The sequence below is a fragment of the Lutjanus erythropterus genome, chromosome 9, assembly GCF_056507025.1.
Source record: "Lutjanus erythropterus isolate fLutEry1 chromosome 9, fLutEry1.hap2, whole genome shotgun sequence".
NCBI lineage: Eukaryota > Metazoa > Chordata > Actinopteri > Lutjaniformes > Lutjanidae > Lutjanus > Lutjanus erythropterus.
Window position 1 is genome coordinate 7,876,029 of NC_139325.1, and position 138,972 is coordinate 8,015,000.

At 39.4% G+C, this 138,972-nt stretch overlaps 9 protein-coding genes across 12 annotated transcripts in view; 3 read left to right on the forward strand and 6 right to left on the reverse strand.

Moving 5' to 3' along the window:
* Nucleotides 1–11,968: 11,968 nt before the first annotated feature.
* Nucleotides 11,969–29,635, reverse strand: kpna5 (karyopherin alpha 5 (importin alpha 6)). The gene is made up of 14 exons (XM_084726012.1): nt 29,493–29,635; nt 26,950–27,083; nt 26,650–26,751; nt 26,459–26,558; nt 25,173–25,267; nt 23,021–23,152; nt 21,110–21,198; nt 20,931–21,030; nt 20,644–20,807; nt 17,262–17,340; nt 17,049–17,174; nt 16,843–16,970; nt 15,501–15,679; nt 11,969–13,986 (listed from the first exon to the last, which is right to left on the reverse strand). The coding sequence occupies exons 2-14, from the start codon at nt 27,076–27,078 to the stop codon at nt 13,799–13,801; spliced, it is 1,611 nt and encodes a 536-aa protein (XP_084582138.1). The 5' UTR covers nt 27,079–27,083; nt 29,493–29,635; the 3' UTR covers nt 11,969–13,798.
* A 124-nt stretch (nt 29,636–29,759) lies between these two features.
* On the forward strand, nt 29,760–57,221 carry zup1 (zinc finger containing ubiquitin peptidase 1). 2 transcript variants are annotated; one of them, XM_084726009.1, is made up of 12 exons: nt 29,760–29,891; nt 32,895–33,447; nt 33,522–33,623; nt 33,880–33,939; nt 35,488–35,598; nt 35,700–35,809; nt 37,015–37,183; nt 42,090–42,278; nt 45,498–45,663; nt 46,716–46,876; nt 56,514–56,734; nt 57,042–57,221. In XM_084726009.1, exons 2-12 carry the CDS (start codon nt 32,904–32,906, stop codon nt 57,087–57,089), a joined length of 1,881 nt encoding a protein of 626 aa, XP_084582135.1. In that variant the 5' UTR covers nt 29,760–29,891; nt 32,895–32,903; the 3' UTR covers nt 57,090–57,221. The 2 variants fall into 2 exon arrangements, with proteins under 2 accessions (XP_084582135.1, XP_084582137.1); XM_084726011.1 differs by lacking the exon at nt 33,880–33,939.
* A 5,486-nt stretch (nt 57,222–62,707) lies between these two features.
* On the forward strand, nt 62,708–71,455 carry LOC146321026 (amine sulfotransferase-like). The gene is made up of 7 exons (XM_084726013.1): nt 62,708–62,867; nt 65,705–65,866; nt 66,275–66,492; nt 69,156–69,282; nt 69,410–69,504; nt 69,603–69,783; nt 70,622–71,455. The coding sequence occupies exons 2-7, from the start codon at nt 65,710–65,712 to the stop codon at nt 70,762–70,764; spliced, it is 921 nt and encodes a 306-aa protein (XP_084582139.1). The 5' UTR covers nt 62,708–62,867; nt 65,705–65,709; the 3' UTR covers nt 70,765–71,455.
* Nucleotides 71,456–75,403: 3,948 nt separating this feature from the next.
* On the reverse strand, nt 75,404–80,622 carry rwdd1 (RWD domain containing 1). The gene is made up of 7 exons (XM_084726014.1): nt 80,443–80,622; nt 79,183–79,248; nt 78,490–78,620; nt 77,851–77,994; nt 77,387–77,519; nt 76,937–76,999; nt 75,404–75,729 (listed from the first exon to the last, which is right to left on the reverse strand). The coding sequence occupies exons 1-7, from the start codon at nt 80,513–80,515 to the stop codon at nt 75,617–75,619; spliced, it is 723 nt and encodes a 240-aa protein (XP_084582140.1). The 5' UTR covers nt 80,516–80,622; the 3' UTR covers nt 75,404–75,616.
* A 3,379-nt stretch (nt 80,623–84,001) lies between these two features.
* calhm5.1 (calcium homeostasis modulator family member 5, tandem duplicate 1) lies at nt 84,002–88,383 on the reverse strand. The gene is made up of 2 exons (XM_084725608.1): nt 87,282–88,383; nt 84,002–84,964 (listed from the first exon to the last, which is right to left on the reverse strand). The coding sequence occupies exons 1-2, from the start codon at nt 87,822–87,824 to the stop codon at nt 84,575–84,577; spliced, it is 933 nt and encodes a 310-aa protein (XP_084581734.1). The 5' UTR covers nt 87,825–88,383; the 3' UTR covers nt 84,002–84,574.
* Nucleotides 88,384–93,995: 5,612 nt separating this feature from the next.
* calhm6 (calcium homeostasis modulator family member 6) lies at nt 93,996–97,623 on the reverse strand. The gene is made up of 2 exons (XM_084725609.1): nt 97,042–97,623; nt 93,996–94,963 (listed from the first exon to the last, which is right to left on the reverse strand). Exons 1-2 carry the CDS (start codon nt 97,576–97,578, stop codon nt 94,529–94,531), a joined length of 972 nt encoding a protein of 323 aa, XP_084581735.1. The 5' UTR covers nt 97,579–97,623; the 3' UTR covers nt 93,996–94,528.
* Nucleotides 97,624–98,562: 939 nt separating this feature from the next.
* cnot10 (CCR4-NOT transcription complex, subunit 10) lies at nt 98,563–115,819 on the forward strand. 3 transcript variants are annotated; one of them, XM_084726015.1, is made up of 19 exons: nt 98,563–98,772; nt 99,786–99,877; nt 100,042–100,203; nt 100,322–100,472; nt 101,483–101,622; nt 102,053–102,127; nt 102,215–102,298; nt 104,647–104,764; nt 104,969–105,118; nt 105,959–106,164; nt 106,572–106,693; nt 109,197–109,376; nt 112,335–112,415; nt 112,545–112,658; nt 112,768–112,898; nt 112,978–113,010; nt 113,146–113,273; nt 114,904–114,979; nt 115,423–115,819. In XM_084726015.1, exons 1-19 carry the CDS (start codon nt 98,757–98,759, stop codon nt 115,581–115,583), a joined length of 2,220 nt encoding a protein of 739 aa, XP_084582141.1. In that variant the 5' UTR covers nt 98,563–98,756; the 3' UTR covers nt 115,584–115,819. The 3 variants fall into 3 exon arrangements, with proteins under 3 accessions (XP_084582141.1, XP_084582142.1, XP_084582143.1); XM_084726016.1 differs by having other exon boundaries at nt 105,962–106,164; XM_084726017.1 differs by having other exon boundaries at nt 101,486–101,622.
* Nucleotides 115,820–119,278: 3,459 nt separating this feature from the next.
* Nucleotides 119,279–129,166, reverse strand: tcaim (T cell activation inhibitor, mitochondrial). The gene is made up of 10 exons (XM_084726019.1): nt 129,117–129,166; nt 126,007–126,139; nt 125,702–125,852; nt 125,068–125,323; nt 124,335–124,457; nt 122,816–122,913; nt 121,655–121,746; nt 121,332–121,564; nt 121,120–121,251; nt 119,279–120,840 (listed from the first exon to the last, which is right to left on the reverse strand). Exons 1-10 carry the CDS (start codon nt 129,149–129,151, stop codon nt 120,615–120,617), a joined length of 1,479 nt encoding a protein of 492 aa, XP_084582145.1. The 5' UTR covers nt 129,152–129,166; the 3' UTR covers nt 119,279–120,614.
* Nucleotides 129,167–137,435: 8,269 nt separating this feature from the next.
* Nucleotides 137,436–138,972, reverse strand: part of gpd1l (glycerol-3-phosphate dehydrogenase 1 like) — a 17,964-nt gene continuing 16,427 nt past the window's right edge. Inside the window, exons 6-8 of the mRNA XM_084726020.1 lie at nt 138,779–138,972; nt 138,542–138,648; nt 137,436–137,652 (exon numbers count right to left, since the gene is read on the reverse strand). The exon at nt 138,779–138,972 is cut by the window's right edge and continues 43 nt beyond it. Coding sequence (XP_084582146.1) covers nt 137,556–137,652; nt 138,542–138,648; nt 138,779–138,972 — 398 coding nt within the window. The 3' untranslated portion in view covers nt 137,436–137,555. The remainder of the gene's footprint in view (nt 137,653–138,541; nt 138,649–138,778) is intronic.

Genomic DNA, 138,972 nt, shown 5'->3' on the forward strand with positions numbered 1-138,972 from the left:
ACAATTAGAAAAAGTGTTGTGTCCACTTTAATTCACTTGGACCAAATAGGCCTTATCCCAGGGCAGCTTTCATCCAATAATATGAGGAGGCTCCTGCCAAGTATGCATGTGGTCGGCTCTGTCCTGCATCCAGTGGTCACTGTATCACTGGATGTGGAGGAAGCTTTTGAGTGGCCATATTTGTTTTACATTCTTTCCACATATGCTTTTGGTCCAAGGGGTTTACAGTGGATTAGAGCACCATATCATGAATCCATCAGCTCCTTTTCAGCTTTACCATTCCACCAGACAAGGCTGACCCCCCCATCCCCACTATTGTTTCTCTTAGCTTTATAGCCACTAGCCTGTTCAATTCAAGGAGAAAGGGACATTACCGGTATTTTTATTGGTGACCATGATTTCAGATTAAATATGTATGTGGATGACATTTTGTTGACCTTGTCCAACCCCTCACAGTCTATACCAAATGTACTAGAAATAATCAAATCATTCAGTTCTAGACCTGTGTTAGCATCTTGTCCAGTATGGCAATTTTCTCTAAGCTCCTTAAAGAATATTTGGATAATAACCATGAGACAGATAGACAGTTCAGGTGTGCAGCATTAAATAGAAATGACATTTCAAGTTTGTATAAAATGCTGATCCACTCCTCATCGAATCCCAACATCCAGACTTAGTCGCAGTAGGAACATTTAGGGGTCATAATTACTTCTGAAGAGTGGCGAAAAACATAGAGGTACCCAATGGTGATTTTTAAGAGCTAGAGTTATACAATTAAAGATCCTCCACAGAACTTATGTCACACCCTCCAGAACTGAAAAAATAGACCTCGGGTCTCTGCCTGTATGGTTGTGAACAACTGGGAACTTTGATTCATATGTTACTGCTCTGGCCTGCAGTCAAGTCCTTTTGGGCAAAATAGTTTCTTTCAATGTCAGTAATAATGAATATAAAGCTGTTACCATGTCCTCTGGTTTGCTTGGTGGGATGTAGGCTTGCACAGGTCAAAAGAAGACAGGAGAATAGTCGGCCTGGCTTTCTTGGCTGCTCAAAGAATGATTTTGTTAAACTGGAGTATCCCACAATATGATACAAGCCATTCCACTGTTAAAGTCTCAAAGAGACATTTACCACTAAAGCCACTAAATGATCTGAACAGTGATGGTGAATGAACTAAGTACAGGCTGCCAGGGATCAAATATCAAGTGTGTAACTCTTCCTACTAAATTAGACCGGAGTTTACCAAAATAATAAATACATTTTAAAAAGGGAACAACATTTTTTCACACAAAAGATTTTGGATAAACACAGTTTAATAGTTTTGGCTCTAATCTAACGACAATGTAATGACACTGAGGTGAAACAATAGTTCTAAAAGGAAAATTGACACATTCTTCATCTTTCAAATAAAAAGGATGTATGTATGTAGGATTTGATGGCATCTAGTGCCGTGCCTCACTCTCTCCTTGTGTGTAGAAGAAACTAGGGTGGACAGCAGACACATGAAAAAACATGAAAGGCCTCATCTAGAGCCGATCTTTGCTTTGTCTGTCCTGGGCTGCTGTAGAAACATGTTGGTTCATGTTGCCCTCTGTGGGAGAGGATCTGATCATTCTGTAGATATAAAGGCCTCATTCAAAGGTAACAAAAACACAAAAAACAAACTGGACCCATGAAACACTCAGTATCACTCTTCTTGCTCACCACTTCAACATAATGAGAAGTGTAAAGCGTGACAGGCCTGCAGCACTTGCTAATCTGTGATTGGACAGTTGGTTTTCACAGGAGGGGCTTAAAGAAGGGTCACTTGTCACTGTTAAGGCCACAGTGGCTGTTGTACAGTAAAAGTTGCACAGACTCACTGTAGAATGCAAACTTTTCTTTATGGTATTAGAGACTGTTTACATCCATTCTGGGTAAACCTTCAAACCTGACCTCCATCCAACTGATCATGTGTTTCATCAACCTGAAGGCAAAACTGGCAAGAGAACAGGCCTGTCTGCAGATACACCCTCCCTCCAGGATGTGAAAATGAGTAAGCTGCATGTTTGATCACTGATGGGGAGCTAAAGACGTTATGAACACTCTTTGTGTTTCTCCAGTCAAGCGAATCAAATCTTCAAGCCCAGAACAGACTGAACAGTAAACTGTTCACAGTCTGCATTTGAATATAAATTCAAATTGTACAAATAGATTGTCAAATTGTATAGGTAGATTACATTGTATAATGTATACTCAAGTACAAGTAAAAGACTTGAAAATCTACTCATAAAAGAACTCAAAGAAACTACTAACTTGTTTTAGTTGAGTATTTGTAATTATTTATGTCCACCCCTGTGTTTCCCATGGGGGAAAGTTTTCACATGCATCTACACCAGTCATTCTCAAACACGTGTCACAGGAGATTTTATTTGGGTCGCCAAATAAATAAGAAATGAAAGAAATTCTGCAAATTTTAAAATGAATATCTGCAGTACACCTTTATAAAGAATTTTAAAAGTGAGTATTGTTTTAGTGATGTGAGGACAAAAGCAACAGCCTGTTACTTCTGCCTAGTTTGTCTCATTTATAAAGTGAACTAATATGTCTTATACTGTAAAAATGAAAAAAGGGGTTGAGAGAAAAGGTTCACTAATAATGTTTTAATGAGATGATTTACTTTTTCTTTTTAGATCAACTTGAATCTTTTAGCTTTAGAAAGCCACAAAAATAATTTTCAATTAAAAACATTTAATAAACACCCAAATAATGACAACTTGAAGTTTATATGAAGAAGAAAAGTAAATTATCCAACTAGGTTGGCAAAATATTTTTGGTTGTAAAAATGTGTACATATATATATATATATATATATATATATATATATATATATATATATATATATATATATATATATATATATATATATATATATATATACATATATATACATATACATATATATATATATGGCATCTAGTGTCATTTCAGCTGTCCACTTCCCACAATGGGAATTGTGGGGAATAAAACCCAATGCTCCCCTGTAGATAGCACCTGTGGCAAAAAGTGTGTCCCTGACTCAACTCTCATCATGTGACCTGTTACACTCTAGATCAAAATATAATATTTAACATAAAGAGCAATACATATTTTGAGCCAAACAATATTTTTAAATGTGGTATATTTTAAATAATTTTACATTTAAGTTTTTAACAACTTATTTATTTCATTTTAAATCATTTCAATTAAAGTTCAACAAAAAAATATCTCTCAGACAGGTACATCATCTTTAAAAACAGTAACAGGCAGAGGAAGGAAGTACAGGTGCTCTCATGAGTCCCTTCCAAACATGAATGAGTTAACTCTGCAGACTGCAGGTCAGTTTGTTCTGTTAAATGAGTTTGATCTGGTTGCTCAGTTGGCAGAGTGTGTGCCCCGTGTACTGAGGCTGTGAGTCCTCTGCTCTGTTTGTGAAGAGAGAGACGAAACAAAGTCTATTTAAAAAGGTGGTTCACAGACAAATTAAAATGACATGTAAGACAATGAACCCATTGCACGATGATGACTGTGGTCAGCCTGCCAGGATGTCAGAATGAGAGAGTAAACAGCCTGAGGCGCCACTTGTCATCAAGTTTCATCTACAGTGAAATTCCCCACTTGAAACCTGTCAGTCTGGTTGTGCAACTAAAACAACAAGAAGACAGAGACGGGGAAGAGAACCATGACAGCTTTAAATATTAGATGGCACCTCAGGTTACCTTAAAGGGAAAGTTCACTCTAATATCAGCTCTCATCAATTCAGCAGGAGCCCTTCATCTTAAAAGGATAGTTCACCCAAAAATGAAAATTCAGTCATTATCCCCTCATCCTCACACCAATTAAAGGTCATGTTTAGGTTTTTAGTCCACAAAACTCTGCTGGAGTTTTACAGGAAAACAGTGTTGCACAATCTCCCAAGCAATGGAAGTGAATGGTGACCAGTTTTCAAACGTAAAAAACAGCTGTAAAAAAAAAACCCAAAACATAAAATGCCTCCATACTGCTCGTCTGGTGTAATCCAAGTCTCCTAATGAATCTCCACCAAACAAGCAGTATAGGGGCATTTTATGCTTTTATTCTGTTGTATTTTTATGTTTTTACATCTGATTCTGTGATGCTGTTTTCCTGTGAAACTCCAGCAGTGTTTTGTGGACTGAAAAACTAAACCTGACCTTCACTTGACATGAGGGTGAATAGATAATGACTGAATTTTCATTTTTTAAGTCGATAAAAATTTTGGCAAAATCCTTGTTTATTTTAGCGTGTGTGTGTGTTTATGAAAAAGAGAGTAAGATTGTGGGAAGTGGACAGCTGAAATGACACTGGGTTTTCCATTTGTTAAACAAACTAGGTCATTATTTAATGAGTACAGGCAGAATATGAGCCTGAGAGTGCAACAGAAACTTGGTATACTCTCACAGCTGTGAGGAATGTCTGCTCCACACCGCCACGCTGTAACGGGATATAAGTGAGCTGAGATTCCACAGTGTGTAATCTATTGTCACTGATACTGAAGGATATAATCACGTTTCACAATAACCAGCCTGACAGGGTTTTCCATAATTTCTTCCAACATGTGTAAAAAATGTTTACGGTGCAGCAAGTGATTCTGCAGAAAGTTGATTGTTGAGTCTCACGCCCTGTTGGCACATACAGATGATTTGTGTTGGAGGCTCGACACAAAGCACAAATCAGGATCTGATGACAGTCAACATGTCAGCGGTGTGTACCCGTAAATGTTGAGTTTTATGTTAGAATTGTAAAGTATGGGTTGCTGAGGCAGTAAATGTTTGGAGTAAAGATGTAAATGATTAATCATTAATCATAAATTGCTAAGAATTTAACCAATTAAAAATGTATTCAAAGATAATTAATCAATACTCATGGATGTAGCTGCATCTCATTTCACATTCTTTTGTCTTACAAAGCCATATGTTGAATAAGGAAAATAAAACTTTTGTATCTTATAAATTATTAATGATTAACTGTACAGCTTAATAAGAAACACAAAATTAACACAGCAACTTAAATCATTAAAATAATCCAAAAATATAATGTGTGTAGTAATTACGGTTACACTTCCAATACCCAGTTGTGAGTCACCTCAAAGTGTGAGCTGTGAATTAAAATGCACTTGTTCGACATAATTTGAATGATCATGTTCATAAACATCCTACAATTTATAACTGCAGTTATGTTATGTAATTATTTTAAGAAGTGCAATCGACACAGTTCAACACACAAACAAATTTTACATTTCTGATATAAACTTTGGGGAACACAACACATCTGGGGTCACAGTAAGTCTCATTGTCAGACAAATAAACTCTGACCTGGGAATAAGACTCAACAATCAATATTCTCAGAACCTTAAAGGAACTTGTTTTATGTACAATGCTTAACTGTTCGTACTATTTTATATTAGTTCATGCTCATATTTCTATTTGTATATTAAACATGAGTCCCATAATATTTTGAAACAATTATTTATCATAAATTATATGTTTTATATCAGTTGCTAAATACACAGTTGCATAGGGCTGGGAGACATTGAACCAGTCAGTGGCTCTGAACCAGTACAGGACCCAGTGTCAATGGACTTGATTGGCACAGGTGCTGCAGCAACTGTCCAATAAGTCATTATGCTGCTTAAGTACAAAATGATGACTAAAAAAAGAAAAAACAAAAACATGATGGCACTTCCTTGCCTTGTTTAGGATTCAATGCAAAGTCGCCGCTTCAACATGCCAAATTAACTAGAAATGTTATTTCCACCATGTTTTTAGCCTGATCATCACTGTAGATGCTTAGCTTGGAGTCATGTACACACTGTCTGAACTGTGTGTGGTGTTGGGGCTTTAGGAGACTTGGATTACACCAGACGAGCAGTATGGAGACATTGATGTTTTGGGTTTTTTTTTTTACAGCTGTTTTTTTACGTTTGAAAACTGGTCACCGTTCACTTCCATTGTTTGAGAGATTCTGCAGCACTATTTTCCTGTAAAACTCCTGCAGTGTTTTGTGGACTAAAATCTAAACCTGACCTTCAATCATAATGAGATTGAGAGGATAATGACTGAATTTTCATTTTTGGGTGAACTATCCCTGTGAACACGTTTGTTTGGTACAGACCCCAACAAGTGTCATATCATTACAATTTTAATTATTTTTTTCAGTGAAAATAAAAGTTATGATGCAAAAACGATCACTTCCAACATTCATGAATAATACTGCAATCACAATATCTGTCAAAATGTGGGTGCATTCGTCAGTGTCTTTGCAGTGTCTTTCTGGTTACTGTTTCTGATTGGTTACTAAACGTTATATTTTTTCTCAAATCTAAATTATTGTGGTTTACATGTTATCACTGTAATCATGCAATCACTTCTCTGTATGCATGAGTGAGTGAGTGTGTGCATGATTACTGGACCTGCAGCTTGTCCGCAGCTAATCTCGAAAACTGATTAGCCTGTTTTTTGTTTGTTTTTTTGTGCAAACTCATGACTGTATGCTTAAGGATTTAACTTGCAAGGCAGCTGGATTTGAGAGATCTCAAAATAGCATGAGTATCCCTCTTGCCAGGTTCCAATCTATCTGTTTGTGTCTGCACCAGAGGTGGTGGTGCGATCCAATCAGCAGCCTCGGAGGGACTGCTACCAGCTCCAGATATGGGTTCAGGTATGCTGTCAGCAAGAAGCATCAATGGAAGTGACTCCTGAAGATGTTAGTGTAGATACTGTGATAGCATCAGTTATATCAGACCTGGAGAGTATTTCTTCATTGAAAGAAGAGCAAAGAACGACACTGAAGGCTTTTATCAATGGAAAAGATGTTTCGCTCTTCTTCTAGTCAGCTTCAGTTTTGTGAGTTGATCTGATTGGTTGAGGTTAGCCTGAGTTGGCACCTGCCAAGTGTTTTTTAAAAAGTGCCTGTCCTTATCCAAACAATTTCTATGTGCTTCCTAGATGGTTCAGTGTAACAAACCATGTGGCATGTCAGGTTATCGAAGGATCTCTGTGGCTCAGAAGTTTTGAAAAACCTTGAAAAACATTTTTAAATGATTTTTATGCCTTTATGTTTTTATGGCTGGAGGCATTTTATTTTCAGGTCATCTCATCTCATCATCTCTTTTTGTGGTTACAATTTCTCGAGAAGCCCTTGAGGAAATGTCTTCAAACTTTGCACAAATGACCAGTTGGACTTCAAGATGAACTGATTAGTTTTTTGTGGTCAAAGGTCAAAAGTTAAGGTCACAATGACCTCACTCAACAAGACTTCATGCACTAATTATGAAAAAAATATACACAAATGTCTAATAGGATAAAATGTTGAGGTGATGATATCCAAAAAGTCAAAAGTCAGCTTCACTGTGACATCATAATGTTCAGCTCTCTATCAGTCCTCTGATAGAGAGCTGAACATTACATGCTGAACACATTACGAGCTGAACACGAGTGACCTCCTCTAGTTTTACCTTTGTTTGAACTTATTAAGTTCTGTGAGTATGATGTGAATATGATGTACTTTGCATGTCTGCATAGATTTAGTGTGTTAAAAATGCATCCAGAGTGACACAATGAAGCATGACATCAACACTGTGTGTCCACAGTCATGAGACACATCACTCGGTCACACAGTTGCTGTATGATTACTTAATCAAAGACTGTTGCAGGTGTGCTGGTGTAAGTCTGTTTGTGCATGTGTTCATGTGAGAGATGTTTGCTTTTTGAAGTTCTTGATCAAACAGAACAAGGAAATCCGTATCAGATGACTTAAATCAGGATGTAATGTTTGGTCATGCTGCATTTTGATACGGGTTGTTTTGGTAATGATGATGGTTATTGTTAGGAGGAAATGAGAGTGAATTACAAGCAAATCAAAATAAAACAATTGATTTGCTCTTGAAGAGAAGAACAAAAGCAAACAATGCAGCCACACCAGCAGTGGGTCTGTGAGACAAGAGACTTTCTTTAGGACACTCTCTTTAAGGGACCTGGCTAGTTTCACTTTGCTTTGTCACCTACTTCTTTCTTTTAACTACAGTTGAGTGTGCTTTAACACTGCAACAGTCAAGGCAGTCATTTTGACTGTTTTCAAATTTAGATGCTATGGTATGATATGTTGTTGGTATCTGACTTTTTCCGTAAAGTGTCTGTATTTTCATTACAATGTTTTCATACAAATTTCACAAAAGGCAAAGAAAATGTGACCATCTTCTCATTCGGCCATAGACAGTCATATTGAACGTAGAAACTGTCACTGTTGTGTTGTTAGTTTTGCACAGTTAAAGATGCATCTTGGTTGCTTAGCAGCTATCATTGTCTCTGTCAATAAAAATCATATGTGGTCTCAATTTCCAATTTCCTGACATTAGAATACAAATAAATTAACTAGACATAATTAAAAATAAAGTAGGGGAGACCGGGAAAGGTTGTAACACTTTTGTGTCTCAGCACCTATAACTCACAGATTTTTTGTGTTAAAAAGGTATGATTAATTTTTATGATGGTTCTAGGAGAGAATTTGTTATAATTAATGTTGAAATTACATGTTTATAATCTTATAAAATACATTTAACTGTTTCTCAATCTGAGTAATTATAGATTAATCTAGAATTCGAACAGAAAAGTACTGCTATCAATAAATGCATCGTTCCAGTTTACTACATGCGATGGCTGCATATTGATAAATATACAAATACATATTACAGAATTTACATTCTGGTGTTATTTCCTTTCCAAAAGATAAACTAAATGCATTAATCTCTTAGTCTGGTATTTATCTTGAGAGACAATAGAGCTTGAAAGTTAAAGGTCAAAATGATCCTTATGGCTGTTCTAGTAGTTATGGATTTCTGGCACTTCTAGTGTTAATAATATCTGGTGAACTATATTGTTCAGGGTAGTAAAATTCAATAATGAGATGTAAAAAAGAAAGAAGAAATTTTCTAGAAATAATGACTCAATATCTCAAAATAATTACTATAGTATAAAAGTAAGGTTTCTCATTATTTTTAATCAGTACTGTCAGATCAGCCATATTGTGAAAAAGTTAAAACTCTCAAATATAACAGAAACCTGAAAAGAACTGCTCATTAATTTGTTGTTTTGTTTTGGGTGTTGTTTCAAGTGTGAGGAATATCCCTCTCTACCTTGAGAGCCTATGGTGGCTGTGAAACTCGTGATAAAACGTGAAAGTCCAGTGTTTGGTTTGTGTACTGGGTTTCTGTAGAAACGTGGTGGTGTAACATGCACAGCACTCCTGTAGATATTAAGACAACAAAAACACAATTCTTATTTTCAGATGATCATACAGTAATGAAAACATGCCGGTGAATATCATATTCCACATTATGCCTTTCCCCTAAATCTTACACACTGGACCTTTAATTCCTCCTGAGGTGTCAAATCCAGTTTTCGAGGATCTATTGCTCGTAGGTTGATTCATGGTTTGTGACTGAATGAGTCAGTCACAGCAGACTGGGACTTTCCCTCCTGTGCAGGAGTGATGACTGTAGAAGCAAGACTTGTCATCTTGTTGGTGCTTTGTCTAATTATGTGTTGTGACATCAGTCTGCTGTGCAGTACACAGTCTGTACTCAAGTACAAGTACAGACGTGTGTAAAAAAAGATCAAGGCAAAAGCAGAAGTACCATTTCAACTTCTTTACTGCAGTAAAAGTGTAAAAGAACAGACTCTGAAATATATATGTCATGTATAAAAGTAAAAAAAAAATCCTCTGAATGACATTTCTGCTGGATGTTTCTGATGCTGGGGGGTTGAAGTTTGGCCCTGATATAATCCTTAAATGGACTCCAGGTCCTGTCAGACTTGTCAGAGGAGCCACATATTGTATATCTCAGTTCCTCAAAGAGATTCTGTTACCTCTCTCTGCCACTGAGTCCAGCTCCGTGGATGAGAAATCATCAGGATCAATCTCTGTGCTAACATGCAAACACATGTAGTTATTTTGAGATTAGTTCAACAGCGATTGCTATTGTTCTCTGCTGGATCTGGATGAATGACCATTTTGAAAATATCTGACAGTGTTTTAAAGATTGAATTGTGCAGATTAATATGCAGACAGAATGCATGTGTTAAAAAGGTGGGTGAAAGTTTGCACCTTTCACAAGAAGGATCTACATCTGAGAACATTTAAGAGTTTGGCTTTAGAAATGTGACCTGACTGTTTCTGTGCAAAGCTAACTGAACCTCACCTTTGTAACATGTCCTGTTACATCTTTTATACTGTGTTTATCTTGTTACACCATTTACATTGTCTTCCTCTTGTTGCATCATTGTCTTGTCATGTCTTTTACATCATTTTTGCCTTGTCATGTATGTTCACATCATTTTCTTCCTGTTGAATTGCATTCTTGTTACATTTTTTCATCTTGTTTCATCTTTTACATCATTTTTGTGTCCTCGTTTTTGTTTTGTCATGTCTTATTAAATTGTTTTTGTCTTGCATTAATACTGAAGTAAAGAGCCTGTTTTGAAAACGAAAGAAGTAGAAAGTAAAGATATTTGTGTTAAAAAAAAAAGACAAATGGTAAAAGTAAAAGTACCATTCCACTTCTTTACTGCAGTAAAAGCACATGCTCTGAAATGTATGTGATGTATAAAAGTAAAAAGTCGTCCTCTATAGGACACTTCTGCCAGCTGTTTCTGTGCTAAGCTAACTGAACTTCACCTTCTCTCTGTGGTCAGTCTCTCTGTCTGTTTCACTTTGTTAAAATTTTTACACGTGTTGTCCTGTTACATCTTTTATCTTGTTTTTGTCTTGTAACATTGTTTGTTATTTTCCTCCTGTTAAATAATTGTCTTGTTACGTCTTTTACATAACTTTTGACTTGTTATAGTGTTACATTTACATCGTTACATCTTTTACATCATTTGTCTGACAGATTACACCTCGTAAAACCAGCAGTTTGGCAGTGTTTTAATCTAGCAAATGGAAATAATGTTGAATGTAGACAGTGACAGAATAAACTGGTCTATAATCACTGACTGGAGCAATATGTGACCACATTCAGCACAGACATGGGCATTAATCTGCAGGCCGCTGCTAGCATTGCTAACGTTAGCCACACTGTGTAGCAGGCTGGCAGCTTACAACAGCTCCAGGTTGTTTACATGCTGACACTGTAATCCTCTTCAGTCCAAAAAGGTGAAGCATTTAGTGAGATGTTGCCATGTTTTGTAGGTTAATGTGCAATGTTTGTATTGCACATAGTGAAAAGTGGCATGCATGTACTGTTAGACAAGTCGACCAGTATAAATTAAATTTTGTTTAATCGACAGGGAAATTAGTTGCCAGGAACATTCTTAACTGGGACCACTGCAGAAAATTGCAGGTGAACTTTTAAACTTGAAATTCATGTAATGTAATTCATGGTTTCCACATACTCTTGTTTAAATATGTTGAAAGATGTTTACAGTGGTGCACTTTTTTTTGCATGAAAGTTACAGATGTTGTTGGACACGTAGTCAGAACCCCCACTGGACACTGGACCAATTCTAATCACCCTGTCAGGCTGGCAGGTAACATCAGCTTACGGTGAATGATGTTTAGCCACAGACACTGTGATTGTTTTCGGTCTGAAAAGTTGTAAAGCATTTAGTGAGTTGTTATGTTTTGTAGGTTAATGTGTAAGGTTCAAATTGCACAGCGCAAAGTGTCACACATTTAGGCAGCATTTAAAATACGATGTGGCGATTGTAGACTGTCTGAAAAAATACTGCATGTATTAAGACACATTTGAAGCCATAAGTCACAGTGTTTAAAATTATCAATTAATAAATTGTAGACAATTTGACCTGTTTTCCAAGTGTTTTCTTACTGTCAGACTAGTTTTTGAGTAAATTCACTTGACAGCAGCCACACAGTCAATTCAACAGTAAATGTCAGTGTGAGAACTTTCCTGAAGAAAAGACAAAGAAACAGTAAATCAGGTGTGTGCGGTTTGTATCCAACAGATCAATTTATTAATTCTTGTTACACAATATGAGTGTGCATCCCCACAAAGAAGAGCCAGGCCTCATCACAGACAGCCTGAGCCAGCTTCACTGTCACACCAGTGATCCAGTCAGTGTTAGGAACCACACACTGTGGCTGCATACAGTCATTTACTCCTGTACACTGACTGACTGCTGCAGTTCTAACACACAAGTTCTACTGAGAGCCACAAGAACACAGCAAATTCATTCCCAAACAGGAGAAAACAAAAACACTACCAAAACCTAAAAAAATGATATACAATCATACAAACCAGAGATATTAGAAAACTATACATGATTCAATGTGCTTAATGTAATTTCTGCATTACAAATATTTTCCATTTCACGTAAATATAGATTGATTTCATGTTCGGTTCTCCACCAATTACTGTACTCAAATGTGCACATACTGAAAATCTGTCAAATCATGGTTCAGGGGTAGAGCCAAAAGTAGGAAAACAAAACAATGTGCTTCCATCATAAGACATCGACTGCAAAATCAGAACATGACAAAATAAAAATCAAAGCGGAGGAGACAAACCTCAAAATAAAACACTCACTGCATAAAGGAGAAGCAGTGATGGACTGGAGATACTACAACTGCATATCAGTCCCAAAACATCATTGCATATCACACCTTCCCACAGCCACATAAATACTTTCTTTACACTTTCTTACATGTATATATAATATACAAACCCCGAGTCAGTCGGCTAATCCCATCACAACGAGAAAATGATTGCAGGCAGAAAAAATAATTTAAGATAGATTACACTGCGAGTTCAGAAAAATCTCATTGAACTAGCACGATTGTTGAACACACTGCATCATGTAACTCAGACAGCACCTGCCCTGCCCTGATACTGCTTTTTGAAATCAAGAACATTTAAAAGAAGCAGCAAAAACACTAGTGAGGAGCCAACACTGATACACATCTGAAACTAACTCGGGCCAGTTGGCCGGGTGCACAATCCAGGAAGCAGTCACCTTCAGTCAGAGCTGAGGGTGGAGAAGACATAGAGGAGCTCCTCCACAGCTCTCAAAGACAAATAAATAAAAGACCCAGAGTGTCCTGGAGAGGAAAGGGGCCCAGAGAGCATGTGCAGCTGCTTCACACTTAAAGTATGGCAACACCAGGACGTACAGTAGTACTGTATTCACATCCACTACCTGCCTACAGGTCAGCCGCTACACCCTGAATCTGAACAAGGATTTGATTCAAGATTGGATTCTAGCTGGAATCGAAGAAAATAATCAGTCTGGTGCTTCATCTGTTCATTTAGGGCTTGATTCTTTCTGAAGACTGAAGAGGTAGTTTCACATTGAAGAAGGGATAAGGATGCTGATTTGGACACCAGTTTCTAATTGTAACACAAATATCATGAACATCTTTTTGAATGATAAAAATAATATCACAAGAGGTCAACGGAACATCATCAGACTGTGTCACTAAAGAAAAAAACAAGAGAATTCTTTCTTTAACATGAGTCGGCTGTCCTTGACAGACATGAGCCGTCCATCCAGGCTCCACAGTCTCAGACAGCATCACTGAGCCACAGGTGCTCTTTTACTTTTCATCTCCATATTCATAGGTCTCTCCTCTCCGTCTCTCCACAGTCAGTGTTGTTGTGAGGACATGGTTGAAGTGAAGGTCTGGGGCTGTCCCGCACACATGAGGTGAGGTCCCTGGAGAGTTCTCAGGCCAGCAGGCCCAGTCGCTGTCTCTGGCGGAGGTTTAGAGACCAGAAGGAAGAAGATAGAGCTGTGCAGGTGAGGCGGGGTTAAAGCTGGAAACCCTCCATGGGTCCTTCCTGCTGCTGGAAGACGAACTGGCCTTGACTCTGGTCCACCTGTGGAGCCAGGCTGGCGTCCTCCTCCTCCACGCCGAAGTAGTGTTCAATCAGGTCAAAGGCCTTCTGGTAGATCTCCTGGTTCTCATGGCTCTGCAGGAACTCAATCTTGTCCAGGCCTGAAGGGGTGCAGCCACAGATACACAGCTCAGTTTGTTTCTAATGAGACTTAACACATGTAAAGTCAAGGTGGGACAAATGCCACTGCTGTCTCAAGCATCATGGTTCAAAAACTACTACTTTGAGGAGGCATTTCCTCAATTGTACTGACATTTTAAACTGTATTTTCACTCGGCCTGTTGCTGTTTTATGGAGGACAGTAACTGCCCAACATGTATTAAAAATACATGTAGGCATCAATTTTTTACTTTTTATTTTTGGGCATTTCATGCATTTGTTGTAGAGCTGCAACATTTATTCAATAATTAATTGATTGTTCAATTAATTAAGTCATTTTTAAAGAAAAAAGTTAAAAACATCTTTGATTGCAGGCTCTTAAACTTTGAATGTTTACTGGTTTATTTATTCCTTTCTGACAGCAAAATGACTATCTTTGGGGTGTGGGCAAACGAGGCATTTGAGGACCTCATCTTGGACATTGAGGAAACACTGATACATTTTTCACCATGTTCTCACAGCTAATTGATTAATTAAGCAAATAATCAACAGATTAATTGATGGACAGAATTTGTCATGCAAAACTGATCATTTCCACTAAATGTATCGCATATTGTATTTGCAATTTCAGTCAAAATGATTGCAATATGACTTTTTTATGAAATTGTACAGCCCTACTTTTAATCTGTGCCTCCATGACCTCTTATTTGACTTTGCTGTCAGCTGAGTTAACAGCCACAGCTGGTGAGCGTGGTATCTACTGCTGGGTGTTACAATAAGAAAACAGACATGCTTCCATTCTGTGGTGAGCAACAACTGTTGGACTGCCTGGACCTGATTCTAACATCTACTAGGTGTAAAAACTAAGTAACAACTAATGTGAATAAGCATGAACTAGTTGGTGTGGTGCAACCTGCTTTAATTTAGTTATGTGGGCATTTTAACTTAAGGTAAACCGAGGCTAAGTTTGAACAGCTGGTGTAACTGGCTCCTGAAATGTTACAAAAAACAAAGGATGTGCTGTTTGATATTTCTATTTTAAGCTGAGGCGTGGGTGTGACGTAGATATAGAGATCAGGCTGAATGACAGCTATCACCCGTGTGTATTTCCCACATGAGAATGTTTGGCAGCTTGCGTCTTCTTTGTTTACTTTGACTTTTACAGTTTATGCTGCATTAACAATATATAGTGGGAGTGGAAGTCATTCATCAAACCTCAGACATTCTTTTATTTAATTGGTTTATATTCTAAGAAATGTTCAGTCATATATTTGCCAATGGTAGGGTAGCATTTTCTAACACTGAGACTAACATTTTTCTTCATGATAAAAGGACTCTACATTAATTGTGCGGAGTCACTGGCTCACAGATTGATTTCTGGCATGGAACCAAGAAGTAAATATGTAAATTCCTGTCACATCTGTGTAAGAAGGTACTGGAGGTGTTGGTATGACTGATGGATTTTGTACAGTGTTAGTTTCAGTTGTTAGCTGTGTAATGCGTTGCAGAGCATTACCGTAAGCCTCCTCGATGAGAGCACAGTATGGATTAATGCCTGTTCCGTTCTGTTTGGCCTCCTGCTCTCCCAGTCTGAGGATGTTCTCCAGTCCATTCAGAGACACCTGCACGATCTTTGAGTCCATCACTGTCAGCAGGTCACACATGGGTTTGATGGCACTCAGAGACACCAGATACCTGCTCACACCAAGAGAAATATTCAAAATAAGTATTTTCATTAATGTTAAGTCACCCGAGGAGTTACTTAGTAAAATGCAGATCTCAGCCAGGTATGGTGAAGCGTGGTGGTGAAGCACCTGCTGTAATGTCACCACAGATCACAGATGAAGCCAGCAGACTTTTGCCAAGTTTTAATAAAGTGTTTTTAATATAGTATAGTGTTAGTTTTCTTTAAGAGGCATAGAGTAGTGTCATGAACTGAACATCCTGGGTTCGCCTGACTGTATAAACTTCAAACAATCAATAAATCCAAACTTCTCCTTTTAAACATTGTTATTTATTTGGAACATTTCATTATTTATTTAGAGTATTGTGTTATTTAGATAGAACATTTTTTTAAATTAGAAAATTGTTATTTAGAACCCTTATTTAAGTAGAACATTTTAATCATTTAGAAAATTAGATTATTTAGTTAGAACCCTTATTTATGTAGTACATTTCATTTATTTAGTACATTTTGTTGTTTATTTAGAACATTTTTCCTACTCATAGGTTGGAGCCTGCATGTTTCAGTGAAGTTGTGTCTCTTCAGAATGTTCATGTTTTGACATAGTTCTGATAAGATTGCTCCCAGTCACTGAATTTAACTTTTTTTTTTTTTTTTTCCACAAGTGACCACTATCATGTTCAATCTCTCACATTTATAACAAACTAAATATCTTGACAATCAGCTCAGAATTAGTTGATTGACCTTGAACACTGTGATATGGTGACTGTGCAGACACAGTGGAGATGAGATTTATTCACCCTGTATGGTGTCTTACTTTAGAGGATCATAACATACTGTGTATGGAATAAACGGCAGATGATGATGATCTAACAGGGTAAAATCATGATTTAAAGGTGTTCAAGGTCCACAAGTAAACAAACGAGAGACGCAGACTTCACTACAACATCAACTGCAACTTGCTTATTATTAAAATTGTCACAAAATCTGGTTTCTTATGAAGGTGAGAAATCGAACATGACAGCCATTTTGATTAGAATATAATTTAGTTACTGGGGGTGACAGGACTATCAGTGTTCACTGTGGTGTGGCTCCAGCTGAAGAAGCTGCTAATGTTCCCCATTATTGTCAAATTCTCAGCATGCAATACATCACAGAGAACCAGAGTGTTAACCTAATCTGTGCTGGAGTGCCCCCAGAGGTGGCATTAGTAATCGCCCACGCTGCCTCCTTCCTCGTACGGAACTCAGCCTTCTGCAGGATCTCAATGAGTACTGGGAAGATGTTGGCATCAATCACATTCTGATGAGAGGAGAAACACCATCAGTTCCACAGACACACAAAACATGACACACTACACCGAAGTGGAGAAGCCTATACCTGAATCTGAGCTCGGTTTCCTGCTGTAATGTTGGACACAGTCCAGCATGCCTCCTTCTTAATGGATTCCTTGGGGCTGCTGAGGAGGTGGAGTAAACATGGTAGTGCTGAACAGTTCAAGATTACCTGATGACAGACAGACAGACGTTTACATTTAATACTGTATATAATCATGTACAAACAAATCAATGCAGACATGAAGTGAGTCTCTACCTGAGTCTGGATATCATCTCCTGTCACAATGTTGCCCACCGCACGTAAAGCAGGAGAAACAACCTTATAGTCACTGTGCCTATAACAAAATACAAAGAAAGATTCAAACAACTTAAATTTCTTAGAACATGACAGTTTTCATGCCAAAACACTAAGGAAGGGAATCTATTTAAGTAAAGATGTTTGTCCAATAATGAACATCTTCATCATGTGTCCTCTGCATTAATCTGCTTTAAACGGTGTATACATTCACTCAAGTTAGGGGCTTCACACTAACAACAACAGCAGAAATCATTTAACACCAAGTTCAAGTCAAGACCGATTCACTGTGGACTTTGGATTAGATGAACATTTAAAGAGAAAGGTTAGGTTTATTTCAACCTGGCTTAATTCCCACTGATGTGAATAATGGGACTGTGTAGGTTGTGTGAACTTTGCTCTTGCCAGTGTTGCTGGAGAGACTGCATGCAGTTCTTGATTACTCAGCAGAATTCTAGAAACCATTTAATACACCGTCTATGATCCAGCATGAAAAAACTGATGCGTTCTGCATGAGTGGAGACGAAGACAAGCACACTGGACAGGCCAGCGACCAATTTTTTTCTTCTTTAAGAAGCTGCAGTTGCTATAGACCAGGCATTACTGGTGACCTCAAACCCACACAAGGTTTCTTGATTGTAGTGTGGATTCATTTTCAAATTAATATTTTATAATGTTATATAATCCATTAGTGTTGAACTGATTATTCCAGTCTGTTATTCATAAGTAGAGGCTGCAGTGTTGGAGCCAGGTTTTAGAGCCAGGTGCTGCAGTTGCTCTCCACTGACTGCAAGTGCCTGGCTTTTGTATAAAATACTAATTTTCTGTGTTATTCTAATACTGGATATATTAGAAAACAGAACTTCCTCCCCACAGCCAGTCTCAAGGATCGGGTGCTGGTCAGCCACAGGAACATCTCAGATAAAATCATAAACCGCTGCACACTGAACTGATTCACTGTGATTTTATTAGTTTGCTCCTAATAAAATCACAGCAACTCGGTTCAGTGTGTGATGGTTTATGTTGATGAGTTTATCTGGATCTATTAATCTGATGTTGTACAATGACATTTTAATCTGTTAATAAGCATATATTTTGTGGCTGTTTATATTAAAGGTTATATGACTTATCAAACAAACAAACTGGTTTACAAGGCAGATAAAAGAACAGAGGATCATATAACAGGGGGGTCTCTTCTAATTCAACTTTAACCAGCGATTAAGAAGACACTTATTTCTTCAGCTTTGAATTTGGTCTGCAAACTACAAGTGACCTACAAGTGTTTTAACAGGATGTTAGTGTCTCTTCCTGTATATTCAATAAAGGCTGCTGGAAACTGTCTGACTTGACTGCAGCTTTTTGTCTCTACCTCCTACTGTGGCTGCCTGATCCTGACTACTTTACAGGCAAGGCACAGTTCATCTCCAACGAGCCTAGTGTGTCAGTGTTTCATTGTACCTGAATCTACTAAATGGAAACATCACAGTGACTGGATATGGATAAAGCTGTTATATCAGAGTACCTCAACAGTTCTCTGCCAGCCTCATGACCGTACCGGCAATACATATTAAAGCTATAATAGAAAATCAGGATGGATTTGAATCACTAGGAAACAATTATTTACCAAGTGCTTGACTTTCACATATCATTATATACTCACATTATTATACCTAATAATAACAATAATTTATGAGCAGTCTGTTCTTCGGCAGGCTCAGAGGATATTGACCAACCCATCACATATCCTGCATGTAGAATATGAGCTCTTGCCCTCTGGCAGACGATACAGAGTTCCCCACTGTAAACTTAACCAATTTAAAAATTAATTTGTTCCTGCCTCCATTAAACTTTTAAATAGTGCTGTTTGAGGCTGCAGGGATTGTGCAATAGTTTCAGGATGTTTTTTACCACAGGATATGTGCAATATGTGTTATGTATTTGTATGTGCAATATCTTGTAATGTGCAATGTGAATTATGTGCATGTTATGTGTTTATTTATTATGTTGTTTGTTTTATCACACTGTGGAGGCATGTTGTGTGCAGCATTTGAGTCCAAAACAAATTTCCCTATGGGGACAATAAAGTATATCATATCGTATCATACCTGGAATAGTCTTAACTCACTCGTTATCATTTTGGATTCTGCTGCCACTTATAAAACAGCACTTAAGTTCTTTTTCATCACTAAATAATTGCTCTTAAAAATATATATTGTCTTCAACACATACTCAGTATCTCACCAGAAAGAAATCTAAAATGTCAATAAAATACATCATACTCCTGACATTAAAGTACTTAGTGAAGTTTAGAGAGAATGAAGAGCACAGACATCAGTCGGTATCTTCATCATGTCCTCTGTCCTCCTCTGATGTGTTTACTGCCTGCAGGTACCACTCGCAGAGAGGCAAGGGCTGCTTTATCTCATCCAGCAGGAAGTTCACAAGAATTTGCATAATTTTAAGATTTGCAAAGTAGACTAAACAGTAAGATGACATTCAAACAGTTTTCCTTTTAGCTTGTTTGTGACAATTGGCTGTTAGCTGAGTTAATGTGCAGTGTTTGTGTAGAACATAACGGATGGATCAGACTGCAGACAGAGCAGACTGACACATGCATGTTTATGCATGTTGATTTGAGGGCTGCATTATGAAGCAAGGTTGATGTGTTCGCGAGGTATGCTGAGTCTAAAGTCAGAGTTTTCAGTGACAGGAAGAAGTCTCTTTTTTAACCTGGCTAGATCACCATGGTTACTGATGCTGAACTCATAACCTGGGTGGGAGCAGGTTATGTTCTGAGTTATTGATAAAGTATTGGCTAATTTACTTGCAGAGTTTTGTGCAACTTACAGTAACAAGGGTAGCTGTCATCAACTCAAGTAGGGTCATCTTCGACTTATTTTCATTTTACTGCGTCCCCATTGTGGCATGTCTGCTGTTCACTGACTTCACTCTGTGTGATTCTGTGTCGTTTGTCGTATTTCTTTTATTGCTTTTAAGACCCTGCCAGCACCCTGTATATACCTATGCTAAAATTAGAATGTTTATAGTCGACTGTGAATAAGTGGGTCACTAATCCAAAGATAGACAATGCACCCAACATTGGTTTATTTTTTTTAGCCGAGAACATGGTTCTGAAACAAGTTTTTCCCATTTGCTCCTCAGGCAAGGTGACGAGTGCAAAATCAGCATGAACCACAGAGGCACATTTATGGGAAATACAACAGGATGTTGCTTCAACTACAGACCCAGTCCTGAGTTAAATCACCATTCTATAGGAGTTCGAAAGGCAGGCTGATGAATCAGGAAAAGACTCTCATACAATGTGGAAGTGTCAGTTCCTTACATGAGCAGCTCCACTAGTCTGCGGCAGACCCCGGAGTCAATGACTGTCTGGATCTTTTCATTTGGACCATCAGATAGGTAGGACAGAGCCCAGCAGGCATCAGCCAGCACATCTGGATCGCTGCTGAACAGCAGCCTGGACAGCACGCTAAGACAAGGAGACACCTGACACACACCAGAGTCAAGGACACCAGAGACACAGGGACAGTTTAATAGAAGAGCTGGATGAATAATGATTCAGGAAGCAGAGATAAGACATTCCAGTTCAGTTCTGACACGTTGACTGACCTTAGCAAAATCTGGTGGTGGGTTCTTCCCTCTGCAGAGGTTGGACAGAGCCCACACTGCATTGCGGGTTGTTGTGAGACGGTTGGATTTAGCAAGTAGCCTGGACATGAAGACACAGCATTCAGGTGTTATCATCATATAACGTGACCCATTCAGACAGAGAGATGAAGGACACTTACTGCTGCAGAGACGGAAGGATGCCACAGTTGAGCACGTAGTCTCTGCACTCAGCGTTATCTCCTGCTATGTTCCCCAACGCCCAAACCGCCTGCAACACAACACACAGCCAACATGCCTCAGTGTCCCAGTGAGAAGGTGCTGCAGTCCTAATTTCTTTATTAATGAGTGCAGGTTTACCGGACATTTTCAAGGTCTCCACATTCCCTGTTTTTGACATTCTTTTATGAACAACTCCTTACAGTAAGATCATAATTATAATACCTCCTCTCATTTGTTTATTCCAATTTCACCAGAACTAGATCATCACTCCTAACTATTAGCATCACTTGTCTATTGCACAAATTAACAACCCCTATTGAGGGGTAGTAAGAAAACAAAGCTAAAACAACAACAAAAATAAGTAAATAAAAAATAATTTAAACAACTAACAGAAAAAAGAGGATAGAAATATTGTATTTTTAATTTTTGTGTGTATGAATTTTCTATGTCAGAGGTTTTCAAAGTGGGAGACGGGTCCAGTGCTCAAAATTAAGGATGTCCTGTTGTCCCAGGGACAATAAAAACGGTGTCTGGGACAATCCTGGCACAGTAGAGAAACTTATTTCCAAATATTCATTATTTGGATAAACTGACCATGTATCGGGAATCTAAAGGTTTCTTTCTCACCTGAAAAAGAATCTTGAGACTTAATAAAGTGGCATATCAACAGTTCTACATTGAATGTAAATGACCGCCAACTCATTCAGTCATTCATGGTCAGTAGGTGTATTGTTTTGACTTGTGCCTGGGAACCTGTATGACTAAACGTGACTCAACTCTCATTTTTCACTTGTCCCACATAACATCGGTGTAACGTGACATTTCTCCATCAAATGACAGAGAAATGTAATGCTATTTACTCATTAATGCTGCATGTACATCTCTAGCAACCTTCCGTATGATACGCAGTGTTGCGTTTTATTGCATCTTTGTGCTCAGTGAAGTTGAATTTATCAAGCTGGCAGCAGTAGACATGAGGACAACCAAACTCTTCATGTAACAGTTGAGCCTTCATATGCATTCCCCCATGCCCAAAATTCTATATTCATGCACATATCTGTATATAGAGATTAAAATTCTCCCCACACGCTGCACGCTTGGAAAGTGGAGCGAGATATCTAACATTTGGCTCTGTGTATAAATGGTTATGAAAATTCAACACTGTAAAAATGTCAATATGCAGTGTTGTATTCAAATTTGCTCTTTCATAATATCTTTGCATGTGCTAACTGAGCAGCACCATATAGGTCACCGTCAATACATGTGTTCTTTTACATGTCACCTAATGAGCGGTGTATGAAAGGATCTAAATAAGAACTGCCCTGTTAAAATTCATGTAACTGTGTACAACCTATTGTATTCGTCTGAAGGGAAGGTTTAATGAGCAGCTATTTCAGATTGAAAAAAAGAAAAGAAAGAAGAAAAAAACAATGGAAAAATGATTGTAAAAGTAGGGGTGGGAATATCTGGGTTATTCATGATTCAATTACAATTCAGAGAGCTACAATTTGACGATTAAATAATTCTCAATGAATCTCGATGCATCAAAATGTTAAAGTTTTAAGCCATGGGTTGCAGGCTGGATTGTATTTATCTGTAGCTGCTCACATTCAGCCATCCTCACAAAAACTCAAGAGGTAAAATTCAGGGGGAATTTAGCTGCATGTTGGAGAGAACCATCAGTCATCTATTGTACAGCATGGCTGTTATCTGTTCCAAGTCATTTCCCAACTATTATTACACAGTACAAGCAAAAACATCTTGCACTGTGAGGGCAGAACCTTCAACACTGCACACAGAGAGCATCTGTTTTAAAAAACATTTGACTGTTTTATGGCTCATATTTAATATCTTATCTTTGAGCCTCTCACCTGTTCCTGGACGTCTTCGTACTCAGAGTTCAGCAGCTCAATGAAAATGGGAACAGCTCCTGTTTCAATCACCACCTTGGTGTGCAGGAAGGTGCCCGAGGCGATGTTGGTTAGGGCCCAGGCTGCTTCAAACTGTTGGAAATGCACAAATAATACACACAACAGTGACAGTTCAGTCAATCCGCATGAGGTGACATTTCAGAGAAATCTGAAATACTAATTAGTTTGACTGGTGTGATTCTTGGTAGAACATGTTAGATGTACGATGTCTCAGAGCCAGAAACTGAATCCTGGACACATCACATGGTGAACACAAGACCTGTTGAGTAATCAAGCTTCTACACTTACATTTATTTTTAGGGGCACATATTGATATTAAAGGGATAGTTCAGCCAAAAATTAAAATTCAGTCATTATCATCTCACCCTCATGCTGACTGAAGATCTGATTTAGTTTTTTAGTCCACAAAACACTGCCGGAGTTTCACAGGAAAACAGTTTTACAGAATCTCCCAAACTAGTCAAATGGAGACCAGATTTCAAAAAAAAAAAAAAACTACAGAAAATAAAAACATACAATGTCTCCATTAGGGGTGGGGGAAATTTCCGATTCTTAGATGCATCGCGATTCGGACGTGGACGAATCTGAATCGATTCACAAACGTCCAAATTTCGATTATTTAAATCTGTTAATTAAAGTGATACAGAAGCTTCTAAATAATGTGGAACTAAGAAGCGCGGTACGCGTCATCGCCGGGACATTTTGGGACGCGCACCTGGAGCGACACGCGCACAGCGGAAAACAAACATGGCCGACCGGCAGCCACCTCGCCATGAGGTCCGAACAGCTCCTTCTAATTTAAAAGCAGCCGTGTGGAAACACTTCGACTTCTACAACGTCGACGGCGGAAGCAAACTGGACAAGAGCCACGTTATATGTAAGCTGTGTCGAGCTAAAATCAAATACTTTGGCAACACAACAAACATGAGAAGCCGTAACTTGATTCCACCCGACGGAGGAGTCGGGGAGACGGCAGGCTGCTGTTGCTGCGGCTACTAGTGGCTACTGTTGGTACTTTCCAGTTTGCACATATTTCCAATAGTTTAATAAAATATAATCGAAATGAATTCTTATTACAAATGCGCTGTTTTTAAAAATTGCAAGTGACGAATGCTTATTCAGTGAGACAAAAAGAAATGTGTTTGTGAAAAAGTGCATCAATATACATAAAGATGCATCAATAATCGTTTTATAATCGAATCGTAGCCCCTGAATCGTAATCGTAATCAAATCGGCAGGTGCCCAAAGATTCCCACCCCTAGTCTCCATACTGCTCATCTCCTAAGGCCCCGACATGCCATTCACTTGCACCCGCACACCATCACAACACACACACACACACACACAATTCAGACAGTGTTCACATGGCCCCAAGCTCAGGATCTACAATGCAGGCTAAAACATGGTGGAAATGACATTTTTGCCAGTCAACTTGGCATGTTGGGGATTTAGGAGACTTGGAGTACACCAGAGGAGCAGTATGGAAGCATTCTATATTTTTTTCCGGCTGTTTATTTGTTTGAAAACTGGTTACCAGTCACTTAAATAGTTGGTGAAATTCTGCAATTCTGTTTTCCAGTGAAACTCCACCAGTGTTTTGTGGACTAAAAAAAAGCTTAACCCCACCTTCAATTGGCATGAGGGTGAGATGACAGATAGGTGGTAGATGATGACTGAATTTTCATTTTTGGGTGGACTATTCCTTTAAGGGGTGCATTTTTTTTAAGAAATAAGATTAGCATATCTTTTTTTCAAACAAACACGCAGAACTATTTCACCATTTAGAGGTCAGCTGATTTTCTGGCATGTAGGGCAGCCTATATGGTATTTTAATCACATTTTCTGCACTGGAAAGGCCACCTGGAGGGCACTTAGTCATGTTTTCTCTACTGCTTCCCCTTTTACCATCACTCACATATGTGAATGAAATGCTCACACTATCAGGCCCTAGTAACATGTTGTAAATAGAGGCAATGGCACACTATATCAAAAAACTATAGTGTTTATCTGACATCTAAATAACTTAAAATATTCCTGATGTGTCTCACTGATCATAGTTTCATTCATACAGGTACTGTGCTGTGCAGCTCACCTGCAGTGTGCAATTTTCACTCCTCTTCAGGAACTCCACAAAACGAGTCACAACACCAGGAGTTGAAATTACCTCATCTATGGGCGGGTTTGGTTCTGCACAGAGGATCAAAACAGAACTCAACTCTAACTGAATGCATTCTGGTTCAAAGATGACAGATTTTTAAAAAGGAAGGCAGAGGTTCTGATCAACTAAAGTGCAAAAGGAGAGTAGAAGTGAGTTTACCTTCATGTGCATTAGAGAGTGCACTCCTGAGTGGACATAAAGCTAACTTGTAATATTACATTGAGACAAACCATTAGTTGAGTCATCACTGTGGTATTTTTGCACAGACCATCTGTCAAACAGTCTGTTCAGCTGTGATGTTGTAAGAGTTTTGTAAGTTATAATAATAACTTCATTTATATAGCACCTTTAAAACTGAGTTTATAAAGTGCTTTGACAGGCAAAGCAAAAGAGCAGAAGAACAGGATAGAGCAGAGGCAAAATAACAACAGAAGGCCAGGCAGGAGCAAGACAAAATTAAGCTAAAACTGAAGTAAAACTAAGACACAAGCAAAAGACACTAAAACCTAGTAAAACAATACAAAACAGTAAAAGAGATAAAAAACAGTAAAACATGACAATAAAGAATAAATGAAAATATAGAGGAAGGGGATCGTAGAGACTTAACATGGAATGGAATAAGACATCATCTAACGTCAATGTAAGTAAGTACAAATAAAATAATAAAATTAAATATATTGAAAGGAGACAATGACATAACATAAAAGCAAGTCTATGAGAATGGGTTTTAAAAGTAATTTAAAAGAGGCCACTAATTCTGCAGCCTCATCTCCTCAGGCAGGTCATTCCAAGGTCGAGGGGCCCTGATGGAAAAAGCGCAGTCACCTTTAGATTTAAGGCTCGACTTTGGAGCAGTTAGGAAGACCCCGCCTGAGGATCTAAGGCTGCGTACTGGCTCATAGGGGGTTAAAATTTCAGCTCTGTAGCTAGGGGCCAGACCAGGACAGACTTTAAATGTGATCAGTGAAATCTTAAAATCAATTCTAAAACGCACAAGAAGCCAATGGAGGGAAGCCGGGATTGGGGTGATGTGATGTCATCTCTTAAAACCACTAAGAAGCCTAGCTGTAGGTAGTCTTTTCTGTTGACTGAATCTATTTCATCCTAATCAGTAAAAGAATGGTACAACAGATTCTAAATAAAGCAGTGAGAGATTATTACTTAAACTTCAGATCAGATAAATTACGTAAATATTTAGATACCCAGGATGCAACACAAACCTTTGGAGAGCAATTTCCGAAATTTCTGTGTAGCAATTAGCTGCTGGTCTGGGTCGTCAGAGAAGATCATCTGAATCATATCTGGAGTTATGACCCCATCCTGCAACATGGTCAACATTAGAGAAATATTAAAAATGATGGATATCAAAACCGTTCTGCATTAAATACCACAGTAGTAAAGCAACACTTACACCTGCAACAGGTACTGTGGAGCTGATGTCTGGATCCTGGATCGGACACTCCAGCATTGATTCATCAGTTGAAGGTACACACACATTTCTCCTCTTGAACAACTGTGGGCACACAGTGAAGATCACATGATTAACCTGCTGCTGTTAATATTTTTAGTACCCTGGCTTGATACCAAACACAACAGCACATGTGAAAAAATGCACAGGGTTTTGACTGTAATTGATGATGTAGAATAGTTTAATTTAAATTTAAAGTAATAAGTATTGTAATCAAGTGGTTCAGAGTGAGACAGTGTTTACCTGCTCCTCTCTCTTCTGTTTGCGTAGCTGGATTCCTTCCTCCTCTCTCCTTCGACGCATCTCCTGAGGATTCAGTGCTTTGTTCTTGTAGCTCTTCATCCTGTAGTTGTCTTTTCCCGGACTCGCCATCGTGTCTGAGAGTCAGGACACAGGACAGGCAGTTAAGGTCCAGGTGCATCTACTCATCAAATGCAGTCATCATTAAATACCGACTATGACTATGCAAAAACATTTGATTCAAGAGGCAGGTATTGACAATTACTGAAAATAGTCTCAACAGGGATTTACGTGTTTGGACTTGATGGCTTTGCACATTATAGGCATGGATTGATACCATTTTTTCAGGTTCAATACCACAACCTTAAGTATCTGCTAATACCAATACCAATCAGATAGTGTCTTTTTCCCTCTCCTAAAGGGAGAGTTCAACCCAAAATCAAAAATATTTTTCCTCTGGCCTGTAGTGCTATTTATACATCTACATTGTTTTGGTGTGAGTTGCAGCGTTTTGGAAAAATACAGGCTGTGGAGAAGTCTGCATTTTCTCATATTTGATGGGACAAAATGGCACTCAAAGCACCAAAAAAATACATTTGAAATAATCAAAACGAGTGTTTCTTTCCAAAAATTATGACCCAAATACTCAAGATGATCAACAGACCTTGTTGTGAGTTTCATGCAGGAACTTCTTTCTTTCTGCAGTTGAATCTACTGTAACTATGTTACACAACAAGAAGATCGTGCTCAAACTAAACAAATATTTTACTCCCATGAAGGGAAAAGTAGGCTACATAACTGACAACATGACTTTTTTCTTTTTTTCCTGCAGAACTTTTAGCAGTCTTTCCGTGTTAGTTTGGGCTAATGGATTGTGTTGGATTATACTTTTTTTTTTTAACTTCCTATATCCAATGCAGTGATTTTGACTTATTCGTCAGGGACCAGGTACAAAAATATAAAACAAGAGAAGAGGCACTTTATAACAGATTTACCAGTGAACTACTTTCCATCTGCATTCTTGGGTAGACATAGACAATCACTACAAAATACAATACTAACTGCTATGAACAATGAGTCTCACCTGTAGTCACATTTCTTCATATCCAACCCTACGCTGCATCGGCCCATTAAAAGCCATCTTTCCCTTATCATGTCTGATGCAGCATGTGTGAAGCGCATGTATCATGTGTATATCATTAGTAAGTAAAGTAAGTAAATGAACAACAGAGCTGAGCCCAAAAAAAAAAAAAAAAAAACAGAATAAAAACGTAAAATCCTCCATGATGCACGTCTGATGTAATCAAAGTCTCCTAAAGACCAAAAATGCCAAACAGACAAAAAATGTTACTTACACCATGTTTTTAGCATTTTATGTTTTTTCCAGTTGCTTTTATATGTTTGAAAAATGGTCACCATTCATTTCTACTGTTTGGGAGATTCTGCAACACTGTTTTTCTGTGAAACAGCGTTTTGCAGACTAACAAAATAAACCTGAACCCTAATTGGCTTGAGAGTGAGTAGATAATGACTGAATTACTATCCCTTTAACATATATATGCAGATGCACACTTCTTTTTGCACAGCAATACATACAGTTGGCAGGTGTAGTTCAGAGGAAGGGAAATAGGTCCTACATGAAACTGTTCACAGCAGTTGAGTTTGTTGGGGTTTTTTTGGTTTTTTTGTAGTCAACGTATTTGAGCACCAGGAGCCAAGTACCATCTAGTTCCATTAGAGAAAGCACAGATCTCTATGGTTGATATCTCCAAAACTCTGTGACTCACACCACAGATATCCAGATGGATAAACAGCACTACAGGAAAGAGGAAAAAGATAAATTTCTGATTTTGGGTTGAGCTGTTCCTTTAAGCTTGGCCCGCCCCGAGCCTCACGCCCATTTCTGTGTGATAGATACCTCTGGAAAGCTGACTGAGGATGATTAAGAAATACAGAATGAATGACTGGCTTTTGATCAATCTCAGAACATGGAGAAGCAGAATTTTACCGCAGCTATTGTGTTAATTAAAACAAAGCAAGAGTTGCGACAGTCCAGTGTTTGACTCTATATCCAGACTGATATCTTACAGTTACTATTAACTCGCAATCCAGGTCACTCGCCTTCTCTGTTCATTTGTAGAATTATTGGGCTTGGACATAATGACAAACAGCCTGGTGGTAAACTCATGTATTAAGGAGATATCTCCTATGGACGCTGTTAGCAGTCGTGCAGGAGGAGGTCAAACTACCGTTAGCTGAACTAGCTGCACTGCTGATAGTCAGGACACACCGGACCCCGGCGTTGCGCACACATATCAATACATGTAGCTACTAGGACATGGCCTCGACTGAACCTCTTCCAATGAAGACTAATGCACACAGAGGTGTTCCTGTCCAGTTACTACAGCAGGTTAGCTTAGCTGTTAGCTCCGGAGCTAATGCTGCGGTGTGTCATTTATCTCTGCTGTATGTAGCTGCAGTGACAACAGCCCCAGTCCCACCACACTGACTCTGACCTACAGAACATATGGGGAGAACACTGTTACCTGATAACGCGTTCAGTTCTGTAGTAGCTTCAACCTTTGCTGCTCTCCCTCTTTTTCGAGCAAAATGGCGTCCTATTGAAACTTTCCCAGGAAACCCCTCGCGTCAACAACGGCACGTCACTTCCGTCAGCTGTCGGCCGGTTTCTGAGCGCGAGGCGTCAATTAACCAGAGTTACACCGGAAACCGTGGAAATTTTCATTTATACTGTCCAGGAGATTCCCCATCTATGTTTTCTCATTTGCACTTATTTTATTTTGAAAGCATGAGCCGGACGTTTCACGGCTAAATTGGCGCCACAAGCACGAATTTATAGAAAACAACGCGGTTTCGAAGGCAAAGAAAGGAAAGCAAAACAGAACTCAACAGTGTTCTCCATTCGACCGGTCGGTGCATGAACCGTGAGTAAATCACACATTAGACCGAATCAGAACAGTTCCTTGGTAAATGTTGCACGTGACTGTCCGACTGTGTTTGCACACATGCTCATGAGACGTTATGAATGGTTGTGGCTGTTCCAAGGTGCTCATATGTCACCTCATATGTCAGGACCCATTAAACAGTCTGCCTATTACCTATCATCTTGATCGTGGCAATGTTATAATCCTTGTAAATATCAATAACTTCTTCTCACCCTTCTTTATTTTTTACTGCATGCGTTTGAAAAAAGTCCATATTATTTAGACAGTGCACGTGGAGATTCCATTCGGCAGAAAACACGAAACTGGACTTTATAGAGCAAATTTATCTCCTTTAATTCAGTTTTACTTTTTATTCAGAGGTATCATTTTTAATTATTTATTCATTTTATTATATTTATTTTTATGTCACTTTTATTTGTTATTTAACACCTTCATGTTCCTTCCAGTCATAGTTTGGTTCACAGCCAAACCCTGCAGGTCCACAGACCAGCCAGCAGGATTCACTACTGACAAGGACAAGAATCCTCAGCAGCTTCAGTTCCTCACACCTCAAGCTTTCCTAACAAAACAACAGTGCAGTAACTTCACAAGGTCCACTTCACAGTCAACGTAATGATTTAAATAATGTTTTCCAGCCATATAATTGCTCAAAACCTGCCCAAATTGATGAAAAAATCATCCAAATATTATCAATAATAAACAATACAAATGAATTCATAAACAAGAGCGTTGTGGTTTATAACATTTTTTCAATATGATGTAATATTAAAACCACAATTTAAGTGTTCAGAAGTGGTCTGGAGTGCAGACAGGTTACAATGTACACTGCAACTGTAGGATATTTGCCTCCTCTGCCTTAAAAATAAAGGGAAGGCTCAGAGAACAAAAATAAGAGCTTTCGGCCTCATTCACCAACCGTTCTTAAGAAGAAATTTCTTATTAAAACCCACTTGCGCAGTTTTCACAAAGATTCTGGCATTCACCAATATTTCTTATGTGAGATTTGTTCTTGGGTAAGAACAGATTCTAAGCACACTCAAGAGCACTCTTACTCATATTTTAGTGCTGATATGTTTCTGTAAAATATTTGTAATAGCATTTTCTTAAATTCCACAGTTATATTTCTTAACCATTCTTTTCAGTATTGTGCAATAAATAATTAATTTGTTAATAATCTCAAGAAAGAAACATATCACGAATCAAAGAGGTTTCAATCCATACGTAGAGGTGCTGGCCACTGTTGAGGCTCTCTGTATAAGCGTCTGGGGTTGTCTAGGACAGATCTGAGCTCAGGTGTGGGGCAGTTAAGCAGGACCTGGTTGCTTGCTTGGAGGAACTGGCTGTGAAGTGCCATGTTCCTCCTCAGAGGGTGGTTGTTCTGTGGGAGTTCTGTGAATAAATGATAAAAATAGAACTACTGTAGTGACCTTTTTGGGGTTTAAATTATGCATTGTTTGCACTATACAGCAGAGGCAAATGTTTAAATTTTGAATACAAACTAAGCAAATGAGTAACACTTTTTAAACATATATACATGTTGAAGAAGAGAAGACTTTTTCTTTTTTACTAAAATCAGCATGTTTCCTGGTTTTACAGCCGCAGTTTTTAGATAAAACGTGCCATTAAATCTCTCTGATTCTGAGATGATACGGGAGATAAAACCATCTTATTGATTTTCTCAACTTATCTGTGTGTGATCCTCATGTGGCCCTGCAGTCTCATGCCCTTATTTGGGCATTGGTGGGACATTTATCTATGCTAATTAGGAACAGCTGGCACTTATGAAGACAATGAGATTAATCAAACAGACATCTGAACAGTTCTGCAGTTTAAGAACACCTTCATGAATCTGAGTTAGACTTTCCTTAGGACCTTTATTAAGAACAAATTTAAGAAAAAAAAACTTACAAAGATATTGGTGAATGAGACTCTTTGATCTTACTTGATCAACTGCAACAAGCCTTGAGAGTATGCAAAATTAAAGTGTTACACACATGAAGAGGATGAAAGAGAAGTACATGCAATGTCATGCTTTCAAAAAAGCCAAATGAATAATAATGTTGTAATTTTACAAGGAGATGGTGTTAAAATGTAAGATTTGTGTTAGACTGTAAGATCTGATAACTGCAGATCTCCTCTTAACAGAATGAAGAAAAAGTATTTCATATCAAAGTTGTGCTGAATGACTGAATGTGTTCACATAGCTAAGGAATACACTTTATGAATATATTTTAATATACTGAAATGCTTAAAGGGATAGTTCACCCAAAAATGAGAATTAAGTTATTATCTACTCATCCTCATGCCAAGTGAAGGTTAGGTTTAGTTTTTTAGTCCATAAAACACTGCTGGAGTTTCACAGGAAAACAATGTTGCAGAATCTTCCAAACAATGAAAGTGAATGGGGTTTTCAACAGAAGAAAACAAAATGTCTCTATACTGCGCGAGTGGTGTAATCCAAGTCTCCTAAAGCCCTGACCAAATTGATTTGAAAGACGTCATTTACATCATGTTTTTATCCTGAATCTTCACCATAGATCTTCAGCTTGGAGCCACATTCACATGCACACTGTCTGAACTGTGTGTGGTGTGACTGTGTGCAAACGGCATGTCGGGACTTTAGGAGACTTGGATTACACCAGACAAGCAATATGGAGGCATTTTATTTTTCCATTTGAAAACTGGTCACTATTCACTTCCATTGTTTGGGCGATTCTGCAACACTGGAAAACCTGTGAAACAGCAGTGTTTTGTGGACTAAAAAAAAACTGAGTGCGTAGATAAAGACTGAATTTTCATTTTTGGGTGAACTATCCCTTTAATGTATTTAATAACAAGCCCAGCTCATGGTAAACCAACCCAACTTCCGTCCACCCACCCAAGCCCATTTTAACCCAAACAACGCAGCCCAAAACAGCTGTTGTGTAATAATAAGAAGCCATCATGTAGGAAACTGAAAGTGAGTTGTCCCTTATTCTGCAGGCTGCAGCCATGCTGACCTGTGAGATCTGTGGTGAGGAGATTATGTTGGAGGAGGACATGAAGACGCATCTTTTTCTCAGCCACCTGGAGAACGACATGCACTGTCCACTCTGCTCACTGTCTGGAGTGTCCTACGATGAACTCTGCTTCCACATCAGCTCTGCACACCCAGAGAAAGAGCCCATAGAGCGGGATCTGCCTCACTCCACATCAGCTGCAGGCAGCTCTGACGGAAGTAACGCTGGCGTGACTGAGAGCGAGAAGCCCCAAACAGCCCCAGAGTTAACATTACCTCAGTCCTGCTCAGCTGGGGACAGCTGTTGTACAGCTGCTGAAGCAACACCCACCACAGACTCAGTGTCATCTAAACAGAATAGTGCAGCAGAGCACTGGGGAGCATCACCTGGGGAGACAGCACCCATCACTTCAACACAGACAACACAGAGTGCTAAATCAAAACTGGAGTGTGTTCGTCAGTGTGATGAAGACACTGATGGAATGAAATCTGAGTTTAACAAAGCCAAACACAAGCGTCTCTCTTCACCAAGAAAAGGTGAGTGACTGTTTCAAAGTTAATTTCCAGCTGTGAAATCAGCATTGACTGGAACTGTCATGTGTTTATTACAGAAAAACTGTTCTCCTGCCCCATGTGTGCACTGGTGTGCAGCAGCGCTTTCATCCTGCAGGAGCATGTTGAGTTGCATCTGCAGGAAGAGCCCTCAGCTGAAGGTAACATTTCTGCCTCTCAGATTTGCATCTTTGCCACCATATACAGAACACTCTGTTCACAATAACTCATCTATTGTTCTCAGGACACAGTTAATCTGCAGGATCTATTCAAATTTCTGAGCTGGCACAAACAAACAAGTTCCACAAATACCTGCTCAGCCAGCTGAGATTAGAGGAGATAAAAGAGCTCATTATTTCTGTAAACCACATATATGCACATGCTGTATCATCATTCGTGGCTGATGTTTTTGTTTAGGGCCAGCCCTCGAGGTGTGTCCACCGGCAATGACATCACCAACAGCCAGCAGTCACTCAGGTGTGTCTCCAGCTCTCCTCTGACACAACTTCAGCCTTTTTGTTATGGCAGCTGTGTAGTGTGTAGAACAACAGACTGATCTCTGCAGCCAAAGACACAACATGAAACTGCAGAAACCTCTTATCAGCTCGCTGATGATCGTTTTCTGCACCAGTGATACATTTTAGCCATGCTAGCAGTGTGGATTGAGGGGTGGCATGCCAGTCTGTCTGACTGCTGGCCTAGACTGAAATATCTTAACAACTATTTGGTGGATTTTCATGAAATCTTGCACAGATATTCATGATCCCTGGAGGATGAATCCTACTGACTTTTCATTTCTTTCTGAGGTTAGATGAAAACCTTGAGGTTCATTTGCTGCAATGTCAGCAGCTATTTGGTGGATTCCATGAAGTTGTTTTCAAACATGCGTGTTCCCCTCAGGTTGAATCATTGATATGAATAAAGATGGGTGATGCAGTCCACTTCCTCCACCGGTACAAAAATGAAGCCAAGAAGTCCCACTTATGAGCGCTGCCATCTTGGTCTCGTGACGTCATTTGGAGTCGGAGTCAGTCTGTGCAGTAGTGATCAGAGTTGGAGCTGTGGTATCATGGTCCCGCCCACACGGCCATCTGACTCGATCACAAGTCGCACGTAGCTGTCAGTCGTGATGTGAAACCCCCTTTTTGTAGCATCAAATTAAAACCAATCTGATCAGAAAAATTAACACTTGAACAAACATCAGCATGATAAAACCCACCTAAAATGAGAGAAACCCTCTGAGAAAAATGTATTTTCTGTGTATTTTCATTTTTAGTTTTTTAGTGGCTCATGTCCTTTCTGCTGACATGGAGGGGCGGGGTTTATGGTCTACGCTGCAACCAGCTGTCAGGGGGGTATCCACATGTTGTGGCTTCACTTCTGGGGGGATTTCATGTTATCCATCTGAACTGTAGTAACTTTAATGATCCTCTCTGGGTCAAAATGATAACAGATCAAATAATAATTTGTCCATTACTTCATGACTAAGGTTTTGCTAAAATAATTGTGATGGTAACAAATTCGATTGTTATATTTGCTAAACCTCAGCATGTTAGCATTGTCATTGTGAGTATATTAGCATGGTGAGACAAAGCACCGATGTGTCTATATAGACGAATCTGGCAAAGTACTGGAAGTTAAGAAGCCACCATTGCTGCGTTAGCGTCGCCCTACAGTATGAGTGAGAATGAATGCAAGCCGACATCAGAGGTTTACAGTTTTCTACATTTCCACTTGCTTTTTATGTAACTTTACTTCTGACAACAATGTCTAGGAAGTCAGGAAGAACCTGTGCAGTTCAGCCGCTCCAACAGTCGTGTCCAATTTCAACTTTGGACAAAAACGGAATACAAAATACTCTTACTTCATGAAGAGTGTTGCTGAAGTTTAATTTTAACACAAACATTTTCATGGAGGAGCTGTTAATGTGATTAAATACTGTAGGTTAAGATAATTCAATTTTAAATCTTGTATCTTGTTTGCATTATCTAGACTTATATGGAGTTTCTGTTATCTATTTTTCAGGAGAGAAGAGATTTGAGTGCCCTCTGTGCTCTGTTGTCTGCAGTGACAGCTTCTCTCTGCAGGAACATGTGGAACTGCATTTAGACCACGGAGCAGCTGGGAACTCTGCAGGTATTCATACCATTCACTCATTGCCCTTTATTGCACTTTTTCCTTCTGTCGTCTGTATCAGTGTGATCTGGTGCACTCTCAGCCTCTGTTTGCCTGTGCAGGGAGCCCCAGCTCAGATCTGAAGCTGGCCAGACAGCTTCAGCAGGAAGAGGAGCAGAGGAGGAGGCAGGAGGAGGCCCACCTGGAGAGAGAGGAGTTTAAGAAACTGCAGGTCTGGATTCTACACTCCACAACACCTCCTGTGCAGACCACAAGTGTTTATGTAGCGACACATTTTTGTAAGATTTCAAATTAAGTAAGTAAAAATTAAGTAAAAGTAAAGTGTTTCAGCATTAATTTAAGTACATTATGCTATTTTCTTGAACACCGTCTGCGTCTTTTTCTAGAACACTGTCTTATTTTTCTAGAACGCTGCTTCTTCTTCTAGAACACCTATGCTTCTTTTTTCTAGAACACTGCTTCTTCTTCTAGAACACCATCTGCTTCTTTTTTCTAGAACACTTCTTCTTCTAGAACACCATCTGCTTCTTTTTTCTAGAACACTGTCTCATTTTTCTAGAACGTTGCTTCTTCTTCTAGAACACCATCTGCTTCTTTTTTCTAGAACGCTGCTTCTTCTTCTAGAACACCATCTGCTTCTTTTTTCTAGAACAGTCTCATTTTTCTAGAATGCTGCTTCTTCTTCTAGAACACCATCTGCTTCTTTTTTCTATAACACTGCTTCTTTTCTGGAACACTGTCTCCCTCCTTGGACTCCTCTCATAGTGATGTCTCATTGATATCCACCCTACACCTGTCACTAGGCTTGGGTGCTATCAAGGTATTACATTAAACCAGGGTACTTAGAAATTTTGAAGGTATGATTTTCAATACCGTCATTGTGAATAAAGTTACATCCTGTAAACGCTGCAACTGTTTTTTATTGACAGCAGATAAAATTAAAACAGGAAACCTAGCCAATAGAATAATTATTTGGAGGTAGAAAACACATAATTGTCTGGTCATCATCAATTAATGATGAATTGTGAAAACATGAAAACACCTACAAAAGCAGTTTATTAGCCACATGATTTCATGTTATAATGATTTCTATCACCAGCTGCTCAGTTTTTAGATTGTTGTTTTATATATATACACAAACACTGTCATGTAACTGTCATATCGGCAAGATGTTAGGAAGGTATGAAGGTATGACAAAATACATACAGGACACATGACTGAGTGAAGCCATATACACCAGACGAGCTGAGGTATTCATTTCAAATTAAAAGCTGATGTGCTCATTGAGCCATATATTCTCATTTTTCCACTGTCTATGTATGTCCTGTCTGAAGCTTGTGGTTCCTCTGTGTGCATGTGATGCAGTAGCACATCTTTAGGTAGGATCCTGACCTGTGTGGTATGTTGTCCATGCAGAGGCAGTTTGGTATGGACGGCAGAGGGGGCTACAGCAGACAAATGGAGAGGAGCATGGAGAGAGCAGTGGCCAGGGGCCACATGGCCCCTGCAGAGTTTCACTGTAAGAGGGCTGAGATGATGGAGTCTCTGGCCTCAGGGCTTGACGATGGCAGAACCAGAACTCAAGGTTTGTTCGTGCTTGTCCTGCAACCACAACTCACACAAACGCACACGGTGTCTGTAGCTTTAGGCAACTCAGTCATCCATTACAGTTGTCCCTGAATCCCTGTCTGACATTTACTCATTTCAGTTGATTCTTAGTCTATAAGTGCAGTTTCTGCAGTATTTTATATGCTGCTGAGACAGCTACACTTTGCTAGACTTAGTCACATAAGATTTAAAATGTTTTGCTCTATTGTCAAATGAGTAGTGGTGCTCTTTAGGTATTTTGGTGGTTGCAGGTGTACAGTGCATTCAGGGTGTGCATAGAAACAAGACGTAGGGCTTTACAGTAAACTGTGACTCCATTTACTTCAAAACATTCAAGATTAGGGAAAATACTGTTGGACTTAGAGTCATCACCTCATCAGTATATATCATGATATAGGAAATTGGATCAGATTAGATTTACTTTATTCTAGTATCAATATTACAATGATTCCTTGATGGCTATTAACATTATAAACAAAAAAAAGTTTGATTTTTCCAACAACTAACAACTTAGCTGAGAGCATGAGGGAGAGAGGGAGTGCGTGCTAATGTACGTGCCAAGTTTCATGGACCATCGAGCATGTTTAGTCCCTAAAAAGTGTGACTGTAAAGTATGAAAAAGAAGAATAATTCGAGCAAATCCAATAGGATCCTCCCACCATTTGGTGCTCAGGCCCTAAAAGTGAATGTGAAGTCAGAGAAGATGATACTTTACTGTCAGGAATATTCACATGAATAATTCTAATCTGTGTCACTCTTTATGACTGAACTATCAGCACCCTGAATAAGGTGTTGCACAGCTGCCGCCAACTGCTAGTAATACTTAGGATGGGCTGTATGAGACCGATTCTCACTGTGCATTCCACTGTATGACTGTATATGTGATGATAAAGGTATCTTTACCTTTAAAGCATGATGGCAATGCAATCGAGTATTGAGGTCACAATTAGAATGTGTATAGTTGTGGTGACTGAAAGTATTTTGAACGTTACCTGACAGTGACTCGCGGCGTCTCTTGGCTTTCTCGAGTACTCAGGCTGCCTGTCAGTTCCCTGAAACACGAGGAGAGGTCATGCATTCATCAGCTTCCTTTTTCAGTCTGTTCTTTATCCTAAACCAGTTTGTCAACATTCCCCAACTTTCACAAACTGTTCTTTCATTTCATCTCTGTCATTGTGTGGTTGTGGGGATGGGCTGCTGAAATACATACCCTGTGTGTGTCTCTGTGTGTGTCTCTGTGTGTGTGTGTGTGTGTGTGTGTGTGTGTGTGTTTTACTTCAGTGAATCACATGTACGTTATTCACCTACTTATTCAAACTACTGTCAACTCTGCGATGTAGATGATGTAACAGCTGAATGAGTGAGGAATGCAAAGGATGCAGAATGTAGGCCAGGTTGTGCACATGTTGTATTGTTGTGGTGGTAACAGACGTGAAGGGAGGAGAGATGACTAAGTGTGTATATTTGTGTAATTAGTCATCCTGTCACATCCCTGTGTAACCACGAAACAGCTTAGAATCACCCATGCTTTCAGCCTTGTATGTGACACTGTTGCAGAGATTGTTTTTATAGACCTGCGACCTGCCTGTGCTACTGTTTGACTCACACACATTTATGGCTGCAACTAATGATTATTTTCATTGAGGATTATTTTCTCGATTGATTGTTTGGTTTATGTATCAGAAAATGGTAAAAAAAAAAAAAAAAAGAAAGAAAGAAAGAAAGAAAGAAAAGAAAAAAAAGTTGATTAGTGTTTCCCAAAGCTCAAGGTGAGTTTCTCAACTGTCTTCTTTGGTCACAACCCAAAGATATAAAAATGTTATATACAGTATGTATATACAGTATCTCACAAAAGTGAGTACACCCCTCACATTTCTGCAAATATTTAATTATATCTTTTCATGGGACAACACTGAATAAATGACACTTTGATACAATGTAAAGTAGTCAGTGTACAGCTTGTATAACAGTGTAAATTTACTGTCCCCTCAAAATAACTCAATACACAGCCATTAATGTCTAAACCACTGGCAACAAAAGTGAGTACACCCCTAGGTGAAAATGTCCGAATTGGGCCCAATTAGCCATTTTCCCTCCCCAGTGTCATTTCACTCGTTAGTGTTACAAGGTCTCAGGTGTGAATGGGGATCAGGTGTGTTAAATTTGGTGTTATCGCTCTCACAATCTCTCATACTGGTCACTGGAAGTTCAGCATGGCACCTCATGGCAAAGAACTCTCTGAGGAAAAGAATTGTTGCTCTACATAAAGTTGGCCTACGCTGTAAGAAGACTGCCAACACCCTGAAACTGAGCTGCAGCACTGTGGCCAAGACCATACGGCGGTTCACCAGGACAGGTTCCACTCAGAACAGGCCTCGCCATGGTCGACCAAAGAAGATGAGTGCACGTGCTCAGCGTCATCTCCAGGAGGTTGAAGGGGTGGGGGGGGGTCAGCCTGTCAGTGCTCAGACCATACGCCACACACTGCATCATATTGGTTTGCATGGCTGTCGTCCCAGAAGGAAGCCTCTTCTAAAGATGATGCACATGAAAGCCCACAAACGGTTTGCTAAAGACAAGCAGACTAAGGACATGGATTACTGTGGTCTGATGAGACCAAGATAAAGTTATTTGGTTCAGATGGTGTCAAGCGTGTGTGGCGGCAACGAGGTGAGGAGTACAAAGACAAGTATGTCTTGCCTACAGTGAAGCATGGTGGTGGGAGCGTCATGGTCTGGGGCTGCATGAGTGCTGCCGGCACTGGGGAGCTACAGTTCATTGAAGGAACCATGAATGCCAACATGTACTGTGACATACTGAAGCAGAGCATGATCCTCTCCCTTCAGAAACTGGGCCACAGGGCTGTATTCCAACATGATAACGACCCCAAACACACCTGCAAGACGACCACTGCCTTGCTAAAGAAGCTGAGGGTAAAGGTGATGGACTGGCCAAGCATGTCTCCAGACCTAAACCCTATTGAGCATCTGTGGGGCGTCTTCAAACAGAAGGTGGAGGAGCGCAAGGTCTCTAACATCCACCAGCCCTGTGATGTCATCATGGAGGAGTGGAAGAGGATTCCAGTAACAACCTGTGAAGCTCTGGTGAACTCCACGCCCAAGAGGGTTAAGGCAGTGCTGGAAAATAATGGTGGCCACACAAAATATTGACACTTTGGGCCCAATTTGGACATTTTCACCTAGGGGTGTACTCACTTTTGTTGCCAGAGGTTTAGACATTAATTAATTAAATATTTGCAGAAATGTGAGGGGTGTACTCACTTTTGTGAGATACCGTATTTTAGGGGGTTTTAAGCCTTTCATGTATAGAACAACTGAAGATGTGAAAGGAAAGGGGGTGAGGCAGCACCAACTGAGCTACCAGGCCAAGATATTCAGAAAAATATTCATATCTAAGAACTAAAGAAATTAGATTTTTCTTCTTCAAAAGTTGCAAGAAATGACTCAAACCAATTAATCAATTACAAAAATAGTTGGTTGATTAATTTAATAATCGTTGCAGCTCTACACATATTACACTATTCACATATTCTGCTATTTGCCAGTGGAGGGAGATGATTTCCCCTGTTCAGAGTTTCAATTGGTTCTACTGAAATATAAAAGAAAGATGGAGAAGTCTGCACACTCATAATTCTGATGTAAGCTCTTATTTTTCAAGAATTGAAAAATAAAATGAAAAGAAAATACTGCCAAAGTTTTGGCACTTTATCACAATTATCACATTAAAATTTTGTTTATCATGGAAACCACTACTTTTTAAATTCATTTTTTTAAAGTTAAAATGTAGTTAACAACACATAAGGGTTTTAAGTTTAGTCTTGAAAAGGCCTTTGACTTTAAATTTTGTGATTTTTTTTATATCCTAATTTTAGTTTAGTCAAATACATTTCAGTCAACATGTAGTTACATATAGGGCTGCAACTAATGATTATTTTCATTGTCAATTAATCTCTTGATCGCTTTCTCCATTAATGAATAAGATGCTTGCTCCATAAAATGTCAGAAAATGGTGAAAAATATGACAAGATGACATCCTCAGGAACTAGACAGAAAACAGAAAATATTCACTTACAAAGCTAGAATGTTTTAAAAAAGAAATGACTCAAAATGATTAATAAATTATCAAAATAGTTGGAAATTAAATTAACAATTGAATATTTGATTATTTCAATACATTTTAAATGCGAGATTGCTTTTTGTTTCATATTAGTGATCCATATTTAGAGTCGCCTAAAATTAGTGCTCTTGTCAGTGGAGCCTGAGCTGGTAGTATCATTCCATAGTCTAGAATCTGCATGTTTCTCTGTGCTCAGTTTTCTGTTCACTTTACATGTGCCATACTGAAGCACATTACCTGGTAATTATGATATTTGTGTCTTGTAATTATAATTAATTATGGCTCAGCATCTCATAATTGTGGGGTGTGTTTATCATAATTATGAGCTAAGAAGTCAATAAACTATTGGAGGATTGATTTTGGAAAAACAACAAGCTGTCACCTGTCTATGACAGCTACCTGGATTGTTAATTCTACAATAATGTATTGATATTTAAAGAGGCAATCTTAAAGATTTTATTTGGCAGCACCTGTAGTCTAGAGAGTCTAGAGACTGATGTGCTGGTCATGACCTCTGCAGCAACACAATATTTAATTTAAAATGCTATTTGACACACGCTTTGCTCTTAATAAATCTTGCGCATCCTGCAATTTGAAAATTGCAGGAGACCATTTTGCGATTTTGATTAATTGCTCAGCCCTATTCAGATGTGTTGATTTGTGGTTTAGCGGCGTGTCACTACAGTAACACTGCTGGAATGTAGTGAGCTCAACTTGTTTCGCTCTGTTCTCCTCTCTGTGTGTAGGTGTGGTCAGAGCTTTGTATGAATACTACCAGACTGACTGCAGAGACTGTGTCCACGTGTGGCTGAGTGCCGACACTGACCACTACTGCTCCTCAACAGGGGATAAAGGCTGGGGCTGTGGATACAGAAACTTCCAGATGCTTCTCTCCTGCCTACACAGAATAGACACATACGCTCCAGTCATACGAGGTACACAGTCACACTGAGCTCAAAATCAGCTCTTTCCTGCCAACGTTCCATCTGCATTTATAAATATGAAGCCATTTTGAAAATACTTGTGTACTGATGAAATAAGTGCTGTGGAAATGGACATCATACTGAATTCATCAAGATCAAGTAAACATAGAGGAAATGTTGAGTTTGCATTAGCAACAATGTAAAACAAGAGCAGATCAGAAAACAGGGAAGCTTCTTACTAAAGTATTGCTGAAACATGCATACATATATTAAATAAGCTCGTTTCAAATAGTGAGTGGAGATAAATAATTGAGCTCTTATGGCGGCTTTGCCACAAAAAGGGATGCACCAATATATTTCCTGGACATCAGCAGATATTCACCTTGTTGACTGCTGTCGGCCTATTGGCGAATGAGATGAATTTCACCAATTGTATCTGTTAATTTATCTGTTGTGTGCATGGATGTTTCAACTATCATATAAAAATGTAAATAATATTTATGATAATAATAATAAGTGTAATAATTTTGGTCACAATAATTATATGAAATATTCATACCGTTTCATCTCTGACAACAGTAGTTATCATGCCCAGTGTGATGTGCTTCAACTTGCTCATTCAAAAATAATGAAGTTATTATTTTTATTACATGTGTCAGACCAGATAGTTTCCTGAGTTTAAAGTGTAAACCACCACTGCAGATCATCAGTCTCTAGAGCTGGGAGACGAGAGGAGCTGTTGGTTTTTACATGATGTAAATTTGCAATTTTCCATCTAATGCTATCCTCAGTGTTCATGTCGTGGATAATATAAGTATACTATATATAGGTTTATGTAATGACCATAAGTGAAGTTATCTCAACTTCAGTACTATGTTACCTGTAGGCCTGCAGAGAAGAAAGCAGTCAGAGGCATGAATCACAGCTTTGGTGTTGCAGTTGGCAACCAAACGCTGCAAGGGATAGTTCACCCAAAAATGAAAATTCAGTCATTATCTACTCACCAGGAAGTTCAGGTTTAAGTTTTAGTCCACAGAACACTGCTGGAGTTTCACAGGAAAACAGTGTTGCAGAACCTCCCAAATAATGGAGGTGAATGGTGGCCAGTTTTCAGATGCTCGTCTGGTGTAATCCAAGTCTCCTAAAGCCCCAACATGCCAAGCTGACTTGAAAGACTTCATTTCTACCATGTTTTTAGCCTGAGTCTTCACTGTAGATTCTTTGCTTAGAGCCACATTCACATGCATGTGCACAGTCTGAACTTTGTGTGTGTGGTGTGACCACGTTCACACAAGTGAACAGGATGTCAGCACTTTAGGAGACTTGGATTACACCAGACGAGCAGTATGGAGGCATTTTATGTTTTCTTCCAGTTGTTTTTTATGTTTGAAAACTGGTCACCATTCACTTCCATTGTTTGGAAGATTCTGCAGCACTGTTTTCCTGTGAAATTCCTGCAGTGTTTTCTGGACTAAATAAATAAACTAGACCCTCAATCAGCATGAGGGTGAGTAGATAATGACAAATAATAAAAATAATAATGAAAAAGCTGATATTAGAATTTCCACTGCAGGATTATTTTTTTAAAACCATGTTTTAAATGAATTTACAGATAGATACCATTACTGTCATTTAAATTTACCATGATAAAAGATTTTATCCACATCCAGCTGATATTATTTATGTAAATCTTAATATATATCAGCTGACTTTCCCTCAGCTTTCACTGACTATTTTTACTTTGGTTTGTGAAGTTAAGCTTTAGTTTAGACAACAGAAACAGATGGACTGTGACTTTGTTTTTGGTCAAACTGAGTGTGTAGATATGCAGTATAAATATAGCTAGTTATACAAGTGTCTGGTAGTTCCTGAAACCTGGGGTGTGTCTGATGACAGCCATGCAGTTTACTCAAGGCACATCATGTCTTGTTCTGTTCTGTGTTCTGGTCTGGTGACACTGTTGTTGTTGTAGAGATTACCATCACTCCCTGTTCTTTTTTTGTTTTCCTCCTGTAGGATTGTTGACTGTGGATGTTAAATGACAGCAAGACTCACAGTTTCATTTTGATGACTGAAACACTTTGTGCTATCAAGCTCTGCTGCAGCTGAATGTATCTCAGGGTGACATCAGATCAGCTCATCACATGTGGCCAGTTTGCCAGTGTAACAACAGATATGTAAAATGGAAAATCATCACCAGAAAAGCACAGAGCAGCAAGGTCCAAACTTTCATCATTGATTAATCAGCAGATTATTTTCTTGATTACTTGAATAGTTGTTTGATCCAAAAAATGGCAGAAAATGGTTGAAAAATGTTGGTCGGTGTTGTCCAAAGACCAAGATGGCATCTTCAGATGTCTTGTTTTGTCCACAATTCAAAGATATTCATTTTACTGTCATAGTGAAGTAAATTAACCAGAAAATATTCACATTTAAGAAGCTGAAATCAGAGAATTTTGACTTTTTTTCCTTGAAAAATAACTCAAACTGGTTAATCGATTAATAGTCAATTAATCGATTAATTGTTGAAACTCTATAGAAAATGTACAAATACTTTAACATGGAATCCCATGATACACTGACAAGAAAGTGAGGCAAGATTACAGATACTCGCTTTAAGACAAATTGATGTTTTTGTTTACTTTTTCAAACCTACTAGATATGCTATTTGATGCACAATAAATAAATTCTGTAAAATATGTTTGCTGCATTTTGAGAATTGCTTTTATTTTTTTTTGTTTGTTTGTTTTTTGACCCTGTAAATCTTGTCTTTTTCACACCCTAAAAAACATCTGAGACAGGAAGCCATTTTTAGGGTTGACCTGTAACACATCACTTCAATGATTTCTGGCTCCAGTATGTGAAACAGAATCTTATCAGTTAAAAATACATTGAACTAATCCCTTTTTTATGGGATTTGTTTGTTTGGCCAAGTAGCTGCATGTTGCGTCAGGCACAAACAGGTTCTGAACCTTCTGGAATGTTTGGGGGATGTTTGTTGCATTGTTCAGCGACACGTGACAATGTTCCTGAAAGCGGGGATGCCTCTGATCTGAGGGGATGCATGTATTCCTTTTTATTTAAGGACTTGAAGCAGCCAGTAACTTCACACACTAACATTTCATGACACAAAACATAAACCAAAAGCTCAGTCTGATGTGACATAGATTGACCTTCTTGACCTTCCAAGTTTACACCATTAACTCTCAGCTGACTCTCCTCCTCCTCCAGAGAAGGCAATGCCCAGTATCCCTCAGGTGCAGAGGATGATCGAGGGGGCTTGGAAAGAGGGGCTGGATCCACAAGGTGCGTCCCATTTCAACCAACGGCTGCAGGGAACACGCGCCTGGATCGGAGCCACAGAGATCTACACGCTCCTCACCTGTCTAGGAATCAGGTGAGCACTCCGCTCTGTCACACAACCTCAGGCTTCAAAGAACACAGAGATTCAGGTGTTAAGAATGATTGACATGAGTAACCACCATATGAGGGGATAGATGATTTTTTATATTTATTATTTATTTATTTATTTATTTTTGTCATCTTCAAAGATCCAGCAGTTACTGTTGGGGAAAGCGCCACATACAACGAGGGCTAATGACTATAGTAAAGCTGAATGCATTGTGTATCAAACAAAAGTCTAACAAATGTGCTGAATGCTGAGAACCCAGAGAATCTCTGCACATAAGGGGCAAAACAAACACTGACTGCTTATTTCAGCAAGACAAGATTGTCAAGACACACTCTGCACGTTTGTAGTAAAAGAGTTCAGGTACTACACTGACCTGCCTGCAGTCCAGACCTGTCTCCCATTGAAAATGTGTGGTGCATTATGAAGCACAAAATACAACAACAGAGACCCCAGACTGTTGAGCAGCTGAAACTGAAAATCAATGAGAAAGACTTTCACCTCAACAGCAGAGTTGACGTCTGCAGTCATGACTGCAGTGAGGATGCATGATGTGATGCATTTATACAAGAATCCAGCATAGCTGACACAAAATGCCATCCACAAAGCCGCAGTGATCCATTTGCTTCTCTTTTCTTGAACATTCAACACGCTATAAAATATAATGTGTTTTCACGAGAAAAGAATTGTCAGAATAATTGCTAATGAAAAGAATGGTTCATTGCAGCCCTAATTTAGATCTTAATGGTGTTGAAGTGAGCCTCATCAGTTCACGCCTGCTCTTGTTAGAGTCTTGTTATATTTATCCTTTAATAAAAATCAAGAATTTTATACCCTCAATGTTGATTCAGTTTTCCCCGTGGTAAAATGGTATTGAATATTGCTATTTTTCAAGGTATTTGTATCATAATTGTAAATTCCAGTATTTTGACAACACTATTCAGCAACAGCTCTAGAATCTCACTCAGCTCACATTCTTGTTTTTTGGTTTGTAAGTTGGATGCAACACTCAGTCAGGCTTGTACTGTGTGTGTTTTCAGTGCCCACATTATCGACTTCCACCAGCCAACGGGCCCTGGTGACACCCACCCCCGGTTGTTTGACTGGGTGAAGCAGTACTTCTGTCAGTCCAATCGGAGCGGCAGACTGGCCCCCAGAGTCACCCAGACATCCCTGCCCCCACTTTACCTGCAGCACCAAGGTACACAGACACAGACACACCCCAAGCCATACTGCTTGATCACATCCTGCATAGCTGTACAGGACTGATGACGTCTTCATGCACCTGCACGTGTGTGTGTGTGTGTCTTTAACTGGACTGTTTTGTCAGGCGTGAGCCCAGTAGTTGACACATGAAACACAGGTGCAGCTTGAAAGGACAGTCATCGTAGATTTGTGGAGACTTCAGACCAAGCCATCTCTAAAAGCTAATACGAACCTAACAACATAACATAACATGTTTTTATGTTAAAAAAACAAAGGACAAGGACATTAAGTTATTACTCAGTTCCTCTTTACAAGTGTGTCATGCAGAGGTGACACAGGGTGCAATAGACACTGTATTGCCACACCGGCAGCATTTCTCTAGAAATGAGAATTTTGGTCTCTATGTCAGTTAGCTGACTCAGTTGTCCAGCAAGGTCAGTGGGTTTTACTAATATTATTCACATAACTGAGTCATCCTGCTTCATCAGACATTTCGATCACTATTGATGTACCGGGCACAGTGCAAAATATTGTGAGTCATTACAGAGAAACTCCCAAGATTTCACACGTACAGGCAGTGACAAAGAGTACTGACAATGTTTACTCAAGTATAAGTACTGTTACATTGTTAAAATGTCTCATTTACAAGTAAAAGTACTAGTGTTACAAAACTACTAAAGTAAAAGTATAAAGTATTCATCTCAAAAACTACTCTGAGTACTAGTTACTTTTTTTAACTGCTGATGATTTAATGCATGATTTCTGCTTCACCATATCTTCAGTCTAAATGACCTTCTACTGCTCAGTGCTCACAGTCACCTCACGAAAAATTGATTGATCATTACTAATTACAATTAACAATTACCATACACATTTTATTCTCATTTTCAATGTTTTGAGGAAGGTTTTTTTCTCATTTTAAATTTAAGTTTCTTTATTCAACAAATGGCTCCACCAGACAAAACTACGTCAGATGAGGTGCGGTTACTGCTATGACTACTGATTAAATATCCAATACATTTAATTGGTTTTCTTAACTGTGATTAATCAATTAATGATTAATCACTAATCATTGATCATTAACATCCTTACTCCAAACTGTACTCATTCTTGCTCATCTTATTGGCTACTAAAATGCAGATGAAAGGTTTGGATATTAATTCAAATTGTACTCGGTAATCAAATATGATTTGAAAAGTAATCAAGTAGATGTAAGTGTAGTGTATGTAGTGTAATAAATACTTAAGAATAAGTTAAAGTAGAGACTTGAAATTCTACTCATAAAAGTACAAGTACCCCGAAGTACCCCCAAAAAACTAGTAATAACAGTAATTTGAGTATTTGCAATTAGTTACTTCTGCATATAGGTCAGTATTTGATCATATCAACAGGGTACAAGCCACAGTATATACTGGCAGTCAGTGGGCTGACAGTGGCTGGTATGAACATTTTTCCATGTTGCCCAACCCTTGTACAAACTTGTCACCTTCCAGCAAAAAATTGCCATTTTGAATCTAAAAAGGTCATTAGTGTTTTTGGAGTGGTCTGTTATTGTGACCAATCCAAGGCATGTCTGTTCAATAATCCTGCGGTTTGATGAGCATCTGTGTAAGCCACACCTGTCAGGAGGAAGTGGAAGTGCTCACTAACATGACTAACAAATATACAAGTCTTTAACTGTGAAAATGGGAGCACAAACCAAAGTGTTGCATTTATATTTCAAGTATTTGCAACAACAAATGTATTCCAATGAGACTAAGGTAGAACATTCCGTAAACACTTTGATTAACGGGCAAAATATTATTTACTCAAACATCTCAAAATTGGGAGGAGGACTATGTGCTGTGTTATTTTGAAGAGGGTCTCTTTTGGCCTGCAAAACCATGTGCAGGGACGCTGTCGAGTGTAAACAAAGCTTTACAGTGAGCGTGGATGGTTTACATACGTCCTCACAGTGCAGCCATATACAAGGTTTTGACCTGCTCTTCTTAACCAGCGTTGGTCAAACATGACTATGTTAAAAGGCGATAAATAAATTTGGTGCTGCTGCACTGTTGCCTCACTGCAGAAAGGTTCTGGGTTCAAATCCTGGCAGCGGCAGTTGCGTGTTTGTGCGAGTTTCAAAAACATTTGTACATGAGATTCATTTTCCTGCCAGTGCCCTCGACCAGTGTGCTGGTTCAAAACTTATTCACTGTTTACCAAACATGGCTGCCCACTGTTCCTTAGGATGGGTTAAATGCAGAGATCAAGTTTCACTATATGTTGTATCGTGTATGACTGTGTAAGTGATCAATGAAGCTGATTCGTCTTCTTCTAGTGAGTATTTGGGGCAGCAGGACAGTGTATGTAGGACTGAGTCAAAATAGGTGCAACCACATAGAGAATCAGTCAAAAGTTTTGACACACGTCTCATTGAATATTTTTTCTTGATTCTTTTAATAAGAAATGGCTCAGGTTATGCCAACAGTGTGCAAAGCTGTCATCAGAGCCAAAGGTGAATACTCTGAAGAATCTAAAATATCAAAGACCAAAAATCAAGTTGCAAGTGTAGAATTCCATATTCCTTATTTCATTTATTGTGTGTGCGCGTGTGTGTGTCTGTGTGTGTGTGTGTGCATACACACACAACCTCCATGCCAAACTTCAGGCTCCTAGGGCTCCAAAGGGTGGGGAAATGTTTGTGGAATGAGCACAAGGCAAGAAAACACACAGAAGGACAGTTAAAGTTTCTTATGATATCAGTAGTAATAGCATTAATGTTAGTAAAAGTAATAGTGATAATAATAGCACTAATAGTATCAATAACACTAATACTAAGCCAGACACATATCCAGACTCTACAGCTTCGGGGCCAGAAGTAGCTGTAGGAAGTGGAAGAAGAGGAGATGAGAGAGTCAAGAGAGCACAAGACTACAGGAGAGAGGAGATGAATAAGAGTGCGTACAGATCATCATCAGAGCATCATGGGAAACCCCCCGACAGGCTTATAGCAGCATCAGTAATGGGGCTTTTCCACCGGCACTTTTGGTCACGCCAAGTCAAACTGCTGTGCTGATGTACATTTCCATGACCACTTTTATTGCGCTGAGTTGCGCCACTCTGGAGTGGGGCCAAAGCGAGGCTGACCTGCCTCCAAGCAGGCTGTGGTGACGTCTCGCCGGCTGTAGCCAACCAGTGATGAACCTCCTTTCTCCCCCACGAACAAAGAGTGTTGTGATACTCAGCTGAGTTTTGTGCAGGAGAGAGAAAGATGTAAAAGTCTCTTTATGATCAGCTCTCAGTGCTTCTGTAGCTTCTGCTAAATCTTTATGTTTTGAAACCATTTCATATTTGCTTTCAGTTGTGTTTGGGTTATGGTTAAATTACTACTGATGAAACACAGAACATTTTCTGTTTGTGCTGCTTTATAATAAAAACGTTTAAAATAACAAAACACCAGGGGAATTTTGTCATGAAGAATTTAAAGAAACGGTGTTTATCCCAGAGACATATATGAAGGATTTATCCACTGCCATGCAGCCACTAGACTCAAGCTCCTCATCAGTTAAAAGACGCACCTTCAAGTGGGAAGCCCTGTTGAAATGGAAATGCAAACCCCCGCCGTGCTGGGCTGACAAGCTGAGTCAAACCAAGTCAAGTCAGGCCAGTTCCTACAGGATGGCTCACCTGAGCCTGCTTTTAGAGACTTACTGTGGCAGTGATAGTAAGTTCCAACCTAGAAGATACAAACACATCAAATATTTTTTCTGCATCTGTTTGAGACAGGAAGTGCCTGATTTAACAGTCTTACAGAGGTGACTACATGTCCAACAATGTCTGTAGCAAAATTTAATTTAGACTAGTCTGACAGTAAGAGAACATTCAGAAAGCAATTAAAATTATTATGGGTGTGTATCTCACTGACTGAGATGATTCGATATGTATCTCGATACCTGTTCAATGATACGATATATTTTATAAATCTTTAAGTGGCCAACAATTCGGTTTGATACGATTCAGCTCTGTCACGATACGATACGATACAACGCAATACAAGACAATGTGATGTGTCAGTCTTTACATTTTAATTCAATTAATGCTACATATGTAGAGTGTTGTTAGTTGCAAAACTAAATCCTGGTAGTTTTACTAAATATAGTAACAGTAGAGACAGAGAGAAGGAGACATTACAGTGATGTTTATATCTTATTATGAGTCTCATGTGTAAATGAGATGAGATAAATGAGAAACTTTAAAAGTGTTTAAAATATTAGTATTTTTGCAGTAAGACTGTTTCATATGAAGAGTGCTGTGGTTTTGAATATTGTGGAGGAACAGTGATGCTCCATGTTACCTGCTCTGACAGTGACATGACGTCTCTGTGGCTCAGACTCGTGTCTCTGTTCTCTGCTGTCAGACATGTTTTACATAAATGATCTGCAGCAGAGTTTCTCATCTTTCTTATAAAACCCAAACTTATTCTACACTTGAGCGTTATGAAAGTTTGGTGGTGCGATGCGGTACAATGTCACTTCTGTCGCTGTTTTCAGTGGGGTCTGTGTTAAGGAAATGAGGAGGAGACACAGGAGAGAGGAGGGAGCGCTTGTTTTTGTGAGCGCAGCAGCGGGCGTCCAGCGAGTACGGTGCAGGCAGAGACAGTGGGAGAGAGAAGACAGAGGAAAGTTACAGCAGCAGCTCCTTGATGCCAAAATTAAACGTATGCTCATCCTAATGAGATGTATCGATTTGCTAGTGCTGCATCAATTTATTTCTGATTCATGTTCAGCTTTTTACCGACACAGGGCCGTCCGATCCGATGCACTCATATGTAACACATTAAGTCCGATGCATCGGACGCATGAGTGAATCATTACACCCCTAAAAATTATGCATAATTTTTTAACTTATAATGTTAAACACCGTCCAAAAAAGTACTGTGTGTATTGAAAGCAATCTGATGCTGTTAATCACAGTCTACAATCACCAGCTTGTACAGGTAAACAACCTGGAGCTGACACAGTGCGGCTAACGTTAGCAGTGCTAGCAGCAGCAGCACCTGCTCTGCCTGCAGGTTAGTGTCCATGTCTGTGCTGAAAGAGGTCACATGTTGCTCCAGTCAGTGATTATAGACTAGTTTATTCCATCACTGTCTACATTCAACATTATTTCCATTTTCTAGATTAAAACGCTGCCATACTGTGCTGGTTTTACGAGCTGTAATCTGTCTGACTTTGCTGCTATAAAGATCTGGGGTCGCCTCAGCCATCAAAGCATACACGCTTATGGTGTATGGCGAGAGGGGCTGCTGTGTGATTCGGCCGCAGCCCCGACTAGTGGTGGGCGGCTGCATAACACCTTAGAGGCAACAGATAACTGGCACTGTGCATAAATGCAATATTGCTAAATAGTTTAAAAGACTAGTATTTCTGGTGCTGACTCGCGAGGGTGGTGACGTTTAATTGTGTAGTCAACTAATCACGCACATCCGTAGTCCCAATAATGTTTGTTGCCTATAGGGATAGTTCAGATTATTTGAAGTGCTGTTTAATGAGCTACTTCTCCACAGTCAGTGTATTACCTACAGTAGATGGCGGTTGACACGTCCCCCAGTTTGGAGAGTACTGGTGTAAGAAGCTAAGCTGTGTGTATGTCGACAGGATCAGCAACAACATGTATTTTAGACATGTAAAAAAAAATTTTTTAAGTTGTTAGATCCCGAGTTACCCCTGTACAGCAGGTACTGGATCAGCTGTCCGTTTAAAGGGTCCGATCCTTTAGCCTATGGGTATTACCCCATTAGGTCTCAGCAGAGGACTGTTTAGCTGGTGGTGAAGAGATTCGCCTAGCTTCTTACTGCTTTCATCTAGACATCTACCCTGCTGACTCTGGCACAGTACTTGACTGAATAGCCCTAGAGTCAAATACTACACCAGCCACACCTGTTAATGGCATATTACAAAATTATTTGAAGCCAATTACATCCCTATGATTTCCAAAATGAAATCAGATATTTTCAGGTGGAATCACTTACCGTTCCTCAAGAAAGAAAGAAACCAAGAATAAAATATAAAGTAATGCAATTATTATTATGTGGCTCAATTTAGGCCCTTGGTGTGTCTTTGTAATTCACAGTTCATGACAGGGTGGTAAGAAATAGAAGCTATGATTGCAGACAATAAATTGATGGACACCCTTTCAGGTAAAAACAACCCTTGGATAAAAGTAGCTCTTAACACCTGGCAGAGAGAAGTTAAAAAGTATAACCTGAAAGGTGTGGAGAAATAATTAAGATGGTGTGCATATGATACTGATTTCATCCCAGACAAGACAGATACCATATTTAAAACATGGATGGGTAAAGGGCTAACAGCATATTGCTGCTGTATTCATAACAGAACAATAAAAAGCTTTGAGACACTAAAAAAAGATTATGGATTAGAGAATCAAGATTTTTTCAGATATTTACAAGTGAGACACAGGGTTAATGGAATTATGGCTGAGGGGTTGGAAAAAGCAAACAATAGTATATTGAATATTTTTGTGTCAATTTAGAAATCAGGAAATGGATGCAAAATAATATCCAGATTATACAAAAGCTTTCAGGACTCCTCAAAGACAACCATCCAACATGTGGAACAGATGTAGGCAATCATTATCATTTATTTGGAGACTGCCCAAAAATGACATCCTACTGGCAGGAAATCCGTAAATGTTTGGAAACAGTATTCAAATCACTATTTCATATCACCATTTGATGCTTTGACAATGTATATGGGCACTGTAACACTGAATCTTCAGACTAAAAGAGACAAATATCTAATGAGAATATTACTTATTGGAGGGAAAATATTGTGATGAGGAAGTGGTTACAACCAGTGGCGAGACTAAACTTTTCTATAAAAATGCAAATCTAAAATTTAGGAGAATGTGGTCAAAATGGATCGAGTACATCATTTCACAGAGACCTGACCTACTTTAGGGGAAACTGACATTTTTAATGAACTATGAGGAGCAGACTATCATAGATAAATGAGTGTGTGTGTGACATTGTTTCTTCAAATGTTCACAGTTACAAACAGTAAGATGGAAGGGAGAAAAATAGAAGGGAGATTAGCTTTATTTTGACTAAGTTTAATGCCATTATTTGTGTTACGTCTGCATTAATAAGTACTTATGTAAATGTCATTTATGTACTCAGATGTCTTGCAAACCTGGTCTGTGAATGACATCCCTAACAAGAAAAAAAGAGAGAGAGATCATATACTCTTTAATTGCAGTTGATACATTTTTTTGCAAAGATTAAGCAAGGACAAGCATACAGCTCAAATTGATTCAGTATTGATTGTTCAAATCAACTATGTGATAATGAAAAATGTTTGATTTCAAACCCTGACTTAAGAAGCTGCGGCTGAATGGTTAAATGCTTAATCTGGAGAGACAGAGGGAAGTGTTGTACAGCTGATACAGTCCTTCCTTAACTGCTGAACTGTTGATTCCTGTTGAAAACGCCCAACTTTGTCCAAAGAGTCCAAAGAGTTTCTAGCATGTCCTCAGTCCTTGATGGCAGGATGAACAAAAGAAATCCTTTATATCCAATTATAAAAAAGGTTAATCCTTTGACTAGTTTAAGAAAAAGCTGTTTTTGTGAGTCAAATGTCCAGTCTGAGCTCAACTTACACATGAGCTGAGCCTGAGATGGGGCCGTTCACCGAGAGATGAACCCACTAGTGATATGTTGGCAACCTGCAACGCAGCTGCCTTTATCAGCGGAAACTGTGAAACTGGGAGTAAAACAAACTTTTATCTGCTTAAAGGCAGCTGGACTTGACAGTGATCCTAACAACTCATCATAGAAAGTGGTTCATGAACACTGACGTGGACAGGAATCAGGTTTCCTGACATTGATATGGACCTGATTTTCACACCAAAATACACAAGACAAGGAAGGCATACAAAAGTCTTATAAGTCAAGATGAGATTTGTTGGTGAAATTTAAATGAGAAGGACACCAACTGACATTCTGGTTGTATGTGGACAGGTTTCTGAAGGTATTTTTTATTTTATGACATTATTGGAGAGACATGTTTGCATGCAGCAGAGTTTGCAATTATGTCTGCAGTGAAGATGAGAGATGTGATGCCTGTTTGTAGAACAAAAGGCCCAGTTACACAGAATTCAAATGAAAGATGCTAAATATTTAATTGAGTAATTTTAGTCAAGACAGTAAACAACTGAAGGTCTGATTTCATGCAAAAATCCAACAGAGATGATACAAAATGGTGACTGCAAATCCACCTTTCAATCCCTGATTCCAGGTGTTTCTGTAAATTTCAGCTTGTTTCTTGTGTTTTTTTTGCAACTTTCAAAGGCAACGCAGCCACCAAGTCACTGGTTTGCCCAGTGGGTGCAGAGAGATGCTGCAGACTTACACGCTCACTGCTGTTTGTGACTGTCTTCTGTAAATTATGAACTATGAGACGAGTGGACAATTTTCACAGTGCTGACACAGAGCTGCATGCACTAAGCTGGCACACACAACAAACAGGAGCAGAGAAATTCTCCCCACAGATCATCACACAAGGTGATTGTCTTAGCTTATCTGTAGGTGAAGAATCAACAGTCTTTTCAACCAGGAACACGCAGAAGAAGCTTTATGTTATAAATCCATGAGGTTATCAGCTCTGTGTGTTAGCAGCATCACTTATACAACTTTTGATTCTGTACTGCTGGCCCACTGTGTGAAGGACTCCCTGGAGTGGCCTTATGCCAGCACTGCTTGGTTTGGTGTAAATACACTAAGGGCCTGCATTACTAAGATCCCAAATAAAGAGCGCTAAGTTGTGTGTGCATTCTAATGTACTGCACGTTTGATTGGTATGCATTTGCAGGTGATCAGCTAAGAATAATTGCAAAAATTACAACAGCTGCAAACACAGAGACAGCAGGATTTAAAATAAGGGTTTCACGTGTGTTATATGTTTCCACCAGGGGGAGTTTGGACAGAAAGCAGAATGACTGCAAGCACAAAATGAAATTCAGTCCCATGGAGGTGTTAGTGGAAGAGGCAAATAAACATATTGTTGTCCTGATGGGACCCAGGCCAAATCCGCCGGGTCCCTTTGGGTTCAGACACAGATCTCAAACTGTAATCTGGTCTGATAATGTCCATAAATGTCCTGGCAAGAGGGATTGGAGATGGGCGTGCTGTTGGAGAGGAGCACAATGTAGGACAGGAGCACACTGGGAGCAGAAACGCACAACCTGCCAAACATGCCAATTTGTACCCATTGTAAGACACACAAACCTTTAGTAAATCAGGCCCAAATCTAGCTTAAAGGCCAGCCCTCATTGCTTTCATATAGCAGGATCTCTGTGTAAAAGGGGCAACAGAATCTAGAACTATAGTGTGTGACTAACAATTGCACTTATCAGTTTTGAAACAGCCTCAGCCAGTGGTGTAACTTCATCACTCATCACTCAGTAAGTCACAACTTGTGCTTCTGCTTCGCTGCGGTCCAGCCAGCAATAATACAGCTCTTCACTCTCTATGACAGATGTTTTTTCAACCCACCTTCTGTATTGTTTGCCACATTGTTAGTTGCTGTCCACATTGTTGTTCCTGATGTCTCCACCCTGTGTCCACCTTGCAGGTCACAGCCGCTCTATAGTGGGCTTGGAGCAGAAGAAGAACGGGAGCCTGTGCCTCCTGCTGCTGGACCCTGGCTCCTCAGTGTCAGACACCAGGAAGTTGCTGAGCAGGGACACCGTCTCCACCGTCATCCGCCATGTCAGGAAGTTCCCCGGCAGCCTGAAGCACAAACAGTATCAGGTGGTGGTAGTACAGGGGGTGCTGTCCACAGAGGAGAGACAGGTGAGCTGTCCTCTGACAGACAAGTGGTTGAGTGTGTGTGTGTTAGCTGATAACCCTGCGTGGGTTTTCTTTCGCTGACTGATGAACATCGAGGTCGGGCCTGTGTGGTCATTAATATGTCCACTGTGACATCATCACATGTCATTGACCAAACAAAGAGTTTGTTTGTTTATTGACTAAAGACCATGTTTGGAAGTCTTTACAGTTATTGAATTAGAATGCTGATGAAGTGTGAAGACTGTGACCAAGTGTTAAATAAATTGCTTGTTTTCTGTACTTCAACCCACATCGGTTTTTGTTTTTACAGATGAGGATCGTGAACTCCAGGACATTACGTGCTGAAAGGATCCCATGAACTGGAACACATTTCTGATTGTTTTTACTGTGAACATATATTTGACTTCTCATTCCAGGAGCTATTAATTTAATTTTTTTTCTAATAAATTTTATAATTTACACCTTTTTTAAATAAACTGTTAGAATACAACCCTGACTGTCCTTCATTCATCTGTCCAGCTGTCAGAGAAGATACACTATGATGTCAATTGGGACCCAATCTGAGCTAAAATAATTACAAATGTAAAACATAAAATATTTGATTGCTTAAGTGATTTACTCTGTGTCCTGCGACACACCTAAATCATGACTGAGCAGCCATCTGTTATTCGAAGTCACATGAGAAGCTGAACAGAGGTCATCTGTGTATAACTGAGGAATGCTGAGCGATCTTCGGTTCAGTACAGCAAGAGGTCCAACAGCTGCTCAGGTTTCCTGCTGTGTTGTTTAGAGGCCAGCCGCTTCATCTGAAATAAAAACCACCTCCGCTAACATCATGAAAATTTATTACAACTTCATGAAGTCAAACAGTAAAAGGAGAAATATGTCATACAGTTACTGCACTAAATCAGAAAATGACCATGATGTGTCACCAGAGATGAGTTGAAACACGCCTAGAGTTAAAGATCTGTGCCCGAACCTGATGTGACTTGACGGGTTTGGTTCAGGTCGGGCCTTACTTCTCACATATTTCACAGGTTCACACTGGGTTTGAGCTGTACTATATTTATTTGTTTGTTTGTTTGTCATTTTTCTCCTCAATTTAGTTGTTGCGGATTCCAGTTCCCTGCATGTATTGTCCTTGTCACTATAAACTCTTACTGTTTAGTGCATGGAGGGAAGTTTGGTAAGAAAAATGTCAGGCTGTAATTGGGTTTGGGCTGAAATATACTAATGAGGGACGGGTTCGGTTCGTTTTCAGACAGAATTTTGTCAACACTGGGCCTCAACAGGCTCAGCTTTTCAGGCACGATGAAAGCACCAGCTACACCCAACATGTTCTCATTTAAAATGGTGATTCTGCACACTACCCATTTCACATTTAGTCACTTTACATGAAGCTAAAATTAATAGCAGATGTTCAACGAAAGACTTACTGTCTGTTTGTGATTCTTAAGAAATCATTAATAATTGTTTGAAAGGAGCAGATATTTCTTACCTTTTTATTGAGTAATCTAATCATGGAGTTAGACAGGCTCAGTGGGCTTTTGTTTTTAGTAAAACATGCTTAACTTTACATTGAGAGGCAGCTGACAGATTGATAAATAGCAGGTGACCTTACAGTGGAGGACTCTGTGCTTGTATGCGTTCTCTGTCCCTGCAGCCTGCAGACAACCTGCCTGAGCTTCAGTCTGAGGAGGAGGGGGTGAGGAAAATAACCATAGATGGATTCACACGCCAATTCCAAAAAAGTTAGGACCTGGTGTACAACGTAATTAAAAACATAATGCTTTGATTTGCAAAAGGTTCTACTTTTTTAGTTGAATACAGTATAAAGACAAGAAAGTACATGTTCAAACTTTTTGTGAGTATACACTCATTCTGAATTTGATGCCACAAAGCAACAAAAGACTCAAAGTTGTGGAACACTCAAAAAACACTTGTTTGGATCATTCCACAGGTAAACAGGTCAGTGGGTAACAGGTGACAGCATTATGATTGCACCGAAAACACAAATAAGTTAGCAATACTAAAATTAAGGCAATCGTTTGCCACAATATTTTTGGAGGTTATCAGAAATTGGACATAGCTAGTGTTACATGTACTCATTGATCATAGTTCAATTAAAATAATGGTGAAGCCAACTCAAATATTTTCAGTATTTTCAGGTAACTCAGAATTTTCCATCACACTTCTCATTGCAACAGGTTAACAACCTGTGAAAATTAAAAAGTTGAGAAATCTTAAACTTTCAAGGCAACTTCATTCAATAGGGTTCAGTTTTGAGCCCAACTCAAGTTTTAAAAAGTTTTATCAGCTAATAATTTGTTGAGATCATTTTTAATTCCATATTCAAGCATCCAAATTAAGACAAATCAGGTTCATAATTCACTGAACAGTTTTTTTGGGTGGTTTCTAAAACTCACAAGATTCAATTTTATCTAAAGAAGAAGGCAACTGCCTTCTTTTGTTACAGGACAGAACTGATTGATTTTAAGAATTAAAAGCAATGTATTCATGCTCAGTAAAACTTTAATTTAAGTTTTAAGTTTTCATTACTTATTATAATGAATTAACCTGAACGTTTGGTTTCACAGTGTGGGTAATAAAGGGGCATCCTTGAAAATCTCTATCGTTCACAAGCTAAAAACAAAGATGGGGTGAGGTTGCAAGGGCAAATAGTCCAACAGTTTAAGAACAAGCCTGTTTGACTGTTTTGGGTGATGTGCTGCAGCTGGTGGATTCATCTCGGGTATCTGGCCCCAGCTTGCCTGGAGAAGACCCTACCAGGAGCTACTGGCCCTCAAAGCACATCTCCCAGGTTCACAAGGACCCACAGGCCCCTTCCTCATAATCAAGTGGCATTTCATATCAGAATCACTAAGGACAAAGAACATTCCAAGCAGTGTTTTGTTTACAGAAAACTATCAATCAAGGAGTAAAATGTTACCATAGAAATCTGAGACACTGAATATCAGAGTAGAGTCAGTCCTAAAAACTGGCAGAAGGTCCAGACTGTCTGTCCCAGCTCTGAGTAGGCCGCTGGAGTGTGGGAGGTTTGTGGACATGCAGTCCAGTCAAGAATCTGCAGTTGGACTTCACAAATTGTTGTTCCCTCACAGTCCCTGTACAGCTGGAGAGAGATTTCGCAGTTAAAATGTCAGTGTCCAGATGTGCAAATCTGCCAGTAGTGACAGATGGGCCTCTATTGAGTTGAGGGAGATAAATAATTAGGTTTTTGTGTTTTATAATTGTATAAAATGTAGACCTGCTTGTAGAGATTTCATTTACTTTTGAATTATTTTTAAAAGTGTGAAAAAAAATCTACTTAAGTATTTTTGAAAAATGTAGAATACAGAACAATTGTACTCTGCCTGTTTTCACAAGTCACCAATCATTACCAAAATAAAGCCTAATAAAACTAGAGTCTAATGTCCTCTGTGGCTCTGGAGGAGCTTTATGAAGTCATCAGGATTTTTTTTAGCCTTGGTACAAATTTAGAAAGAAAGTGTGACTAACAAACTGGGGATACAGAGTTTTACAGATGTGAGTAATTAGGCATAAGAGCTCTAGTTGCATTGTGGGAAATGCAGAATCAAGTGTTATTTGAACTTGACCAACAGAAGGGACTAAAACCCAGCATAGTTGGCTGAATGACGGTGTGATAATAAATCATTGGAGTAGTCCTTTAAAAGTTGCAAAAAATAAAAACATGGAAGAGTTTGTAGGATAACTGAATACTTTTCTTGACAGTTAACTTGGGGAACTCGAGTTTGGTGTAACACTAATGATTCCTCCAACTATTTAATCAAAGGGTCAGCCTTGTATGACAAGCTGTTGTAACATTTAATCCGTGATCTGTGATTATATTTTATACATCCATTACAGAATTTGTCCTTCTCAAAAGTGTTTTCTCACTCATCATAATGGTAATTAAACAGCAGAAATTGTATTTCAATATATCTAAAAATCCTTAAAAGTTGTGAGTGGCTGTTTTAACATTTAATAGCTAGGCTGGACATGTATTGCAGATATGTGTAATTCAGTTTTTCCCCAGTCAAAATGAACATTTCACATAACCACCATGGCATTCTTCCTGTCTACAGTCATCATTTCAGATATCAGCAGTGTCATAATAACAATAACAACCATGAATATTGAGATTTGAATTTCATTTTTGATACCTGGGATGAACATTCTGGATATTTGCAGGGTTATTAGTGTGAAAATTCAAATTCATGTATCTATAATCCAGTTGTTAGATAGATATCCCATAATGTAATTTTGAATATCCAAAAATACATTGTGACTAGTAAAATTGTAATTTAAGGCAGCTACAATTAAATGTATGTATATGTATATCTGGTCATCTGAAATGAAAATCATGACTAGTAAATGAGAGTTTTTCTTGGTAAGAATTCTATTTTGTCTATTGGAAATTTCTTGTTTTATGAACTTTTATGATTAAAATGTCATCTACAGGCCTAGTAGGTGAAATCCAACTTGCTAAGAGTTGCATTTTGGGCAATTTGCATAATTAGCATAATAAGCTCATGTGCATAAAATTATGAGAAAACATTTCTAGCCCCATTGTCATTTCCATATTATCATATTAATCATTAATAACACAATTTTTAATTAAAAAAAAAAAGCCTTACTCCAGACGAAGAGAGACACTATGTTGTTGCTGCATCCATGTGCATCCCCATGCACATGGATTTTTGCTGATATTGGTGATGCTGATGTACAAACGTTTTTCCAGCTAAAGCCAGAGAACATATCTCTGCTGTAGTAACAGTTTTATGGTTCCTCTTATCAGGTGGGCCTCTGGCTGATGCAGACAGAAAATGCAGTGCTCTTAAAAATGGAAACATTTGTTGGGGGAGGATGTTTGCAATGGAAACATTTATTGGGGGAGGAAAAGCCAGTTGCTCAAATGATCTGTCTGCTGAGCCTACAGATGACATTTGAATCATAAAAGTTCAACAACAACATTTTTGTCTCAACTCATAAATGACTCAGAAAAGAGATGTTTACCAGAAGTAAGGGCTCTAAAAAGGGAAACAAGTGTTATTTATATTAATTTTTCACTATTGTTGAGTGTGTGCGTGTGCTGTGCAGCAGGGCTGGAAGTAACTAGTTACAAATACTCAAGTTACTGTAATTAAGTAGTTTCACCATGTAATCTACTTTGTTACTTTCAAAATCATAATTGAGTTCTGAGTACAAGTTGAATTAATATCCAAACCCTTCATCTGCATTTTTGTAGCAGGACCTATGGATGAAAAACTGAACGCTGCAGCCCCACAGGTTTGGAATAAGGGTGTTAAAAGATTAATTGATTAATTGGCATTGAGAATTTAATCAATTAAAACTGAATCCATGACATTGTGTTGTTTGGTGGAGCCTTTTGTTGAATAAGGAAACTTAAAACTTAAAATGACAAAAAATATATATATTGTTATTGTTGATTAATCGATTGTTTGTATTTTCAGCTATCAGTTAAGGAAAACGATGTGAGCACTGAGGAGATCACTGTGGCTGAATCCTGCTATTGATAATGTATTAAATATCAACAATTAAAAAGTAACTTATACTCTAAGTAATTTTTGAGATGAGTACTTTGTAGTTTTATTCAAGTATTTTTCTAACACGAGTACTTTTACTAGTAATTGAGTGATACTGTGGTCATGTAACAGTGTTTGTTCAGTGCTCTTTCCACCACCGCTGTGCAGACTTTCAGTTTTAAGAGTGCTGTCTAACATCAGGACCTGGCTGTGGTCTTCCTGTCAGCAGCTCATCAGTTGACTGAGTGACCTCCTGAGAGTCACGTCCTTCCTCCTTCCTTCCCTCCGTCCTCTCCTCTGTCATCGCCCTAACTGTGCGCTGCGGTGAGAACTGGAAGCTCTGACTGAGTTTGTCCTCTGCTCCGTCGGTGCGGAACAAGCTGCGGTCAATGCGCATCTCCAGCTGTCAGAGAGCGTGAAGAGGAGGCTCCTCCCACACGCTCTTATAACAACACACTGAGTTCATGTGAGGTATTTGTGATGGACTGACTGAGAGGATCACATAACATCATCGTACACTGTGGACGTCCATTCTGTAGCAGCGCCGGACAGAAGAGCCAACAGAACAGGTAACTTTACGCACACAGTGCTCTGTCTCTGCTCCTTTAAATCACTCTATTTGGCCATCATGATAACGATTATTCTACTTATTTTACTACTCATTTTCTTCTGGAAAATCATGGTATATGAAGTCAAATTGTAAGTGTGCTCAAAGTTCAAGTTTATTCATATGTACCTATAGAGCTTTAAATGGAAACCAGCAGGGGTGGAAGTAGCCAATAATAAATACTCAAATTTGTGTAACTAAGTGTTTTCTGGGGTACTTGTCTGAGTACATGTTCAAGTCTGCACTTTTACTTGTACTAAAGTATTATTACAGCATGTAATCTACTTAGTTACTTTCAAAATAATACTTTAGTACTAAGTTTTGGATTTATATTTAAATATCTTTCATCTGTATTTCTGTAGCAAATCAGGTGATCTGATCACAAACAGGCCAATGAAAACCAGGAGATATGGATGAAAAACAGCAGCACAGATTTAAGGAGTCAGAATGTTAATGATAAATCATTAATCAATTAATCAGCATCCAGAATTTAACCATCAATATTTAATCTATAGTCTGGACATGGCAGTAACTGCACTTTGTTTGAAATTGTTTTGTCTGGTGGAGCCCTTTGTTGGATAAGGAAACTTAAAAATTAAAATGAGAGGGAAAAAAAGACAAAATAGGGGGAAAAAAATGAAAATGAAAAAAAAGTTTTTAAGTATCTTATACACTATTGATAATTAATCAGTTAATGAAAAACAAAAATTTGCGCCCATAGTTTGGAGAAGTGACTGTGAGCACTGAGCAAAACAGAGAGGACACTGGGAGGAATTTAGACTGAAGATCTGGAGAAACAGAATGTCTGCTATTAATAATGTATTTAACATCAGCGGTTAAAAAGTAACTAATACTTTGTACTTTCATGTATTTTTTTTCTAACACCAGTACTTCTACTTGTAATTGAGTAATATTTTAATAATATAACAGTACTTACACTTGAGTACAGATTTTCAATAATCTTTCCACCACTGAAAACCAGCAACAAGGACTCCTGACTGGGACCCCTGAGGACCCCAAGAAAAAAAAACTGCTGGAAGAAACAACTGTCATCTGAAGAAAAAATGCACACTATTATTATTATTATTTTAGGACAGTTACAGTTTGATAAAACAAAAATAGGTTTAGAATTTGAGGAAATCTGTGTGTGTCTGCCCCTGCACCCTGATGCTTTGTGTGACCATGACAAACATGAACTCACTAAATACACAAACGATAGCAGTATTCAAAAAACTGAGGCTATCAGTTGTTACTGTTTTTCTGATCATAAACTCAAAAGTTGGAAGTTGTCAGAGCTTGAATATTTGTATTAAGTGTTGCAGTTAAATGTTTAAGCCAACTCAAAATATTTTCAGTCAGTGAAAAAGTTTATGTCCCCACACCCTACAATTTTTATCAATCATGACAAATAATTGGGGGTGGAACTGCTGAAGAAGGATTTAGAAGTTAAATTTTAGTGAAATAAAGGTCATCATAGAATCAGCAACCTCTTGTTTGTTAATTTCCCCTACATATATCATATTCATTCTACTTTGTTTAATTCTTTATGACCCCCAGGGGTCTGGGGGATTAATTAATCAATTAATCATTATTTAAACACAATGACATCTGAAGACAAGATGCACATTATCATTGTTATTATTATTATTATTATTATTATTATTATTATTATTATTATTATTATTATTATTATTTTAGGACAGTTACAGTTTGATAAAACAAAAATAGGTTTAGAATTTGAGGAAATCTGTGTGTGTCTGCCCCTGCACCCTGATGCTTTGTGTGACCATGACAAACATGAACTCACTAAATACACAAACGATAGCAGTATTCAGAACACTGAGGCTATCAGTTGTTACTGTTTTTCTGATCATAAACTCAAAAGTTGGAAGTTGTCAGAGCTTGAATATTTGTATTAAGTGTTGCAGTTAAATGTTTAAGCCGACTCAAAATATTTTCAGTCAGTGAAAAAGTTTATGTCCCCACACCCTACAATTTTTATCAATCATGACAAATAACTGGGGGTGGAACTGCTGAAGAAGGATTTAGAAGTTAAATTTTAGTGAAATAAAGGTCATCAGGGTAAAATCAGCAACATCTTGTTTGTTTATTTCCCCTACATATATCATATTCATTCTACTTTGTTTAATTCTTTATGCTTTTACCCTGGTCTTTCATCCCCCGCCCCCCTATAGTGGCTCTGCGCCCCTTCAGGGAGGCCTGCCCCCCAGTTTGGGAACCACTGCTTTAATCAATCATTGGTAACATTAACAATTACTTAATCAATTAATCATTATTTAAACATAATGACATTACATAAATATTTTGCTTATACCAAACAATATCAGATGTGTTTTTTTCCTCCCCAGTGAAAACCACAGAAATGTTACATGTTAAACACTTGTACTTTAATATCAGATAACACATATTTCAGATGTTTATTTGATAGTGGATCAATTAAATTTTACTCAATTGACCAAATTCTTAACGACTGATTAATTGATCATCAATTAATTGTTATCATTCCTAGTAAAATGCTATCAGCAGAATTGGGTGTTTTTGACTGAATTCCCCCAGGACCCCACACAATGATTTAAAAAGCACTAATTTATTAGGAATAACAGATTGACAAAGTCATGAAGAACGGGAATGATAGAAAATAGCCTCTGTGACAAATGACAGAAAGTGTTCCTCTGTGGTCTGCAGGTACCTCAGCCAGTAGGATTTAGGTTAATTGCTTCACAAGCAGCAGAATCCCTGGATAAGAGCAAACACACCCACGCTTTTCTTCTGTTTCAGCCATCATGGATTTAAATGACGTGAAGACTGAGAACCATGAACTGGTACCACACAGAGGCTTTAAGCTGATCAATGGGACGCATGATCCAGATGATGTGGACCAGATTTACAACCTGGAGATCAGAGACTCTGACGTGTTTGTGGTCACGTACCCAAAATCAGGTGAGGGGGTACATAAAGATGGGGTTGGAGTCCTGTTGTAGGCTTCACACACACACGTCAGCATCACTGCTGCGTGTCAGTGTCCTACAGAGGAAGTGCACCTCAGGTCAGTGTGATTCTTGGAGCTCTCAGTGCAAAGGAAGGAACAAGGCTGATTAGTATGTACAGCATTTCCAGATGAATGTCCCACTCTTTTGTGTGTGGCAAATTGATTTCGGCAGAGAGCAGGGTATCAAATGATCACCCAGACAAGTGTGTATTGTGAAAACACTCAAAGAGAAATCAGGACAAAGGTCCACAGAGAGAAGAGGAGAGGAGAGGTGTACTCATACACAGCGTTGACCTAATTGCTGCCATTGTCCACACAGAGTGTGGGTGGGACTGAGGCCTGTCTGTTGTGTTTGACAGGGACCATCTGGATGCAGCAGATCCTGCTGCTCTGTGAGGCGAAGGGAGATGTGACGGCCATCAGTAAGCTCAACAAGTACAGCAACGGTGACCTCGTGCCCTGGATTGAGGTGAACGGCAACAGAGAGGAGTTCATCACGGCCCCGTCGCCCCGGCTGAGGGTCACCCACCTGGCGTACCACCTCATGCCTCCAGCTCTGAGCCAGAGGAAGGGCAAGGTCAGCTCTGCAACCACATCTATTTCACCTACACTAATGAGACTGTACTTTTTGTACTTAAGATCCCCTATTTAGCATTCATAAGCAGAATGCAAACATTTTACACAATTTATAATTTATAACACAATGTAATACAGCTGTATGCAGCTGTCAGGACATGTTAAGGTGTTTTTTTCATCAGTTTATACACCAGTCCACCTGTAGTTGACAAATCACTCATTCTTGAGAATTGGGACAAATCATGCCCCACCAAAATTTCTTCTCAGATTTGTATATATTAAATATATTTAATCAATTAAATATTTTGGTCTGCTTTAACTTTTTGTCTTTAACTGTCTCTGTGTTAGAAAACAGCCTTGTCCCAGACAAGAATTCACAACCTGAAACTATTGAAAAATGTGTTAAAAGCCTTCAAAATCTCAAACTAACAATATCTACTGATAACACTGGTGTGAAACTGTGCTATTATAATTGTCTTTGTTTAAAAAAAAAAACACTGAGCCTTTAAATCTGTGTCCCAGACCTCCGTCGTCCTTGTCAGATTTTTATAAAAACATGATTGAATCAGGCATAAAAGGGTCAGCTATACCCTAAGGACCACTGTCTCACTTCCTGGTTTAAAAAAGGCAGGACTACTGTTCAAGGACTGATAAACTTTCTATGTTTAGATAAATTCATTCAATAATATTTCTATCAGATGAGTCTCCACCATAACATGTCAACTCTGTAGTCCTTCTAAATCAAAGCTAAATATGAATTATGGTTTAAAAATGTGTATTTTTGTTAGCATTAAGAGAACTCTGAGACACTTTAAAAATAAAATGGCTGCTCACTACGACTATGCTGTGAAATGAAAAAAATGTGACATTTTCAATTCGTTGATGTCTGCATTCATTAAAACATGTAATCACTAGGAGGTTGGCCCATCACAAGATTTAATAGCCAAGAGTTTGATCTTTTAAAATACATTTTCCTGCATAATTGAAGAGAAAAAAAAATCAAAACCCCATAAATATATGGTTTGGTCCAATTCTCAAGAATGAGTGAAATACATTAAATACAGACGCTGTTAAGAACATGGGCTAGTGGTGCACTGCAGCCCCTTGTGGTCCAAATGAATATTACAACAACAAACACTTGAAAAATGATACTGACAAAACAAACAAACAAACAAACAAACAAAAAATCCATTGCCATCTCTTTTCAATCCTATTTTACAAATGACAAGAAGATTATTCAGGCAAAATTATTTTCTTAAATCTATTCTCATTTTTTCTTAAATCTATCAGCAGAATTTTCTGTGCTAATGTCATTGATCAGTTCATGAGTGTGACAGACCGTGTATTGTTTGCCAGAACCTCCACCAGGTGGTTTACTTCCTGTCTTGGGTATTATTTAGAAAATTAATATACCAGCAGCAACACACTACCCTTAAGGTGATACTAATACCTGTACAGTACTTCATTAGATATTTTTTCTACTTCAATTAATACTCATCTCTTGCATGGGAGCATTCCTGAGATAATCTGTCCACATTTTAGTCTCTTGGTTTCATCAGACACCACATGTGTCTACTACAGACATACTTTACAGTGTTTTGGTGACATCTTGGCACGCTCAACTCACAACTTTGTCAAATACACCACGCTCCACTCCACCACACCACAGGCTAAGGATAACTGAGTATCATCCAGTATATACTTTTTTGATAACACATTTAAAATGATACAATACCCATTAATTGTAGTCAGGCTTGAGGAGAAACAGGTAACATGTAATGGGATAACGTAATCTAGGTACAAGAAAGGTAACTGTATTCCATTACAGTTACAGATTTAAAAAGATGCAATGAGATTACTGTTACATTTACTAAAAATGTGGATTATTAATAGAATTACAAATTTAAAATACAGAATGGACCAAACAACTAATCGATTAATTGAGAAAATAATAACATGGTATTAGGCTAAACAATTTCACTGTACTTAAATTGAGGTTCAGCAGTAACAGAAAGTAATGAAGCTACATTACTTTATTATTGTGATACTTGAATTTAAGTTACTGACTACAGTTTGAACAGGTAATTAGGAACTGTATCAGAATACATTTTTAAAGTAACCTTGCCACCCCTGACTTCAGTATAGAAAGTACCAAATGTGCTGTTCTGAAAATTGTCTTACAGCTAAACCAGACAGTGTTCAGAGACTTTTATTATACCAGCACTGTGTAGGTAGTTTATTTAAAAGAAGAAAAAAGCTGCCTCTTTTAGTGTGTCTTTTGTATACTTATATATATGTATATATGTGAATCCCGAAACCCACTCAATGCTGCTCGCAGCTTTAATTTTGGCCAATTGAGCCACTTCCTTCACTGAGAACAAAAGAGCCTGAACCCAGTAGCTGTATTTCAGTCTGTTTTCTTGTTCAATCATCATCATTTGCTCCACTCTCATTTGTTGTTGTTGCTGTTGTGACTTCCCATCCTGCAGGAAATGGAACTCGCCTGAATCATTCAAGGATTTTGGCATGAACATTTACAGTTACAGACCGGCACGCCAATAAAATATTTTGTAATGTGAGCTTTGTAATCCAACATGGTAATTAAAAGTCAGTCAGTCCCCAGTAAATAGGATAAGTTGCTGATACCCAGACTTTATCTTTCAGGTGATCTACGTGGCAAGAAATCCCAAAGATGTCCTTGTGTCTTACTTCCATTTCCACAAACTTGCAAACATGTTGGAAACTCCGAAGGACTTTGATGACTTCTTTGAGAAATTCTTGAGAGGAGACGGTGAGAGCAGTACTCCATCTGACGTTTGCACAGAGAATGTTGCTTGTAGCGTTTTCTCAGCGGTGCAGCTCCTGGTGAATGTCTACAGTGTGATGCTCACATGGTTTTATGGTATTATTCATTGCAGTGTTTGGATGCAGCTGGTTTGAGCACTTAAAGACTTGGTACTCACACAAGGATGATATGAACATGCTCTTCATCACTTATGAAGAAATGATTCAAGTAGGAGCTCAAATCCTTTTCATCTGTGCGTGTTCGTAAGCTGTCATATCATATGCTGTTCATAAGTATCAGTTTAGGACATTTGTGCTTGTGTTCAGGACCTGCTGTCAGCAGTGAGGAGGATCTCTATGTTCCTGGGTAAAGAGCTGACTGATGAGGAGCTGGCCAATGTGGTGACACACAGCACCTTCAACAACATGAAGAAGATCCCTCAGGCCAACTATGAGCTGGTGCCAGGTGACCTGCTCAACCACCACCAGGGAACGTTCATGAGGAAAGGTAAGAGTGTTCACTGCTTCACATACATATTGGAAGTCCAGACTGAAGCTCACTCTGTCAACTTCTTAAAACCAAGAGGTGTTCAACTTTCAACCCAAAGACATACAGCACTTTCACAACATGAGATCATAACAGAGAAGAAACTATAATGTAAAAACAGCTTTGGAAATGTTTGAACTGATAATAGAGAAATAGAGAACATTTGTTTCCAAAATCATGTACAGTATTTCACAATGCGAAAGCTAAAATTATGGATTGGAGTAAATTTCCCCCTCCAGGTGGGAAGTGCATTGCTCTCCAAGCAAAGGAGTTTAAGTATCTTTGCATCTTGTTCACAAGTGATAGTAAAATAGAGCTTAAGTTCAACAGGTGGATTGATGCAGCGTCAGCAGAAATCCAGTGATTCTACCAGACTGGGGGTCTGCAACCTGATAACTTGGTCACTTAAAAATGTAGTAATTGTATATGTCATATTTCATATTGTATTTTGACCATACAGTGTGCACTTACTGTTTTTATTATGTTAGGCACCTGCATTTACTGTAGTCTGTATTGCACTTTAAATTTTATTTATTGCATCTGATTGTTATGTGCAGGACTACAGATGGAAATTAGTGTCTCAACCGTGTTTTCATTTCTTGTAAATGATCAATGTCATTGCACGCCTTCCTTTTACACATCAAATAAACTAAACTAAACATGCTGTTGCAGTGTGCGCGTCTCCAGAATGCAGTAAACAAAATATCTGAAATGTAATTATTTTTGGTTTCGAAATCCTGTCTACTGTTGAGGTTGACTCCAAACTTTTCCTTCTCCCTTCTTGTGCTGTGAACTTTAGGCACCATCGGTGACTGGAAGAATCACTTCACTGTGGCCCAGAACGAGAGGTTTGACGAGATCTTCCACAGAGAGATGGAGGACTTTCCTCTGTCTTTTATCTGGGACATCAGGGACATTGAGTGTCGGTCGCTGGTCTCGTGACAACACAAAGAAGTCACTGCTACTTCATGAACACAATGCCGTGCAGAAAAACATCACTCATTTAGCTTCTGAGGCTACATGTCTCTTTGCTGCTGTTTTCCAAAAGGTACTATAGTTTCTCCATTGGTTTCCATTCATTTTAGTTTACTTTGAAAATCTATGCAAAGCTATGTTGAGGACAGAATCTGAAGTAATTTTGACAAAGTAGACTTGGTCTCAATGTAGCAAAGCTTCTTTTCTTGTGATCATCCAAAACAGACCTCCAACCACTACCTCTCTGTTAGCATCAGTCTGCAGAGAATCCACAGGGCCTTCAGTTGGGTCCGTCTCACAGGGATCATGTGTGTTTTACTGTCGTCACAGTTACATTACTGTTGCTTGGTAATGCAGTGCACACCATTCAAATTCATCTTCACTTACAGTTGTATTACCGTAGAGGTGGTGTCAGGGTTTAAAGTCTATGCATGTTCAGTTTCTTACTGTAGTGAAAAGAAAAGCTTTCTATGGACTTCTGTGGCTGCTTAATATAATAATACAGTCTGTGTTGAAGGTCACTTCAAGTCAAGAGTTAAAACATGAAAATAATGACAGCATGATGTCTCAGATGTCTCAGACCACATTCACTGTTCATGACAAATTCCAGAGAAAAGTGAGCTGGTCATTACTTTAGACTGGACAAAGTCTTAAAACTCAGCTTTGACTTCTGGATTTTGACTTGTGATGACTTTACAACTCTTAAAGGTATAGTTCACCCAAAAATGAAAATTCAGTCAATATCTGCTCACCCTCATGTTTTAATCCACAAGACACTGCTGGAGATTCACAGGAAAACAGTGATGCATTATCTCCCAAACAATGGAAGTGACTGGGGACCAGTTTTCAAACGTAGAACTCCATACTGCTTGTCTAGTGTAATCCAAGTCCATTTGCACACCGTCACATGACACACACAGTTCAGACAGTGTGCATGTGCACATGAATGTGGCTCCAAGCTAAGGAGCAGTGAAGATTCAGGCTAAAAACATGGTGTAAATAATAGTCAAATTAGCATGTTGGGTCTTTAGGAGACTTGGATTACACCAGACAACCACTATGGAGGCATTTTATGTTTTTATTTTCTCTCTTTTTGTGTTTGAAAACTGGTAATCATTCACTTCTATTGTTTGGGAGATTCTGCAACAGTTTTCCTGTGAAACTCCAGCAGTGTTTTGTGGACTAAAAAACCTAAAAAACCAGACCTTCAATCAGCATGAGGGTGAGTAGATAATGACTGAATTTTCATGTCTGGGTAAACTATCCTGTTAAGGAACATTTATTAATACTGTATAGTCATGTTTATTGAACATTAGCAATGACAGCTTTGATATTTTATGTAGAATACACGACACTGTTTGTACAAATCCACCTGGAACACGTTGTGTGTACAACAGTAAGTGACACTACCATGTGAAGTGCTGTAAAATGAAAGCTGCATATGAAAGGAAGATACAGCGAGTGGCTGCTGGAATAAGTCTGAAGCACTGACATATGGCACTGATTATTAGCTGTTTACTTATTCTATGATTGCATATCTCCAGATGTAAATGATATATTTTAAATATTATCTGTATTTGATTCAGGAAGAGTTCTTGTTTTGTTACTATTTGCATTATGACATTAAACACAGGTGCATTTCAGAAGTATGTCTAATTTTGTGTCCTCGTCTGTGGTGTCTGTCATCCTTATGTGTATTGTACAGAGGAGTATTAGGGCCAGGCATACAGAAAAAATATGACAGGTGTTTGAATTCTTTTAATTTTGCATTTTATGAATTAAATTGAAATGTTGACAATAAAGTCAAACTTCAGGTATTATTATTATTATTATTATTATTATTATTATTATTATTATTATTATTATTGTCGTAATAATAATAATAATAATAATAATTTTTATTCAACTTTTTTCTTGATATTTCAACTTTATTCTCAAAATGCAACAAAAAATCCTCACATCTTTCCCTCATGTCTTATATTCCAAACTGAATATAGTATGACATAGTGCAGTGTTTCCCAAACTTTTTTGCTTTTAAAAACGATAAACCATCGTGACTTAATTCACAATAAACCTTATCAATAAATTCTGGGAAGAGTTTGTTTGTGCATAAATGAACATTCCTGACCATTCTTACTGCCACTTCTACAACACCTGATACTATCTCGACATATCATTGAAAAAATACAGTTAACAGCCATTTCAATGTTTTTATCTTCTCTCATCAGGAAAACAATATAGAAAATTTTGGCCTTCTTCAAAATCAGTGCATGTAGAATTAACAGGCTCCTGTTTTTTCTTCATCAGTAAAACAATGTACATATTTTAAAATGCTATATAAAAGCTGTCCTGCAGAAATAAATCTTAAATTTGCTTAATTTTCCAAATAAAATCTCCCGTTACCCACCTGTGGGTCCCGACCCAGTCTTTGGGAATGACTGGCGTAGTGTACATTCTGTGTTCCACTGTGAAACGTGTGGGTTCTATGAGATGGACACATTTTAAACAGAGTTTTGACTCTCAGAACAGTGTAAATACAGTCCAGCAGGTAGCTGACAGAGGCTGTGTGGGTTCAGTCCAGCTGACTGACAGCCGACTGTTTGTTATACTGTAAGAGAATTAGTATTTGTAGCCCTGCAACCAGAGTTGTTAAAAGTTTTTTAATTAGCTGTTATTTTATTTCTTTTTAAATATTTTACAATTCAGTTTTGCTTCAGTTAGTTTCCAGAGTGGATTTGTTTGTTTCCGATCTTTTGTTCACGAATGTTTAGTTTTTATTTGTTTCAGTATTCAGTTGTTTTTATTATAATACATGGGGGTATTTGTCAGGGGCAGATTGAAGAAGTTCAGAGTGGGTGTTACAATACAAACAAATTGCTTTTGTGTGTCAATAATTTATTACTTCTCATTTGAGTTTATCTAATATTCTTCAATCTTGGTAAAACTGTATATATCATGTTCCCCTTACACATACCAATTCTAACTCAAAGTACATTTCAATACATGCTTTAATTTGTAAAATGTATGTAGAGAATCAAAAAGACAAATACTGATTCATTCACAACTGAGTCTGAAAATTCCCCTTTTGGTATAAAACACAGTAACTTCTTGCTTTACTGTGATTTGTTTTCTGTACATGTGTATATAGTCTTTTTGCTCATCACTATTTCATTTATATTTTTTATTAATATACAATTATTCAACTTTTATACTATTATAATTTAACCAAAATGATGAAGACTAAAACATTTATATTTTTATTTTAGTTTAGTTCTTGCCTCACAGCAAGAAGGTCCTGAGTTCGATCCCTGGCTTGCTCGGATGGGGCCTTTCTGTGTGGAGTTTGCATGTTCTCCCTGTGTCTACGTGGGTTCTCTCCGGGCTCTCCGGCTTCCTCCCACAGTTCAAAGACATGCATGCTAGGTTAACTGGTGACTCTAAATTGCCTGTAGGTGTGAATGTGAGTGTGAGTGGTTGTCTGTCTGTGTGTCAGCCCTGTGATGAACTGGCGACTTGTCCAGGGTGAACCCCGCCTCTCGCCCGATGTCAGCTGGGATAGACTCCAGCAGCCCGCGACCCTTACGGAATAAGGGGTTACAGAAAATGAATGAATAGTTCTGGAAGTATGCAATATGGATTTTTCCCCCCTAGTTTTCATTTTTATTTCAGTTAATTAAAATTATTTTTTCATACCTCATTTTTTTAAATTCTAGTGAATTTTAATAACAATACTATTTCTGATCAGTATTTTTGTTACAATTGATCAATTGTTGTTGTTTTGTGTGACAACTTCAGACTGTTCAATGTAATCAATGAATGCAGCTTTCAGTACTCTTTTGAGATACTTGTAATCTGAGTATTTAAGTACTCCCCTACACTTCTGAGGCGACTTCTGTTTTTGTTTAACTTCAGTTCACAGATCAGGCAGCTGCAGTTAACTGAACACTTCACACACAAATCACTTGATCATTTTATTAACAGATGTGATGTAAATGATTATAAAATAGAATTGATTCATGTAGATGTCCTCTCGTGTGAGTTCCCCCCTGAAAAAGCTACAACATTAAAATGCTGTTTACATTAATAATGAAACTGCAGTGGTTCAATCTCCTAATTTTCAGAGTTGATAGTACATGTTGCTGCCAATATTTACAGGGATAGCTCACCCAAAAAATAAAAACTTCATCATTATCAGCTCACCCTCATATATTTGAAAACTGGTCACCATTCACTTCCACTGTTTTGGAGATTCAGCAACACTGTTTTCCTGTGAAACTCCAGCAGTGTTTTGTGGACTAAAAACTAAACCTGACCTTCAATCAGCATGAGGGTGAGTAGATAATGACTGAATGTTCATTTACAATTTTTTATTTTTATTTTTTTAATTTAACTATCCCTTTAACACTACAGTCTGAATTTAGTACTTCTTCCTTGTAAATGTGAAGGAGTATGTGGATATATTGGTGTAGTAGTACTTAAATCTCAATAAAGCTTGTGGATACTTCTTCTACTCCCTGTCCATACTTGATATCTTACTGCCCTCTTCTGGCCAAATAAGGGTATGTTGCTGGGATGTCCTGCATGTCAAACAGCACCAGAGCCAGTCTGCCATTTGTCTGGTAAATTTAATAATTCAAGCATAGAAATGAAAACTCATGGCTGTATATGTATATGTTGTATTTAAGATTCTCTCTCCAGCTGTTGTGAGAGTCTTTAAAAAATAAATGCAGCTGTTGGATCTTCTTAGTGTGTCTGCTCTGAGAGGAGTGGGCGTGGTCCTGTCAGTCCTCAGCAGCACTCCATCTGTCCTGCTCCTGCTTTAGTCCTCATCACTGCCCATCTCTAAAGGGTCAAAGTCTGGGTCGTCCTCATCCAAGTCCAAGTCCTCAATCTCCTGGAACAGTGACTCGTCCACCTCGACATTGTTTCCAGCTGTAGAAGAAGAGAGCAGGTGTGAGAGTTTATAGATTCACTCTGAGGTGAAGGTTTGAGCTTTTCTTTTCTGGCCAATAACACTCCTTTATTCATGACGTTTGTACAATGCTCAATATCTCTCTAAATCTTCACATTTCCTCCCAGTTCACTGCCGTCTCCACCAGGTTTGTGCCAATAATGATTCAATCTGATTCATCTTAACAACTTATAATTTGACATAACCATGCCTTATGACACTGGACAATGGGCCCCATACCAGAAACAGTCGTACGAACAGATTTGTTCTTCAGTGGTGTGTACAAGTGATTTAACAGAACTTGTCGCATTCACTAATTTTCATGTATTTTGAATTTTCTTTCAGATATGAACACAACAGGTTTATGAAGTCTCTGTCCAGCTGAACATCCTCATTTATTCTGCCCTCTGTCTCTGTGATGAAAACTTAACCCTCTCCTCTGCTGCAGTCATGAGTCGCCCCTTGCTGTGGTGAGTTGTTTTTTTGTTTTTCAAGTCATTTTCATATCGAGACATGTCTTCTTTATTTCAGTGACAGGCCGACCCTCAGGTAACACGGCAACAACACTCACTTTCCTGTTTCTTTGCTTTAGCAGGTCTTTTAATTCCACTGCTGATGCTGTTAAAATGACAGATTTCCCTTCATGGATCTCAGAAGAAAGCGGGACGTCAAACTCCAAACACTTTCATTTCTTCTTTTGTCTCTTTGATGCTATTTTCATGAATGAACACTTCCTGGCATATGGGGCAGGAATTGTAGCCTTATATGGTATTAAAGGGGTGTTAATTATGCTAATTTACATGTCTCATGCATGTGCATTCAGATACACACATGTGGATCATTTACACAGTTATCTTAAGTTACAAACGTTTGCTGAATCTGATGTGGCACGTTCATACGAAGCCTTTGTACGAAAGAAGTAAGAAAGATAAGATAAGATATGAAAATGATTTTGCATGAGACGCATCATCTGGGGTGGATGAAAAACCCACCCAGCAGCATGTTTTGATCAGTGCTGAACACTGAGCACAGATCTGTGCTCCCATTAAACATGTTCATGCTGTTCTCCATTCAAATGATAAGGGGTTGAATTATTTCATGATTTCCTTCCTAGTGCCACAAAGAAGCCTTAATAACAGCGTGAACAGTTGGACAGTGTCAAACATCTACAGTCAGAAACACTCTTACCGTCTTCAAGGAACTGGATGTCAGATGTGTCCAGGTTGTGGTCTCTCTCAAACAGCTGTTTGCCTGGTGAGGGACAGATGGCATTTTCTTTAGTTCAGGTATTTATCCAGAGGTGGAGGAGGGATTGAAATCCTTCACTTAAACTCACAGTATGTGATTTCTGCTATGAGGGGTCTTTTTGTTTGTTTGTTTTTTTCCACTATTAAACAAACACTAAAATCTATCTGACATGACTGTGGCAGAAATCATGTTCATTGATGAGGTAATAGCGCAGTTTTAGTATCCCTGCCATATGTAAGCTGGGAGGAGATCATTTAAGTGCTTCTGTGTGAGTAAGTCAGTATGTCTGTGCATGATCACTGGAGCTGCAGACATAGGTCTAGAGTTTCTAGACACTTTACTTTATAAATGTAATATATTATAGCTTTAAGTAAGAGCAGCGGAATTTACCAGTGAGTTTGGATTTTCCTCCTTGCTCTTCCTCTTTCTGTTTTTTCCTCCTCAGCTCGGCCACCTCCAGCTCAAATTTGGCTTTCCATGCCAGGAAGTTTTCAATGGTTACCACTGTGCCCTGGAATGCTACCTGTAGAACACACACATCATCATATTACCAGACTGTCACTGACCAGATTTACTCCTTAAACTAACAGTAAACTTAAGTTCCTAATCGTGCCCTTCACTCAAAAAAGAAATGGAAACATGGACAAGCAAGTTAACCTGATCTGGTGAGTCAAACTTAAATTAAGAGCTCACAGAAAAGCCTCTGATCCAGAAGTCTGCTTTACTAAATATCTGCCTGTAGTATACAGTACAGTAGCATTTTGCCCTGAAACTAACTCTGATTTAAATTTACATTTAAATTTAAAATTTATCACAGTATGGAAATAAATGTATGAATAGTTTTCCATTCCTACCTTCTCTGCTTCCTCTGCCTCTCTCTCTTTCCGTCTTTTCTCTTCTTCTCGTCTGTTTTTCATCAGATCCACAATCTCATTGAGTTTTTCCTGAACGGCTGTCACCAGGGTGAAGATCATTACCATGCCCAAATTTTCATCTGCCTGCAGGAAAACCACATGAACATATGGTTAATAGCACACAAATTATACTGGTAACAGGTGATACTGGACACTGATGTATTCAACTGTTTTATGAATATTATCATCAGATAGCAGCTGATCTCTAGCATGATTTCAGTGTCCACTACTGACTGCTAGTTCTTAAAAGTGTTATGAACTTAGCAGTCTTGAGTGCAGCCCTGCTTAAGACAGTTTGAATTATGTTTTAGTCATACCCTCTGACAGGAGCTGAATTATGCAAGAAAAAAAAACATTGAATATTTTGACTCTATGGGAATTCTTTCATTTTGAAATGGTCCACTGTAAGTATTGATTTATTATGTACTCTTTTGGCAGTCAAAATCCAAAAATGTCTGCAAAAGCAACCAAAAATAACGCAACAATGAAATCCTTGACAGAATCACAGGCTCACAGGCAGGTAATGGACCAGGGACCAATCTAAATTAAGGACACAATGATCAGTTCAGATGGACTGACCTGTTGCTGCAGTAAGACGAGGATGTCCTCCACATCACTGTCCTCCAGGTTCTCCTGGGAGTGGATCTCCCACAGCGGAGGCTCATCTGGGTATTTCTCCACATATGTGAACCTAATTGTTGTGTCCACAGCTGCAAAAGGAACACAGACAGACAGCTCATATTATAACCATTCTAGGCTGGTCACTATACAGCGTACACAACTCCAATCAACTCCGCCATGTTGTTTCAATCACACTCACTCTTTCTCTCACCATGTTTTTCACTTGCTACCTTTATCATCATGTCCAAAATCTCTTTTAATGTCACTTACATTTCATTATGAACAAGGGGAGATTTCATAATGATATTTAACTGACATTAGAGCTACAATTACTCAATTAGTCACTTAGTTGTCAAATATTAAATTAATCAACAACTATTTTGACTTTTTTTTTTTTTTTTTTGGTAAGACAAAAGTATCCAAATTCATTTCATTTCCATTTCAGATTTTCAAGTAAATATTTTCTGGTTTCTTTTCTCCTCTCTGACAGCAAACTGAATATCTTCAGGTTGTGGACAAAACAAGACATTTAGGGAAATCATCTTGAGCTTTGGAAAATATTAATCAACATTGTGATTTTATGGATAAAACATGATGTTGCCGCCCTGGCTGACACTGACACTTTGCATCCACACACATCGGTATACTCACTTTCACCATTCTCCCCTGCATCTGATGTGACAGTGATGGTGAAGCTGGTAGGATTATCTGAAAGAACTACAAACACACATGGATTATTAACATCATTTCTATCTGACAGATGCATTATATGATAAACAGGTTGACCTAAATTCACTATGGGCCAATAAATACATGTGATGGCCTCAACAGGTTATACCAGGCAAAAGCCTGTCTCATTGCCCTATTGTAAGGTTTATAATGTTACATTGAAGCCATTAAAGGGATAGTTCATCCAAAAATGTAAATTCAGTCATTATCTAGTCACCCTCATAGCAACTGAAGGTTGGGTTTATTTTGTTAGTTCACAAAACATTGCTGAAGTTTCACAGGAAAACAGTGCTGCAGAATCTCCCAAATAACGGAAGTGAATGGGGAGCAGTTTTCACACCACACAGACCCAGTTCAGACAGTGTTCATGTGCATGTGAATGTGGCTCCATGCTAAAGATCAACGGTGACAAGTCAGGATAAAAACATGTTGTAAATTATGTCTTTCAAGTCAACTTTGCATGGTGGGGCTTTTAACAAGACTTGGATTACACCAGACAAGCAGTATAGAAGCATTTATGTTTTTATTCTTTTACATTTGAAAACTGGTCACCATTCACTTCCATTACTCAGGAGATTCTGCAACACTGTTTTCCTGTGAAACTCCAACAGTGTTTTATGGACTAAAAAACTAAACGTGACCTTCAATCGGCATGAGGGTGAGTAGATAATGATTGAATTGTCATTGCAGGGTGAACTATCCCTTTAACATCTTTTATATTATTGTTTTATTTTTATTGTAGATTCACAGCATGTGGCACTACCCGACCTGTGCAGCTACAACATAATGATATCTGATATATGCAGAATTTAAGAGCCTGGAACCCCCAGAATAGCGTTAGTATTATTAGTAGTAGCGTTAATAACGTTTGCATTATGCACATATACATATTATATGATGTTCTTTACCGAATGGAGTTTCCTTCTATATACGGCACAGTAAACGGCCCAATGTAATTCAAACCTGTCAGTCACTGCTGCCTGACTGACAATTAGCTCGTTACAACGACAATAAGTCTAATGTCACACCGCAAAGTTAGCAGTTAGCTGACCATAGCTCCATTAGTTGGACTTATCCTTCAGTAAATAACGCGACCAGTGAGCTACCTAACAAACGTTTTCTCTGCTAGCCTGTCAGCTAGCCGTCGTCCACTTTGACAATGACACACTGAAGGAACTGAACCTGTGAAAGAGTCCGGGTAGATGGATTCTATAGCCTCCAGTTCATTCCTCTGCTCTTCAGCGTAGTCTGTCATTTTGTGTGGCAGCAGGTTATCTGGAAAGTAGAAAAATCATCACCATGTTCGAGCTAACACACTTTGTGCTGCGTGTTCGATGATCGATGCTATCGGTATTCGGACTTTTTGGTCTGATACAGTAGAGCTGTAGTTTATGTAAATGTTGGTCTGGGGGAGATTTGACTGTTTGAACATTAGCCACTGTACCTTTGTGCTCTGTAACTGTAACTTTTTCCGTCGGTTTCTCACCAGCTTCACTGTGACAATGACAGCTCTCTCTTCTGGTATCGATTGTTTTAGTCTGCAAAAACAACCCATGATTTTTTTCCTCTCCAACTTTATTGAACAATTCAAAAAAAGAATTACAAATGGAACAACAGTGCCATCAAGCTACAAAGGGAGGAACTGAACGATTGTGGAAATTTTGATGCCAGTCCAAAATAACTTAGGAAACCGTTTCAGGTCACAGCTTGAAGGAAATTCAAGGAGAAGAAATGTTCTGAAATGCTATGCTTACATGATGATTCTGTACAAGAGACAAAATCGATCTTGTTTTGAGAAGTTTTTTGTGTCGTTCAGTGGTTCTCAAATAGGGGTCCACTGATCCGCCAGGGGGTCCATGAAAAGTTCTCAGATTCATATTTTTTTTAAATGAACATGATATAAAACATTTATTCACTGCTTATTTACTGACAATCAGTTATTTTTCTATCTATGTATTTATTAGGCTTATTATAGACTTATTGTATATGTGATTTTATTTATTTCACTGCATGCTTTCTTACTTATGTTTTGCACTGTGGTCTGCAACGGACACTTCTTTTAGTGTTGCCCAATTAATTTGGTGTTTCCCAGCACTGAAAATCTGCCCAAATTTATTTTTAAAACACTACTCAAATATTTTTTTATAATAAACAATACAAATTAATTCACAAAGAATAACATTCACAAGTGAGCTAGAATGCAAATAGGATGCTATAATGCAGCTGTAAAACTTTTTTTTCCCTATTTCTGCCATAAAAATAAAGGGAAAAAAATAAAGGGATCACACAAATAACATAAAATAATAGGTTTTATCTAATCAGGTCAACTGCAACAAACCTTGACCGTATACACCATATAGTACACTTTTGATAAGTATGTTTACTCAACATAAAATAACATATTTGCATTGTTAAAAGGTAAAAAACTGACAAACATTTGCTGGCATAGTCTTATTTTACTGTTGATGTGACATTGTTTTTCAGACTGAACCTTTTCTGCTGTTGCTGCTTCATGTTAAAAGCTTTCCACTGGCAAACTGCCAGGAGGTTTTCACTGTGAAGCAGCCACAGGAAATGTTTGTGGCTGTTTGTCACTACAGCAGAGCATCACTATCAGTGCTATTCTTCAATTCAAAAAACAGGTCTAATCAACCACATATGAACATATTCTGTACTATTTGATCCAGATGATCAGTTTTAAATATTGCAGGGAGGAACAGTTGAAACAGAAACAGCCACACTGAGCTGAAGAGCTGCAGACATACGATTGTCATGGAATTGCTGAGCTACAGGAATAATTCAAGTTTCAACTCGTCTGTGAATCATCACAGTTGGAAAAAAGAGCAGTGACTTGTGCAGGGTATGGCATTCTTTATATCTTTGAAAATACAGTACACTGAGCATTGGTACCTAAAGATGAAACTGGAAGCACAAACGTCATGTTAATAATTGATCACACTGACTGGAAACTGTTCCTTTGGTTAACAGTTAATCATCTTTAGTCAGAACTGACCATGTGTTCATACAGCAGATTAAGAGACAAAGACAGAGACACTGTCAGAGCTCAAGGTTGCCTTTATGTCTGTGCTATAGAGACAATGCAGCCATCAATATGTTTGTCAGACTTTGAGATTTGAAGCTTCCTGTGCAGATGTCTCTGTTAAAAAGACATTAAAGGGACAGTTCACCCAAAAATGAAAATTCGGTCAGTATCTACTCACCCTCATGCCAATTGAAGGGCTAGTTTAGTTTTTTAGTCCACAAAATTCTGCTGGAATTTCACAGGAAAACAGTGTTGCAGAACCTCCCAAACAATAGAAGTGAATGGTGACCAGTGTTCAAACATAAAAAAAAAACAAAAATAAAAACATAAAATGCCTCCACCATACTGCTCGTTTGGTTTAATCCAAGTCTCCTAAAACCCTGACATGTTGTTCACACACCATCACACCACACACTCACCCAGTTCAGACAGTGTGCATGTGTACATGAACGTGGCTCCTAGCTAAGAACCTACAGTGAAGATTCAGACAAAAACATGGTGTAAATACCATTTTTTCCATTTGACATGTTGGGCCTCTGGGAGACTTGCGAGCAGGACTGTCCACTTTGTGGACTAAAAGACTAAACCCAACCTTCAATCAGCATGAGGGTAAGTAGATAATTGCTGAATTTTCATTTTTGGGTGAACTATCACTTGTTGAAACCTGCGTTGTTCCCAGATAACAGTCCTCCTCTTCTGTACCTTTCGTTGGCAGCGGGGTGGAAATAAGTAATTACACCTACTCAAATTACTGTAATTATGTAGTTTTTTGGGGTACTTATACTTGGGTAGATTTCCAGGTCTCTACTTTTACTCGTACTTAAGTATTTATTACACTATGTAGTCTACTTAGTTACTTTTAAAATCATAATTGAGTACTGAGTACAATTTGAATTAATATCCAAAACTTTCATCTGTATTTTAGTAGCCAATAAGATGATCTGATCACCAACAGGCCAATGAAAACCAGGAGATACAAATGAAAAACAAAACAAAATGCTGCAGCAGCACAGGTGTGGAGTAAGGATGTTAATGATTAATTGATTAATCACAATTAACCAATTCAAAACATATTGAATATTTAAACAATAGTCATGGCAGGAATTGTGCCTGACGTAATTTTGTCTGGTGGAGCCATTTGTTGAATAAAGAAACTTATTAAACTTAAAATAAGAAAAATGTGTCTTGTATCTTATAAATGATTAATGACTAATCGATTGTTTGTAAAGTTTGCAGCCCTAGTTTGGAGAGGTGACTGTGAGCACCGAGAAGGAGTTCAAGGTAATTTAGACTGAAGATTTGGAAAAACAGAAACCCTGACTGTAGCTAGTACTCTGAATAGTTTTTCCAGACAAATACTTTGTACTTGTAACTGAGTAATATTTTAGCTGTACTTGTACTTGAATACATACTGTCAGTACTCTTTCCACCAGTGGCTGGCACAATATGTTTGTTGGACCTTTTACAGCCACCAACAACAGTGTGAAACCCTCAAAAAGACTGTGAAAGCTTCAAGGATATATGTACTTTTTAATTTGCAGGTGTCAGTTTTCTTAAACTGACCACCGTATATGCATATATGTGTACTGTAATGCTTTTCACTTATATTGTAATAATGATCTAATTATTTTTTGTAGATTTACTAATATCATATATGTTAACACTATGTTAACACAGTGTTTCTGTAATGACATGGCTGGGTGTCACACTCATGTATGTTTCCCGTGAATCAGACAAGATCGAATGCTGTAATGAAATGGAGCAGGTCACACTTTTTTCTATACAATTTATTGGGTTTTCTTATTTTCCACAATAATAATAATAATAGACAGTAGGACATGACCTCAGTGTTATCAGTCAAATCTACAGCCCTGATTCCAACTTGTTCAAGTTACTGTGACGTAGTTAATAAGTTACTTTGCAAATACAAAATAAAATACAAAAGCTGTGTAAGTACCATAATCGAAGGCCTCAAATGCATGCAGTGTTATAGAGGTATGGAGAATTAGTGTGTATAAAATAGTGGTTATGCCCTTCATTATGTTATGTGCTTAGAGGAGGATGGACGATTGCAGTTTGACAATGGTCACATTCTTTGAGTACCGTATTGAAAGGGCAGCTTTGTCAGTGAGGAGGCAGCCTGGAACAACTTTCCTGAGTTAAACTCACACATAAATTTGATTTAAATACAAACCATGATGAGTATATAGTTTCACCACAGTGTGTCTGTTCTAAGAATATCTGCATTTTATTCACCAATAGAATCCTCATCTAGCTCATCTCTATTCCATGCTCCAAGTCCATGACAGGCCTCTTCTCTGGTGTGAAGTCCCTGTCAGTCCTCTCCACATACCGCTGCAGGGTGCTATAATACTGCTCGCTCCTGGAGAACGTGTAGTACGCAGAGATCTCCTCCCATGCCTTGTGGTTGGGGAAAGGGAATGGATCAGGGTCCTTATTCTCAAAGAAGCTCTGCAGGTTTCTCTCGGCCAGCTTGGTAGCGTAGTCCACGGCGAAGGCATCGAAGCGCTCCTTCTCTCTCTCAATGTAGCGTTTCCAGAATGTGAGCTGCAGGTAGCTGACTTTGGAGCGACAGTTTGTGCAGCAGGTACCCAGGAGGCCCACGAAGGCAGCAATAATGATGATACACCAGCCCAGGATCTGCCAGAATGAAATTCAGTCAACACTATAAATCAGTGTTTCCCAAGCTTTATTTTTTTTTTTTTATCAGGGAACTCACTTTTTAAAAATGACAAACAACTGCCACCCACCTCACAACAGGTCTTACCAATAAATCTTGAAGAGTTCATTTGTGCATAAATGAACATCCCTACCCATATTACTCTTATTTTCATATCATCTTATATTGTCTTGATGCATGTGATTGAAACCATATATGAATTTAGGAACAAATACTTTATTTCAGTTAAAAAATCAAGTCACACAATAAAATTCACAATCAGCAACTGAAAAAGGAAAAGGCAGGAGCCCAAGGCCTACTTTTGTCTATCCTATACAATCCATTAAGATAAAATAACCCAGAATATCAGCTTTACAAAACGTGTCCTCCAAATTATAATCCCTAATTATTTCATTTCCACTTTTTTTGAAACTCAACAGATGCACAGTTTGAACTCATCACTACCTCCATTCCATACTTTTCTTACTTTATACGTTTCAAAGATGCACAACTCTCTAAAATTATTATTTTGTATTCCTTTTTCATAATTAAAAAATGTTGAATATAAACAGGAAGGTTTTTTTCCTGACTGAAAACTTTTGCCTATTGTTTTTAAATACACAATATCTAAAAAAATTTAAGATGAAGGACTCTGTGAACATTTGGTAATTAGATTCACAATAACCAGCTCTGTTTACACATTAAATATTTTATGAATAAGAAATAAATGGATTCAGGAGGAATTAACAGGCCATTGATTTTTCCTCTCACCAGTAAAATATTCACATTTTAAATGCTTTAAAAAAGGTGCAATGCAGGTATAAATCATTAATTTGGTGAACCAAATAAAATCTCCTGTGACCCACCTGTGGGTCCCGACCCAGTCTTTGGGAATGACTGTTATAAAATCCCTTCATGGACGACGTCTTAAATACAGATGATAAGTTGTTCCACTTTTAACATCATTTAAACTGATAGTGGTGCTTGAAGACGGAGGATTGTATTCTTGTTAGGCTGTAAAAACATCTCCACTGACAATAATCTGACAAAATAATGTTAATTCACAGTCCACTTACTAACATCTGGAACTTTTAACCACATCTGTGAGTCACTCAGAGGGAATTTATGATAATATAATATAATATAATATAATATAATATAATATAATATAATATAATATAATCAAACCTCTAGAACACTCCATGAACCAGTGTTTGAGGAGTTTCATTCATAATACGGAATAAAATTCAGGCTATCTCAGCCTCTGCTACTTAATTTATGCCTTGTCCCCATACTTTATGGAAGTGCAATACTAAAGCCAAAATGATACTTTTCATATCTGTGAGTACGTAAATATCTGCAAGGTGCTGCATGATGAAAATGATTCCATCACGCATGGCTGCATCATGTTAGGCTGGAGATACGCTTGCTGTTTAACCACAGGTTTGTGTTTGCATATGCGTAGCATTAATTACTGAGGACACGCACAACCATCACTCCAAATGCATACAGGATATGTGAGGCAGCCATGATGCATTGGATGTGTAAAAAGCAAAGCTCCGGCATTATGGCTTTGCCGCATCAGCCGGAGCTGATCATGGCCATTCTATAAAATGCTTGTAATTCCACCAGCACTCCTTGGCATCCCAGAGGTGGCTCTCTGCTCCAACAATGCACTGATTTTGTCATCTTGGGTTTTGTGGCGTCCGCCTAACTAATCGCAGACTCAATAATGCAGATGATTGTGTTATTTTGTCCCTCCAGAAAACACATCTAAAACTGCTGTCCTCTGTCTGACTCATATCACACTTCAGACTGAGGCTCCACCATCACATATCAGATACAGGCTGGATTTAGAAAATCCTAAATCAGAACTAAAAATCATATTCAACATGAATTTATCTGTTCACACTTAAAGGGCTGCTCCAAAATCTGAGTACTGCAATTCCATGAAGTTAAGGAGACGAGAGATTGAAAAAGAATGGTCACAATTGAAGCATAAAAAGCCGACACTGAGTCAGTAGTCAGAATAAAACTCCAAAAGCACCAGATCCTACATTTCCCATAATGCAGCTGAATAGTATCTTTCATTAGACCCTCCCTGCCTGGCTAACAGCCTCATCTATTGACCTCTATACCTCTAATTTGTAACATCATCAGAGTTATTTTGTCAGACACAAGACATTATTCAAATACTTTCACAGAACTAGTTGGATGCACTATGAGAAGTTTAATTCTCAGTTTTAATTGTTCTTCAGTTGTCTAAATCTTCCCACAGACCAGGTGTGTGTCTCTTACCTGTGACTGGGCCCTGAACATTAGCAACAGCTCCATGCGCTCATCACTGGACAGTTTGGAGCGGTCACAGGGCACTCGGGCCAGTTCCTCCCGACACGTCAACGTCTTGTTTTTACAGAACAGATCCACCACCAGGTTATCATCCAGACCACTGACAGCACACTCGTAGAAGGTCCCATTGAGCAGGGCCACAGAGAGCCACATTATAGGAGCCACGCAAGCCCCAGTGAAGATGCTCATGAACACCCTGAGGCAGCCGAAGCAGTTTCCACGGGGGCAAAGCTTCATGGGATTGAGGCAGCAGCCAGTGTAGAGCCTCCACAACCTGGTGCTGAAGAACAGACCAAGGACAAGCAACACTGCAGCCGGGCCCAGGAGGAAGGTCAGCCCATAGGCGAAGTTCTGGTCATGATTGCATGGACACTGAAAGGAGACCATGGAGAAGACTCGCTCCCCGCCTATAGTCAGCAGAGCCATGAAACTGTAGCCAATGGTGGCTTTCTGGTTCATGAAGAAACGCAGGACAGTTTGGAAGTTATCCATGGTGTCTGCAGAGAGGACACACTCCACGAGGAATTAAGCAAAGTGAAAGACAGACAGAGAAAAGTGAAAGAGTTGTGAGTCTGTGTCGCCTGCAGTCATTCCCTGTGTGCCGTTCTTTCACAGCTGAAGACAAAACACATCTGCCAAGCCTGTCTGTGCCCCTCCCTTTGGCTGTCTGTCTCCTCTTCAGGCTCCTCCTTCAGTCAGTCTGACGCTCCCTCCCACCTAATGTCTCTTTATTCACCACATCTACTCCTTCTCCGAGCAAAGTCCCAGCTGTGCTGCCACTAAAAGGGAAGGCACAGCTCCAATGGTAAAAAGTTACAACTTCCCTCAGCTCCATTTGCATGTCTCTGTTCACATTCACATCCCCCTTTGTATGTGTCCTCCCCCTCCAGCTGTGTGAAAACAACTGTGTAGAGGCAGTAATTTGCCAAAAACCTGCTGGTCTAGTTTTAATGATTACCGGTCTGTGTGCTTTGACAGTCATGTGCAGCCTGAAACTATTTCATGCAAGCAAAAACAAACTAACAAACACAGCAGATGAAGTGAAATAGTGTCACTTCTCTTTCTATTCACTTATATATATATAAAGGAAGAACTCTCTGTCTTTCGGTCTGTCTGTCTGTCTGTGTGCATGGGTGTCCTGATGTCTTGATCTTCTCATTCTACTTCACATAAGGTGGGTGTATTGTTGAGGACAGAAGGGAGTGCAGTGTTGAATTGTCCAGATGGTGGCGCTATAATAACGAACTTTACATTTTGAACTGTAAGTCTTAGAAACAAATTTAAAAATTTCACAACTTTCACAACTTTTTCCTGGATTCTGTGGCTTCAGATATATCTATCCACATAAGCAACATCAGTATCACCAATATTAATTTTCCGCTATTTTGAATATTGTTCAAGTCTTTTTTTTAATTTGTTTGTCTACTAATTTTGACGCAATCATCACCAAGCCAAAAACATGTCACTCTCAGATTTTTGATGTCCCGCACAGTTACACTATAAATTACCCACAAAGTTTCCTCCAATGTTGTGGGTGGAGCTGTTATTACAACAAATGTCAGATCTCCTGAACACTTTGTACTATTGCAACCCCATTTGGTGGCCAACTGTATATATGATGTCTGAGTAATCATGATAGATTTAGTGCCACTTGTCCAATAGGTGGTGGTGTAGCAGCATCATCTAACTATAAAGGAGGGAATATGTCTGTCTGCCTGTGTGTATGGCTGTCCTTATGTCTCAGTCCTCTCACTCTACTTCACACAAAGTGGGTGTATTGCTGAAGAAACATGGGAGCGCAGTGTTGAATTGACCAGATGGTGGCGCAGTAACAGCGAACTTTACATTTTGGCCTGTAACTTCTGAACCACAAGTCCCGGAAACAAATTTCAAAACCAGAACTTTTGCTGTATTCTGTGTGTCCAGACGAAACTATCCACAGAAGCCACACCCAAGATCGATTTTCTGCTATTTTGAATTTTGATTTCTCTTAAACTAATTTGAGCAATTATCATCAAGCCAGAAAAAAAGTATGCTCAAATGTTGTGGGAGGAGCTTATTCATTAATTTTCTGTAACCGCTTATTCTGAAGGGTCGTGGGGGGCTGGAGTCTATCCCAGCTGACATTGGGCAAGAGGTGGGGTTCACCCTGGACAAGTCACCAGTTCATCACAGGGCTGACACAAAACCTTGAACTGCGGGAGGAAGCTGGAGAATCTGGACATGCAGACACAAGGACAACATGCAAACTCCACACAGAAAGGCCCTGCCTGGAGGCAGCAGTGCTAACCACTGCACCACGGTGCCGCCTGCCGGAGCTTATGTTAGCAAAAATGTCCCATCTCCTGAACACTTTAGGCTATTACAGCCCCATTTGGTGGACATGTAAATATGATCTCTGAGAGTCCATGATGGATTTGCTGCCATTGGGCCAGTACTGTAGTAGCTATAAAGAAAGGAATCTCTGTCTGTCTGTCTGTCTGTCTGTCTGTCTGTATTACTGTCCTTTGCGTATCTGAGATCTGTGCCCGAACCCAACAGGATCCAACAACAACAACGACTCAACACTGAAATATGCTAATGAGCATCAGATTTGGGTCTGTTTCAGACAGAATTTTTTTTTGGCAAACTGCCTCGACTTTTAACTTTTCAGGCACAATTAAAGCACTACTTCACATTTGTGGGTGCATTGCTGAGGTGTTGAGAGTGAAGTCGATCAGATGAGCAGTTCACGCTGCAAGCAGCACTTTTGGGGCCAAGCAATCAGCCCGCTCCGAATGGGCACGAGTTCCAAACAACCACATGCTCTATATGGACACAACCCCCAGCAACACTGCAAGCAGCAATACCATGAACAAGCAGCTGGCCAAATGGGCTTGAGCTCCAAACGTTCACACCCTGAATGGGCACTACATTAGTTTATATCGAATAAGAAGTATGACAACTTGATTTGTTTCTCTTCATGCACACGCATACACCAAACACAACAAAAAAGTCTCATTCAAGAGGAATAAAATCAACTATTTTTATCTGAAATGACAAAACATGCGAGGAACAGAAACAGTGAATCATGCAGAATGAGAGCATTCATTCATTCTACTGAAACGTTTCCATAGAGAACATACCATTGTTGCAGAGACAGATAAACAGTCAGCATCAGCAGCGGGAGTGGAATAAGGAAGTGATCACATCCTCTTGGTGGTTTCTGTTCCATTCCCACATGAGTTACACTAAACCACTCAGAATACATTACCCAGGAAGCTGCAGTGAAACAGCATCCACACACGAAACACCTCATCATTATCTGCTGCTGCTAACACCATCACTACAGTCACACATGAGCCTTTTTGCCTTTTTACAATGACTGTGTACAGGGTGTGACACATTTAAAATAAGTACATTAATTTTTAGAACTGGTGCTCATGAACATGTGTGTGTACTATCTGAATGCATTCTATTAGCAGTGGGAACAGGAAGTGGGCAAGTGCTGAGGATGACACATTTCCTGTTTACAAGTCAGCTGGCACACAAGGCTCACATGAATGTCTGACCTCACACTCACTTTTCCTGATGTTTGATTGTTGTTTATATCAATTTTCATACATCACTTTTCTTTATTGAAAGATTTTTTTTGGGGGGGGATTTTGTCTTTACACACAGGGCGTCCTGTAATTCAATATGACCTGTCCTTTTTTGTAAGAACTACATAAATAGAGTCTTGCTATACCAGAAAATGAGAGATCTCACCACCTACCTGGGGATTTCTAAATGCAAGGTAGCTTCCTGAATAGTGGGGAGTATAACCACAAAAAACCCCTGCAACCTTTAAATCTGTTTCAAAGAACGCCTTCCTGAAAATGATGCTCTGCCCCCATTCTCCTCAGCAGTCACCACACGACTTCTGCATGTTGCCGCCTCAATATGACAAGATGCCCCCAAGACTTTGGATTGGTTCTGCAGTGCAGGTTTTTTTTATATTGTTGTTGTGATTGTTTCCATCCAGGTTTAGCAACAAAAGCTGGCAGACTGTCCTCAATGTCTATTGGGTGGAGCGTTTAGAGGCTGACTCTAGAGTCTAACATAAATACAGTTTTTAGTGTTAGTGACTAACTGGCCACCTTTCAGGTATCAGCCTTTGTTAGCTTTCATGATCTTGGGACTTTTCATCTAGAGCAGTGTTTCTTACAAACTGTGTGTGGGCCCCACTGATGGGGCACACAATGACCAGGAGAAATATGAATTAAAACTAAGTTGAATGAATATGATTTATGTACTGTAGATCAAATAAACAAACTAGAGTTAGCTGATGCTATCATGCTGACCTGTATTTCACTAAACTCAATGTGAATCCTTTTTTACAAGTGACTTCCCCTACTATTGTTAATGATGGATAAAAACTGTGAGGTGTGAACTATTTTTGGCTTCTCAAAATGGGCATAAAACGTTTTGGAACCATTGATCTAGTGCCACCATGAGGTTCAAACATTCACGTTCCTCTCAGGATAACATACCACTGTGGTGATCTCTTAACTTATACATTTAGCACCATCATCAGGCCAGAAATTCAATTTGTCCATATTTTGGATTATGTTCAAATGCATCAGGCTCCGCCTTGTGGATTCAGAGATAGATCAGGTTGTCCATTATTTGAGGTTGGTGGTTCAATCCCAAGCTTCTCTTGTCCTCAGGTCAAAGTGTCACTAGGCCCTGATGGACAGGCCAGCAGCTCGCTGCAATCGGTGTGTGTGTGTGTGAATGGGCAAATGAGAGACAAACAATAAAATGATTGCTATGTAAATGCAGTCATTTACTTTATGTTTATTGCTTATTCAAAAATGTTTGCATGTTAAAACTCCTGTAAGGTGTAAACATGGTAAACATTATACCTGCTAGACATCAGCATGTTAACATTATCATTGTGAGCATGCTAACATGCTGGCATTAACCCTTGGATCACTTGGCTCTGTGTGTAAGTACACTGTCATGCAGCAACACGTGACCCACATCTAAAAACCTGTACCACTTTTTTCTGTGTAAACCTGCAGACCAGCAGCATCTTGGTGCAACTCTCATGTTTCAACAGCTCTTCTAACATGCAGCAGTTTTATTTGCTCACTGCAGCCATGAATTGTGGTCATCTATGTTCAATTAAATGCAAAGTGTTTTAAGCATTTATTCTTCAAGGGTTTACTGAGATCAATGCTCCATTCCTGGAAAACTTGTTCACACTCAAATTACGTTACACACTTTAGGACCTCGAGACTGGGGGAGGGGAACAGAAGTTGCCCTTGTTGCTGCAACAGATGCAAGGGTAACTGGGTTTCCCCCCATCCAAATGTGGCAGGTCCAGACCAAACCACAGTTCTCTAACATCACAGCCTCACGATGATATACTGTATACTTCATGTGATAATAGTGAGACGATGATAACTGGAATCACGATGTTGATACAGATCATCTCACATATTCTCTACAATAAACTCCACGTAAAATTATGAGGTTTTTAGCATTCACTGTCAGGGGGCAGTGGTATGGCTGACTGGATGCTCTACTTGATACGAATCTCTCACCGCCCCTTGGCTCTTTGGATTAACCCAGTGGTCTGCAAACTGGTGGATGGACAGCGCTGGTGGGGTGTAGAGCCAGGGGTGTTTCTAGAGGGGGAGCATGTGGGGGTACTTGCTATCCATGAAATCTGATTGGCCACTCCAAGTGCACACCACATTATCTTCAAGTATCATCTCATCTCATTCACTGAGAGGCAGAACCAAGTAGTAAAAAGTATTGTCATGATAGAATGTGGAGGATGAATTAGTCTCAAAGCCTGAGGAAAGAGGTATAACCGAGGTATAATTTCTTTTTGAAAATTTAAAGAATAAAGCAACATTTCCCAAACTATTTTTTGGGGGCCTGCTTTTTAAAAATGACAAAGCATATCTATGAATCTTGGGAAGGGTTCATTTGTGCATAAATGAACTTTCCTGACCATCTTTACTGCCAGTTCAGCATCAGCTTGTATTATCTTGATGCATGTATATACACATATTAAATACTCTATAAAAGAGAAACAAATGCATTTAGGCTGAGTTAACAGGTCATCATTGTTTTAATTTCCTCTCATCAAAAAACACAGAAAAGAGTTGAGACAACTCAAAATTTCATGGCAACTTACTGTAATAGATTTTTGAGTCCTGAATCAAATACTTAATTACTTTATGTAATTTACTTTAAATAAACTTGAATCTTGAAGAAAGTCTAAAAAATTGTATTTAAAAATTGTTAATTCACTGAGCTGTGAACCTGATTTGTCATTGTTTGGATGATTGAAAATGAAATGGTTTTAATTGAAAATATTAAAATATTAAAATATTAACGATTATTTTATTTCATGTCAAGTTTACTCATTTTTTTCTAAAACTCAAATATTCAAGTTTATCTAAAGAAGAAAAGTAAATTATCTCAAAAAACATTATTAGTTGGTCAAACTTTTTTTTTTTCAACTTAAGAATTTGAGTTGGGCTGAAAACCCAAAAATCTACTGAATAATAATATAATAATAAACTTTATTTATATAGCACTTCTCTTTACAAGGTTACAAAGTGCTGTACAGAAAAAATAAAAAAAATTGAAGGAGGTTGGCACTCAACTTTTTTCAACGTTTTTTTCCTCTCATCAGTCAAACAATATACACATTTTAAATTCTTTATAAAAGGCGTCCTGCAGGTATGAATCCTGATCCTGCAGAATTTCTTTCATAGTATTTTATTTATTTGGTAACCCAAATATAATCTCCTGTGACCCATCCATGGGTCACGACCCAGTCTTTGGGAATGACTGTATGGAAATTTTAGATGGTTGTATATGGTCACTCTGTTGTGTTGTGATTGGCTGGATTATTTTCTTTAAAATAAAAATTTAAACACAGGGATCTAAAAACAGTAAGAAATTGTAATGTTAGTGATTAAAGTAGATATGATAAATGGTACATTAATGTGCACGTGTGTGACCATGCCACCCGTGTGTAAGTCAGTGCCCGACTTGACTTGCTGTTTATTTCACTTAAATTCAACATCCCTTTTTATTGTTTGCTTCCTCTATCGTTGTTAATTATTGATAAAAAACCCTCAGAACCAGACTTGCACTCTTATATCAGTATGATCCATCAGCAAACTGCTCTCACAGACAGACAGTCATCCTCATAGAGGCATCCTGCCATCATCTACAAAGTTAAGAACAGCAGGGTTGTCGTCAGGAGGTTCACTGGACTTGACTGAAACCATCCTCATCATCCCGCTGTCAGTCTCCTGGTAGTTCTCCACATGTCGGTGCAGGGTGCTGTAGTACTGGTCTGCGGTGCTGAACTTGTAGAGGGAGGAGATCTTCTTCCAGTCCTTGTTAGAAGGGGTTTTGATGGGTTCAGGCACAGTCAGGTCGAAGAAGCTCCTCAGGTTCCTCTCGGCGAGCTCTTTGGCGTGCTTGGTGGTGAATGAATCCATCATGCTGCTCTCCTCATGAACGTACGCCCTCCAGAACTTGAGCTGCAGGTAGCTGATGGGGGAGGTGCAGCGAGCCACGCAGGTCAGCAGCAGGTTGGACAACATGACAGAGGCGATGAGCAGCCAACCCAGAATCTGTGGTGACCATCAGCACACAGTACGGATTTATAATCAGGTACAGGGACAGTTCACCACAAAATCAAAAATACATATTTTTCCTCCAACCTGTAGTGCTCTTTAGATATTGGTGGTAGAGATGTCTGCCTTCTGTCCAATATAATGAGACTAAATGGCACTCAGCTTGTGGAGCTCAAAGAACCAAAAAATACATTTGAAAAATTCTAAACCAGTGTCTCTTTCCAAAAATCATGACCCAGTTATTCAAGATAATCCACACACCTTGTTGTGGGCAGTTTCGTAAAGGAACTACTTTCTTTCAGCTGCAGAATCTTTTTGCAAGAAAAAAGTAGTTCCTATACATGAAACTGCTAAATCAGGTTCACAGCTCACTGTGAACAATTTTTAAATACAATTTTTTAGACTTTCTTCAAGATTCAAGTTTATTTAAAGTAAATTACATAAAGTAATGAAGTATTTTTTTTTGTTTCTTTCAAAACTGAAGACTTTGATTCAGGACTCAAAAATCTATTACAGTAAGTTGCCATGAAATTTTGAGTTGTCTCAACTCTTTTCTGTGTTTTTTGATGAGAGGAAATTAAAACAATGATGACCTGTTAACTCAGCCTAAATGCATTTGTTTCTCTTTTATAGAGTATTTAACATGTGTATATACATGCATCAAGATAATACAAGCTGATGCTGAACTGGCAGTAAAAATGGTCAGGAAAGTTCATTTATGCACAAATGAACCCTTCCCAAGATTCATAGATAAGGTTTATTATGAATTGGGCCTGACACTTTGTCATTTTTAAAAAGCAGGTCCCCTGATACAAAGTTTGGGAAACACTGAACTAGGGTGTAGGGTTGGGAGATGTCTACTGAACTGGCAAAATGACAACACTGAAATATCGCAATGGATGATGATATTGTTCCTGCGTCTAAAAGAGTCTTCATCTCGTCCTTGACTTATTCTTACCAATTCTACATGGCAACATGGGCATGGTTGTGATAAGCTCACACACAATGCATCCTGGTACTTGTATGCCATACTCAGACAATGTTTACCATCATCATTGACTAGACATCCCCATGAATCATGGTGAGCTTTCCCTCGCCAGAAATATCTTAGAGCTGCAACAATTCATCAATGATTAATCAATTAGTAAATTAACTGCCAACCATTTTGACAAACTATTAATCAGTTTGAGTAATTTTTTAAGGAAAAAAAAGTCAAAATTCTCAGATTTCAGCTTCTCAGATCTGAATTTTTTCTGGTTTCTTTATTCATTTCTGACAGTAAAGTGGATATTTCTGGGTTGTGAGTAAAAGAAGACTTCTCAGTCCTAGAATATCTAACAACTATGCTGCTGTTTTATTACTAGAACTGTGTAAGTTGTGTGTGTGATGTGAATACTGTTTTAAAGGGGCAGTTCACCCCAAAATCAAAACTACATATTTCCCCCCTGGCCCTCTGGCAGTGCTGTTTATCCATCTACGTGGTTTTTTTTTTGTATGAGCTGCAGAAATGTCTGCCCTCTCTCCAGTGTAATGGGACTAAATGACACTCAGCTTGTGGTGCTTAAAGCACAAAAGATAATCCACAGACCTGGTTGTGAGCCCTTTCATGTAGGAATTACTTTCTTTCTGACTTGTAGAATCTACCAGAACTACTTTCTTTGCTACTAGCAAGAAAGTAGTCCCAGCATTAAACTGCTCACAACAAGGTCTGCAGATTATCTTGTTCCTTTCAGATTTTGCTCATTTATTTTAGTGAGTTTTATTTTATTGTCCACTGTATAAAAGTACAGAATACCATTTGATTGTGGTTTTCTGCCAAACAATATTTTAAGAAGTAAAGTTTGTTAAATAAAGCTGGTGTGCAGTCTGTCACTTTCTGAGGTCCTTTTTGTGTCACTGTTATGTAACTTGTTAAAATTTGGGGGGATCCAAGTTCACATAGGGTTAGGGTTAGGTTAGGGTCTCACAGTTTACTCTACTCATTTGTTAACGTTAATCTTATCAAATGAAGCTGCCCTGTCTTGTTGTCTGATTAGTGCTGGAGGACGAGAGGCAGAGCAGGATCTGAATCTGACCTGGGACTGAGCTCTGAGGGTACGGAGGACCTCCTCTCTGTCAGCCTGCGGGGTGCTGCTGCCGGTCCCGCAGGGAAACTTGTAGATGTCCCGCGGACACTGGAGCTTTTCTCCACACAGGCGCCTGTTGAACGCGCTCACGTTGGTCCCGGTCATCGCGCACTCGTAGTAGTTCCCGCTGAGCAGAGCCACGGCGATCCAGCTAGAGGGGGCCACCAGCGCGGTGCAGCTGATCTGGAACAGGACCGTCGCGACTGCAGCCAGCCTCCTCCATCCACACAGCCCGGCCCTGCGCTGGCACAGACCTGTCATCAGCTTCCACGTCTTTTTACTGAGGATGTAACCCAGCAGCAGCAGAGCCAGGGCCGGCACCAGCAGGAACACCATCCCGTACAGCAAGTTCAAATCGTTGCAGGGACACTTGAAGACCGCCGAGGAGAAGACCTGCTCCCCCCCTGCTGTCAGCAGCGCCACCAGCCCGAAGCCCAGGTTAGTCTGTTTGTTAGCGATGTTCAAGATAGTCTTAAACTTATCCATCCTGACTGACTGATGACTGACTGACTGAGCGTCAAACGGTCACTTTCACTTCCACCTTCATATGTGTATGTGCAGGGGCGTGTTCAGGGGTGTTATACTGTCAAAATCAATCATATGAACACCAACTGTTGCCATCTTCATGACTTTCTGGCTCCTTTTCAGACACAGTTTATTCTCATGCAAGCTGCGCAGTTATAGTCTCCTCTCACGCCAGTGAGTTATATGGTTAAGGGATGCCCAGTGTCGATCTGAAACTTTATCTCAATTCAGATTAGTATGAACAAAAGCATAAATGAAATTATACCTATATATAGCCTACTGTAATAGAATATGATTTTACATGACTGGTTAACACGTTTTTGTGGCATGCCTCCCTTTCAGAGGCTGAAAAAAGTTTGCACCCCCCTCCACCCCACAATTTTTATCAATTATTAACAATACTTGTGGATGGAACTGATAAAAAGGGATTTAAAAGTTGGCCAAATCTCTAATAATGGTCAGAAGCTACCATGCAGGCTGCATACAGGCTGCAGTGATAGTCACAGTAAAAGTAGAAGAAGAGTAACATAAACAAGGATGTATAGGACTGAATGAATAAAGTTACAGTTTAATATAAAAGATACAGTTGGATGTTTGATAATGGTTTCATGGTAAACAAAATGCTATCGATTTTCTTTGCTAAATTTTTAATTAGGGGGATTTATATTTTCAGCAGAGAAAACAAATACTGTTCTCTGCACAAGGAAGAGAGTTCTGCCTGATGTTAGCCTTGGATGTATGGAAGAACACTGGAGAGGATGACTGTTTTCAGATTCTTAGGAATTCTTTTTGAGTCCCGTACTTCTTGAAGCTCAGGAAGACAGAGGGAGAGAGAAAATACACTTGCTGTCAGCATTCTCAGCTTGTGTTAACCAGCATACTCTAATATAGATGTAGACACAAGGGGGCGGTGTTGAGTTGTAACACGTTCGCTACAAACTGGCAGCAAACAGCGAAGAAGAATCTGTTTAGAGCGGACCAAACAGATTGAGGCTAGCTATCTTCTGTGTCAGACACTGGGTATTAACAAGTATTCACGCACCCTTTTAACGTCCCCTGTGTCGGTAAACAGGATTTAAACTTATCTATTCTGAATTATAAACACAGGAGTTTTAACTGTCCCCGAAGAGCCCCCAGAAATGGCAGAAAACACAGGTAAGTGTGGCAGCTAATGCTAGCAGGGAGCTAGTTCTGGTTCATCTGAGCTAGTTTAACTCCATGAACAGATGCACTTTTAAATCCAAGTCACCGAATTAATAACAGTACATAGTTTGTAATGCAGCGGTCTGTTCGTTAGGTCAAGCAGTCCTCTGTAGCTTCACCACTCAGCTGAACCCTGTCCCAAATAACGATAGCCTAGCCGTGATGCATGTTGGCTGAGACACGCTCAGACTGAACTTCATTCACAAATGTTGCATTAATAGTGTCTTCCATACTGGCAAAACATAACCGACTTAAACATGCCTCTATGCTTTTGCCGTTAACGTAGTGACATCTTGTGGTAAATTCGGCGTGAATAAATCCACGGAGCACGCGCTCCTTCCAACTGTGAGTAACGTTAAATGAACAGCCAGCGTTAACAGACGGACTCCCGCTGAGATCTTAATGTTGTTCAGGTGAATAGATTTCAGAATGATTATATGCTTTCTGAATTGATGATTCTCTTTCGTATAGGTGATGTTGTATCAGGCTGAATGCTTAGTGTCCAAGGCCATAAAACGTTAGAATTTTGAATAAGGTTCAACTGTCCCATCATGGACAGTGGCTTCAGTCAATACAGGCTGTCAACATCCCCTTTGCTCTTTAAGCCAGGACTGCAACCAACAATTATTTTCATAATTAATGAACTGATTGGCTGTGTGGTCTATAAAATGTCAGAAATGTTGATAATTGTTTTACAAAGTCTAAGATGACATCCTCAAATGTTTTGTTTTGTCCAGAACCCAAAGGTATTCAGTTTACTGTCACAGAGAACTAAAGAAACAAGAAAATATTCACATTTAAGAAGACATAACGAGAGAATAAAAAAAAAAAAAATACTCTATTATCAAAATAATCAAAAAGTTTGTGATTAATTTAATAATTGATTAATAATCCATTGATCTCTGCAGCTTTAACCACTATTATGCAAGTTTGACTTTTTTAAAACTCTCTTTCATTTTGATCAGAACAAAATGAGGCAAAGCATGACAGCTCAACATCGCCTGGAATGACAGACCAAGAGAAAGAGGTGGCAGCCAGTGCATATGAAGAGTTTACGGTAAATCATCTCCTTTCATTCCTAACATGCTCGGAAAAACAATCTAACAATTTTGGCTGTTCTCTGCAGTAGCACTTCTGCTGTAGATGCGGCACACAGTTGAGCAATAAGCATAGTTTAAGATCAGATTGCATGTTGGAAATAAGCCCTTCTGTTTCTTGCAGGCTGGGAAGTACGATGAGTCTCTGAAACACCTCGAAGCCCTGCAGGAGCTCAACAAAGAGGACTACAAGATCGCCATGAATAAAGCTATTGTAGAGTTTTACAAAAGCGGTCAAACTACCACAGGCACTCTGAAGCAGGCTCTAATGGCAATGAAGAATCAGGTAACTGTCACAACGTGGGTCACATTGTCCTCATACTGTCAGTTCATATTGAATGTGTTTTCAGTGAAAAGTTTTAGACAAATAGCACTTAATCAAACATCCTGTGTTTATGTTTCAGGTTCACACATCAGCAGAAGACGTTGACGGGCTGGACGATGTTGAAAACAGCTTGTTGTACTATAATCAAGCTATCATCCACTATCACATGCGACAGTTCTCTGAAGCCATCTCCATAGGGGAGAGGCTTTACCAGTTTCTGGAACCATTTGGTATGTGGTGGTGCTTTACATGACTTTTAGAAAGACTATTAGATAATCAATCTATTGATCAACATGTGATTCTATTTTAGTTTTGATTGGCATTTTAAATTTATTAACAAATACTAAATAAGTGCTGTAAGTGAACAAGGTCTTTGGGATGGGGTTCAGATAAAATTGTCATTTTGATGACTTTTAAACCTGATAGTATGTAGGGCTGGAACTAATGATTATTTTCATAGTTGATTATTTTCATGATTAACAGTTGTTTGATTTATAAAAATGTTAATCAGTGCTTCTCAAAGCCTAAGTTGGTTTCCTCAAATGTCTTGTTCTGCTCACAACACAAAGATCTTCAGTTTAGTGTCAAAAAGGGGGGACAAAAGGCGAAATCAGAGACTTTTGACTTAAAAAAAAGGGCAATTAATTTAATAATCCATTAATAATCGATAAATTGTTGCAGCTCAAATAGCATATGGTGGCCAGTTGTCATTACTTTTGACAAGCTCATATAATTAATAATTAATTATTTAGTAACATTATGTATGGATTAATTGGGAATGAAAGGAGAGCTTTTAGCTTAGAGTTTTTATATCATATGTGAAGCAGAAGATAATGAACAGAGTTGAGCTTGACTTGAACTCATCTGCCTGGAGACTTGACCCAAGTTAATTGCTGACGTAGGTTTAAAGGTGGAAAGCTTTAAACCTAACTCAGCAAGTCAGTTTTTTAAAACTGATGTTAACAGTACACATCATAACATGGATGTGCATGCCAAAGTTTCCATAACCTAACACAGGTCTCAAGTCCTGGATCTGGCCCAAAAGATTTAGAAACAGCTCCTGATTTAGAGGAAGGCCAGAATTAACAGTAACACTGGGAAGAGATGATTTGTGTTGACCTTAGTCCCGTTTCTTTCGTCTACAGTGTTATTCCGTCAGTTATTATATGTATTGATGTTTTAGAAGGATCCATGTGTCAGCCTTGAGTTTGGCGTGGAGTCATTGTGTTATTTGTCCTAGAAGAGAAGTTTGCTCAGGCTGTGTGCTTCCTGCTGGTGGATCTGTACCTGCTCACCTTCCAGCCAGAGAAGGCCCTCCACTTGCTGGCTGTGCTGGACAAACTGTCTGTACAAGGAAGCAACAAGAACGGCAAAGGAGAGGTACCATGGCACACCACGCTGTCATTATGTTAAGAACATTAAATTTCTTTTTATTTCGTGCCAGTTGAACGGCTGCATCTGAGAATAATTTAATTTGGTCATGTAGTTGTGTCTGAGACCATGCTGAAGGCTGTATCTAGAGCCATTCTGGGCAACTATAGAAACATGGCCATGCAACATGGTGTCGTCCATAGAGGAGGACCTGTGTCCTCTCTGGATGTAAAGAGCTCATTCTGAAGTAACAAAAACACAACGATTTTTTTCAGGTGATTATACACTAATGAAAACATACTTATGAATATTATATTCCATTTCTACCATATTCTACCAGTAAATCCCTGTAAATCTAACACACTGGACCTTTAAAAATAGGTCAAATGAAACAGATTTAGAAGGTTGACTGTGTATTGAGACCTGTGCTTGTTTCCAGAACAACAAAGATGGAGCGAACCAGAAGGCAGAGTTCACAGCCATGATTGAGGCAGCCAAATCAAAGATGCATCAGGCAAGAGCTCATGGATTAGACCATCCAGTGTGTTTGCCAGTTTCAGTCTCCCTCCTGCTCACTGTGACTGACTGTTGTGTCTTACAGTACAAAGTGAGAGCCTACATCCAGATGAAATCCTCCAAGGCCTGTAAGAGGGAGATCAAATCAGTGATGAACACCGCGGGGAACGTGAGTCTCGCTCTGTTGATGCTGTTTCATCATTTTGTTCAGACAGTGAAGGTGACAGGGGTAACATGTAAGATATGCACATGACGCCATTGTGTTTGGAAATCATTATGGTACCTCCCCCCCAAAAAGGTAAATAACAATGTCCACAATGTCCAAGACTGAGAAGCTTCCTTTATCACTACAGTACTCTGTGATATATTCTTAGAGTAAAAACCTACAAGTCCTTATGAGAATAATATATTTTAGTTATATTGCACCTTTCAAAACCAGTTACTAGTGCTTCACAAGTTTAAACACAGAAAAATGAAACCACAATATAAGAGCAGATCATGTGCAGAAAATGCAGTAAAATTGAGATAGGAAAACAAAAGAACAAAATTAAAATGTTTGAATATACATAGAATTTACATAAAAATCATAGAAACGCTGGTCTGTACAGGTGGGTTTTTAAAAACTTTTTAAACAGGGCTACTGATCCAGCTGCTCTGATGTCAAGGGGGAGTGTGTTCCATAATGTTGGAACCAAAACAGTAAAAGTATTATCACCTTTTGTTTTTAGCCTGGACCTTGGCACTTTTAACAAAATCTGATTCTGTGACATGACGGGTCTCGGGGCAGCATAAGGGGTCAACAGTTGTTAAGTGTGAGGTGGACCTCGACTATGAAGGGACTAGACAGTAGGATCATAAATTGCATTCTGTAATGGATCGGAGCCAACGTAGTTCTGCCAGAACCTGATGTGTTCTCTGTGTGGAGTGTTTGTCAGGAATCTTGCTGCTGCATTCTGAACCAACTGTAGACGGGAAACTGCTGCATCATTGCAAGAGAACAGGGACTTACTGTAGTCTACGCGGGTGGAAATGACTGTGTAGACTAAATGTTCAACTATGTTTTTGGAGAGCATTGGTTTAATTTTAGCAGTATTTCTGATTTGTAAGTAACAGGATTGGACAAGATTGTTAATGTGCTAATTCAAGCTGAGGTATTAATCAAAAGCAACTCACAAGTTTTTAGCTGAATGCTTCAGGTTAGTTGCTAGTGGACCAAGGTGAAGAATGACATTGCTGGAGATATCTGGACCAATAACCAGGGCTTCAGTCTTATCTGTGTTCAGATGCAGAAAATTGGAGGCCATCCAGTCCTTAATGGTGGCAAGACAGTGGTGCAGAGTTTCCAGATTATTGTGATTTTCAGGGTTGAGTGAGACATACAATTGAGAATCATCAGCATAGCAATGGTAGGATATGTTGGTGAAGAGGCGAATAACATGACCAAGGGGCAACAGATACAGACTAAACAGAACAGGGCCCAGAAGTCAACCCTGTGGAACCCCATGTGACAGGAGAGCAGTTGAAGAGCTTAAATGATCATCAGTCACCCTGAATGCCCTGTTTGATAGGAGAAGTTAAGAGAAGTTTCTCCTAACTCAGGAAAAGGAAGAATTCCTGTTTCTTAAGGAAGCTTTTAAAGGATAGAGGCATGTATTTTACAAAGTCTGCTGCATCAATTTTCTTTTAGGGGCAAGGGCAAAAATAAATGAATGAATGAAGGAAAGAAGGAAAATTGACAAATATTAGTTTATGTTTTACACACGTTCACACCAGAGGGGCAAAATATTTTAAATTCTTTCCTGTGTGTATTTGTTCATGTTTAACAAAGGGTTTAACCTGAGCCAGGCCATACAACATTTATAATAATCATATCACATGCATACTAGGGCTGCACAATTAATCGCTATTTCAATAAAATCACAGTATGGCCCAGTGCAATTTCCATATCACAGACCCAGAACCAAATCACATTTTTTTGAAAAAGTAAAAATTGGTGAGAAAACAGCATTGTAACGAGGTACTGTAGAGCAGCAGAGATGAGCTGGCCTAAAAATCTTTTTCTCCAGATGAAAGAAGATTTTAATTTTTAAAATTTATTTATTTATGTATTTATTTTCAGTGAACATGAAAAATGTCGTGCAAAACTGATCATTTCTACTAATTGTCGCAATTTCAGTCAAAATAATCACAATATGACTTTCTTACCAAATCATTCAGCCCTAATACATACAGGGTTAGTAGTATGCAGCTGTTAAAGAACAGTAATAATATTTATTACCTATTTATTACCTATTAACCTGCTGGTATCAGCTCAGTGCTCTGTATCTGCAGATACCCAAAGTTCAGGTATCAAATTGGTTTTGCGAAAGAAAAAAACTGCATGGGAGAATTCCTTGTGAGAAAATCAGTTCCATATCCACAGGCCTTTGACCATCTTGTTCTGGTTTGTTCATGATTATCATATGTATATACTGTATATCATAATCTCTGACCTGTGTCTCTTGCCCCCTTCACCAGTCTGCACCCTCACTCTTCCTCAAGAGTAACTTTGAGTACCTGAGAGGAAATTACCGGAAAGCAGTGAAGCTGTTGAACAGCTCTAACATCGCAGAGCATCCTGGACCCATCAAAACAGGTACTGTACCTCTCAACATTTTTCATATGCCTGGTGTCAAAAAGTCCACACAGCCAGTTTTGCTTTGACTTCTGCTGGTTCAAACTGTTCACACATTATTGGCTAAATGTTGCTTCTAAACGTTGGGCTCACTGCAGTCACGTTAGATGGTTTTAATGTGTGCTAGTTGATGGATTGTGTTTGTGTCCTGATTGTCTCATTCAGGTGAATGCGTTCGATGTATGTTCTGGAACAATCTGGGCTGCATTCACTTTGCAATGGGAAAACATAATCTGGGCATTTTCTACTTCAAGAAAGCGCTGCAAGAGAACGACCACACCTGCGCACAGCTGGGAGACGGCAGCAACGGCCAATGTAGGTCTGAGCAAGCTCTGTGTCCTGACGGACTCTGATACTCCATCTTATTCAAATTACCAAACAGTTTGTAGCTTGTTCCAGCACAAAGTCAAGCAGCTTTGTTCGTCTTGAATTAACAGTGGTTTCCAGCTGGACTCAGTTTCTCATCCAAAGAAACATTTCAGAAATAGACAGTGTTAGATTTTCACTGTTAGATCTACAGATGGACTACAGTCTGTCATTACAAAGGAACAAACTAATTTGTACAGCAACATATATTTTTTAATGTCTCTATGCAGATAGTTTTGTTTGTCATCTGTCTCTCTGAAGAATTTAGTTGGTGACAACTGGTAGTTTTTGTTACACACTGTCACACTCTACTTTCTACCAAAGAAACAGTCTCTATGAAAACTATTTACAGTGAGGTCTGTGAATAATTCAGAGTAACAAGGGCAAGATTTCTGTTTTTATTTCTAAATTCCATTTACCTTCATTATATTGGGTGTTTGGCAGAAATCTCAGAGACAGATGTATCAACATGAAAACTGTCTACATGAGGAGATGCCACTACAGGGAATTCAGAAAATCATTTTTTGCATTTGTGTGAAGTGACTTAAAGTACAGGGGGTCATGTTTCAAACCCACAGGACTGTTTTTTTCTTTTATTACAGTACCTCTAATGCACCCGTTCCCTTCTTTGGTGTTTGTAAATTTTCAAAAAAGTTGGACTTATTCAAACAAGTGTACAGCCATGCTGTCTTATTGTGTTAAGTGTACACTTCAGTTTTGAACTAAGCCAGCTGGAAAAGTGTGTTGTTAACATGTGTGCTCCTTTTTTCTGTTGTTGTTCTCACTAAGCAGCTAAGAAGTTCACTGGTATCCCCATGTGTGCTCTCCTGGCCAACAAGCGCTATGAGCTGCTGTATAACTGTGGTATTCAGCTGCTGCACATCGGCAGGCCTCTGGCAGCGTTCGAGTGTCTGATGGAGGCGGTTCAGGTTTACCACTCCAACCCTCGACTGTGGCTGCGGCTCGCAGAGTGCTGCATCTCTGCTAACAAAGGGGTAAGACTTAATTCATGCACATGTATCATGTTTTTTTTGAGTATTTTACTTCATTGGATTTTCCTCAAAGATTAGTTCTTGTCATTTTGCATATTCTCTATGTTTTGTTGACATAAAGCAGTATCTGGTTAAAGAAGAGGAGCATCCATGCTTTAAGTAGATTTTTAAAGAGCAGGTTATGTTCTGGATCAAGGGACAAAAAAAAGATGCATTATGTAAATAGACTGTAAATGTAATAGGTTTGCTTCAAATTCTTCATTAAGATCTGCAAGTTGCTGCAGTTGTATCGACAATTTGAACATTAAGGGTCCTTTAATTTGTTCCTTCCTGTACTTCTATGTACTTCTATGAAGCTGAGTAGAAAACCACCTGAAGGTCTTCCATGTTCTCTGTGTTTATGTTTCCAGGGATCAGAGCAGGAGAGCAAAGGTTTACCTTGTAAAAAAGGTATAGTTCAATCTATTGTCGGGCAAGGCTACCATCGTAAGATCGTCCTGGCGTCCCAGTCTACCCAGAACACTATCTACAGGTCAGTGACAAGTCCAACAAGTCCATCCTCTAGTTCTGAAAGGCACAAGTAAAATGACCGACTGATATTTACCTTTACTGTCCAACAGGGGGCAGCAATGCTGCATGTTAGTTGTGTACACAGTAACTACTATAAAGGGTTAGTTTTCTCCTTAATAAAATTGTTTAAAGCGTCAGTTCACTCCAGGAATACATACTTTTCCTCTGGCCTGTAGTGCTGTTTGTCCATCTTAATAGTTCTGGTGTGACTTACAGAGTTTTGGAGATATCAGCCATAGAGATGTCTGCCTTCTCATCAGTATAATGGAACAAAATGGCACTCAGCTTGGGGTGCTCAAAGCACCAAAAACTATATTTCAAAGACCACTTTCTCTTTCCAAAATCATGACCTGATTACTCAAAATGATCCACAGACCTTGTTGTGAGCAGTTTCATGTAGGAACTACTGGCAGATTCTACTGCAGAGTGAAACTGTTCACAACAAGTTATGCGACTTATCTTAAGTAACCAGGTCATGGTTCTTGTGAGGCAGCTGGATTTGCAAGATCATGTGAGAATCCATCTCACCAGGCTTTCAAGTTATCCATTTGTGTCCGTACCAAAAGTGTTGCAGCCAATCAGCATCCTTGGAGGGACTACTGACAGTTACAGGCATGGTTTTAGGTATGACGACAGCAAGAATCCATGGAAGCAACTCATCTTGAACAACCAATGGCAGCTCCTGAAGATGTTAGTGTAGATACTGTGGTAGCATCAGTTATATCAGAACTGAAGAGAATTTCTTCATTGAAAAAAGAGCAAAGAACGACACTGAGGCCTTTTCAGTCAGTGGAAAAGATGTTTTTGCTCTTCTTCTGGCCAGCTTCGGCAAAGGTTTGATCCGATAGGTTGAAGCTAGCCCGCGTTAGATGCCATAGACAGATGTTCATCCAATCACTTCTCAGATGGTTCTGTGGAACAAACCATCTGGCCTGTCAAGTTACATGGGGCCTGGAAAGAGATATTGCTGTTGAGTTTTTGAAATGTATTTTTGGTACTTTGAGCACCTCAAGCTGAGTACCATCTAATTCCATCATACTGTAGAGAAGACAAAAGTCAGCAACTCACGCCAAAACTAAATGAATAAGTAACTCTACAGGCCAGGGGAAATGTTTGTATTTTTGATTTTTTAGGTGAACTGTCCCTTTAACATTTGCTTTCTTGCTAAGAGTGATGAGATGAGTTTCAGTCTCATGTCTATAGATTAACTGTGAACCAGAGCTGAGAGTCTGTCAGCCTGGAAGCAGCTGGTCTGCATCTCCTGTACCAACACCTCCAAACCTCATGGATTGTATTATGTTAATTTGATCAATGATTTTCATACCATACATACATTAGTGCAAACTAGTATTTATCTTAAAGTGATAGTTCACCAAAAAATGACATCTCAATATCTACTCACCCCTGTGCTGATGTGAGGATGGGTGAAGATCTCCAGTTAACAAAACACTTCCAGAGCTTCAGCGGAAAACAGTGTTGCAAGTGAATGGTGACCAGTTTTAAAATGTTAAAAAAAAAGAACAAAAAATGTCTCCATACTGTTTGTGTGGTGTACTCCAAGTGTCCGTAAGCTGCAACATTAAAATTTGATGCAAAAGGATGTCATTTACACCATGTTTTTAGCCTAAATGTCAACTGCAGCCTCTCAGACCTGATCCTCGTGCACACGCCTGAAGCGGGTACACAAGCTCTCGCCCAAGCGGTGCGACACAAGATATACGAGATCTCATGATACACATCTGTGTTTACATGCTACTTGGAGGCGACTCAGACAACAGGGAGAGATCTGCTCAGAAATAGTGACTTGTTATGCATACAGTTGACTCTGCAAACTTTCAACAAAGAAGAAAATGTCAGAGGACTTCAACATAGAAGAGGAGCGTCATTTCTTTGCTGCAGCCACACCGCTTGAGCGAGAGCTTGTGTACCCACTTCAGGTGTGTGCACAAGGATCAGGTCTGAGAGGCTACAATTGACATTTAGACTAAAAACATGGTGTAAATGGCGTCTTTTTGGGTCAAATTTTAATGTTGTGGCTTACAGACACTTGGATTACACCACACAAGCAGTATGGAGACATTTTGTGGGTTTTTTGTGTTCTTTTTTTACATTTTAAAACTGGATTTGGCTGCAACATTGTTTTCCACTGAAGCTCCAGGAGTGTTTTGTGAACTGGAGATCTTCACCCATCCTCACATCAGCACAGGGGTGAGTACATATTGAGTGAAATTTCATTTTTGGGTGAACTATTGGTTTAAATGGTAGGAAACATACTGTGTATCCAAAAATCTAAACCTGCACAGAAATGCATTTACAAAGTTTGACAAACATGTAAGTCTGCATGATTTGTAGGAGCAGAAAATGGCTGGTATTGTCTGTTCATTTTCTGTAAAATTTGAAAACTATGATATAGTATCTCTTAAACAGTATATTATTTCCACTGAGTGAAATATTTGTTTGTCCAGTGAGGGCCAGTCAGCAGCCATCCCAGTAGCCAGTATGGAGTTTGCAGCCATCTGCCTGAGAAACGCACTGCTGCTGCTGCCTGAACATCAGCAGCTGGACACCAAGACAGAGAACGGCTCCAAGAGCTCCAGTCAGTCAGGGAGCACGGAGAGTGGCAGCGAGAACAGTGACGCCTGCAGGTCTCACACACACAGACGCACACACACTCACACACATCATGGGCCACAGAGAACCAGCAGTGACAAATAAATATCAGTAGATATTGTATCTAATGTAGCACTGCAGGAGTAAGACAATCATATCCTCTTAATAAGCTTGAAATGTTGAACTCATTGACCCTAATGTACTGTACTTTTAACACACTGCTGCATTAGAGTTTTATACATGGCAGTTTATAATTCCTAAACTGTATGTGTCATGGTCATGAGCTTTTCTACAGTTGACCAGCGTGCAGCATGTTTAAATATCAGTGGAGTTTCTACTGTATACAGAATGAGAATCATATAGCTCATTACAGTGAGCCTATTCACAGTTGATCATTGTGCAAAACTGAGTATTTTGAACTCTAACAGGAGTTTGCGCTGTATGCAGGTGCTGTGTGAGGATACAGTGGAACTGAATGTTTAAAGGTCTCCTCATGGTTTCCCAAACTTTATTTCTGGGGACTCACTTTTTCAAAATGACAAACCATTGTGACGCAGTTCACAAAAGGCTTTATTAATAAATCTTAGTAATCTTAATTTGTGCATTCATTAATATTTTTGTCCATTGTTACTGCCATTTCTGGATCACCTTATATTAAATATATACATAAAATACTAGGGCTGTCAAAGTTAACTCGTTAACACGTGAGATTAATCTGGAAACAATAATGCGTTTAAAAAAAAAATTAACTCACTATTAATCAGGTCACGTGACTTAGGTAGAGTCTGTCTGTGTATACAGTCTGTGGTCTGTGTCGCCACTGGAGTCACCTGTCCACTGAAATACAGAATCGTCCCGTATTTGAGGATTAAATAATGCGTCCCTTTTTGAGTCAGTGCAGGACGGGGTTTGTCTCCTATTTCCATCTTGAATGCAGCTTCATCCCACCCGCTGCCTGGTGAAGAGCCGTCTGACTCTGCCTGTGATCGGGTAAAACTCGCTGCAATCTGTGGTTTGATCACACATGAGAGTGGAAAACACTGTTAAACTCTTGGTTTGACAGTCAGCGACAGTGACAGTCAGACTAGTTGTAACAGCGAGTGTTTCCTATCACAGACGGTGGCCTGTCAGATGTACGGCAGCTTCAGGGGGACAGTATTCTTCATTCACAACGAAGTGACCATAGACTGTATGGATGTGACTTGTTTGTGAAAGTTGAGGTGTGCAGACGGATACACAGGCATTTATTTAATATACTAATCAAAATGTAGTGCTGATGTGAAAAAATAAACAACTAAGATGTGTTATTATTTTTCACCAATCTGTAAAATCACATCTTAAACACTTAAATTGTAATAGATTAACTGTATTGCATCCTTCAATACTATATAAGAAAGAATAGAAGAAAATACAAGTAATATTAGTGTATATAATATGAAGTATTTTAACTGCGATGAGTCACAATTAATCAGAGTAGTATTGTGATTAATCGAGTTAATTTTTTTAATTGTTTGACAGCCCTATAAAATACTTTCTAAATAAAAATGAATGCATTTAGGCTGAGTTAACAGGCCATCTCAATTATTTTATTTCCTCCAGAAAACTAACTTAAAAAAAAGAATACTCAAAATTTCAAGGCAACTTTCTTCAATGACTTAACTCAATTTTTGAAATACAATTTTTGGGGGTTCTAAAACTCAAAGATTCCAGTTAATCTAAACAAGAAAAGTAAATTATCTAAACAAAACATTATTAGTCGATAAAACGTTTTTGAAACTTTTTCATTTTTACAATATAGAACATTTTAGCCTGCTTCATAAATGAGACAAAATATATACATTTGGGCAAAATTAGCAGCCTCATGTTTTTTCCTGTCATCAGTAAAACAATATACATGTTTTAAATGCTTTATGAAAGATGGACTAATACATACTGAATACTAATACTAATTTTGCAGAATTTCTTTCATAGTCTTTATTTTTAAGGGGATCCAAATAAAATCTCATGTGATCCACCTGTTGGTCACGACCCAGTTTCTGGGAATGACTGATTTTTATCAGTCATGCAGATTTTCTGAAAAGGCAGAAAACTACTTAAAGGAGAAATCTTTAATATATCTACTGTAAAATCAGAAAGTGACTGTGATGTGTTATCAGAGATTAAGGAAACTGAAATAAGCTGAAATACATGTTACTTTGACCGCAACGCACCTGCAATGATGTCCCACTTTGAAATTTCTATTCTGGGCCAGAATAACGGTTTTTGTTTGCCCGGCCTTTCACGTGATCAGAGTTAAGATTAAAGCAGAGTGTTCAGCGAATGAGTGTGTGTCTGTTTAAGAGTCATAAGAAATCAGTAATAATCTTGTAGAAGGCGTAGATGTTTATGATTAACTTGAGAAAAATGTTTTTATGGAGGTTAGTAGTGTGTATTTTCAGAGCAGTGGGCTGATAACAGGCTGAACTTTATATTGACAGAGTTATAAATAACTGATCAACTGACAGCATGGGGCTCTGCTCGTTGTCACTTGTCATTGTCAAGTTTTACAGTATTGCACATGTCTTGTGCTCTTGCAGTGCTCCTGCAGCTGCCTGAGAGTATAGATTGTACATTAAAGAGTATTTCAACCTGTTTAATATACTGTCTATGGCTCCAGCTCACTATTTGGACTGTTGTACTAATTTTTCCAAGTGCACATGCTACATATTGCTCTTTCAAGTTACATATGAATCATTCCATATTGATGAATGAAGAGTGTATATGACATAAATGGTTTTAAAACGGAGCAAAAAGGCATAATAATTCAACACGAGTCAGTAGGAACAATTAATGATTTTGTGACATTAACTTTGTGCCATCTGATGATCAGTTGTAGAGAGTTGTGATCTGAACTGAAGGCTGCCTGGTGAAAAAAGTTTGATTGTGGACAAATTGAAGGTAACTGTGGATGTGTGTTCTGATGCATGCTGTCTTTGGTTCTGCATGTTCTGCAGTGGGAAAGGTCAGGAAGCTGATAAGTTCCTCTCTGCAGCTCCGTCGTCTCCTCTCAGGAAACAGGAGGTAGAAAACCTCAGGTAATGACAGGTCTCTTCCTCTTCTCCCCTCACTTGAACAGACATGAGTCATTATTCAGGAACATTAATAACCTGTAGAAGCCAGAGGTTTGTCCTGTAACCTGCACTGATCGACTGTTTGATGCACAGGTGCTCAATCCTGGCCTGTAGTGCCTATGTGGCGTTAGCACTGGGAGACAACCTGATGGCTCTAAACCACGCTGAGAAACTGCTCCATCAAACCAAGGTGTCTGGATCCCTCAAGTAAGTCCTCAGAGCCGGCTGCTCCCTCACCTGCTCTGTTCTTCTACTGCTGCCACAAATGATGACACTGATCAGTCCAAAGTCCTCAAACAGTCTGCTGTGTGTTCAGATTTCTGGGTCACCTCTACGCTGCTGAAGCCCTCATCTCACTGGACAGAATCTCTGATGCCATCGCTCACCTCAACCCAGAGAATGTCAGTGACGTGTCGATGGGAGTGCTGACCAGTGAGCAGGACCAAGGTCTGTGACTGAAACACACCATCATAAAACACACCAGTTCGTCCTCTCTCCTTAACGTTTGCTTTGCTTTCCTCAACAGGGTCTGACAAAGGAGATGAGCCCGCTGAGTCCCGTGAGTCAATCTCAATAAAACTAACTAATGCATGATTATTTTTTTTTTCACTTCAAACAAACCTCACTTAGAGGAATAAGTAAAAGTTTAAGTATGAAGGATATTACTGTAATAGTTGTATTTCTGTCTTTGCAGCAGGGAAGCAGACTCCCATGTGTTACCCCAGCAGTGTGACATCAGCTCGGGCCATGATGCTCTTCAACCTGGGCAGCGCATACTGCCTGAGGAGCGAGTATGACAAGGCCCGCAAGTGCCTGCATCAGGTAACCATGACAACAGCTATGTGACATCAACAGGCCCTGGAATGGTCTTAAGTTGTTAATTTCCCTACATTCAGCTTTTAAAGGTTGTGTTCAGACCAAATACAGCAGTGAGTGAAACATGCAGCTCTTCTGTGTTGTACCAAGATTTGTTGAAATTTAACCTTTACTCAGTTAACCACCAGGAGTATTTCTGACTGTAGGTTAATTTGCATACTCAGACACTATGCTAACGACTTCACTGGCTAGCAGTCCGAGTTAAAACATGATGTGCAATGTGGAAACCTTTCAAACATCAGGTGGCTGCAATGTGCACCAGTGTTGCAGGTGCCAATCAGTGTGGTAGAGGGCGAGGGATTCAAAGAGCTGTTCAATACCCCGGTACGTTCTGCCATCAAGAGCTACCGTGACTAAACACACTGAAAAACACTTTGAGGAGATGGATGAGATAAAAGACAAGTGAGCCAGGACAGACGAGCTAATGCTAGCTCTGAGCACAGTCCGCTGGACAGTTCTCACAAACCAAAGCTACATCAGTGCTGGCTGGGAGATGCAGTCCAGCGTGTCCTCACACTGAGCCTCTGTCTCTGTTAAGGCATGAATATACTTCCAAACAGACACGTACACGGAGAGCTGTGGACACCATGGACATGCAGTAGTTGAGCCTGTCTGTCCACCAGAGCAGAGACATGGGAACAACAGGCTCTTGAAAGCAAAATGAACCAACCAACGCCAGTACAGAGTACTCAAAAACATGGACCCTACCTCAGCTTTTGCTGCAGCGTAAGCAGAGGAGGGATTTCTGGCACAACCTCACCTACCTCCAAGGTGCATGAATAAGTCTGAGGAGGTCAGACCTCCAGCGATATTTGTAGTATGAAGTAGTAGATTATCTGAATCACAGTATGGCCAAGTGCAATATCCAAATTACAATTTTTTTAAAGAGGAAAAATGTATGAGAAAACAGCATTAAAATGAAATACTGTAGTCCTGCAGAGATGTTCTGACCTAAAAATCTCGTTCTTCAAGTAAAAGAAAACACATTTGTTTGGTTCAGATGCCAACAAATATTACATCATCACAATTTTAATAGTTTTTTTTTGTAATGCAAAAAATTAATTAATTGCAATTGCTTTTTAACATAACTTTATTGTGAGACCAACACGTTTTAGCTCGTGGCCTTTATCAGGGGCAATATAAAACATGAAACAGGCACATTTTGTTTCAAGGCACTGCCCCATATATTAATTTTTGTGTTATTTATTGACTAAATATGGTGTCACAAATGTTATTATTACTGGACACTCCCCTTGCCTCCCTGTCATTGGCCTGAACACATATGATTCACTCTGTTAGACTGTGGCTTTCATGCTCCAGGGAGACGTACTGTTTTCCTCACCACAAGCTTCAGAGTAGAAAACTGTTTTCTGACGTGATCTCTAACTCTTCAGACACTGATTTGTTCAAAACTGAAGTATTATATTTTCTCTGTTTGCATCAAACTCCACGAAAATCAATGCTTTTCTTAAATTCACTGTTGACTTTTGTTATAACTAAACAGTCTCTCTTGACCAAATCATTTCATAGTGAAGTCATAATGTAGAGCTGACTCAGGTGTGATTTGTGTCATCAGGCTGCATCTATGGTGAACACCAAGGAGATTCCACCTGAAGCTATCCTGCTGGGAGTCTACTTAGAGCTACAGAACGGTCAGTCACACTCACTGACAGCACCTCTGAGCCAATCTGAAGGTGGTGAGGTGTTTCTTCTCATGTCACTTCCCCTCATGTTTCTGGACCAAACAAAAACAAACATCTTCAATAATCAAAAGACTAAATGTCGTGCAACAGTATGGATGAATGTTGCTGTGTTTGTGCTTTGACAGCACTGCTGTCACATTGGTTTTTGAGATTGTGGAGGTTAACACAGAATCTTTGAATGTTTAGGCTCAAAAAATGCTCAGACGTAAAGGCTGTCATAAATAACAGCTGTCAGTAGTGTAATTAAAAAAAAATCTATTGTATCTGCATATGGTCCAGAGTCTGGACTGTTTTTGTGAACAGAAAGTTGGTCAGAATGAATTGCCTGGTCTTAATTGAATCAGTGTGTGACTGAGGAGGTAACACTCTGGTTCTGTGACTCGTGTCCTCAGGAAATACCCAGCTGGCCCTGCAGATCATCAAACGGAACCAGCTGCTGCCCACGGTGGTCCAGAGGATCTCCCCAGACTCGCGCAAGAAACCGGTCCAGCCCTTCCAGTCTGTCCAGCCTATCCAGCTGCCCTCGTCCTTCACACAAGTTCAGCGCAAATGAGCCTCCACAGCCACCTCTGACACCCAACACAAACTGCACACACATCACACCCCCTGTGAGGAGCCTTGATATTTATAAAGCTACTTCCCGTCAGCATCAGGAGCCAAATGAAATTCAGGTGTGGCTGCTGACTGATGAGGAGAGAAGAACGAGAGTTGCAGCAGTGACTTTTTATTTCCATTTGACTGAGGAATCTGTGTGTTGTCTCAACATTGAAATAAATTTTATTTACTGTATGTGTGACTCTTGAATACCTCGTGTGTCTGTGCCACAGTGACTGTAGTAAGGACACCTTTGACAGTAACCAACAGAAACAGTAGTTGATCTGAATAGAATGTGCTTCATGATCAACAGATGGGTTTTTCACGGGCTGATGCAGATATTTTAAGAGCAGAGGGGGTGTTCCATCAAGGCTGAAAAATAAGTCTGCACTTCAGTGAGAGTCTGGCTTGAATTAAATTAAACTTCCACTCAAGGCTTAAGCTGTTCCGCCAATTTAGCTTGGTGTAGTCAACACTAACTCAAACCAGGCTAAAACAAGCTGCACTATGAGCATGCATGGAGAACAAAAGCAGCCCAGAACAGCTGACTGTTAAAACGAGGATGCCACAGAAAGAGAAAATGAGTGATTTTCTTCTCAGCTGCAGAACAAACCCTGCAGGCTGAACTATATGAAGAATATAAAGGGGTAATCATGAAAAAAGGCCAATACTGCTGCAATTTAGATGATAGTTACATGGCAAGATAATGTGATTCCAGGGCATATTGCTCTGTCCTAATAGCTCACCAAGGCCTCAGCAGCAACGTGGGTTTCATTCCAACCTGAGGCCGACTGACATGTTATCTTTTCATTCCTTCTTTTCTTGTCTATCTTCAGCTGTGCTATGTAGCAAAAAGCCACTAAAGTCATTTTATGAAGAGATACAAGCTTACTTCATGTTTTTTTTTTACTGTCACAGCTTTGGCACACATTTTTCTTAAACTATAAATGTTAAGCTTTTGAAGAGTAAACACTGTAAGACATGATTTTTCTTTAAATTAATAGGTTCTCTGAAACTTAAGTAAACATGTAAATTCATGCTTGATCAAATCGAAAAGGTCTAAATGTGTTTCTGCACAGGCAAGTGATGTGAGCACAAAAAGACACTTAAAGACACAACTGTCTTTAACACTGCAACAAAAGATGTAAATGATACAATAACACCTTACACGACAACTCACAACATAATATAACGGGGAGGTACAGTACTTTGCCTTATAATGAATAAATTACTTCCTTATCTTGAAGAGTACATGTCATGTATGTGGAAAACCAGAAATTCAGGAATGTTTCACACAGAGCTGCTCAGTGCCAGTCTAACAGAGTTTCAAATACACCATGCTGAAACCAATTCCACTTTTGGTCTCAATTCAAAAAGTTGTGTCTCTGATCATATCAGCTATTTGTTCCACACCAAGAAGACTGGAGAACTCAAGTAACCATGTTTCTTTTGAGAAACATCCTGGTTTACAAATTTTCCAGTTTAACAAAATCATTCTTTGAGCAGCTAAGAAAGCCAGGCCGACTATTCTCCTGTCTTCTTTTGACCTGTGCAAGCCTACATCCCACCAAGCAAACCAGAGGACATGGGAACAGCTTTATATTCATTATTACGGACATCGAAAGAAACTATTTTGCCCAAAAGGACTTGACTGCAGGCCAGAGCAGTAACATATGAATCAAAGTTCCCAGTTGTTCACAACCATACAGGCAGAGACCCGAGGTCTATTTTTTCAGTTCTGGAGGGTGTGACATAAGTTCTGTGGAGGATCTTTAATTGTATAACTCTAGCTCTTAAAAATCACCATCGGGTACCTCTATATCAGGCCATGATTTCTGGAAACGACACATTCCTGTTAAGTATTTAAATGTATTTTTTTGGTGCCTTGAGCGTCACAGAACTAGTGCCATTCAGTCCAATTCTACTGAAGAGAAGGCAGAAATATCTTGAAAACTCTGCAACTCACACCAAAATAATACAGAGGAAAAATGTGTATTTTTGACTTTGGGGTGAACTGTTCCTTTAAGAAAGCATATACAAATAGACAAAACACAAGCAAGTTAAGAAAACATCATCATTGAAGAACAATTCAAAAACACACTGCAAATACACAAAACAGCGATGGAGTTTCCAGAAGCCACTAAAAAGTGCTAACTCCGGATTGGACAGACTTGTTCTCATGGTTTGTGACTCAGGAACTTAGTGAAGTTGAGTGTAGGTGGCATCCAGCCAGAGCAGATAAACAAATACACAATACATCATTTTGTTGTTTGTATTAAGCATGTGCTTTTCCATTTTCAAATCAGCAGTTGAACTGAAACCATAAAACCTTTTTGCTTTTATTATTGTATATTATCTGCCCTGAGGTCATTCCTATGTAGTGCTTTCATTTTGCTTGAAAATTTGAGGCCCAATGCTGACAAAACTGTCCGAAACCAACCTGAACCCGACCCCCTCATTAGCATAATTAAGTCCAAACCTGATTGCAACCTGATTTTATTTCTTTCCTTTTTTTTTGATCAAATTTTTCTGAACAAGCTTCCCACTATGCACCAAACAGTAGGAGTTGGCAGTGCCAGGGACCAGACATACAGGGAACCGGAACTGCCAAAGACAAAACTGGGGGGAAAAATGAAAATAAATAAATAAATAAATAAATAAATAAACAAACAAATAACAGCCCAAACCCGATGTGAGCCTGTGAAATATGTGAGAAATAAGGAACCAACTCAAACCGATCAGGTCCGGGCACAGATTTCAGGCTCTATTCCTACGTTCTCCAGAGTTCTAAGACTCATAAAATGCTACTGGTTGTCTAGTTGTTATGGTGCAACCTACCAGAGTGGCTGAACAGGTTGCAATGGGCCAGCAGTAATGTTTTATTACACCTTTTTACACTATTTAAGTTATAGTGAGTTTCTACAGGGTGTTTTTCAGAGTAATATTGAGAGTTCACAGTGTTTTCTCATATTAGAAGACATAATAAACATAATAAACAGTCCAGTCTGAAATGACCATTTTTATTTGAGACGAACTGAAACGAAATCTGTTTCATAGCTAAGGAGTTTCAAATCTCTGAGCCACAGTATAAGAATGGGTTCATAGCCAAAAACAGATCAACTCTGAACTGTCCACCAGCATCTTAAACAGCTCCATCCAGTGAAGCAACCCGTCATCACACGTCAGTCCACTGCTAGATCACACGTGTAACAGAATAACACAGCAGACAGTCTTTAATGCCCCTCTATTGTACCACATTTCTCTTTCTCATCACATAAATTACTGTATATTTACATGTATAGAATTAAACTCTAACTTGTAGATGAAGGATGAACATCTAATACTACAACAGTGTCACTATGCTTCAAATGAAGTGCTTGGCGATCACACCTACTGCATGATCAGCAGTTATTCAGCTGTGTGGAGGTGAGAGGGTGCAGGGTAGAACTTAATTTGGGCCTGTAAAGTTGAGCCTGAAAAGGCCCAAGCCTGACAAAATTCTGTCCGAACCTGACCCGAGCCTGTCCCTCATTGACATATTTCAGCCCAAACCCAATTACAGCCCGCTATTTTTCTTAACAAGTTTCCCTCTATGTACCAAACAGTAGGAGTTGGCAGTGACAGGGACAATACATGGGGGGGTGGATTGGAATTGGCAATGACAAAACTGGGGAGAAAAAAAATAAAATAAAAAATGGGAGCCAACAGGTTTGGATCAGGCCGTATTTCTCACATATTTCATAGCCTCATATCCAGTTGGGGCTGTATTTTATTTATTTATTCATTTATTTATTTATTTATTTATCTATTTACCTTTATTTTTCTCTCCAATTTTGGTGTTGCCAATTCCAATCCCCCCATGTATTGTCCCTGTCACTGCCAACTCCTACTTTTTGGTACATAGAGGGAAGCTTGTTAAAAAAAAATGTTGGGCTGTGATCAGGTTTGGGCTGAAAAATGTTAATGAGGGTCGGATTGGACAAAATTTTGTCAGCATCAGGCTTTGACAGGTTTAACTTTTCAGGAACGATTCAAGTGCTAATGTGGAGGCGGAGATGGAATTTTCTCATAAATTGTTGTTTTACATTCTAAGACACTAACTCTGTGACTTTTCATGTGAACAGCTGAGTCTCACACTGTCATAAGTGAGCTGTTTTCTCAATCAACTGTCTCGTCCCTTTCTGTGACAGCAGGCCAAGAACAGTTGCCTTTAAATGTGATCGGCTCCACATTGTATGAACTGATTCATATGAAGCCTACTGAACCCTTCTCCTGTCTAGTGCAAGTCCATCAGTGATGGCAGGTTCTAACTGTGTTGAATTTTGGTGGTTTTTGTTTACATTTGGGTAACAGATTGTGCTTTTTATAGAATCATTATTTCATTCTTCGTCAGTGCACTCCACACAGAAACAAAAAATACTGGCTTGGTCAAACCGTGCACACTTCAAGGCCTCATCCCTGGTCTGAAAAAAGCTTCAGACATATTGCACCTCTGTCACTGGTTCCCAAACGCTGGCTTGGGATCCAAGTAATGCCCCCCACATCTCAAATTATGTTTCAACTCAAGACTGTTTGGTTCTCACACTTTTGATTTTGATTACTGAAGATGTCAAATTCCCCAGTACTTTTGAAGAAATGCAAACATTTGAGAAAATGAACATTTTTCATTTTCTTCCCTTTCTTGAGAATAATTTGACTTGTTCCCAGGTTGGTAATCTCTGAGCCCAGTTCTATCTAAATCTTCCTCTATTTGGATTTCCCAGTAAGGGGATAAAGTGCATCTTATGGATGAAGCCATACTGCTTACCACAGACTTTTGTTTTCCAGAGAATTCCTCTGAGAACTAACAGATATGAAATCTGCTGTGACCACCTGATCTCTAACAACTGATTCTGTGAAATGTCTATTTGCTGCCTGAATAACATTTAACTGCTAAAAAGACATCTTTCCTGCCTGAGAATGCTGCAACTTCAGGCCATGTCACTCCAGCTCAGCTCTTCCAGTCCCAGGGGACGCACAGGTCCCCGTCCTGCATGACCGAGTAGAAGTGGGAGACACAGACATGGAGGCCCTGCATGAGGGGGGACCGCTGCTCCACCAGTCTCCTACAACATGAGATCATGTGACTGGAGCTGACGCTGGGCTCCTTGGTCAGACTCCTCAGAGACAGATTCTGGAGACACTGCTTCACCACAGCCTCCTCCTCCGCCTGCAGCCTGGACACACAAAGACATATGAGTCCATAACAAACCTGTGATGAGTCTGTGATGAGCAGCAGAGATCATCAGGCAGTAGTTTACTGGGATATGTAGTTTTAAAGCTCTGCCATGCAGTCTTTAAACATCAAACCCTTTGAATGAAGCACTGAAGGCTAAACAATGTTAGAAAAATAATCAAATATTTGTGCTCCTGTGTCACTCTGTATACAATGACGCAGCTAAAAAAGCACAGTGATTTAACTGACAGAATTGTGGGTCTTGTTACGTTTGACTCACTGTTTTTTGCGTTGGGTGCGCTGTCTGGCCTCGGTGGCGTGGCTCTGCAGGAAGACCTGCAGCTTAGGAGGGTCACAGTTGGTGGGGATGATGAAGTGTCCCGTCTCATGAAGACTGGGGGTGGAGCGGTCGCTGTCATTGACGCAAACAAAACAATGTCTTAATCAAAGTACACAGCAGTGTGTGATGTCAATGGTCATGTGACAGCTTACTTCTCCAGCAGCATGGTGAGCCCCTGCAGGCTGCGGGGGTGCAGGCGAAGCCGTCGGGACATCAGGCTCTTGTGGAAGGTGCTGAGGGTGCTGTAGTGCTCAGTGATTGGCTGGACTGGTCCCAGTCTCTCCACATGGATCACTAGAGCTCCACCCAAGAGGAGGCTGATCCTCTCCTTCAGCCACTCTGTCTGCTGGTGCAGGCTGCGATAGCTGGACAGTTGCTGAAACAACTGGAGACACATGAGCAGAGGACAGATCAGAAGACGGACACAGAGGGACACAGAGAACATGTGACAGCAGGAGCACCACAGCTGCATTACTTTGGTCCACTGATGGTGAACGTCCATGGTCCCCAGCATGACGTGTCCAGAGGCGTTCATCCCTGACTGGTCAGCAAAAACAACTGTGTGTCCTGAGGGACGGTGGACAAGCACATTAAAGGGCAAGTTCACCAATATCACACATCAACATCAGTCTGTTCTGCTGCTGATCTTTTTATCTTTCCAAATTAGGAGATGCTTATGGATCACTCTACAAGTGGCTCCTCATCAAGTTTTATTTTCCTTTATAAATCCTAATTTATACATAGAAAGTGGCCAACACACACTTCAAGCCCTTTTTGTGCGTGTGCAACAGTTAGAAATGACACCCCAGGTCAAGAGCTCATCTCAAGCTGTGTTCAGTTCCACAGTGTACATTAACTCTGCTCCCTTTACAGGGAATGTCAGTTAAAGGAACTTGCCTTTACAAAATTCCTCTACTTGGACCACCCTGAAATGTTACTCACACATGTACTGGTAACATTAGATAGAATATTTACAAACAAATGTAAACTATATAGAGAAAATTACTATAACAATATTTAATTACTATCAAATTAATTAATTGATTAAATTAATATTTTTTTTAATTAAAAATAAAATATAAATAAAACTATCTCAGATATAAAACTCCTCTGTGAGCTCCATTGTTTGTGTCTGGCGTAATGACTGATGGGTAATCCTGCTTGTCAACTTCCTGCAAAGTGAAGATGTTTAGTTCTTCTCTGTACAGTTGACAGTTCACTTTGAACTGAGCGTGTTTTGCTGCCTGCAGTTTGGAATCTTTCTTAACATGGCTGAACACTGTGTAGTCTACTTCACAGGGAACTATGAGGTGACCTGAACACACCCTCAATCCACACACACCACAATTCATGCACAGTAGTGAGGGTAGTTCTGCAGTCTTGAGAGCAACACATAATCACTGTGTCTATAACAACAGATTGAAAAAGTTCATTTACACTAGAGGGATTCATAAAGGATGTCTTCTTCTATGTGACCACACATTTAGCCAATCAGATGTGAGGAAGAGGCAGCAAGAAATGGCACATACACAGGAGCTGTGGTTCCCCAGGGAACCATTTGTTTAAATCAACACTTTGATCAGAGAGACAGATGGACAGAGTTCAGCTGTGAGTGCATACAGCTGTCTGATTTTACCTTGCAGGTTGATCAGGGCCTCGGGGTTCTGCTGTGACAGTCGGCTCAGACTCTGAAGCTGACAGCACCTGTGGGCCACTCCCCAGCTGCGCTGCCACCTGCACCACACAGCTGACATCATCATCACAGCAATATACACACAGCTTCTTATTGGTTGATACACAGCCTTGAAATAAGGCTCAACAGTCCCCACATGACTAGACGTACAGAGGCAGGACCGGCCAAGAACAAGGCTCATCAGACTGTTCACACATGTTCAGGTAAACAACACTGTTGTTAGCACTTATTAGCAGCTCCCACAGGATTTGATGGCCTGTGTTTTTCATAAAGTCTGTAGATGAGGGCACTCTTCATTTTTTGCATTATTCTATATGCAAAGTTTTTTTTATTCACAAACAGAAATATATTAAATCACTACCCAAGATCTTACCCTTTCTGAATTCTTAAACACTAACTCTTCACAAATAAATCACAAACTCTTAGACAAAACACTTTATTAAAGGGACAGTTCAATCAAAGATACATATTTTTCTCCTGGCCGTTGCAGAGTTTTGTAGATATCGGCTGAAGAGATGTCTGCCTTCTCTCCAATGTATAAGACCCTTTTACAGTCTGTAAACAATGAAAGCTGCATGTGCATTTTGGCAATGGAAGTATGGTGAACCACAACAGCTTGTCAGTGGGTGCTGTAAATATGAGCAGTTTTGATCACATCCTCAGTCCAGTCAACACGTTTAATAGCTTGTGGCCATTGACACGGCCAATTGTTCTGAAACAGTCGTGATCCTGTTGGAATTCTGAACAACTTCAGTCGACCACTGGAATATTGATTCTAACGTATCATATACACAACAACCAGACACTTTGGTGATTTTGGTGCTAGTAAAATGTTTATTTCAGCATTTGCAGTTTGATAACTTGTCCGGATGACAGGGGGAATTCTGTTGCTGAAATGTGCCCGCAGCTTTTCGATGACATCGGCTGTAAAAACTTCTACGGGACTAAATGGCACTCAGCTTGTGGTGCTCAAGGCAGGAACAGCTTTCTTGCCACAGCAAAATCTACCAGAACCAAAAAAATCTAGATAGATAAATAGCACTACAGGCCGGAGGTAATAGGAGGATATGTATTTTTGATTTTGGGGTGAACTGCCCATTTAAACAATACAAAGTATAAGTACAAAGCTTTTAAAACATTATGGAACATTTTTCCCTGAATCCTCTGACTGAATATATTTATATTTGTGTACATGTGTAGGCCTCTATTTTCTTGTTATGTATCTGTCTTGTAACATTTTCATTTTATATTCTTTACATGTATTTGTGCAATTTGTATCACTTTGGTATGTTGGAAAAGTGCTGTCCTATTCCTATGTGTGCCATTCTGACCCCCTGCAGCCTCCCATTCAACTGCAGGTGATGTCAGCTGAAGTCTGTGAGGGTTCATGTCTTCAGTCTTGAGGGAGGACACTGGGATTGGGTCTTACCCACTGTAGCAGAAACAGAGGAGCTGAGTGTACCTGATATCAGCCAGATGAAACTTGTGACACAGCTCCTTCTTCAGTCTATTCAGCTCTTCTCTCCGTGGAAGACTTGCATTGTGCTTCTTTGTTGCTTCAGGCTCATTGTTTCTCAGCCACAAGCTGACAAAGATAAAGGCAGAATGAAAGCACATCTTTCATGGTAACAAACACACAGAATTATCATCAACTCTGCAGCTCTGTGCAGATCAGTCTTTTGTTTTTACAGCCAACTAGTGTTGTGCTTCACCCTCAATGCCCTCATCAAGCTGCTCTCCAGTGAAAAAGCTCAAAAATCCAAATACTCTCCACTGTGCTCAGCTCCAAACAGCAGACATACTCAGTCAAGCTTTCATCACACTCCAGTCCACATCTGTGCTTCTATAGATACTAGTGGGGGTCTGCATATAGACATGTTCCACATATGCCCTGGAAAACATGATGGAGAACACTTGACAGAAAGAAGAGGAGCTCCTTTTGATTGTTGTCTTTGGCTGAACAACATGAAAAGGTGAAAAAAAGAAAATGCTGGGTCAGCCTCTCTCCCCCTCTCTCTCTCACTCACTCACTCATTCACTCACTCATTCACACACACATATGCTGCTCATCTGTGTAACTGTGACAGACCTCTCTTTACAGCATGTTACTGAAAGTTTAGTTAACATTTGTAGATCACTTTGGTTAATGGAGCATATTGGAATATTGGATGATGTCGGTGACCAGTGGTACTAACCTGAGTGTGGGCTCCACTCTCCTGGCCTGCTGCAGCTCCTGCTCAGGGTCTCTGAAGCCAGTGAAGCTGTAGTAGCTCTTGTCCCATTTGATGGGTCTGTAAAAAGGCACCCCTGCCTCAGGCGGATGTTTGGCCGTCTCTGTATTTGCGGTCAGTCCCCTCATGTGCTCCATCGGCAGGCTGCAGGACTTCAAAACGTTCATCACTGTGCTCAAGACATCGTTTGTCTGCAGGGTGAAACTCACCGAGCGGAATCCTGAGAACCAGGCAGGAAGTTTTAGATAACTCACAAACATCATGAGCAACATTAAAGGGCTAGTTCACCCACAAATGAAAATTCATTATCTACTCACCATTATACCAACTGAAGGTCGGATTTATTTTGTTAGTCCACAAATTCTGGCTAAAAACATGGTGTAAATAACATTTTTGTCAACTTGGCATGTTGGGGCTTTATGAGACTTGGATTACACCAGAAGGGCAGTATGGAGGCACTTGATGTTTTTATTCTATTGATTTCTGACTCCAGTGGTGTTTTGTGGACTAATGGACCTTCAATAGGCATAAGGGTGAGTAGATAATGACTGAATTTTCTGAATTTTTGGGTTAACTATCCCTTTAATGGAAACTGTACCTGAGGTGAGGAGGTCTGGCTGCACATCACTGCTGTCCTTTGTGTCCCTGACATAAAAGGTGAGCTTCATTGGCTGAGGGGAGCGCAAGCCAGGCTTCTGCAGGTTGTCCAGATATCCATTTAGCCTCTTTAATGAGTTCTCATTCACCTCCTGAATACAGACATTACATATTGTTCATTACTACAGTCACTCACTCATAAAACTACAGACACACAGCTCTGGAACCCCTCACATCAGACTACAGAATATTATATTTATTTGGATTTATGAATGGCTAAACAATTCATGATACACAGTGACGTACCCGTTCTCTGGGATATTGACCGAAGAAGTCAGGGTGGACTGCAAAATAAAAGGGTCTGAGTGCATTGACAGCCTCTGCCCCAGACAGAGCTCTCTGTTGGACTAAATGTGTGGCCAAGTATTTTCTCTCCAGCCTGAAAAACACATAACATACATACATATAACATACAATTATACCAATCTGTATGAAGGAGACAGGGATCATGTTATTGTAGATTAGTAGATCATTAATTACCAACTATTTTGTAAATTGACAAATCATTTCAGGTGAATTCAAGAGTCTGACTCAGTAGGGCTACATCCCTCAGAACCAGGGGATGACTGATATACTTTTTCAGGGCTGATATAGATTATTAGTAATCAAGGAGACCGGTGAGCAATATTTGGAGCTGTTATACATTTACAGTAAAAATAAAAATCTTAGTGTCAAAATTTAGAATAAGAAACTCCAACAGACTGTGAGAAATTTTCAACATTATTTTAAGACAAATTGCAGGGAGCTCTCTCAGAAGGGACAAACGTGGTGAGGGTGTTAGAGTTAACTGTATATCACTGCAACGTAGTGCATTACTCTGGCAGAGGATCAACTGATTTAAAAGCCATCACTTTTGACTCCATGGAGTGGAATCCTGTAGGCTGTGCAGTTTCAGAGAGCGTGCTTGTTGTCATAGAAGTAGATCATGATTCTGACGTTCATTGCAACTTCAGAACAATCTCCTGCCTTACCTTTATATTTTTACCATGTCTGTCTCAGAAATTTCTCCTCGAGGATGTGACTGGTTGTTTTATAACCAACTTGCATTGAGACTGGCTGTTTCAAAACCACACGTGCTCTGATTGGTTGTTTTAAAACCCACCTCCAACTGTTAAGATACCAAATTACAGCAGAGGTGTTTTTGACGCCAGTAACAACAACAACAAAAAACACACAAACAAACAAACAAACAGGTGGTTCACAAATAACCAATCACAACACAGAAGGTTTTTTAAAAAAAAAACAATCACAACACAGGTGGATTTTTAAAACAGGCAATCACAACGAAGATGGTTGATGATTTAAACATGACTCAAGATAGCAATGTTTTATGTTATCATCACAGCTCTGATTGCATATTTAACTTTTTTAGCTCATGTTTTATGCATATGCTGGTGTGTATATTATGGCAGTTTTCCTAAAATTAGATTTAAAAAAAAACAATATGCACTGCAATGTAAAACTGTTATCAAGCAGGGAATGTGAAATGTTTTTTGTGGCCTATTTCTTGGAATTTAATATGTGAAAACACAGGATGGATAAATACAGCGATCAGGCATAACATTATAACCACTGACAGGTGAAGTGAATAACACTGATTATCTCTTCATCATGGCACCTTAGTGGGTGGGATATATTAGGCAGCAAGTGAACATTTTGTCCTCAAAGTTGATGTGTTAGAAGCAGGAAAAATGGACAAGCGTAAGGATTTGAGCGAGGGTCAAATTGTGATAGCTTGACAACTGGATCAGAGTATCTCCAAAACTGCAGCTCTTGTTGGGTGTTCTCGATCTGCAGTGGTCAGTATCTATCAAAAGTGGTCCAAGGAAGGAACAGTGGTGAACTGGCGACAGGGTCATGGGCGTCCAAGGCTCAATGATGCATGTGGGGAGTGAAGGAGGGCCCATGTGGTCTGATGCAACAGATGAGCTACTGTTACTCAAATTGCTGAAGAAGTTAATACTGGTTCTGATAGAAAGGTGTCAAAATGCACAGTGCATCACAGTTTGTTGTGTATGGGGCTGCATAGCTGCAGACCAGTCAGGGTGTCCATGCTGTCCACTCCTGTGCACCACCAAAAGTGGGCACGTGAGCATCAGAACTGGACCACAGAGCAATGGAAGAAGGTGGCCTGGTCTGATGAATCATGTTTTCTTTTACATCACATGGATGGCCAGGTGTGTGTGCATCGCTTTCCTGGGGAACACATGGCACCAAGATGCACTATGGGAAGAAGGAAAGCCGGCGGAGGCAGTGTGATGCTTTGGACAATGTTCTGCTGGGAAACCTTGGGTCCTGCCATTCATGTGGATGTTACTTTGACACGTACCACCTACCTAAGCATTGTTGCAGACCATGTACACCCTTTCATGGAAACAGTATTCCCTGATGGCTGTGGCCTTTTTCAGCAGGATAATGCACTGTACAAAAGCAAAAATTGTTCAGGAATGGTTTGAGGAGCACAACAGATTTTGAGGTGTTGACTTGGCCTCCAAATTCCCCAGATCTCAATCCAATCGAGCATCTGTGGGATGTGCTGGACAAACAAGTCAGATCCATGGAGGCCCCACCTCACAACTTACAGGACTTAAAGGATCTGCTGCTAACATCTTGGTGCCAGATACCACAGCACACCTTCGGGGGTCTAGGGGAGTCCATTCCTCGACGGGTCACGGCCGTTTTGGCAGCAAAAGGGGGACCAACACAATATTAGGCAGGTGGCCATAATGTTATGACTGATCGGTGTATATCACTGAAGGATTTATGTTCATTATGAAGGATTATGCATGCATGTACATATGAAAGGATCGAGTTGATCTGATTTCTGGAGGAATTGTGATTGATATATAATTCTGTGTATGATTTTATGTCTGTTGTATGCAATAACAATTTGTTTCTCTACCTTATTTACTTAAGTGTTAATTTAAAGAGATGAGCTGTTATGTTTGTTGTGGTTATGTGGTTATAGTGTGTATAATGTGGATTTAATAAAGACATTATGACACTATATCACCTTGCTTACTGGATAGCACTTCATCAAAATTTAATTGTAACCCTTCCTGATATGTATCGGCTGTGTTTCCCCTATCCTGCTCCTCAGGGCCTGCCGCCCTCCAACACACCTGATTCAGATGATCAGCTGGAAGCCTCTGCCTGATGGCATGAAGCCTGATAACGAGCTGATCATGTGAATCAGGTGTGTTTGAGCAGGGAAACATGCAGGTCATTGAGCTCTGAGGACCAGGATAGTGGAAACACTGATCGTGATACGTATCGTACCAGATTTGTGCCAATACACAGCCTGGACAAACACCACGCACACAGTCCAGTCATGCAACATGTGACAGCAGTGTTACCTGATGGTGTGTCTCAGGAGGGAGCTGACAGACATAGCTGATGCTGCTTGTCTCATGTCCTCTGTGGCAGGTCCATCAGTAGTCCTGATATCAAAACAAAGTCAACCACAGTCACCAGCACAGTGCAGAGTTTGATTCATTCTAGAGGCAAACAGGAGGAATGTACTGCCAATACAGCTTGACATCAGTGTCATAGTCATTGATAGCAAACACATTCACAACTATATGGAAGGATTAGACAACTCAGGTTACTTTGTGCTCAAATGTTGCGTCAGCTAACGTTAGCTCTGCAAGTCAACTACTGACACGCTGACAGCTCTTCAAAGCTAATATCAAAGTGGAGCACAACAGTTAACCTAACTCAAACTACTACAGGAGCTGGCAGCAGGTCAGTGAAGGTTAACGTTGGTGCTTAAGCCTTGTTTAATCGGACTTCTTCTCAGTGACAGAACACAGTTCCACCTGGCTACAGTAGCTAGCATTAGCGTGTTAGCATTGTGGTAACTGTGTCTGTTACTTGTTACTGCGCTAAACTACACGTCAGGCTCTTAATAATGGACCTCTGAGGACAAACACAGAGGTGAATGTCTGCCCTCACCATAGTACCACTGTGTTGGCTCATTCTCGCTTCTTCTTCTTCCTCTTCTTCGTCTTCTTCTTTGGTGGATTCTGTTTGGATTTACCTTCTACTTATTCTCCTGTCGAAACAGCGGGACTATTCCGCCACCTGCTGGACTGGAGGACTGTCTGCCTGCAGACCAGCAGTGGAAGTGAGCGAATAGGGGAGACCGGGACTGTTTGGCTCCCAGGGTTGCTTCCCATACAGCTATTTTCCAGCCCTTTGAAGATCACAAAAACAGAAATGTAACATCAAAATCTGTTTGCTTTCTTGACCTGCACCTCTTGTACCCGAATATTCACTAAAACATCTGAAAGTGAATAATGTTTTTGGTTAGATTAAAATTTCAGTTTTATGGTATTAAATTTGTTGTTTTTTTAAAAGTGGTCTGTGGCATATCTGTCAACCCTCATTTTTTCCAGGATTGTTCCATATTTTTCTCTTCTCTTCCGCCCTCCTCCTGTTTAAAGATTTTCTCATAAGATTACCGTATTACCTTGTGAGAAAGATGGATTTGCAAGATCACAGAAGAATCAATCTAGCCAGGTTTCAAGTTATCCTCGCACTGAAAGTGGTGCAGCCAATCAGTGTCCAAGCAGGGACTAGTGGTATCTACTGGTACCTATTGCAAATTTTATGTGTTTTTTTTGAACCAATAGTTGAAAAGGCAAACAATTCATTAATCATTAATAATTTATAAGATATAAAACATGTTGTCTTCCCCTCATTCTTCTTATTCAAAAAATAGGCAAAAAATGTCAAAATGAAAACATTTTTAATTGGTTTAATTCTGAACAGCAATGATTTGATTAATGATTAATCATTAACATCCTTACTACAAAATGTGTGTTGAGCAGCGTTTTGTTTCTCAGCTGTATGTCCTGGTTTTCATTGGTTTGTTTGTGACCAGATCACCTTATTGGCTACTAAAATGCAGACAAAAGGTTTGAATATGAGAAGAATAAATATGGTGGAATTGTGCGTGTGCGTGCGTGCGTATGACATCATCGCTTCGCGACGTCACAACCCCGGAACTTCTACGATGTGTTTACATCACGTCCTCTATGCTCCACCTACCTGTATGTGATTGGCTGATAGGTATAAATGTCTACCTATAGTATCTACCTTTCATGGAGGCCCGTCCTTCTGTGTTTGTTTATTGGTGGATGTTGGATATGGGTGTGTTTTACTGGCCATCTTGATCGCTATAAACGTTTTGCTAGATCTTTGACCTGTCCTTTTCTGCTCATCACTGGGTTCGGAGCGAGATCGTGATCGGTATTCAGCCCTTATTTTTTAATTCCTGAATAGTGGTCCAGCATTCTTTTTTTTTCTACAATGCAATTGAACTGCATTGTAAAAAAAAAACACACACACACTCCACCAAGAAGTACAGTAGGAGCGAATTTCAAAAACACATTTCAAAACAAATCACATACTGACTGGCACTACAATTTGACCTGAATTTCACCGTCAGGAAACATGGTGATTATTGAATAAAAAAAATTTTCACCTGGCTATTTTGTGAGAAACCCAAAATGGCATGTTATCAAGGTGAGTGTCTTATTGGTTTTATATTCTTTTGGTTAAATTTAATTATTTATATTGGTTAAAAACTGTTACAAGTTCAACTAGGAGGACCCAAATGCAGACAACAGGAGACAGAGGGGAGAGTTCAAAAGATATTTAATTAACTAAAGACCAAAAACAAAGCTTACATGAGTGACAAGGGAGAGTTCAAAATCCAGGCTGGGGAAGAAGAAATCCAAAAATCCATACGGGGGGGAAAGCAAAGGGCACAAGCAAACTGAACTCCAGGAAACACTGACAAAGACAAGACCAGATGAGTGAATGAACCAACAAAGGAAAGAGGACAAGACACAGGATTAAATACACTAGGAAGGGGAAGAAAAACAAGACACAGGTGAGGGCAGTCAGAGACAGGTGAAAATAATTAGTGATCACAAAGGGCGGGAAAACAGACAAAGACAGGAAGTAAAACCAAAGACACGAGGGAGAACCAAGACTACAAAATAAAACAGGAACTGTCCAAAATCCAAAACCATGACAAAAAACAATGTGATGTTGTTCTTAAAGGTGAATTTTACTAGGTTTCAGTCTGTTTGATAATGTCGCGGAGGACATTGAAAACATTCCACCTCCTTCTCCTGCTCATGGTTTTTTTTATGTTATTTGTGTTGTAGTGGTTAAATTTTATATGTATTAATGTATTAAAAGTAAACTCTGTATGTGTGTGTGTTTAAGCATTGAACCCCAAGCGTAAAAGGTCACTTTCCTTGAAAGTGATTCGTGCTGAGCGGGAAAAACGCAAAAGGATTGAGGAAGCAGAGGATCTGGAGAAGCTACAGACTTTTCTAACCTCTTCCCAGGCGGAACTGGTTTGCAAGGAGACTGTGGATGTGTTGCCTCTCTGTGACTCTTTGTAAGTACAAAAACAACTGGTTTAAAATTGAAAAGATACTTTAAAAAACATGCTCACAGTAAATACATTAGGGAATTGGAACCAGTGCATATCCCTTCCCAAGAGCTTCCCCCCACACTCCACCAAGAAGTACAGTAGGAGCGACTTTCAAACTGAATTTACTAACTGACACTGCAGTTTTCATGGTCAGGAAACATGGTGAGTATTGAATAAAAGATTTTCTTTTTGACTTCACTGTCGTGGTCTGTCGTGGGAAAGAAGGAGCCGAAAGGCTCAGCTCCTTCTTTCCCACGACAGACCAGCGCAACAACCGCATTACTGCTGCCACCGCACCAATCCATCTGTCAAGCTCGCGTTCCATCCTCCCCTCACTCGTAAACAAGACCCAAAGATACTTGAACTCCCCAACTTGAGGCAGGGACTCTTCTCCGACCCGGAGGGAACAAGCCACCTTTTTCCGGTCGAGAACCATGGCCTCGGACTTGGAGGTGCTGATTCTCATCCCAGCCGCTTCGCACTCGGCTGCAAACCGTCCCAGTACAAGCTGAAGGTCCTGGTTCGAAGGAGCCAACAGGACAACATCATCTGCAAAAAGCAGAGATGAAATCCTGTGGTCCCCGAACCGGACTCCCTCCGGCCCCTGGCTGCGCCTAGAAATTCTGTCCATAAAAATAATGAACAGAACCGGTGACAAAGGGCAGCCCTGCCTGAGTCCAACATGCACCGGGAACAGGTCTGACTTACTGCCGGCAATGCAAACCAAGCCCCTGCTCCGGTCATACAGAGACCGTACGGCCCTTAGCAGAGGGCCCCGAACTCCATACTCCCGAAGCACCTCCCACAGAATGCCACGAGGGACACGGTCGAATGCCTTCTCCAAGTCCACAAAACACATGTGGACTGGTTGGGCAAACTCCCATGAACCCTCAAGCACCCTGCGGAGGGTATAGAGCTGGTCCAGTGTTCCACGACCAGGACGAAAAACCGCATTGTTCCTGCTGGATCCGAGGTTCGACTATCGGCCGAATCCTCCTCTCCAGTACCCTGGAATAGACTTTACCAGGGAGGCTGAGGAGTGTGATCCCCCTGTAGTTGGAGCACACTCTCTGGTCCCCCTTCTTAAATAGAGGGACCACCACCCCGGTCTGCCAGTCCAGAGGCACTGTCCCCAACTGCCACGCAATGTTGCAGAGGTGTGTCAACCAAGACAGCCCTACAACATCCAAAGACTTGAGGTACTCAGGGCGGATCTCATCCACCCCCAGTGCCTTGCCACTGAGGAGCTTCCGAACTACCTCAGTGACTTCAGCTTGGGTGATGAATGAGTCAACCTCTGGGTCCCCAGCCTCTGCTTCCTCTACGGAAGGAGTGTCAGTGGGATTGAGGAGATCCTCGAAGTATTCCTTCCACCGTCTGACAATATCCCCAGTCGAAGTCAACAGCTCCCCACCACCACTGTAAACAGTGTTGGCAGGGTACTGCTTCCCCCTCCTGAGGTGCCGGACAGTTTGCCAGAATGTCCTCGAGGCCGACCGGTAGTGCTCCTCCATGGCCTCCCCGAACTTTTCCCCATACCCGAGTTTTTGCTTCCACTACCACCCGGGACGCAGCGCGTTTGGCCTGCCGGTACCTGTCGGCTGCCTCAGGAGTCCCACGAGCCAACCAAGCTCGATAAGACTCCTTCTTCAGCCTGATGGCATCCCTTACCTCCGGTGTCCACCACCGGGTTCGGGGATTGCTGCCGCGACAGGCACCAGAGACCTTGCGGCCACAGCTCAGAACGGCCGCGTCAACAATGGAGGCAGAGAACATGGTCCATTCGGACTCGATGTCTCCAGCCTCCCTCGGGATCTGGCCAAAGCTCTCCTGGAGGTGAGAGTTGAAGACCCCTCTGACAGATGGTTCCACCAGACGTTCCCAACAGACCCTCACAGTACGTTTGGGCCTGCCAAGTCTGTCCAGCTTCCTCCCCTGCCAGCGGATCCAACTCACCACCAGGTGGTGATCAGTTGACAGCTCAGCCCCTCTCTTCACCCAATTAAAAATGTATTTGTGGATATTTTATCAATAGTCAGTCAATGGCAGTAACTGCGCTTTATTTGCAGGCGTGTAAGTAATTAATTACAAATACTCAAATTACTGTAATAAGTAGTTTTTTTTTCGGGTACTTGTACTTTTATGAGTAGATTTTCAAGTCTGTACTTTTACTTGTACTTAAGTATTCATTATGCCATGTAATCTACTTAGTTACTTTTAAAATCATAGTTGAGTACCGAGTACAATTTGAATTAATATCCAGACCTATTATCTGCATTTTTGTAGCCAATAAAGTGATTTGATAGTAAAAAAAAAAAAGCCAGTGAAAACCAGGATATATGGACACAAAACAAAACAAAACAAAACAACAAAAGTATGTTAATGATTGATCTTTAATTGATTTTTCAAGAATTTAACCAGTTAAAAATGTATTCATGTATATTTAATCAATAGTTGTGGCAGTAACTGCACCTCATCTAGCTTTGTTTGTCTGCTGGAGACATTTGCTGAATAAGGAAATAAAAACTTGAAATGAGAGAAAAAAAGACAAAAAAAAAAGAAACAGGCAATCAAAATGAGGGGAAAACAAAACTTGTTTCATATCAAATCAATTATTAATGATTAATTGTTAGTGTTTTAACTACTGGTAAAACAAAACACACAAAATTTAGAGCCCTAGTCTGGAGAGGTGATGGTGACATCATCGGTTAAAAGTAATTAATACTCTGATTAGTTTTTTTTGACAAATACTTTGTACTTTTACTTAAGTATTTTTCTAACACTAGTACTTTTACTTGTAAGTGAGTAATATTTAACAATGTAATAATACTTGTACTTGAGTACAGATTTTCAGTACTCTTTCCACCACTGTTTATTTGACATAGTTTGGTCTGGTGGAGTCATCTGTCAAATAAAAAAAACATAAAATGAGGAAAAAAAAAGTGACAACCATCTGGTTATTGCCTGCACTAGTTCAAGGTTGAGATACTGATGTCTGATTTCAGCAGGACAAAACAAGTTCACTCTGGGTCTACTGCGTGTATTTCACATGACAGTCATTCAGTGAGCCTCTTTAAAGATGTTAGTAGCTTTAGATGAACTGCACCATTAAACTTAAATCTCAATGTATTCAACTGCAGTAGTGCCCTCGACTCTGACGTCAGACAGGTGTGTGGGAGGAGGTGTAGTTCAGTCAAGTTTTGTCTGAAACATACTTCTGCCCTCAACAAACAGACAAGATAAGGCGAGTCAGCACTTTCACTTCATATTTCATTTAAATCAAACATGCTACAACTTACAAAGAACAATCAGGCTGATGATGAGTGTGAAGATAGTTTATTCTAGTTTACCTGGAGAAACATGACTTTTATTTCAACAAAAGCATTGATAAACATGAACAAAATCATGACCACTTCACTGATGTTACATATGCTCTTCTAAAATCATAATTATATCAACACTCATAAAAAAAAGTGAGCTATTTGCATTTGAAAATGACTTCATATATGTGGTTCACAGCAAAACACCTGGGTGCTGCTAACTGGTCCTTTGGCAGGTTTAGGCTTCAGGACTCACTGCTTTGACAACGGAATTTCAAATGGTCTTTGAAAACCTCCAGAATGATGTCAAACCAACATTTGAATCTGGATAACTCTCTCACACACCAAGAAGAAATACAAACAAACAAACCAAAAAACAATTAAATTCATAAAAAAGAGCTGTGAGCAATCTGCATGAAGAGTAAAGGACAGAATCACAGTTTTACTTGGCAACAGTTGGCAGTTTGAAGAGAAGAGCTCACAGAAATATACCTGATATAGTTAATATAGAGCTAATGCTGGTTTTCCCAAAGGCATTATAAACACACTGTATGTTTGTTAAGCAGTCCCTCCAGGACGTCCCGACCTTTATTTGGGATTGTTGTGGCCTAAAATGCCTGATTTCACAGCAGCTTTTCTAAAAAACTGCAATGCATGTTAAAATGTTTCTCTGCAATGAAATTGTGGGAGCAAGTCAAAATTACAAAAGGAGGTTTTTGTATAATTCAGTAAAAATCAACGGTAAATTGTTCCAGGGAGAAAAAGAATGCACTCACAATTACATTCAAAGGCTCAGAATTACAAAAACTATAAAAATCAGCTTTACTTGTAAATGAAGTGCACCAGGGAAGTATTCCTCAAAGAAGCTGAATCTTTTTGAAGCTCAAAACAGTATACAATTTTAAATAAAACTGCACAGAGCATTGATACATGTCAATAACAATGACAAATGTGCTCTTTTCAGTACCTGTGACAAAATTTAAAAAACATAACTGCAAAAAATAGTGACTAATAAAACAAAACATCAAGTTGAGACATACATGTATGACTTTTGTACGGGGGACTGATGTGACTGGTGGAACTTGCAGCAAGCTACAGTGATTGGTCAAATTCGCAAAAAAAGAAAATTGGACAAAATTGCAAAGTCGCCCAGAATTCAGAGATTGGTTGATTTTGCATGAATTGTTGCAATAGCTACTTCCTGGAGGGACTGGTTACATCATGTCTGCCCATACAGATTTAAGAGGCAGTTTTCTCGACCTAGATGTGTGATCTATAACACTGTATGTTTACCTGAGTGGCAGTGGAAACATGAATACAAACTCTGTGAAGTAATAAAAAAAATACTTGAACACAAAGTAAATATCCTTATCTTGTCCTCAGTCACAGTTCTGTGTCCGCTGCTGTGCTCATGCAGGACAGAACTAAAGTGCATCAGTACCACGCTGGTGTCCAACGGCTGGTTTTTTAGTTTTCTCAGCACCTGCCTGTTGATATGTGAGAAACTGATGAAGCACTCACTACAGATCACCACTGTACTGTCACAATTTAAAAACACAGGTTCAGCTCTTTAAATATTTGGTCACAAACCTGGAAATGTACATTATTTGTAAAAGTTCAGGCTGAAGGTGCCAATTTTCAAAAAACAGGCAAACAGAATAGAAAAACTAGAATTAGTGTGGCAGTGAAAAATCAGCTTGAGAGAAGGTCAGATCTATCAGAACAGCACAGCTGACTCCTCTCTGCATTTTAGTATTAAGTCCACCTTAAATCTCAAAATCCTGTTGAACTCAGAAGTCTGACTTTAAACTTGTAATTCTGAAAATTCTGTCTTTACACTCAGATTTCTGACCTGTTTTGCAGAACTTAAACACATTTTTCACATGTGGCCCTAATCCTCCTTTTTTTTTCTATATTTTATTTTTTTTTTGGACAGCAGTCATAGGTAATGCTAAACTGATCTAGGTGCAAACACGTTGAGTAAATCCCCTCTGTGGCTTCCTGTAGGGGCCACCAGGTGATCACATGTGCTCTGGGTGGCTCTGCAGGCAGGAGATCATCTCTTGGACTGGCCTCCCCTCGAAACAAATCTGATAGACTGCTGTGAACAGAGGAAACCTGGAGAGAGGAAGGACAGAGTCAGACAAGACGCTGGAAGGGAATGAGGGGAAAGAGTAGATATTGGAAAGCATGATGAAGCCTGACAGCACTGATGGATCAAATCTGTGGTGTCAAAGCTCCTCCACTGTAAAGGCCCAATTTATATGCATCAAGATGATAACATAATTATCACACAATATGCAACTGGTTGTGCAATAGTTCATCCAAACTAGGGCTGCTAATAATAGCACCCAAATAGTGGAAGTGAATGGTGACCAGTTTTCAAATGGAAAAAAACTACTGAAAGAAAGCATTAAGTAAATATGAATAATAATAAAATATAAATATTTATTTATTTTCAGCTGTTTTTTTTCATTTGAAAATTGTCACCATTCACATCCATTGTTTGGGTGATTCTACAACAATGCTTTCCTGTGAAACTCCAGCAGTGGTTTGTGGACTGACAAAATAAACCCCGAAACTGAAGAAATAAAATTTGGATGAACTATCTCTTTAAACATTAGTGATTTTATTGGAACATCAAGATGGGAAAAAAAAAACTGACAGCTTGGACTGAGTCTTACCACCTCCTTACAACAATGATCGGGATGACGGTAGCGTGCCTCAACTGCAATAAGACTCTCATGATGTTACTCTGATATTGACAATTTGTCTGCAACAGTGAGATTGCTTCCAAAGTTATAATGTGTAAGGCTGGCATTAGTCATTATATCTATATTACTGATGATTATTGATCAAAAATCTCATTATATTATGTCACCAGCACTCATTGAAATAACCAATATTAAGGTATTTGGTCAAAAAGATCACAATATTTCATATATCTATATCAGCCAGCCCTACCAGACAGACAGACAGATGAAGAAGGAGACAGTCATATACATACTTGTCCACCAGGCCCTTTTGTTTGAGGATGTGGTAGACCTCAGCTGCTGTGGCAGGACCCTGGAGCTTCTGACCATTCAACATTTCCTTCTCCAGCTGCTCAATGCTCTGATCAGACAATACAAATTCATGGAAATGGAAAAAGTCTATTTGATTTAAAAAGTTTTAAATAAATATTAAGTGTTATACAGCATCAGAGAAACACCAAGACATCCTACATCACACCACAATCACCCACCTTCCCCGTTTTAGAGAAGGCCTCTGCCACTCGTCGGTTGCGGCCACCGTAGCATGTAGTGATGAGGTCTGCCACACCACAGCTTTCCAGAAAGGTTGCCGTGGAAACCGACCCATTCTTAGAGAAGAGTTTAGCGAAGGCAATCATCTCCATCAACCCCAGACGGATCACAGCCGCCTTGGTGTTGTCACCGC

Bases quoted from the DNA above. Each gene is read 5' to 3' on its own strand.
- LOC146321026 (XM_084726013.1), top strand. From the start codon at position 65,710: ATGGATTTAAATGACGTGAAGACTGAGAACCATGAACTGGTACCACAC. The intron at 69,283-69,409 runs GTGAGAGCAGTA...TATTCATTGCAG, and splicing joins GAAATTCTTGAGAGGAGACG to TGTTTGGATGCAGCTGGTTT. The intron at 69,505-69,602 runs GTAGGAGCTCAA...GCTTGTGTTCAG, and splicing joins CTTATGAAGAAATGATTCAA to GACCTGCTGTCAGCAGTGAG.
- calhm5.1 (XM_084725608.1), bottom strand. From the start codon at position 87,824: ATGGATAACTTCCAAACTGTCCTGCGTTTCTTCATGAACCAGAAAGCC. The intron at 84,965-87,281 runs GTAAGAGACACA...TCATTCTGGCAG, and splicing joins TGTTCAGGGCCCAGTCACAG to ATCCTGGGCTGGTGTATCAT.
- rwdd1 (XM_084726014.1), bottom strand. From the start codon at position 80,515: ATGACAGACTACGCTGAAGAGCAGAGGAATGAACTGGAGGCTATAGAA. The intron at 79,249-80,442 runs GTTCAGTTCCTT...GTGTGTTTGTAG, and splicing joins CTACCCGGACTCTTTCACAG to TTCTTTCAGATAATCCTACC. The intron at 77,995-78,489 runs GTCAGTCCATCT...GTTTTCCTGCAG, and splicing joins TCGTCTTACTGCAGCAACAG to GCAGATGAAAATTTGGGCAT.
- tcaim (XM_084726019.1), bottom strand. From the start codon at position 129,151: ATGTCTGTCAGCTCCCTCCTGAGACACACCATCAG. The intron at 125,853-126,006 runs GTACGTCACTGT...GTCTGTATTCAG, and splicing joins GTCAATATCCCAGAGAACGG to GAGGTGAATGAGAACTCATT. The intron at 120,841-121,119 runs GTGAGTCAAACG...TTGTGTGTCCAG, and splicing joins CGCACCCAACGCAAAAAACA to GCTGCAGGCGGAGGAGGAGG.
- cnot10 (XM_084726015.1), top strand. The intron at 105,119-105,958 runs GTAGGTCTGAGC...GTTCTCACTAAG, and splicing joins AGACGGCAGCAACGGCCAAT to CAGCTAAGAAGTTCACTGGT. The intron at 106,694-109,196 runs GTCAGTGACAAG...TTGTTTGTCCAG, and splicing joins ACCCAGAACACTATCTACAG to TGAGGGCCAGTCAGCAGCCA.
- kpna5 (XM_084726012.1), bottom strand. From the start codon at position 27,078: ATGGCGAGTCCGGGAAAAGACAACTACAGGATGAAGAGCTACAAGAAC. The intron at 25,268-26,458 runs GTTTGTGTTGCA...TCCTCTGTGCAG, and splicing joins TCGGAAATTGCTCTCCAAAG to AACCAAACCCGCCCATAGAT. The intron at 21,199-23,020 runs GTGAGAGGCTCA...GTTGTGTTGCAG, and splicing joins ACGAAGACGTCCAGGAACAG to GCGGTTTGGGCGTTGGGGAA.
- calhm6 (XM_084725609.1), bottom strand. From the start codon at position 97,578: ATGGATAAGTTTAAGACTATCTTGAACATCGCTAACAAACAGACTAAC. The intron at 94,964-97,041 runs GTCAGATTCAGA...TGGTCACCACAG, and splicing joins CCCTCAGAGCTCAGTCCCAG to ATTCTGGGTTGGCTGCTCAT.
- zup1 (XM_084726009.1), top strand. From the start codon at position 32,904: ATGCTGACCTGTGAGATCTGTGGTGAGGAGATTATGTTGGAGGAGGAC. The intron at 35,810-37,014 runs GTCTGGATTCTA...TTGTCCATGCAG, and splicing joins AGGAGTTTAAGAAACTGCAG to AGGCAGTTTGGTATGGACGG. The intron at 42,279-45,497 runs GTACACAGTCAC...CTCCTCCTCCAG, and splicing joins ATACGCTCCAGTCATACGAG to AGAAGGCAATGCCCAGTATC.